The sequence below is a fragment of the Macrotis lagotis genome, chromosome 1, assembly GCF_037893015.1.
Source record: "Macrotis lagotis isolate mMagLag1 chromosome 1, bilby.v1.9.chrom.fasta, whole genome shotgun sequence".
NCBI classification, from domain to species: domain Eukaryota; kingdom Metazoa; phylum Chordata; class Mammalia; order Peramelemorphia; family Peramelidae; genus Macrotis; species Macrotis lagotis.
Window position 1 is genome coordinate 449,782,736 of NC_133658.1, and position 144,179 is coordinate 449,926,914.

Here is a 144,179-nt window from a genome sequence, read left to right on the forward strand (position 1 = left end):
ACTAATGAAGATAACATATGCTCTTCAATTTAGATTATAAACTACTTTTTTTTTTTTTTTAGATTTTTCAAGGCAATGGGGTTAAGTGGCTTGCTCAAGGCCACATGGCTAGGTGATTATTTAGTGTCTGAGGCTGGATTTGAACTCAGGTACTTCTGACTCCAAGGCCAGTGCTCTATCCACTGTGCTACCTAGCCACCCATAAACTACTTCTACTCTCGACATTAAGATCCTTGTGGGCAGAGAACTGTCTTTTCCCTTTCCCTTTCAGCATTTAGCATAAAGCAGGCCCATAATAAATGTTTGTTGATTGACTAAGTCTTAGAGAGTTGCCTGGGCAGGACTTAAGTGACTTGTTCAGACTTGCACACCCTGAAACTCAGGTTTTCTTAATTCCAAAGCCAATTTATACTACATTATTTTTTGTTTGTTTGTTTGTTTTTGCAAGGAAATGGTATTAAGTGACCTGCCCAGGCAACTAGGTAACTATTAAGTGTCTGTTCACAGTTGAACTCAGATGTTCCTGACTCCAGGGCTGGTGCTTTAACTACTGTGCCCCTGAGCTGTTCCTGACACATTGTCTTTCAAAAAGAGTTGATGTCTGGAAATTAAAGGTAAAAATGTAGAGAGGAGAGGAAATTGAAAAGAAAAAATTAGGAAACTGGGGTTTCAGAAGTTAAGATGGATATGTAATGGGAAGAAGCTTGGCTTGTCAGGAAACATAGACCTTGAGGAAGATAATCTAGATCCAAATGAAAAATTAAGTACCAGTTCAGTAGTCTAGTAAACTGCTTCATGGTTTGATGGTTTTAATCTAGTCTCCCAGGAGAGTTTAACAGTAGTTTAAGCTACTAAAGTTTGTTTGTCTTTTTAAAAATGTATGATTGTGAGTCTTTGTTTTTTAGCATTTCTTTTGTGTGGAAGAAATAAATGGCTGTAGTATTCCTGCTTTATATTGCTCCTGGATTACATAAATATGATATTCATACATGTGTTGTTGATCCCTAATGACAAATCCCCTTGCATCAAGGGTCATTGAGTATGCCAACATCTTAGAGGAGAAGACTCACTTTGCTTTGTGGAGATCTTTTTTTTTTTAGATTTTTCTTTTTGCAAGGCAAATGGGGTTAAGTGGCTTGCCTAAGGCCACACAGCTAGGTTATTATTAAGTGTCTGAGACCAGATTTGAACCCAGGTACTCCTGACTCCAAGGCCAGTGCTTTATCCACTACCACCTAGCCGCCCCTTATGGAGATCTTTAATATAATTGATAAGGCACTCCTTTTAGTGTAAAGTCTGATATTCAGCTCCTTTACCCAGCCCCATCCTAAATCGGTGGCCTGCTCCCATCCTTGATTGACAAACCAGAAGTAGTTTTTCAGATTCTGACTTCTGAGAGTAGAATATGAACCCCATTCCAGATCCCATTTTGGGGTTCTAGTTCTCTAGCTGGTCCCCCATGCATGCCATGTAATCAGTAAACAAGGAGAAATATTAATAAATGTTTATGTTAATCTAGTTCTGCCTTGCTTTTTCTTTAGACCAAACCCTGAGGGTTAATGTTAGTTAATGTTAGTGCTTTATTAGGACAAACTCTGAAGGTTAACCCATATTTAATCTAATTATTATTTTTAAGGCCAAACTCATAAAGGTCCTCAGCATGTAGATGTTAGGATCTGTGACTTCAGTGGTGTAAAGAATTTTCCAGTGGGGAACAAGCTATATCTAGTCAAGGTAGGTACCTTTTCTAGAACTTTAGAGAGTTATCTATAAAGCCTGTGAAAGATCAAATAATTTGTGCAGAGTAACACAGTCATTATATTTCAGAGGCAGGACTAGAACACAGGTCTTCCTGGCTGTGAGATGAGCTCTCTCTATCATTCCATCTATAAACAAAATAAACATAAATGCAGTACTAGAGAGACAAACTAATTGTATAAATAATGTGACTATAAATGCCATCTCAGGAATATGATGGCATCAGTGGGGGTGGGGGAGATTTTAGATTTCAAGGGTTAAAAAACTCATCTTCAAAAATATTCTTTAACGTATCCTGGAAAATGTACAAAAATTTTGAGGAATAATGAGTGTTATTTTTTCTTTTTCACTTCTTTATTTTTCCAACTACATATAATGGTAGTTTTCAACATTCATTTTTTTTTCAATTTTTCTCCCTCCCTCTGACAGAAAGCAATGTAATTTAGTCGTTAATCATGCTGTGAAAGAAGAATCATATTCAAATAGAAGAAAAAAAAAGAAAAAAGGCATAATTCATGACAATTTTTATGAGTGCTACTTTTAAGCCATATTTGGAAACTTTTTTACAGAAATCTCTAGCCCTTTAAAAATCTGTTGCTGTCTTCTTTTCTATTAACTAAATGCAAAGATTTCCCTTTTGAACTTGGTGCACTCTGCCTGAATCCAGGGAAGTCCAGGGGATATTCTGACTTTTTTTTTTTTTTTTTTTTTAGTTTTTTGCAAGGCAAATGGGGTTAAGTGGCTTGCCCAAGGCCACACAGCTAGGTAATTATTAAGTGTCTGAGGTTGGATTTGTACTCAGGTACTCCTGACTCCAGAGCCGGTGCTCTACCCACTGGGCAACCTAGCTAGCCGCCCCATGGGATAGTCTGACTTTAAAGGTTATAATCTGACCACTAGTTATCTTTCTAATTATTGTTATATGATGTAAGTATCTCATTGTTCCTATCACTTAGTATGAGGAACTAAAATATTTTTAAGTGAATAAAATAATTAGTATCCACCCCAATGACTTCTAGAGTCAGAGAATGGGCTGTACTTTAAAAGAATGCTTAGTAAACTAGAGTACAAAGTAAATTATAGCGATGTTCTACTGTTACAGAGCACAGTATTCTATCAGGATAGCATAAAATAGGCCTGAATTTTATTGTGATGCTTAAACGAGACTACCTAAAGCTACCTAATACCGTGGTAATGAGTTAATACAGTAGGAATGACTAAGATTATTTAATTTAATTAAAATATTTAGAACTGAAGAAAATCATAGCATTTTGTTAATGTGATGCAAATTTTAGGGGAAAACGACCTTGACCTTCTTTCCTCAGTACTGAAAGTGAAGAAAGCATCTTTCCTCATCTGAGAATGTCATCAGTTTGAACAAAGTTTATGTGATCAATAATCTCTCACAAGTTTGTACTAAGCTTCTCTGAAACTTCTAGCAACCAGTTTTGCCAGAAAACACTTTTTTTGACTGTTGGTTTCAAATCAAAGGACGAGTGTGAAGTACTTGGACGCCGGCCGGGCGTGGGCCCGTGGCCCACACGGACAGTTGTCTGCGGCTAATCAGCGTGCCCGGTCCGCCCGGCCAGCCCCACGGTGGGCCCTCCGGCCCGGCCGGTGGCAAAGCTCGCTCCCCGGGGAGTTCGACCTGTCCACTCTTCGGGTGCCCAGAAGTGCTGCACCACGGGCTGTGTCCCGTCTCCCCGCGCGCCCCCCGCTCCATGAACCTTGGCAGACGGGGGAGGCCCCGCTAAGCCAAGGGCGCCCCTTCCCGGGCTGTGACCGCTTTCTGCTTCCATCCCTCACCCCTCGTTCCTCCGGCAAGAGGGGCGTCCAGTCCCCCCCCGGGGGTCCAAGCCAGAGCGCGCGGGCAGTGGCGCCGGCCGCCCCGGAGGGAAGCCCCCTGGCTCGGCGCCTCTCCCCCTCCCGGCCGCCCGCTTCCACGAGTGGGTGGAGGCCGGCCGGGAGGCGATGACGCAGGGGCCAGCTCTGGCTAATGAGAGCCCTGCCCTCCTCGGACTCTTATAAAGGGGTGGCCGTGACCGCGGCCAGGGCCAGCCTCCAAGCCCCGGGAGCCCGGCCCCGGCGCGCGACCCCCCAGGCAAGCTCGGCGGCGGCCGGCCATGGAAGGCGCCCCGACGTCCCCCCGGCCGGAGCGCCGGCCCCCGCGGGCGCCGGCCCCTCTGCTGCCCCCCAGGCAGCCCGAGAAGGCGGGCGCGGCTCGCGCCCCGGCGGAGAAGCGGCGCGGCGCCCCGTGCAACGGGGTCGCCGCGAAGGAGCAAGCCCGGCCCGAGCCGAGGGAGCCCGAGCCCCGGGGCCCGGAGGACAAGCGCGCCCAGCCGGCGGACTCGTGGAAGACGGAGCGGACTCGCAGCCTGGAGGACAACGAGCTCAATCTGCCCAGCCTGGCGGGCGCCTACTCCACCATCCTGCGCTCCCTGGGGGAGGACCCCGCCAGGCAGGGGCTGCTCAAGACCCCCTGGAGGGCCGCCACCGCCATGCAGTTCTTCACCAAAGGCTACCAGGAGACCATCGCAGGTCAGTGCGCTCCGGGCGCCCCCCGGCTGGGGCGCCGCAAAGTTTCCCGGCCGACGCCCCCCCGGCGCCGGCGCCCTGCCCGCCGGTCGGAGCTGGCCCCCGAGCCCCGTGTGCTGCCCCAGCGGGGCGGGCCGCCGGACCGGGCCGGGCCGGGCTGGGGGGGCCTGGGTCTGGGGGCGGGAGGCGGTACGGAGCAGGGGAAGGACCGGATTCAGAGTCAGGAGGTTTCGGATCCCAGTCCTCCCACTAGCCTGACCCTGGCCACCGGAGCCTTGCCCGGCGTCAGGTCCACTCTCTGTAGTCAGGGGACTGCGGTGATTCTTGGCCCCGGACTCGAGCTACTTCCAGGGACCCTGTCGGGCTTGGGGAATCCGGGCTGGGCTTGCTTCATTCGGCTCCCGGCCTTGGCCCAAGGCTCCTTCCCTGTCTTGAGGATCCGCCTCAAGGAGCACCGACACTCGCTGAAAGGGTCCCCAGTTCAGTTTCCCTCCTGGACGGGGGACCTGTGGCTCGGGACCAGGCCAAGCAGCTGGAACCTGTAGATCCCGGGCTCCCAAGCCGAATAATTGCGAATGCGCATCAGGCCTAATCAAACCCAAATGTTTTGCGACACTTATAGGCAAAAGTCCCTTCTCCGAGACTTCCCCAGCTGACCTCCTCTCTCCCCTTTCTTTTATCTTAACACAGAGACCCTGGATTTCCTCATCTTGGCTAGGAATCTGGGCTAGTGACATCAGAATACACAAACATATCAGATCTTTTAAAATCACTGCAAATAATCAGGTGACGCCTTCTGGCAGGTGGTCAGTTGATCAATAAGCTTATTTATTGTCATTGTAATTTTCAGTGGACGATGTTAGAGACAAAGCTTGAACCAAATAATGTTAAAAAGAGCTCCTTGTTACTTTTTACTTTCTCCTGTGAGAAAGCAAAGTAATTGGTTTTGTTTTGTTTTGTTTTGTTTTTGGGTGAAAAATATTAGAGCAGATTTCAGAGCTGCAGATTTCTTGAACAGGAGGCTCTCGAAAGTCTTTGAGACTTGGTGTGACTAACAAGTTTTATCTGCTCCATTCTTTCTTTTAGTTCTGAAACTCAAACTTTGATGGAGTTCATCCAGAAGGGACTTTGGGAAATTACTACATTCTACTAATTTACATAGTTTATCCACACCCAAAAGGAAATGGTAGATCAAAAAAAGGAAATATTACTACTTCATAAAGAAATTGCTAATTTTGGTTGTGTTTCAAGTGTAACTTTCCTGCCCTACTGTCTGGTACCCTCTTCCTCCACTCTTTCCCCCAAGGACAATTGGGAGATGCAAAATGCAGATGAAAGGAAGAATAGTTTGTGACAATTGCTGCTCAATGTGGTCTCTATTCACAGGGAATATTTCAGTTATTTAAATTGAAAAGAGTGAGGTATCACACATAGTAAATTGAGAGCTAGCCTCAGAGTTAGGAATACCTTTTCAGTTTCCGACACATGCTTGCTGGAATACTGTTAGCAAATTATTTCATTTTATATCTCTAGAGGTAATTCTCTAAGACTATAAATTGCCCAGCAATTACTGATTTACATTGATAGAATTTCCTTACCTGAAAATTCCCTACACTAAATTGTAGTGTGTGTGTGTGTGTGTGTGTGTGTGTGTGTGTGTGTGTGTGTGTGTGTGTGTATATGAGGGGGGAGGGGAGAGAGAGAGAGAGAGAGAGAGAGAGAGAGAGAGAGAGAGAGAGAGAGAGAGAGAGAGAGAGATCTGTGTCTGATTTCAATCCTATCCCTTAATGAAGTGGTTTTCCTTGAAAACCTTGTGGCTAGTCTTTTCTGTTTCAGTTTTTCAGTGGGAGAATAAAAGTCTGACATGAAGATGCTAATCAAGGAGAGGAGAGTGGAGGGAACAGAAAATACACTTGGAGTTAAAAAAACAAACAATGCAAAAAAAAATTTGAGGCCCTTCCTGAAGAAGAAGGAACAGGGTGGTCTGAAGAAGCATCTGCTTGTCCTCTGAGAAATGCTATGAGGCAGTTAGGTGATGCAGTGGATAGAGCACTGGCCTTGGAGTCAGGAGGATGGAAATTCAAATTCAGCCTCAGACACTTGCTACTTACCAACTGTGTGACCTTGGCCAAGTCACTTAACTCTGATTGCCCACCTCTAGGGCCATCCTGATTTATATTTATATCTGGACCCAGATGGCTGTGGATGATAAAGTGAGGCTGGTAACTTAGCAGAGCACTCCTCACTCAAATCCAATTCATGTGTTTGTCATGACATTACCCCCTTGGATGTCACGGTCTTCAAGCATAAAAGATAAGCATCATTGAACATGTCATATAAAAAAACAATAGCATGATATTGACTTCTTGAACTGCTTCCACTTGAACTCCATTAAAAAAAAAGACGAGAATGAGATTATTAATGGGGGCAGCTAGGTGGCACAGTGGATGGAGTATTGTCCCTGGAGTCAGGAGGACCTGAGTTCAAATTCAGCCACAGACACAATAATTAACTAGCTATGTGACCTTGGGTAAATCACTTAATCCCATTGCCTTGCCAAAAATAAAAAAAAAACAAACAAAAAAACCCTCAAACAAACAAACAAAAGAAATGCTATGATAGAGCTCCTTAAGCTAGCAGTTGAGATCTTATCCAGTAATAATTAAGGGAAGCAGCTTAGAGTATAAGTGATTGGTGATTCCTGGTTCAGGAGTATTGAAATAGCTGTTTGTTGACCTGTTAAAATGATAGAGAGATCTTTTGACTTTATGGGGGATTCTAGATATAAGAGAGGACTTTCTTGACATCAGAAAGGTTGATTACCACTCCTGTTGATTGATGGGAGTCAAACAATACTGTAAAAAAGGAACCTTAAAATATTTATGAAATGTCAAAGAGCATTTTTTCCCTCACTACTGCTTATTGAACACAAGGAATGCAAAAGAAAAACAAAACGACATCTGACCAAGAAAGTGGTATCTGAAAATGGAATTTTGATTTCTGGAGTATGATTTAAAATATAGAGATGACAGACTCTTGAGTAGGATGGAGCACATCTGAGGGCTGTTAAGAATGCATTGACTTGGGGCGGCTAGGTGGCATAGTGGATAAAGCACCGGCCTTGGAGTCAGGAGTACCTGGGTTCAAATCCGGTCTCAGACACTTAATAATTACCTAGCTGTGTGACCTTGGGCAAGCCACTTAACCCTGTTTGCCTTGCAAAAAAAAAAAAAGAAAAGAATGGATTGACTGGTAAATTAAAGCATTTCTGAGGTTCCACTTTATATCCATCAAATTGACAAAGGTGATAAAAAAGTAAAATGTGTGAGTGGGACTGTAGGAAAAGATTATTGTACCATTGGTGGAATTATGAGTGATGCCATTCTAGGAAGTAATTAATTCATCCAGTCCATCTTTTACAGATGGGGCAGAAACAAAACAAACTTTGTTTTTTAATCATCTTTTAAAGAAAACTGAGGCCTTAACATAAGTGACTATACAATTTTACTTAGATAATAAGTGTCATAAATGAGATTAAGTTCTTTGCCTCCAGAATTCCTCCCAGAGAAATTGGTCTATGTATATTCTCCAAACTACAAAATATGGAGAGTAGTTACAATGAAGAAAGAAACCTAGCAATTAAATCTAAACTTCTTAGAGTAGGAATTCTTTCATTCTTCATGTGACATGGATTATGGCTTTGGCTTCAGTGTACCTTATTCAAAAGAAGCCTGGTAAGTATAAGGGCATGTGTGGATATTGTGAGTTAGCACTTTATACTTACCTGAGGAAATCCAGGAACTGAAGGAAGCATGGCTGAGAACATTTGCAGGAAGATAGTGGAAGGAGAAACAGAAGCAGTTTTGTCTTTGGTGTACAATGTAGTCCCTCTGGATAGAAAAATTAGATCAATGTCAGCTTGGAAGGTGGTCTCAGGAGGAGCCAGAATTCTGTGATTTGCCTTGTGCTGTTTACTAGCAAAATTTTTTAATGATTCAGAACTTAACACACTCCATGTAGGATGAGTACTTTCACAGAAAAAGAGGATTGTATATAAAAGTACAGATCTCTATTATGTTTATCATGTCCTAATCTTCATGACCCCATTTGGAATTTCTTTCAGTATGACAAAGATACTGGAGTGGTTACTCATTTCCTTTTCTAGCAGTTGAGGAAATTGAGGCAAAGAGTTAAATGATTTGCCCAGGGTCACAAAGATAGTAAATGTCTGAAACCTAATATGGAAATATAGTTGACATAGTTATATATGTTTACTTGCTATCAAGGGGAGGAGGGGGTAAGGGATGGGAGGAGGGAGAAAAATAGGGAACTCAAAATCTTGTAGTTGGAATAATAAGCAAATAGATTTTAAAAATATAATGGATAGAGGTGAACTTGAATGTTTTCATTTGCATTTCTCTAATTATTAGATTTGGAGCAGTTTTCCTATAATTGTTGATACCTTGGAATTCTTCCTATGAAAACTACCAGTTCATATTTTTGACCATTTCTCTATCGAAGAGTGTGTCAGTTTTTAGAAAATTAAATCAGTTCCTTTTATATCTCACACTTGATACCTTTTTTTGTTTGTTTGTTTGTTTTTTTTTGCAAGGCAATGGGGTTAAGTGGCTTGCCCAAGGCACTTACCAGCTAGGTAATTATTAAGTGTCTGAGACTGGATTAGAACTCAGGTACTCCTGACTCCAGGGCCAGTGCTCTATCCACTGTGCTACCTAGCTGCCCCCACTTTATACTTTTATCAGAGAAATTGCTGCAGTTTCCTTTAATTTTAATTGAATTTTTTAAACTGACATTATTTTTGTTTTTTATTTTTGTACAAGTGATGTTTTTATACATTACTAAAATATTCTTGTTTAAGAGTAAACATAATACTCTCTTCCTCCAAAAATATAGACCCTCATGAGAAATAAAGTAAAAGAAAGAGAAAAAATGTGTTTCAGTCTGTGTTCTGATACCATCAGCTCTGTCTCAGGTGTATCACTTTCTTTATCATAAGTTATCACCATAGTTACTTCCATATTTTCCCACTGTTGCTATTGCTGATTGTAATTCCCTCCATCCATACCTCCCCACCATATATTATATTTTCTCTCTCCTTTCACTCTGTTCCTCTTCTAAAATGTGCTGTAGGGTAGCTGAGTGGAACAGCAGACTGATCACTAGCCCTGGGGCCAAGAGGCCCCAAGCCCACATACCAACCCCGAGACCCGGCAACCATCCAGCCCCATGGCCACTCAATCCCAGCACCTTGCAAAAAGTAAAAAAGAAAATGTGTTATATCTGACAATTCTCTCCTATGATCTACCTTCTCATCTATCACTTATATCCCCCTTCCCCCTTTCCCTCTTTTCTCCTTTTTACTCTAGATGTTTATACCCTATTGAGTGTGTATGTTGTTTCCTTTCTGAGCCTTTTCTGATGAGAGTTGAAGGTACGTACCCTCATTCCCCTCACCTTTCCCCCTTCCAAATCATTGTAATAGCTCATTGCAAAAAAAAAAAATCTTTTATATGAAATATCTTAGCCTATTCCACCCCTCCTTTCTCTTACTCCCAGTACATTTCCCTTTTAGCCATTTTTACAATATATTATATATACATATATATAATATATACAATATATTATATCTTCAAATTCAGCTCTCTCCTGTGCTTCATCTATAAAAGCTCCTTCTACCTGCTTTATTAAATGAGAAATTTTATATGAGTATTTTCAATATACTTTTTCTATACAGGAATACATGCAGTTCATCATCATTAAGCCCCTCATATTTTACCCTTCTCCAGTCTCTATGCATCACCTGAGTCCTGTATTTGAAGGTCAAATTTTCTGTTCAGCTCTGTGGTCATTTCAGCAGGAACATTTGAAATTCCCCTGGTTTCATTGAAAGTCCATCTTTTCCCCTGGAAAAGGATGTTCAGTTTTGCTGAGTAGTTGATTATCAGTTTCATTCCAAACTTTTATATCTTCTGGAATATTATATTCCAAGCCCTACGAGCCCGTAATATAGTTGCTGCTAAGTCCTGTGCAATCCTAACTGCAGCTCCACGATATTTGATTTATGTCCAGGACATAATTGGATTTTTTGAGCAAAAACTTTGAAGTCTGTATAATCAATTGTCTTTCATCTTCCAGATTTTCTCTAATCCTGTGTGGTCATGAGCTTTTAATTTAGTCATAGATCTGAAAAGTAATTATTTACTTCCTTTGTTTATGATGTGACATTTTATGGTTAAGATGTATGGATTTAGGGGGCAGCTAGATGGTGTAGTGGATTGAGCACTTGCCCTGGAGTCAGGAGAACCTGAATTCAAATCCAGCCTCAGATACTTAATAATTACCTAGCTGTGTGACTTTGGGCAAGTCATTTAACCCCATTGCCTTAAATAAATTTAAAAAAAAGATGTATGGATTTAGAGGTTATAATATAGAGGTGTATATAATTTGGGATGTTGGTTTATATCTATTTCTTTCCATATTGCTTTCCCAATTTTCCAACAGATTTTGTCAACTGGTGAATCCTTACTTCAGTAGCTGGAATGTTGGTGTTATTGAACACTATATGCTACTGTTTGTTTGCTTCTGTATATTTTATACCTAACCTATTGCGCTGAATGACTTTGCCTTGTGTTGTTTAGCATTTTTATCAGTGACTCAGATAAAGGCATAGGTAGTATGTTCATAAATTTGCAGATGACACAAAGCTAGGAGGGATGGCATTGATTATCTTTCAAAAGGTAGAGGACTAAGAAGGTAAGGATTCTATACCAGTTTTAATTCTAATTAAAAGAAATGCTGGAATCTTAAAGAGGAAGGAATTACTTCCTATTACAGTTTTTGATAGAGAAGAAAAAAAGAAAACTGAATGTAGTCTGATATGCCCTCTAGATTTGAGGCAAGCAGATTTTAAGAATTCAAAAGAAAGCCAAGGTAATAAATTGTAGCAAGGACATAAGCCCAGAAGAGATTAAGAAACTCTCAAGAATAAAATTCTAGATGCTCAAAGGAAAACAGTTAATGAATAGGAAAAATGACTATTGTCTAAAGAGATTAATTAGGAGATATGGTAAATCATCAACCATGCTAATTTAATATATGTGTGTGTGTGTGTGTGTGTGTGTGTGTGTGTATGTATTCACACATACATACATTCGTACAGAAGATAGTAACGGCCAGGTGACACAGTGGATAAAGTACCAGTGTAGGAATCAAGAAGACCTGAGTTGGAATGACCCTCAGATACTTGACCCTAATTGCCCAGATAAATTGCATCCTTGAGTACTAAAAAAAAATCGGCAAATGGGATTACCAAAACAGTAATATTTGAAAGATTATATAAAACAGGAGAAGAAACTAAAGACAAAAGTAATCCTAATTTTTTTAAAGGAAGAGAGTAGAATCTACTAACTATAGTTTTCCCAGTGAGCTTAACTTTGATTATTGGAAAAATTCTGAATAGATCATTAAAGAGAGAGTGAACATCCAGCAAAGAGAGCAGCTGTTACAAAGGGAGGAAAAGACTGCACTATAAGAACAGGTCATATTAGACTATTTCTTTTCTTGATAGGGATTACTATACTAGTAGACCAGGAGAATGTTACAGATATAATTTGCCTAGATTTTATCAAAGCATGTGATAAATTATCTATATCTATATCTATATATCTATATATATATATATATATATATATAAATTATTTTATCTTCTATATACTGGATGTTTGATCCTTTACTTAACCTTCCAGTGTCATAGGCAACTAATTCTTTAAGACCAGGTATCAGCAAACTATGTCCCAAGGGTCAAATTCAGCCCAAAGCCTATTTGTGATGGGAGCAGATTTGCCCCATGGACTATGGTTTGCCAACCTCTTCTTAGACTGTAAGTTAACAGAGAAACTGCTGACCTGTATTAGGAGAGTGTTTGCTTATCTGATAGTTCAGTGATATATATCAGTGAAATCACAGAACTAGTACCTTTGCATCTGTCTATTTTTCTAGAAAAGATGTGAATTAGACAATAATACAATTAGATGTATTTGGTACTGGACTGAAGGAAGAAGTTAGAGCTCTCTGATTAGACTTTCTGGGGACTTGTCTAATGGTAATCAAGCTCACAGGGCAGTGATATAATTCAAAATGCCAATATAGTAAATTATCACATCAGCATCTAACACAATGCAATGGACCTATTCAAACATCTATATTTGTTGAATTTTATTTTTGTTATGTAACTGATCTAGAGTTAAATCAAAGCATATCCTCAGAGATGGTTAATTAGTTTTCTAGAATTTACCTTATTCAAGTTTTGTTGTTAAATTGTCTCATTTGTGTTCAACTTTTATTGACCCTATTTGGGGTTTTCTTGGCAAAGATAAGGGAGTGGTTTGCCATTTCCTTCTCTAGCTCATTTTACAGATGAGAAAACTGAGGCACAGGGTTAGTGATTTGGCTAGAGTCACATGGATAATAAGTATCTGAACCCATATTTGAACTCAGGAAAATGAATCTTCCTGACTCAGCTTAGTCAGAAGGGTATTAGAAAAAGAGAGGATGGAATGATTTTAAGAGGCTATATCAGAACTTACAAGAATCACTTCATAGTATTATAAATCTTGTGCTGAAAGGAACTTTGTAGTTTATTCAATCTTTATTTTGCTGATGAGGTTCCTGAAGTCTAGTAAGGTTCAATGTCACACAAGGAAGGAGAAGCTAAACAGGATGTTTTCATAGACCACTAGAGGTCTGTGGATTAAACTAATTTTACCTTAATTCACACACTCCACTGTGACACCAATCAATTCCTTATTGCATCCCTCATCCAGACTGTTCCAAACATTTGTCCTTTCCTCACATACTTCTCTAGCCATCCCCAAAACACACAGAGATGACCTTTCTTCCTATTTCATTGAAAAAATCAAGACCATCAGCTGTCAGCATCAGCTCTTTTTCCCTTATACATCAAAGCCAAGGCTGTATGTCTATTCTTTTGCCTCTATCCCAGAAGAGGTTTCTTTATTCTTTCTAAAGCTAATTAACCTTGCCCATATAATTAATTTCATCTCCTCCCAACTGTTCTTTATCTTTGCTTTCTTTGTTCTGTTTGCTTTGTATCTGTACTATCCACCTCTCTACCACCTTCAACATGATCAGGTCTAAGATTAAAAAACAAAACAAAACATTTTTTTAAAAAGTCTCCTCTACCCCTTTGGGATATCTTCTCTTAATTTTCTTTTCACTGCTACATTTGTTGAAAAGTTTATGCTGGATGTCCCTACTTCATTATCTGTGGACCCCTAACCCTCCTTGTGATTGGGCTTTGATTCCTACCACTGTACCACATTAGATACATTACTATAACTCTTTTGAAATATTTTCTTAAAGATCATGATTTTCTAATTGCTATATCTAGTTACCTTGTTCTCAGTTCTCATTTTCCTGTACTTTTTTGGGGTTTTTTGGGGTTTTTTTTAGGGTTTTGCAAGGCAAATGGGGTTAAGTGGCTTGCCCAAGGCCACACAGCTAGGTAATTATTAAGTGTCTGAGACTGCATTTGAACCCAGGTACTCCTGACTCCAAGGCTGGTGCTTTATCCACTACGCCACCTAGCTGCCCCTTAAAATTCTTTAAAATTATGGTACTGAAAAAGACTTTCGAAAGTCCCTTGGAAAACAAGGAGATAAAATCAGTCAGTGTTTAAAGAAATTAATTCAAACTATTCAGTGAAAGGTTGTATACTTATTCTTTTGGTTGTTCAGTTGTTTTCGGTTGTGCCTGACTCTGACATGTTTGTTACTCATTTTTATAAAGGAATCGCCCAGATGTTACTATGTCTTGTAGAAAGAAAAGTCAAAGCATTTTCTGAAATCATATTTGTTATTGTGTAAAAGATAAAAATATAAGTACATTTTCATCTAAAATCATTTTGCTTTTAAGACATTATAGTTTCCTAGGGAGTTGATTGATTGATTATAGCCTTTCCCTCTTTTCCACCCTAGGTAGTTCTTCTTTAAAGAGAAAGAAAGAAATGTATCAAAACAAGCTGCTATCAAGGATTTATGCATTTTTATTTTTAGATTTTTCAATGGATTCAACTACCACAATTTCATACAAGTAAACATATGTACAGAGGGAGCAGGAGAATGTAAAGAGCTATTTTTCAGCTGACTTGGTTTCAAGTCCTTACTCTGACACAAACCTTAATCTGTGGTTCTGGACAACTCTCAAGACTGCAGACTATTGTTCCCCAAGACAATAGATTGCAGAGCAGATGCCAACTGCATTGGTAGAAAGACTTTTCCTTACTCAGAGTTCCCAATACTGATGAAATCACTCATCTAATGAAAATAACAAGGGGCAGCTAGGTGGCGCAGTGGATAGAGCACCGGCCCTGGAGTCAGGAGTACCTGAGTTCAAAGCCGGCCTCAGACACTTTAAATAATTACCTAGCTGTGTGGACTTGGGCAAGCCACTTAACCCAATTGCCTTGTAAAAATCTAAAAATAAATGAATAAATGAATGATTGAAAGAATGAATAAAGAAGGAAAGAAAATAACAACTTATGTATGATGTTAGAGCAGAAAGGAACCTTAGAGACAATGGAATCCAGCCCCCTCATTTTACAGATGTGAAAACTGAAGCTGAGATGCAAAAAGTGGTTTCCCCCAACATACACTTACTAAATATCAGAGCTGGAAACTCATCCTAGTTCTTTTGACTTAAAGTCCTGGGCTCTTTGCACTATGCCATATTGCCTTTCTACTGTTCTGATTTCTCTTACAGAATTCTTACACTATTGATGAAAACTCATACTCTTGAGGAAAGATTCTGCATCTTGTTAGAAAGATTTTTCAAGAACTGAAACAAGATATTATGGTTGGAATGTTTAGAATGGTTAGAATTAGATATTATTGTTAGAATTAGACATCCTTGAACCTATGGTTAAAATATTAGACATAGTTCTCTAATACATATATTTTAACATGAATAAGGCATGTGTTAACAATAACCTGTGTCAAGCCAAATCAAAAGAATTTATTTTTTTTTTTGCTTGTTTTGTTTTCAAGGTAATGGGATTAAGTAACTTTCCAAAGGCCACTCATTATTAAGTGTCTGAGGGCAGATTTGAACTCAGGTCCTCCTCACTCCGGGGTCAGTACTCTAATCCACTATGCCACCTAGCTGCTCCACAAAAGAAATAATTTATTAGTGCCAGCCATTTTACTAAGCTCTGGAAAGAAAGACAAAAAAAATGACTAGCTCTCAGAGGTTACAGTCCAATAGTAAGTCTATATAAGATAATTGCAGAATATATTGGAGATGATGACAGAGTGCTACACTAAGGGGGATCAGGAAAGGTTTCCTTACAAAAGATGGGATTTTAGATGAGATTTGAAGGAAGTCAGGGAAGCTAAGAAATGAGAGATAAGGAGGGAGAGAATTCCAGGCATGAGCCTGAGTCTGGAAAATGAATTATTGGGAGTGGGTAGCGGGGAAAAGAGATTGATACTTTCCCAAATATTTTGTCACCTCCCCCTACTTTTTTGTATGGAAGGGAAAAATTTTTTCTTACAAGATAGGCAAAGAATCCTCAACCAACCTTTCTTTTACCCTAGGTATAGAAATGATATAATCTATCATCTGCTCTCCAAAATCCTTGTGTACATTTGCTGAACAAAATTTAACCTTCACAGAAATTCTGACTCACACACCAAAGTAAAAATTTCAACCCAGCCTTAGTATTGGAATATGTCAACACTTTTTTATTACAGTTAGGTTTCAAAGTCCAGAGTTTGTATAGGTCTCCCGGGGAAGGAATGAAAGGTTTGAAAACTGAACGGGTGTGTCACAGGAAGCTAAAGTCTTCCTAGGAGGAACCTACTGAGCAATGTCCAAAGACAGTCTATTTTTGAACAGTCACAGTTATTGTATTATATTCTAATTACAAAAATCCCTAGAGTTTTATTAAGTTTACATATTTTCTTACTGTCATCCATTTTAAGTTCTTATCTTAAAGAAGGCTTCATGGTATGTCCCTTTTTTTTTTACTTACTCAATTAATTAATTTCTTCTTATTTTGCACAAATAATTTTTTTATACATTAATAAAATATTCTTGTTTAAGAGTAAACATAATACCCCTCCCCCCAAAAAATATAGACCTGCATGAGCGATAAAGTAAAGGGGAGAGAAAAAAATTAAAAAGTAAAATAAAAAAATAATAGTAATAATTTTAGGTATGGCCAGGTGGCGCAGTGGACGGAGCACCAGCCCTGGAGCCAGGAGCACCCAAGCCCAAATCTGGTCCCATACACCCAACAATCACCCAGCTGTGTGACCCCATGCAAGCCACACCAACCCCATTGCCCTGCCAAAACTAAAAAAAAAAGACCCAAAATAAAATAAAGCAGTAATAATAATAATAATAATAATAATAATAATAATAATAATAGTAGAGGAAGCTGGGTGGCAGACAGAGCACTGACCCTTGAGCCAGGAGCACCTGGGTCCAATTCTGGCCTCAGACATCCAACAATCACTCAGATGTGTGGGCCCAGGCAAGCCACCCAACCCCATTTGCCCTGCAACACCCCCCAAAAAATAATAATAAAAAATGTGCTTCAGTCTGTCTTCCAACACCACCAGCTCTGTCGCGGGTGGATCACATTCTTTATGGTAAGTCCATCACAAAAGTTACTTCCATATTTTTCCACCTTTGCCATTGCTGATCACAACTCCCTCCATTTGTACTTCTCCACTACTATGTACTATATTTTCTCTCTCCTTTCACTCTGTCTCTGCTGTAGGGTAGCTGAGGCCAAGAGGCCCCGAGCCCCCACACCACCCCTTAGGTCCAGCATCCACCTGGCCCTATGGTTCCGGACAGTCCATCCAATCCCAGCCCCTTGCAAGAAGTTAAAAAGAAAATGTGTTATATCTGACCACTCTCCTCCCATGGTCCATCCTCTCCTTCTTCATTCACATCTCCACCCCCATTCCCCCTGTCCCCCCTCCTTCTTACTCCAGATGCCTATACCCCATTGAGTATATGTGCTGTTTCCTCTCCTAGCCATCTCTGATGAGAGCAAAGGTTCCCTCATTCCCCCTTGCCTTCCCCCTTTCCATATCATTGCAGTAGCTCATTGTAATAAAGAAAAATCTTATTATATGAAATATCTTAGCCTATTCCTCCTCTCCTTTTTCTTTCTCCCATTACATTTCCCTTTTTTTCTATTGACTCCATGTTTACACCACAATATATCTTCAAACTCAGCTCTCTTCTGTGCTTCATCTATAAAAGCTCCTTCTACCTGCTCTATTAAATGAGAAAGTTCATATGAGTATTATCAGTATCATTTTTCTATACAGGAATATATGTAGTTCATCATCATTAAGTCCCTCATATTTTCCCCTTCTCCTCCACTCTCTATGCTTAACCTGAGTCCTGTATCTGAAGATCAAACCTTCTGTTCAGCTCTGGCCATTCCAACAGGAACATTTGAAATTCTCCTGGTTCATTGAAAGTCCATCTTTTCCCTGGAAAAGGACATTCAGTTTTGCTGGGTAGTTGATTCTCGGGTGCATTCTAAACCTTTTGCCTTCCGGAATAATTATATTCCAAGCCCTATGAGCTTTTAATGTTGTTGCTGCTAAGTCCTGTGAGATCTTGATTGCAGCTCCACGGTATTTGAATTGTGTCCTTCTGGCTGCTTGTAATATTTTCCCTTTGACTTGGGAGTTCTGGAACTTGGCTATAATATTCCTAGTGGTTGGTTTTTGGGGATCTCTTTCTCAGGGGTATCGGTGGATTCTCTCCATTTCTATTTTGCCCTCTGCTTCTAGAATATCAGGGCAATTTTCCTGTAGTAATTCTTTGAAAATGATGTCAAGGCTCTTTTCCTGATCATGACTTTCAGGTATTCCAATAATTTTTAAAATATCTTTCCTAAATCTGTTTTCATATTGGTTGTTTTTTCAATGAGATGTTTCACATTTTCTTCTAACTTTTCATTCTTTTGGTTTTGAAGTATTGAGTCAGTTCCATTCTTTGTCTGAAGGATTTGTTTTCCTCAGAGAGCTTTCTTATCTCCTTTTCCATCTGGCCCATTCTGCTTTTTAAAGCATTCTTCTCCTCAATGACTTTTTGAACTGTTTCATCCGTTTGACCTCAGTTGGTTTTTAACATGTTATTTTCTTCAGAATTTTTTTGGATCTCCTTTGACTAAGCTGTTGACTTCATTTTCATGTTTTTCCTGCATCTCTCCCATTTCTTTCCCCAATTTTTCTTCTATCTCCCTCACTTGATTTTCAGAGTCTTTTTTGAGCTCTGTCATAGCTTGAGCCCAATTTCAGATTTTCTTAGAGTCTTTAGATGCAGGATCTTGTGCTTCCTCATCTTCAGATTGAGTGTTTTGATACTTCTTGGGATCACAGGCAAAGTATTTCTCAATGGTATGCCTCTTTTTTCTCTGCTTACTCATTTCTCTAGCCTGTGCCTGGTTTTGGGGTGCTTCCTGAGCTTTTGAGTATTAGTGGGACACCCCCCCCCCCCACAAGGATCTCAGTGTATGAGGTTCTGTCTTCCCTCCTGGTCTGTGAGTGACCATAAACGCACCCCTCTGACATGGTGCTGAGGTGGGAGGGCCCCCTGCTGTTCTATGGGGGGCCTAGACTGCGATCAGGATCTGAATGTGTTCAGAGCCCCAGAGTCCTGTTCCAGGGGCAGAGGACAGAGCTCTGCAGTCTCTCTTAGCTCCCTCCCTAGGCTCAGCACTCATGCCCTGGGGGCTCCTGCTTATCGGCTTCTGCTTCCTATTCCTGGATCTGGGCTGCCACAGCCATGCTGCTCGCTGTGTGCCCTGAGGGCTGGGCTTCATGTGCTCACTCTGGCAGAGGTCCCCAGCTGATCCCCCAAGTTGTGCTTGATGCTCCCTGGAGTGTAAAGATCAGGAAACTGCCCCCGCTGCTGTGAGCCGTGGCTCCCAGCACTATGGGGCTGCCTTCGGGAGGCTGAAGTTCCTTCACTCTGGTGGGCCACCCATCCAACCTGTGGAGCCGAGCTTTTCTGCTCTTTTCCAGGTTACCTTGGGTCGGAGAACTGCCTCACTGGGTACCTCTGTGGATTTTGTCTCTTGAAAATGTAGTTAGAATTCTTAGCTTATAAGTTTGAAGAGAGAGCACTTAAGAAATGATCCTGTCTTGTCACCATCTTGGCTCCGCCCCTGTCCCTCTTTTTTTGAAAGATTTTATTTATTCTGAATTTTACAGTTTTTCCCCTAATCTTCCTTCTCTTCCCCTACCCCCCACAGAAAGCAGTTTGTTAGTTTTTACATTGTTTCCATGGTATGCATTGATCTCAGTTATGTGATGAGTGAGAAATCATATCCATAAGGAAAAAAACATAACTTATGAGATATAGCAGAATTACATAATAAGGTAATGGTTTTTAAAAATTAAAGGTAATAGGGCGTCTAGGTGGCACAATAGATAGAACACCAGCCCTGGAGTCAGACCTGAGTTCAAATCCAGCCTAAGACACTAAATAATTACCTAGCTGTGTGGCCTTGGGCAAGCCACTTAACCCCATTTGCCTTGCAAAAACCTAAAAAAAAATAAATCAATAAAGATAATTAAAGGTAATAGCCTTTGGTCTTTGTTTAAACTCCACAATTCTTTCTCAGGATATGGATGGCATATCCCAAAATTGTGCCTGATTGTTGCCCTGCTGGTATGAGCAATTCTATTAAGGTTGATCATTAATTATTCCCATGTTGCTGTTAGAGTGTACAATGTTCTTCTGGTTCTGCTTAGCTTGCTCAGCATCAGTTCATGCAAATCCTTGCAGACTTCTCTGAATTCTCATCCCTTCTGGTTTCTAATAGAACAATACTGTTCTATAATATACACATACCACAATTTGTTGAGCCATTCCCCAATTGATGGACATTCACTCAATTTCCAGTTCTTTGCCACCACAAATAGAGCTGCTGTGAATATTTTGTACAGGTGTTGTTGATATGTCCTTTTTTGATTAGAGAACCTAATTAAATGGAGATTTGTGACTTGCTTATTTGATACTAATTGCAAGTGAAGTACCATAATGTTTTAAAGCTGTAAATCCTGGATATTGGGTTTATTCTCCAGTAATTGTAACTTCTCCTGTATATATGAGATGGCAGTATACTGCTTATGAAATGTGCTTTTATTGTTTTGGACGTTTTGCTAAAATAAATGTTCTCAGGACTTTCATCAACCCTTCATTTTTTAAACATGACTGTTAACACATGTGGCTTCTTTGCATGTTTTAATTTTACAGTGAATTCTCATATCATGTAATTTATGATGTGTGTTTTTGTCTTTGATTCATGATTTCATTTGCATAGGGGAAGTGGAACTCCCCTATAATAAAAATTTATAAGACATTAAATATGACAACAGTAGCAGTCTCAGCTTGTCACTTACTTCATTACTAAATCATTTCTCTTTTGATAAGTCCACATCTTAACAATTTATATTTGAAACCCTAGATTTCAAGACCATTCAGTAGTGTTAAACCTTGTCTGCTATATTGGTTAAAATAAATGCAACTTACCTCATTCCCAGCATCAGATTTATTGCTAATCTTTCAGAAAATGCTGTTTCTGGAAAGAAAAATAAAGTTTTATTTACCTAGATAATTATCTAAAAAAACTTCTGACAGTATTTTCTTTGCCTAAAGCATCAGATTTCTTGCTAATCTTTAAACCAGTTAAGATTTTTAAAATGCTATTACTGGGAAGAAAAATAAGGTTTTACTTACCTCAAATTCCCAATATTTTAGAGTACTAAATTAGATATTTGTGCAAAAGAAACTTCTGTTAGAAGTATTTTTTTAATTAAAGAGAGCTTTTTTCCAAAATCCTGTTAGAACCTAGATGTATATGTGAAACTCTTAAGCCATTCATTGTTGGAGTAGTTCTAACAATCATGGCTATTGGCTGGTCAACTTAAGTAGACTTGAGTAGAATAGAACAATTTTCTTCCTCTTTTTCTCCCTGCACTATCATAAAAGTACTTGGTGCACCAGAAATTCTAGGAAGTTGTTACTATTTTCTGTTGTTAATTGACTGGAAAGTTTTCATGGAGGCAATGTGACAGAATGAGTGACAGGGAGATTTTTACTAGGCTATTCTTTTTCCTTTTTTTGAGTCAACTTTTGTCTAGCTTCATTATGAACTGAAGGGTACCATGGAGAAGAGGGACCTTTTGTTAAATAAATATTTTATTTTTTTCCAATTATGTAAAATATAGTTTCTACCTATCATTTTTTGGTAAGGTTTTGAATTTAAAATTTTTTTCCTCCACCCTCTTTTCTTCCCCCCCAATAGTCTTTACATTGTTTCCAATTGATCAAAATTGAATGTGTTAAGGAAAAAATAAAATATCAGAGATAGCAAAATTATGTAGTACATAAGATATTTTTTTTTAAATTAAAGGTCTTTCTGTTAACTCCACAGTTCTTTTTCTGGATACAGATGGTATACTCTGTTGCAGATACCCTAAAATTGTACCTGATTATTGCACTGTTGGAATGAGCAAGACCATTAAGGTTGATCATCACACCCATGTTGCTGTTAGGGTGTACAGTGTTCTTCTGGTTCTATTCATCTCATTCAATAACAATTCATGCAAGTTTTTCCAGGCTTCAAAGAGGGATCTTCTATTTTAGGTTGATCAGGCTCCTTCACTGATTTTGGAGCATTTACAGAGTTACCTAGGAATACCCAAAGGTATTCCTAGGAACCCCACAGCTAGTATGTATTAGAAGCAAAATTTCAACCTAAGTTTTCCTGATTCCCAAGGTCATGACCTTCTAGTGCATCATGCTGCCTAGCCAAGCATTTATTAAGTATTTACTAATTGCCAGGTCATGGGCCCAAATCCTAGGATTTTAAATGCAAACCAAGGGAAAACTTCTGGCCTCCAGGAGCTTACATTCTAGTGGAGAAAAGAACAAATAGAAGAAAGATGAAAAGTGGTGGTGGGGATGGGGTAGAGAAGATAACCAGCTTGGTAGCATGATAGACCAGTCTGGTAAGAAACGTGGACAAGGCTGTCCTGGGCACCCCCCTTAAATGGAGTTTCTGTGAGAAGCCATTTAATCAAAAGGAGATGTCATGGAAACAGAAGAGGGTATTTTCAGCCTCTGAATCCTAGGACTAGAGTGAGACTTCAGGATGAAAAGCTGAAACGTAGTATAGGAAGTCAGCAGTACTGTACTGTATGGTAAAAGAATAAATTATGACTAAAACAAGTGGAATATTTGTGACCCACATGGATGAAGCCACAGATCACTGAAATATTCAAATATGGTATACTAAAATCTTTAGCACCCAATGGCATCCATATCCCTTCCAACCAGCAGAATTAGCTGAATACTTACAAAGCTATTACCTACTATTACCTGTTGAGAAAGGAGGATGCTGTGATTCTGCTCTTTCTGCATGAAGAATTCTCTTTTTTATTTTCTAAGTTAATCTAGTTTTTCCTGGTTTCAGCAACAAGTAACTAGCCGCTGGCTCAGTTGTTCCTGCCTCAGGTATTAACTAGATCAGAACTGCCCCAGGAGGGATACCAGATTGTAGCTGAAGACTTTTTGTAGTGAGTGTGCATCTTCCAGTTAGCTCCCATTTTTCTCATCATTAAATAAATAAATTGCTTTGAGACAGGACCAGATCAGAACAAAAAGCCATTCCCCAATTGACAAATGGTCAAAGGATATGCAAAGGCAATTTACAGATGAGGAGATCAAAGTAATCTATAGCCATATGAAAAAATGCTCTAAATCATTAATTATTAGAGAAATGCAAATTAAAGCTTCTCTGAAGTACCACCTCACACCTCTCAGATTGACCAATATGACCAGGAAGGATAATGATCATTGTTGGAAGGGTTGTGGGAAATCTGGGACACTATTACACTATTGGTGGAGCTGTGAACTCATCCAACCCTTCTGGAGAGCTATTTGGAACTACGCCCAAAGGGCAACAAAAATGTGCATACCCTTTGACCCAGCAATACCACTACTGGGTCTATACCCTGAAGAGATGATGAAAAAGGGTAAAAACATTACTTGTACAAAAATATTTATAGCAGCCCTGTTTGTGGTGGCAAAGAATTGGAAATCAAGTAAATGTCCTTTAATTGAGGAATGGCTTTAGCAAACTCATCTATGTTTGTCATGGAACACTATTGTTCTATTAGAAACCAGGAGGGATGGGATTTCAGGGAAGCCTGGAGGGTTTTGCATGAACTGATGCTAAGTGAGATGAGCAGAACCAGAAGAACATAGTACACCCTAACAGCAACATGGGAGTGATGTTCAGCCTTGAAGGACTTGCTCATTCCATCAGTGCAAAAATCAGGAACAATTTTGGGCTGTCTGCAAAGGGGAGTACCATCTGTATCCAGATAAGGAGCTGTGGAGTTTGGACAAAGTGCAAGGAATAATCTCTTTAATTTAGAAAAGAAAACAGATATGTTATTGTCTGATCTTGTTACCTCTTAGACATCTCTTCTCTTCTTTAAGGATATGATTTCTCTCTCATCACACCCAATTTGGATCAAGGTACAACATGGAAACAAAGTAAAGACTGACAGAGTGCTTTCCGTGGGGGGGGGGAAGCAAGATTGGGGGGAAAATTGTAAAATTCAAATAATATCTTTAATAAAAATAAATTTTTAAAAAAAGGACCAGATCAGAAAACATATTTTTCATCCTTCCTGACTTTGAATTAGACTTCTCTTTTTTTTACCAATTTTTTTGCTTTTCTTTTTTTTTTTTTGTTATGTAACTTATCCAAGGTCACACAGCTAGTTAATTATTAAGTATCTGAGGTCACATTTGAACTCAGGTCCTCCTGACTCCTGGGCTGGTGCTCTATCCACTGTCACCAAAATGACTCTTTTTCTTTTTTGCTTTTCTCAAATTTTACATTCCATTTAATTAGAAAACTTACCATTACATCTTTGTCTTATTATTTTGTCTAATCATTTCCCCCTTTGAAGGATATCATCTTTAAATTTTGACCATAAATCTAAGTTAAAATATAAGAAAGATGTTTATACTTACATATTTCCATATCAATCTATATTATTTTAAAATTTAATTTTCCCCAGTTATATGGAAAAACAAGTTTAAACATTCACTACTAAACTTAGAGTTCCAAATTCTCTCCCTTCCTCCCACCCCAATTCCTCTCATTGAGAAAGCAACTTATTTGATATAGACTAGAAATGTGTAATCATGAAAAAAATCTTCACAATAATCATGTAAGAGTCAGTATAACTCCCTCTCCCTCCTCCCCAGAAAAGTGAAACCTCAAGAAAAATGCAGTTTAAAAAAAAGTATACATCAATCTATATTCAGACATCATAAGCTCTGTCTTTAGTATGGATAGTAATCTTTATCATAAGTCCTTCAGAATTCTCTTGGGTCACAGCCTTGCAGAGAAAAGGTAGGTCATTCACAGGTGACCAGCCTACTGTTACTTTGTATATAGTACATTTTTCATTGTATGTGCTCCTATAAGTCTTGTTACTGAGAGCATCCTGTTCATCATTTCTTATAACAGGATAGCATTTCTTCATAATCACATACTGTAATTTATTCAGTCATTCCCTAATCAATGGGCATCCCCTCAATCTTCAGTCCCTTGTCACCAGAAAACAGATGCTAAAGTGGTCCTTATACATATAGGTCATTTTCCTTCCTGTTTTTCATTCTCTTGTATTATATAGATTTGTAGGGTTAGGCATGGTTTTATAGCCCTTTGGACAAATAACAGAATTGTTGTATCACTTCACAAGTCCTCCAAGAGTGCATTTGTCTCATTTTTCCTCATTCATTTGTCACCTCTTTCTGACCTGTTTAATGAATCCTAAAGATATAAGGTAGTACCTTTAGAATTGTTCCAATTCATATTTTTCCTATCAATAAGAAGTTAGGACATTTTAAAAAAATGATTTAAATAGATAACATTGAAAACTTTTTTTGAAAACCATTCATATCTTTTTGATCATTTATCAATTGGGGAATGACTTTATTTTTTATAAATTTGACGTGGGTTATCTATGTTTGAGAAATGAGGTCTTGATCAGAGAAACTTCTGTTTACTCATATACTTAGCCTTGATTTTAACATAAGATTCTATTTCCAGAGTGGAGGATGCTCTGTCCCCAGCTTTTGAGGGTTTTTGCAACTGTTTTCAGAGACACTTCTAGGGAGCTGCAAGTTTTCAATTCTTCCAAGGTCTTATGAGAGGTTATGACTACTCTCCTGGTCTGTGCTCTGGTCTGTGGGTGACCACACTCTCCTTGGCTCTGACACTGGGACTGGGTGGGCTGTTCCACTTAAGCAGTAGGCTCTGTTGTACTATTGTTCCTCTTCTTTCTGGGACTGTGACCCAGATCTGAGATTGGGAGCAGAGTTTTCCTGCTGACCTTCCAAATAGGCTTTGGCAATCTTTGGGATGAGAGGTCTAGAAGTCACCATTGCTGCCACTGATCTAGATGCTCTGTCGTCTCTTCCTGGATTGCTGGGACCAGTCTGCTCTGGTGATCCAGGGTGCTCTCCACTCCTCTCATCCTAGTCTAGCAGACCCTTCCCCCAACTCTTCCAAGTTATCTTGAGTTGGAAAATTGTTTCACTCAGCCTTTTTTGTGGCTTCTCCTACTCTAGAATTTTGTTAGAGTCATTATTTAAAGGTTTTTGGAGTGGTTTGGGGGGAGAACCTGGGTGAGTCCCTGCCTTTACTCCACCATCTTGCCTCTGCCCCACCTTTTTACAAATTTTAAAATACTTAATTTTTTTAAATTAGCAAAATTCTACACCCAACTCTCCCCATCTCCCTTACCAATTGAAAACAAATCCCTTGTCATAAATAGAAATAGTTAAGGAAAACAAATGAACACTTTGGCCAAGTCCAAAACATGTATATCTCACTTTTGACATTACATTCATCATCTTTTGTTCAGCAGATGAGTGACATGCTTCATTATAGAAATCCTGGTGTTCATTGTATTGTCCAAAGTTCTTAATATACTCTGGCTTCTGTTCATTTCACTTTTACAGCACAATTGACTAAATCATATTCATATATAATAATTTGTACTGTCATTCTACAATTGATAGGAACATCCTCCTTATTTTCCAAATCTTTGCTACCAAAGAAAGCTAATGTACTTAGGAAACCTTTCTTTTTTTGTTTTCTTTGGGGATTTAGGCTTAGTATTGTTATTACTATACTAGAGGATATTCATAGTTTGGTCACTTTTTGGGCTTAGTTTCTAAATTGCTTTCCAGTATTTTCTTTTTCACTTGTCATCCTTTTTTTTTGTTTGTTTGTTTTTGCAAGGCAGTAAGGTTAAGTGACTTGCTCCAGATCACACAGCTAAGTAATTATTAATTGTCTGAGGTGGGATTTGAACTCAAGTCCTCCTGACTCCAGGGCCAGTGCTCTATCCACTGCAACACCTAACTTGCCCTACTTACCATCTTAAGAGATGGAGAAAAAGACATTTTTATTGCTTTTTGATATTTGTTTTCATGCCTATTTAAAGTTTGAAATTTTATAACTAAGAACTAATTTTTGTGAATATTTAATATTTATTTTTATTCTAAATGGAAACTGTAACCTATATAATCTTAAATAGTTTTTGTAATTATATGTATGATAATCAATGTTAATTTTTAGTTTTTAAAAAAGTTATCTAAGTATTTAAACATATCTTTATCCTTAATATATATCATGGGACCTGTATAAATGTTTTTGCTTTTATTAAATTTCACCTATGAACTGAACATTTCCTTTAAAAAATTATCATCCTTATAATATATGACATTTAGCTATATTAATGATCTCAACTCTAGGCATGAAATCTGTAGTCTATAAACTCTATAGTTTGCCTTTAATCTATTAATCTGAGCATAAGCAATGAAAATCTTGGATATTGTCTGTATCTTTTCAGAAAAAAAAAACAAAAGCAAATCATGAATATGAGAGTAGGAACAATGCTTTTGTACCTTATTGGCAAAGTTAAAATTATACTCCTTGAATATCATTGTTTAGCAGAGGTTTTGAACCTTCGCTGTAAACATGGCACCTAACTTGCTTCTGGCATTCCAAATATCATTTTTGTTTGGAAAAAAATGATTAAGAAATGTGATTTGTTAGTCATCTCTACTGGTAACTGCTTTTCCATTATTTTTATTTTTTACTTTATTTTTTTGCCAGTATTATAGAATCCTAGGTTATGAGATGTTTGAGGTTATTGGGTCTTCTCATTCTATAATGACTTGTCCATTTTGCTTCTCATCATACATATCCCTTCCTACCTCCTTTATTCAGAGAATCATCTCCTGTAATAAAGAATAGAAAAGAAAAATAAATCAGGTCTGAAAAACTAATCAACACATAAACAAAGTCTGAAAATATATGCTAATTTTTGTGCCCATAGTCCCTTGCTTCTGCAAAGGAGGGAGGAACATTTTTCTCCTTTCTTCTGAGCCAAATTAAGTCATTATAATTACAATTCAGGTTCTTATTGTTATTTCCTTCCTATTTACATATCAAACAGCATTAAGTTCATACAATGTGCTAGGTACTGGACCTACAAATAACAAAATCAAACTATTTCTTCCCATCCTTTGGGGAGAAACATCTACATAGGAACTAAAAAGTGAAAGATATAAAAATGCATTTCCCACAGGTCAACACTAGCCCCACTGGGAACGAGGGGGTTCAAGAATAGGGTGTTTTTATACTTGAGCTGAGCTTTAAAGGAAGGTGGAGATTCTGAGGGGAATGTAGGAGTAGGGCGCACATCCCTGATAAGAAGGATGGATAGTCCTAGGAAAAGCATAGAAATGGGTGATAAAATGATGATAAAATGGGTGATGAAATGCATTGTGAAGTTTACAGTCTTAGATATACCTGTGGAAATTAAAAATATACAAAAGAAATAAAATTGCAGTAAGCTCAGAAAGGAAGGGTTGAACTGAATTCTGGAGACCTTCAATTAACAAAAATGTTTATATTTTTTCCTATTGACATCAGGGAACCAGTAGAACTTCTTTAACTGGGGAATAATAGGGTCAGACCTGTGCTTTAGAAATAGCAATTTGGAAACGGTAAGGATGGATTGGAAAAGGGGTGACAGCAGTCAGGGAGATCAATTGGGAGTTTCTTGTAATAGTCCAGATGAGATGATGAAGGCCTGAACCACTGTGGTAAACTATGTGAATAATAACACATGATATAGGATCATAGAGCTAACTCTTAGAAGGGACTTTAGAGAACATTTATTTATTTGTTGACTGATGTCCAGCAATCCAAACCCCCTCATTTTACATTTGAGGAAACTGAAACCCAAGGAGGTTATTGCCCAACATCACATAGAGAGTAAGTATCAGGGTTAGGATTTGAACCTAGGTTTTCTTATTTCCAGAGAGAGGATGCAATGTGTGGGTGTGTTTGTATCTGTGTGTGTGTGTGTGTGTGTGTACATATAATATATACAAAATTTACAAGATTTAGCAACTGATTGAATATGAGAGATGAGAATGATGAAACGAGTATGCTTCTTGTCCTTTGTTATCAAAGGAGACCAAAACGACATCATTATGTTTGAGACAAATTCCAGTGTATCTGACTGGCTGATCAGACCAATATGAACTCAGAGTACTTACCACAGGTTGGGCACAAATAATCTATGAGAACACCTGGGGTGGGTTCTCTAAACTTTTGGATGTCATGTTTCCTTTGAGTTGCTTCCATTCTGCCTTCCTCATAGAGAGCAGCCCCCTCACTGATGAGGGCACACCATGCTGGGCAGTCTTGTGCCAGTGTCTCCCATGCTGTACAATCAATTCTAAAGTTCTTCAATGAGACTTTCAGGGTATCTTGGTATTGCTTCTTCTGACCCCCTTGTGAGCTCTTGCCCTGTGTGAGTTCTCCATAAAATAATTTTTTTGGGCAAGCGCATCTCTGGCATTCTAACATGTCCAGCCCATCATAGTTGCATTCTCTGTAATAATGTTGGAATGCTCGGCAATTTAGCTTGAGAAAGGACCTCAGTGTCCAGTATCTTCTCCTGCCAGGTGACCTTCAGAATCTCCCTAAGACAGTTTAAATGGAAGCAATTCAGTTTTCTGAAATGGCGCTGGTAGACTGTCCAAGTTTCACAGACATATAGCAATGAGGTCAGCATAAGGGCTCTGTAGACAGACCTTCATTTTGGTAGTCAGTCTAATACCTCCTTTCCCATACTTTCTTTTGGAGCCTCCCAAATATTGACCTAATTCTGGAAATTTGAGTGTCAATGTGTACCTTGAAAGGGACATTTGTCCACAGTCTTCAAAACTTCTCCATTTCTGTAATTGATGGTTCTATATATGGATGGTGTGGGGCTGGTTGATGGAGCACCTGTGTTTTCTTGGTATTGTTAGACCAAAATGAGCATAAGCAGCAGAGAATTGATCCATACTTTGTGGCATCTCAGCTTCAGAGGCTGCATTGAATACACAGTCATCTGCAAACAAAAGATCCTGCACCAACACTCCCTCCACTTTGGTCTTGGCTTGTAGCCTTTTCAAGTTGAAGAATTTGCCATCATCGAGGTAACTGACCTTAAGGCCGTGTTCATCCTCAGTGAAAGCATTTGATAACATGGCTGAAAACATCATGCTAAAAAGAATGGGAGCAAAGACACACCCTTGTTTTACTCCATTGGTGACTGGGAAATCTCGAGAGCATCGTCCACTATCCAGAACCTGGGCATGCGTGCCATCATGAAATTCACGTACTTCTCCGTGTATCCAAATTTTGACAGTTTTCCTTAAACTCTCACACCTGATATTTTCAAAGGCCTTGGTCAGATTTACAAATGACCTCTGTTCTGTTCCTGGCATTTTTCTTGGAGTTGCCACTTCCAGGAAAATACTATGCCACCATCATCAATGCTTACACTTCCACCATGACAAACACTGATGAAATTAAAGAAAAATTTTATGAAGACCTGGAGACCTTATCATCAATATACCAAAGAGGACAAGCTTATAATTTTGGGTGACTTTAATGCTAGAGTAGGTTCAGATTACCAGACATGGCAGGGAGATCTCGGGAGGAATTGGAAGTTGGAAACAGTACCAGCAATGGTCATCTATTACTGAAGACTTGTGCATCTCATTCTCATCACAATCACTGTTTTCTGTTTACCTAAATGTAATACAACTTCCTGAATGCCCTTTGTAGCAAACATTGGCATCTATTAGACTATGTAATTGTAAAGAGAAAAGACAGACAGGATGAGAGAGTGACAAAGGCAATATGTGGTGTATCGTGCTAAAGTGCTTTTATGATGCTCTGAAGGCTACTTATGGGCCACTGACATATGGTGCATCTCAACTACTCAGTGCTGATGGATCCACATTGATTAACAATAAGGACTTGATCCTAGAGATAGGCTGAACACTTCCATAGTATTCTTTTTTTTTTTTTAGGTTTTTGCAAGGCAAATGGGGTTAAGTGGCTTGCCCAAGGCCACACAGCTAGGTAATTATTACATGTCTGAGACCAGATTTGAACCCAGGTATTCCTGACTCCAGGGCTGGTGCTTTATCCACTATGCCACCTAGCTGCCCCCATAGTGTTCTTAACAGAAGAACATCATTAAACAATGCAGAAGCTATTGACCATTTACTTCAAGTTGAAACCAATCAGTTCCTATCTGAAGTTCCAACTGAAGAAAAGGTTTGGAATGTCATTAGGATCCTTTCAAGTGGCAAAGCACCTGGTACTGATTCTATTCCAGTTGAGATCTGCAAGGTGGGGGAATCCAATGTTCATCCAAAAACTGCCTGAAATTTTCCAGGTTATATGATATGATGAGATTATTCTCCAAGAATTCAAGGATGCCTCCATTATCCATCTCTATAAAGGTAGATTTCTCTTTTAGTCGTTGCTGGTAAGATCTTGTCAGAGTCCTTCTTAGTAGGCTGATCCTTCACCTGGAAGTTGGTCCCCTTCCTGAGAGAGCCAGTGTGGCTTCAGAAAGGGTTGAGGAACAGTTGATACAGTGCTGATACAGTGTCTGCTGCCTGAAATGAATTTGACTGAGGTAGCAGCATTGGGTGACTAAAAAGATGGCTATGCCTTCAATATACAGGAACATTAAAAAAAGTGACAGCAAAAGGCAACAAAAATGTGCATACCCTTTGATCCAGCAATACCACACTGGGTCTATACCCTGAAGAGATTGTGATAAAAGGTAAAAACATCACCCATACAAAAATGTTCATAGCAGCTCTGTGGTATCAAAAATGGAAACTGAGGGAATGTCCTCAATTGGGGAATGGCTTAACAAATTGTGATATATCTATGTGATGGAACACTATTGTTCTATTAGAAACCAGGAAGGATGGGAATTCAGGGAAGACTAGAAGGATTTGCATGAATTGATGCTGAGTGAGATGAACAGAACCAGAAGAACATTGTACGCCCTAATAGCAACATGGGAGTGATGATCAACCTTGATGGACTTGCTCATTCCACCAGTGCAACAACCAGAGACAATACTGGGATATGTGTGATGGAGAATGCCATCTGTATCCTGAAAAAGAATTGTGGAGTTTGAACAAAGACCGTGTTTTTGATTTTTTGATTAATTAATTAATTAATTAACTTATTTCTTTCTTTATTTCTTTATTTTAAGGTTTTTTTTGAGGCAGATGGGGTTAAGTGGCTTGCCCAAGGCCACACAGCTAGATAATTAAGTGTTTGAGGCTGGATCTTACCTTTAATTTTAAAAAAATTATCTTATGAAATTCTGCTAATTCAGCTATATCTCATACTTTATGTTTCTTCCTTAAGTATATGATTTCTCTCTCATCACATTCAACTTAGATCAATGTATAGCATGAAACAATATAAAGACTAACAGACTGCCTTCTGTGGGGGGGGTGGGGGGAGGGAAGCAAGATTGGGGGGAAAATTGTAAAACTCAAAATAAATAAAACCTTTCTAAAAAAAATAAAACCTTGAAGGACTTTCAGTTTAAAAAAAGTGGCAGGTAGTGTGAGAGAGAATGGGTTTTGTTTCAAACAGGCTGTGTTGTGGTTATGTAGGGGAATTGAGCTCTTTGATTAATTCCTGGGCATATAAGGAAGTTATATATAACCTTTGTAAGGTATAAAAATTCTAACCTCCCCCCCTAAAGTTGGCAGTAGTGTCTGTGCATTATCAGAAATCTCATAGCAAAGAGAGATCCTTAAATAGCCTTAAAAATAATTCCACCAGATCTTAAGATGTCTGAGTGAATGAAAACATAACAACCCCTGATGTCCTCTGGATATACCAGACAAACCTAAAATCTACATCTCAAAGCATTTGGGTGGTTTTGTGGATAGAGTTAGGAAGACCAAATGAATTTCAAATCTTCTCTATTAACTGTGTAACTGAACATGTCACTTATCTTGTGTCTCAATTTCTTTTCCATAAAATGGGAATAATAATAATAATAGCACCTATTCCCTAGCTTTGATATGATGATAAAATAATATTTTAATACATTATCATAATAACGTTTATCATCAATGTCATCATTGTTTTTATCATCATCATCATCATCATCATCATCATCATCATCACTAAGTACTTAGGGGTAGGAAAGGGAAGTATGGACATTTTGAGCCTTTGGTTATATTGTCCTAACTCTGGATTGAGCATCTGGAATTTGTGAGGCTTAGATCTGGAGGAAACCAGGTTGCCATTGGAACACAGTGCTCAATTATGGGAAGAAACAGCAACAAGATCCCAGATAATAAAAGTCAGGACCGAACAAAGATGGCCCTAACACAAAGCTAGAGTTCCAGGGGTAAGGCTGGAAAAATGAATAAATAGAATAAGTTACAAATGAAGAAATATTGCAGCATCAAGGGCCCCCCAAAGCATGAGCCCAGAAAGAGAAAGCAATTTTACATGGTTGGAGAGAAAAGCTTCAAATAAAAGCACACTTTGGTTAAAGCTCTATCATAATTCCTGAATTAAACAATTGAAACAAGACTTGAAAAATAGTCCATGAGAACGCTCCTGGAAAGAATGGGAATTGAGAATATGAGAGGAAAGAATTGAAAGGAAAATTGACAGCATAATATAGAAAGTACAAAATCTTACTCAAGTAATAGAATCCTTAAAAATTATATTGATAATAACAGAAATCAACAATTCAATGAGATAATAAAAAGCACTGGAACAAAATATGTCAATAAACATCTACTGAACACTTACTATATACCAGGCACTGTACCAAGTGCTGATGGTACACAAAAAAGCCAAAAGACAATCCCTACACTTGAGGAACTCACAGTCTAGCTGGGGAGAAACATGTATATAATTATGTATAAGCAAGATAAATAGAGAAATCAAAAGACTGAAAAAATAAACTGACTTGGAAACAAGGTAAGGTGCAATGTTCAAAGAGTCCCTCCTCTTCAACTTTAGGAAGCTTATTTTAGATGAAAAGCTCTGAATTGAGTGACAGTTTCACAAAAGCCCTTAGTTATGAAATTTCCTAATATCTAGGCAGTGGTTGAGCTCACTACTTTTATATCTATCTCTTCTTAATGTGATTGAGTCAAAATTCTTTGCGATTGAGTCAAAATTCAGTCCAAATACAACATTTGGGCAATAAAACAGCATCCAGGAGCATATGTAGGGGAGAGATGCCTTTGTCTTGGGGCTTCCCTCAATTGGTGTCCTTCACTCTAAGATGTAAAGCCACTGACTCTTCACACCTCCCATAAACTTCTCAAAAGTGTGCTGGAAATACCATGTTCTCTGTAGCCTCTTAAATCTAGAACCTTAGCTCCCTTTGGTTCTAAGATAGCTTCATTTTATACAAACTGCTTATGGGTTCTCAGTTGTGAGAGGGTTGGGTGAATGGCATAAAAGGCTTGAAGAAACAGTAGCTTCAAGAAATGGAAGAGAACTGATTAGGGAGGAATGATTATGTGATTCTTTAGTGAGTACCCAGTTGAAATTAAGTAATGCCAATTTTTAATGCATCCATAGAATTTGAACCTTCAGACATAAGGTCTCAGAGAATATTCTGCTTTCCATAGTACTCTGAGTACCTTTAATTACCCTTGAATTTTGGCAGAGAGCTCCCATATTAGTAAGGGTTGATAAATTTTTAGTTCTAGTCCTATAGCACTTTGGGACACTGCTGCTTCAGTGTCTGTGCACCATACTCCTCTTCCTCTTCCCTTTTCACTCCCCTTTCCTAGAGTTATGGCTGGAGATCTTTAGCATCCCCAATCCTAGCAGTTAATGTTTTGCTTATGCAGAGAGGTGATGGCCCTACGTCCATGTGTATTTGCTTTCTGCTTCTTAGAGCTATCGTTGTCATTGCCTTGCAAGATCCTGCCTTCATTACTGTTCCCAGCTGCTGGGAGCTCCTAGCTCTTTATTAGACTCTGCTTTACTCACCTTACTCTCCCCTGGGCTATCTGTGTAATCTTAATTCAGTCCAAGCTTCTTAATCATTCCTTGGTTATAAAGATAAGTAAAAACTCCTATGTCCCAGAATTCTCAGAGAGGGTTTAAGCTATTTCTCCCTTGAAGTCTCCAGCACCATCCTTTCCAAAGGAGAGGGGCACATAACTTTCTTGGAGTGGGATCAGACACCTCATTACATATGTAATAACTTTAATTTCTTCCATGCTGCTTTTTAAAAAATTCACTATAAACAAATGCAGCTCTTGGAAGATGATGTTCTTTCTTTTGCGACACAAATGCATACACAAAAGGTTTCTATAGCAACAGGTATTTTCTGGATTTTGTTACAGGAAAGAAATGGTTTCTTACTAGAGTGTCATGGCTTAGTATTTTGTATTCATCTATATATACATATACACACATTATTCCAGAGTATGTTATGCTGCAGCCAATTTACCAATATTAATAATTTCTTTACTAAATGAATTTTTCTTGGATAAGCTTTGATTAAAACTCAATTTACTCTTGTAAATAGATTGAACCCCAATACTTTAAGAGTTTTGCATATCTGAAAGCGAATAACTTAACCAAAAATTCAAATCATATTATCTCCTTCCAGTTTCTGCACCGGTGAGTTGCATGTAGAAGATATTATAATAGATGTTTGAGTTTTAAGATTGTCATTTTTTTTGAGAATCCTCCTAATACCTTGACTATAATAGGGACAATGTGGTATAGAGGAAGAAAAATCTGTGTTATACATGGAAACCTAACTCTGCCAATTTCTCATTGTGTGAGAAAAGTCAAATCTCTATCTCTGGTCTTTTGTCTTTCCAGTTAATTTCTGAATCTGCCAGGCAAGAGCCTGGTATTAGGTGATTGCTGATACTCTGAAATACATACATACATATATATATATATATATATATATATATGTATGTATGCATATATACATACTCTGGAAACTATAGAGATTCTTTATGTGCATGAAAAGAAATGCAGTAGTTAACCTCCCTAAGTGAAGGGATATTCATTGCCCTATTTCATCATCTTTGCCAAGAAAACTCCAGATGGGGTCATGAAGAGTATCATGGCTGACACAAATGAGCAAAAACAAAATCTCATTATGTTCTTTACTTATCAGCAGGTGACAGTCTAGGTTCTAAAAGGCACAATGTCTCTTGAAAAATTTGTGTGTGTGTGTGTGTATGCATATATGTATGTAACTATATGTGTATTATATATTAGAATAAAGTTGACAAACATTAAAAAATGAACAACTCTATGAACAAAGAATCAAAAATGAAGATTGCATATAAAATCATGAATCTAAAGTGTGGTTTTTTTTACCAAAACATAGAATAAATTCAATATCTTGATTCTGAAGCTATTTGCTCATCTGTACTTCTTCCTTAACTTTCTGTTTTTAATGTGTTTAAATGTTTCACTGATATTTTTTCTTTTTATTGGTATCATTATTATTACTAGTTTCCCTTTTCCTTCCATTCTATGCTCCATTCACTTAAGTCTCCCCCCCCATTAACTCCCCCCCCTCAAAAAAAACCAAACAAACAAAACCAACCAGTCCTTCCTTATATCAATAAACCTAGTCAGGCAAAGCAAATCCACACAAGACTCAATGTGTCTTGTGATTGCCAGAGGTACTATGCTTTCCCTTGAAAGACTAAAGCTGCACAAATAGTTTCTATAGCAACAGGTCTTTTCAGAATTTTGTCATAGAAAAGAAAAGGCTTCCTTTTAATATATGGTGATTCAGTGTGACACATGTATATGTTTCTATATAGAGATATATTTACACATATCTCTTTATGTAGAGGTCTCTATATATAGACACACATGTAAAATTTTAGCCCATAGTTACTTATTCTATTTAAAGATTTTATTTTGAGTCTAATACACTATTCCAGTAATAATCTGTTGCTATTTTGTACAATGAGATGAAAAATTCCTTCCTCCTATACATTCTATTTTTTAAAATGAAAATTTTCAGATTACTCAGACTTGTTGCATAAGGATTTTGTGGAGAAAATGTTTTGTAAACTTTGTAAACTTTTATACAGGTATATATGTTTTTACATATATACTGTAGAAGTCAATTTTTCCCCTTTTTTATTTAGTATTTTTCACCAGTTACTTGTAAAAACAATTAACATTTATTTTTAACACTTTGAATTTCAAATTCTCTTCTTTCCTTCCTCTGCATTGAAAAAGCAAGCAATTCCATTCTGTTATACTTATGTTGTCATAGAAAACATTTCCACATTAGTCACATTGTAAAAGAAAATATAGAACAAAAATAAAACCCTCAAGAAAAATAAAATAAAAAAGTATGAGATGTCAATCTCTATCTTTTTTTATTAGTTTTGCAAGGCAATGGGGGTTAAGTGGCTTCCCCAAGGCCACACAGCTAGGTAATTATTAAGTGTTTGAGGTCAGATTTGAACTCGGGTATTCCTGACTCCAGGGCTGGTGCTCTATCCACTGTACCACCTAGCTGTCCCAGAGATGACAATCTCTTTCTTTTTTATTTTTAAATTTTTTTTAAATTTAAAAAATTTTTTCTATTAAAGATTTTATTTGAGTTTTACAATTTTTCCCCCATTCTTACTTCCCTCCCCCCCCCCCCGCTACAGAAAGCAATTTGTCAGGCTTTACTTTGTTTCCATGTTGTACATTGATCCAAATTGAGTGTGATGAGAGAGAAATCATATCCTTAAGGAAGAAACAAAAAGTCTAAGATAACAAGATCAAGACAATAAGATATCTGTCCCCCCCCCCCCCCCACTAAATTAAAGGGAATAGTCCTTGAACTTTGTTCAAACTCCACAGTTCTTTATCTGGATACAGATGGTATTCTCCATTGCAGACAGCTTGAAATTGTCCCTGATTGTTGCACTGATGGAACGAGCAAGTCCATCAAGATTGATAATCACCCCCATGTTGCTGTTAGGGTGTACAGTGTTTTTCTGGTTCTGCTCATCTCACTCAGCATCAGTTTGTGCAAATCCCTCCAAGCTTCCCTGAATTCCCATCCCTCCTGGTTTCTAATAGAACGATAGTGTTCCATCACATCCATATACCACAGTTTGCTAAGCCATTTCCCAAATGAAGGACATTTACTTGATTTCCAAATCTTTGCCACCACAAACAGGGCTACTATGAATATTTTTGTACAAGTGATGTTTTTACCCTTTTTCATCATCTCTTCAGGGTATAGACCCAGTAGTGGTATTGTTGGATCAAAGGGAATGCTCATTTTTGTTGCCCTTTGGGTGTAGTTCCAAATTTCTCTCCAGAAAGGTTGGATGAGTTCACAGCTCCACCAACAGTGTAATAGTGGATGACAATGTCTTAAAGATGTACTTGAGCAATGTTGTGTTTAACAATTCTAGAAAAAAATGTACAAGTGTACATTTACAAGTGTATAAGTTTAATTTATATTAAAAAAATTCTATCAATTTCTTGCATCTAGACTAATAACTGAATAATAAAACAAGCCCTGATTTGTAGCTTTTGCTTATTTTTGAAGTGTAAATGCTTACTGAACAATTAACCATCAGATCTCTGGTACCAGTGTATATAGATATATCTAGAATAAATGGATCTATCCATATAGAAATATAGAGATCTACTTATCTGCTATATTTTGACTCCTTATTAAACATATATGGAGTTCTTTTTGCAAAGATACTGAAGATATAAAAATGGTTTACCATTTTTCTTCTTCAGTGGATTAGGTAAACAGTGTCTTATCAGGGTCACATGTAAATGTCTGAGACTGGTCTTCTTGCCTCCAGGGCCTTTGAATTGAGCCATCCAGCTGCCTTCTATCTCCATATAGAAAGAAGATATCAATATCTGTATATCTAGATATATCTATAACTAGGTAGATAATCTATAATTATATAGTCAGCAAAATTTTTGAATTTTAATTTCACGGGCTTTTATCTAGCTTTTAAATTTGTGAATATTCCTTTTATCTTCCCCTTTAATCTCCTTGCAATTAGAGGGTAGCTTATATTTCATTTTTCCTGTACCTTTTTTAGTTAAAGTTTTAAGAGATCTTGATGCTCTTCACTCTGAAAGTGAAAATAATGTTGTCTTGATTATAGGGAAAATTGCCAAAATGTCAGGTGTTATCTGTGTGCCAATTTTCCATTCCAAAAACAAAATAATATTAAGTAGCAGTACTTTGCTGTGTACCAATAGTCGTGTCAGTAGTGAAGATGACAGCTCATTTCCTGTTCTCTGTCATCAAATCCTGTCATTTATTTTTTTTAAATGCATTTTAGATTCACTTTCCATTTCTACTTCTTTCATCCTAGGCTCTGATCTTGTCATCCCAGGATTACTCTAAGAACTTCTCAGGTGATCTTCTTAACTCCAGTCTCTCTTGCTCCAGTCTATCCTATGCCAGTATCAAACTAATCTTTAAACAGATTTTTTTTTTTGTGATCTTTTGTTCTGAAATCTCACTCCCCTTCCTCCCTTCCTCTTTATCTCACTTTTATTTTCTTCCCCCAGAAGAAAAAGCAATTCAGTAAATATGTTTCACAATCATCCTCCTCCAGCTCCACTGCCTTTGTCCCTATAACTCTTAGTCAATTAAATCAAATGCTTATGCCTGGCTTTGCTCACCATCATTTGTCCTCACAGACAAATTACCTCTTTACTTCATTATTCGTTCTACTATATTCTTTATTTATCCAGATCCTTCCAATCCTTAGAGTCCCTGTGTTTCAGATTTTCCAGAATAATATCACTTTCAAATAGCTAGACACTGCAAAAGGTATATTTTAGGTCATATAGTGTGGTATATTTAGGTCAAATGTGATTCAGAAAACAGTCATTTTAAAATATTTTATAGTAACATAATACTGAAACCAATTGTTTATTTTTATTTCAATTTTTAACTCTTAAAATTACTCATTTCTGAAGTATGTTTTCCTGATTTCCTTTTCTTTTATTCCCTTTCATATTTTCTCATTTTCTTCTTTTTATCATACTGTATGATACTCTTACATGTCTTTCTGTAGATTCCCCATAGATAACCCATTCAGTGTACTTGGAATTTTCCTCTGAAACTTTAAGTTTTCTATCACTCTGGCTATTTATTTGATTATTCTTAAAATAGGACTAGCCCAACTACTTTCTTAGGCATATGTGTCTAATACTGTGTAAGTGTTCAAGAAAGGTATAAAACAGCATTTTGCAAGGTTCAAGGAGGAAAAGGTGATCTTATACTTGAGAGCATCATAGAAGACTTTTTGAGAGAAGTGATATTTGAGGAAGATGAAGAAGAATTATGATGCTGTTCTGATGGCAGAGGAGGGCATTCTACTCCTAGAAAAGATTGCAAGAAAAAGCATGCCCATTTGAAAGGCATTGTGGGGGGATATGGTGATACTGAGATAAAAAGGGAACAATTCATGACCTCAGGGAGTTTGCATTTCATTGGAGGCTGAGGTACTACAGGTAATTTTAGGTGAAATAGGGAAATAACAACTAGGGGCAAGAGAGATAAGATCTGGAAAAGCTTAATGTAGCATGAGAATCTCAGCTGAACCTAAAGGAAGAGATTCTAAAAAATGTAGAGATTAGAGGATAATCTCTTCTGTATACTGAAGACAGCTTTTACTAAGAAGTGGAGGGAGAGATGGCATACTGAATTTGGGGAATGCCTTACAGACCAGTTTGGCTAAAATCTAAAATGAATACATGAAGGGAAGAAATAGGAAACTGACTGAAAAGTAGAAAGGAATCAAATTATTGAGGATTTTAAATGTCAGAACATTATTTTTGGGGGGCAGCTAGGTGGCACAGTGGATAGAGCACCAGCCTTGGAGTCAGGAGTACCTGGGTTCACATCCGACCTCAGACACAACAATTACCCAGTCGAGTGGCCTTGGGCAAGCCACTTAACCCCATTGCCTTGAAAAAATCTAAAAAAAACCCCACATTACTTTTAGATCTGAGTAATGGACAGATTGGAGAAGGAAGGAGTAACTAGAAATTAATGACACGGCATTTGAAATGTTTTGAAACCTTGAACAAATTCTTTCATTAAGAAAAAGCAATTTATTTTGTGGAATAAATATTATTCCTGTCATAGTCTCATTCATTTGGAGTCCTTATTGATGGTAGCAATTTTGTTTTAAAGTTTATTATGGCAATGAAGTTAAATGACTTGCCCAAGGTCACACAGCTAGGAAATTTTTAAGTGGCTGAGTCCGATTTGAACTCAAGTCCTCTTGACTGCAGGGCCAGTGCTCTATCCACTGCACCACTTAGCTGCCCCTAGTAAATGTTTTTGATATGCATTCAAGCAATACCAGAGTCTCTGAAGAATGAAAGGTCACATTAAGGGTTGTGAAAAGGGGCAGATAAGACATCATTAAAGAGATGCATTATAAGGATAGAAGGTGGACAAAGAGAAGTCTTATGTTTCATTAATATTCATGTAATGTCTTGAACTAGAGAATAGCCCCTAATTCTTCAGATAGAGGTCCTGTGGAGGATTCCTGGAAGTTATGGACTAGTCCCACATGATAAGGGGACAAGGATACATCACTATTCACTTTAAATCATAAGTAAGTGTATTTGGATGAATATAAAAAGTACAAAAAGCATGAATGAATATATTAAATTGTTTATCCTTACTGTATTCATTTATCCATTTTTGAAATGTAAGTAACTTAACAGATGCTACCTCCATGAGCACCATCATTTGTCTGGTGACAGCAACCTAAAAAAAAAGAACCACAAAAGTCCTATGGGAAATAAGATGGTTATGGAAAGATGTCAAATAGTCAGTAATGACTCTTGGCATTCTGGAACTTATCTGTTAGAATTACAAATGGTATCATGATACTTATTACAGAAGTTTCATAGTATAAATAGATGTGAGATGACCTTTGGTACAGGACTAATCTGCCTTAAATGATGCTAATAGCAAATGACCAATTTGTCAAACCGATATTTTCTTTCTTTAGAACTTTCCTGAACCAAATCTTGTTATCCTCATCTGCTTGGTAAATTTTATTTTCAGGGTCAACAGTTTAATGATGCAAAAAGAATCACAGTTTCTCCCCTTGAAAAATTAAATTTGGTTAATGTATCTTTCAGAACTTCTAAAAGATGTTTGCTTCTAATGTTCCCCTCTCCCTTGAGTAGTATATATATATATATATATATATATATATATATATATATATATATATATATTTTTTTTTTTAAATTTTGTGTGTCAGAAATAATCGGAGTAGTCAATTGTAACAGACACGGGTAGAAAAAGCAGTGATTAGAACAGATTAGAGAGTCTCTGGCTTGGAACCTGTCTCTTTTCTCTATTTCATTGAAAATAGATAATAAAATGAAAGCACAAGTCATTGACTTGTTCCAGGACAAAAATAACTTTTTGGTTAAAAAAAAAAAAACTTTGTCTAACATAATAAAAGAAAGTTCTAGTTCTAGTTTGTGGAAATCAAATGTTAAAAATGGAAGCATTGACTTTGTTTTATTTTAAATTGATTGTCACCATGAGCTCATTGGTTGCAGTGTTACTTAATAGGTATTTGAAACAGTACTTGTTCAGGGATAATAAGTAGTGTGGCACATATATATTAGCAAGTCATTATTTATAAATGAATTATGTTTGTGATAAGTACTAATAAACAATCTACAGCTGAGAAAGATAGTATTTATATGTATCAAGTTTGACTAATTCCCAGGAGTCTAACATAGTATGTTAGAACAACTATTCTTCAAATATCTTCAAATATTTGTGACACATCACAAATAACCAGCACACGACATTGTGGAGAGCCCCTTATATAGAATAAGGTTCTATTAGTGAAAATAGTGTACATAATGGAACTTTTGTATGTGTCCAGTCATTCCCCAATTCATGTCACCTCCTTAATTTTCATTTCTTTAACACTACATAAATCTTTTGAATGTATAATAACTAGTTTGTATAGTGCTACTACATATAGTTTACTATATAAAGCATGTTTACTTTATAGAAATTCTAATATAAAGATTTGCAGAGTGCTACAACAACCCTATAAAGTAGGTGCTCATATTATATTCATTTTATAGTTGAGAAAAGCAAGATAGAAGTTAAATGATCTATAATCACTTATATATCTGAAGTAGGATTTGAAATTCAGTGTTCTTGGGACAGCGAGGTGGCACAGTTGATAGAGTGTTTGCCCTGGAGTCTGGAGGACCTGAGTTCAAATATGACCTCAGACACTTAATGATTGCCTAGCTGTGTGACAAGTCACTTAACCCCAATGCCTTAAAATAAGTAAAAAAAATATTAAAAATAAAGAAGGGGCGGCTAGGTGGCGCAGTGGATAAAGCACCAGCCCTGGAGTCAGGAGTACCTGGGTTCAAATCCGGTCTCAGACACTTAATAATTACCTAGCTGTGTGGCCTTGGGCAAGCCACTTAACCCTGTTTGCCTTACAAAAACCTAAAAAAAATCATCCCATCAAAAATAAAAAAGAAATTCAATATTCTTGATTTTAAGTCTTTTACTCCATTTACTATACTACCTATGGACCTTTTTCTTTCATTCCTTGAATTTAGGCCTATGAATGGTATTACAGGGTAAAAGAGAATGCATTATTTCATACACTTTTTAAGGCATAACTTTAATAGGAGTATGTTGGAATTCCTGATTTTTTTTCAATCCCTCCAGTATTTAGCATTTTTCTTTTTCTGGGGGGGGGGTCAGTTTTGCCAATGTTCTGGATGTGAAGTGGTACCTCAGAGCTATGAAACCATATTGACCTTGGGAATTTTGAAAATTTGGGAAATTGCACCACAGTAATCTGGGATACCCAGTCAAGGCTGGTTTCATATCAATGCCCCAAGGAACAATCTTCAGGAATAAACTTTGAGATTCCAGCCCCAAATGACTGAGATTAGGATTTATCTAACAGCAGTATACTTTTGGACATAAATGTAGTAGGACCGATGCTGTTTAGGGAACAGAGCTCAGTTTTTAGTTCATTCCATAGCTCAGAGTGGTATGGTGGAAATTATGTCACAGAGATACTGGAGTAAATATTTTCCAAATTTTTGCTCTTGCTATTGCTTTGAAGTAAGTATTCTTTTGTAAAAACTAATTGTGTTAATTGGTTAGATGGAAGTAGTGCTTATTCATTGGCCCATTAACAATGGGAAGACCATACTGCTTGGGTGTGAGCTATTTATTGTAAAGAAGAGACCCCCAACTCCTAAGGGTCACCTTGAAGGGAGATATAGCCACCCTGGATCTGAGAGTATGTAAGGCATATCCATAAACAGAAAGAACAACATAATAAAACTGAACACTGTGATGACCAGGACTGTACAACACCTGGAACGTAGAAGACAGTTAATAGAAGATTATTGATTAGCCTGGAGAAGATCTGAGAAAATCAAGAAGGCCAGGATTAGGGAGTTGTGGCCCCAGATACTGGTTGAATGCCATTGTGTTGGTTTTGCTGATCTCACTACAGTTTTTCTCTTTAAATCTTTGTCAACAAGGGATGTCTCTGGGTCAGTCAAAAGAAGTAAAAAAGGTGTATTTGGAAATGATTACAGAATTCCTAATTTCCTTCAAATTCAGTTCAAACATTGTGTTCTACATACAATTTTTTCTAGTCTTTTGAGTTGCTAATGACTCCTCTCAAATTAGTTTTTATTTTATGTTTCTTCCTTAAGGATATAATTTCTCTCATCACATTCAATTTGGATCAATGTATACCATGGAAACAATGTAAAGACTGTCAAATTGCCTTCTGTGAGGGGTGGGGAGAGGGAAGTAAGATTAGGGGAAAAATTTAAAACTCAAAATAAATAAAATCTTTATAATAAAAAAATAGTTTTTATTCAGGAATGTGTTGGAATCTAATCTAAACAGCTAGGGAAAACCAGTTGTTAAATTTTCAGTGAGAATATCAGTGAGATCTGAGAAATCAGAGAAGGATACAAATCAGGGCTTGAATTTTGTTGATTGTTTAGACTTAAAAGTGTGTTCTGCTGAGAGATGGTTATTAAACCAGTTAGTGACCCAGTCTGGAGACATGGAGAATGAAAACTCAGACACTGACTAGCTGTTGTGACCCTAGGCAAGACACTTAAACTCTGTTTGCCTCAGTTTCCTTATCTGTAAAATAGAGATAATTATAGTTCCTACTTCTAAGAGTTGTGAGGATCAAATGAGATAATAATCATAAAGCATTTGGCACAGGATTTGACCCATTGTAAGTGCTATATAATGTTAGGTGTTATTAAACATTTACCAACTTATCAAACCACAATTTGTGTTTGTTTTTTTAGTATGTGTATATAGAACACACACGTGTACATACATACACATGTGTATATATACACACTTATATGATGTTGCCCCCTTCAATAAAACAGAAGCTACTTTAAGGATAGAGACTATTTCATTTGTTTTTGCCTTTACAGTTCCTGGTGCAATGCCCAACACATAGTGGGTATATGATAAATTCTTGTTGATTGATGTATGTGAAACAAAAGAAATCTTTTTAAAAAAATGCCTGGGCTGCTTTAGAAACATCAAAGAAACTGGGATGGAGAGTGATTTGCAGTCCCTGCTTTAATAGAATGGCAGTGTCCTTTGTGCATTAATCATTGTGGATTGAAAACTATCTCTGCTCAGTCATTTAACTCCACACAGAAAACCTCTTTAGGAGGAATAGCCTATCAAAGTGGAACCTGTAGAGTCAAGAACGAACTGTTTCAAACTTTGCCTCTAATCCATACTATGTGAACATGAGCAAATTATTTAAATTCTATGAACCTCGGTCCATATATATATTTCATATGTATATTTCATCTGGTTCCTCATCTGTACAATGGAGTCAGTAACTTAGGCATCTTCTTTTAAGGTTTTTGTAAGGAGCAAGATATATTAAGCCCTTTGTAAGCCTTAACATACTATATGAATGTCAATTATTTTACTCATTGTTTTTTCATTTTATATTAAATAGCATTCTTTTAGAAAATGGTCTGGAAAAAGATATTATCTTATTATTTCATGGACACTAGTGGATAAAGAATTGATTTTTGCAGCTTAATAAGTGTTGCAAGGAAAGCTCATCTTTTGTGGTTACACTGACTGCATCTTCAAGATGATTTTAGTGGCAGTGCAGGACACAATCACATGCATAGATGCATATATGCATATATATATATATATATATATATATACATATATATTTCATCTGGTTCCCTTATACTTTTTATTTCTTACACAAAGATTTTATATTTTGGATTCCATGTTTAGGCATTGTGAGTATTTACTATGGTAACATCTCTTAAAATATTATTCTTAAATTTTTATGGGCCAAAGATTTTTTGGGAAATTGTGAGCTAAACTTCAGCCTATTTGTTGAATTCTCATAGAAACCTTGACTTTAGCTAATATAATGAAAGAGCAACTCATAATGTGCTCCACTTACTATCAATTCATGTGGAGGATCAGTGAATCTACTTCTGGGCCATAATGGAAGGTAATGATCCCCCAGTTTCAGAGTATATACTTGAATTTTTTAACTGCTGGTGACTGATAGTGTGACTTAACTGAGTCAAAACTGATTGTATGGTAAAAAAATCACAGAAAGTAAAATCTTTCATCTACTTTTGAGTGAAGAGAAAGAAATATTGTTAGCCACTTGGTAGGGAAGGAGGTAATTTTAACTGTCTTTTCTGTCATGTGTCTTTGAGCACTTAGACCCTTTTTCTTCTGTTCTTGTGTCTATTCTTTCCTGGACTTGAATGAAAGAGTTGGAATGGATGAGATAGTAGAATCACCAGAGATCCAGCAATTGGTGTCTATAACAGAGTCTGTTAGTAGCAGGAATGGTCAGCATTGCAGTATCCTGACCCAGAACCAAGACAGCTTGTCCTGTAACAAGGGAATCACTTGTCTATTGACCATGTCATATCTCAAAAATAGCCCCTCCCCCCAAAAAATATAGACTTCCTTGAGCAATAAAGGGGAGAGAAAAATTAAAATAAAAAAATAATAGTAATAATTGTAGCTATGGCCAGGTGGTACAGTGGATGGAACACCAGCCCTGGAGCCAGGAGCACCTGAGCCCATATCCAGCCCCGTACACCCAACAATCACCCAGCCATGTGACATGTAAGCCACCCCAACCCCACTGCCCTGCAAAAACCAAAAAAAAGAAAAAGAGAAAAAAAAGACCCAAAATAAAATAAAATAGTAATTAATAGTAGAGGCAGCTGGGTGGCGGACAGAGCACTGGCCCTTGAGCCAGGAGCACCCGGGTCGAAATCTGGCCTCAGACACCCAACGATCACCCTGCTATGCAGCCCCAGGCAGGCCACCCAGCCCCATTTGCCCCGCACCCTCCTAAAATAATAATAATAATAATAATAGTAATAATAAAAAATGTACTTCAGTCTTTGTTCCAACACCAACAACTCTGTTACAGGTGGATCACATTCTTTATGATAAATCCATCACAAAAGTTACTTCCATATTTTTCCACCATTGCTATTGCTGATCACAACTCCCTCCTTTCTTATTTCTCCACTACTATGTACTATATTTTCTCTCTCCTTTCACTATGTCTCTGCTGTAGGGTATCTGAGTGGCGCAGCAGACAGACCCCCGGCCCTGGGGCCAAGAGGCCCGGAGCCCCCATACCACCCCTTAGGCCCAGCATTCACCTGGCCTTATGGTCCTGGACAGGCCATCCAATCCCAGCCCCTTGCAAGAAGTAAAAAAGAAAATGTGTTATATCTGATCACTCTCCCCCCATGGTCCATCTTCTCTTTCATCACTCACGTCCCCCTCCTTCCCCCTGCTCCCTCCTTCTTCTTACTCCAGATGCCTATACCCCATTGAGCATATATGCTGTTTCCTCTCCTAACCACCTCTGATGAGAGCGAAGATTCCCTCATTCCCCCTTGCCTTACCCCCTCCCCTATCATTGCAATAGCTCATTGTAATAAAGAAAAATCTTATTATATGAAATATCTTGACCTATTCCCTCTCTCCTTTTTCTTTCTCCCATTACATTTCCCTTTTTCCTATTGACTCCATTTTTATACCATATTTTATCTTCAAATTCAGCTTTCTCCTGTGCTTCATCTATAGAATCTTCTTCTACCTGCTCTATTGATTGAGAAGGTTCATATGAGTATTATTGGTGTCATTTTTCTATACAGGAATACATGCAGTTCATCATCATTAAGTCCCTCATATTTTCCCCTTCTCCTCCAATCTCCATTCTTCACCTGAGTCCTGTATTTGAAGATCAAACTTTTTGTTCAGCTCTGGCCATTCCAATAGGAATATTTGAAATTTCCTCTGGTTCATTGAAAGTCCATCTTTTCCCCTGGAAGAGGACATTCAGTTTTGTTGGGTAGTTGATTCTTGGTTGCATTCTAAGCTCTTTTGCCTTCTGGTATATTATATTCTAAGCCCTACAAGCTTTTAATGTAGTTGCTGCTAAGTCCTGTGAGATCCTGATTGCAGCTACATGGTATTTGAATTGTGTCCTTCTGGCGGCTTGTAATATTTTCTCTTTGACTTGGGAGTTCTGAAACTTGGCTATAATATTCCTGGGGGTTGGTTTTTTTGGGATCTCTTTCTTGGGGGGGTCGGTGGATTCTTTCCATTTCTATTTTGCCCTCTGCTTCTAGGATATCAGGGCAATTTTCCTGTAGTAATTCTTTGAAAATGATATCAAGGCTCTTTTCCTGATCATGACTTTCAGGTATTCCAATAATTTTTAAATTATCTTTCCTAAATCTGTTTTCCATATCAGTTGTTTTTTCAGTGAGATGTTTCATATTTTCTTCTAATTTTTCATTCTTTTGGTTTTGAAATATTGAGTCCTGATTTCTTGTAAATTCATCATTCTCCCGGAGTTCTATTCTTTGTCTGAAGGATTTGTTTTACTCAGAGAGCTTTCTTATCTCTTTTTCCATCTGGCCAATTCTGCCTTTAAAACATTCTTTTCCTTAATAACTTTTTGAACTGTTTTATCCATTTGACCTAAGCTGGTTTTTAGCATGCTATTTTCTTCAGCATTTTTTTGGATCTCCTTGACTAGGCTGCTGACTTCATTTTCATGTTTTTCCTACATCTCTCTCCTTTCTTTTCCCAGTTTTTCTTCCAACTCCTTCATTTGATTTTCAAAGTCTTTTTTGAGTTCTGTCAATGCCTGAGCCCAATTTCTGTTTTTCTTGGAGTCTTTAGATGCAGGAGCTTGTGCTTCCTCATCTTCAGACTGAGTGTTTTGATCCTTCTTGGGCTCAGAAGCAAAATATTTCTCAATAGTGCTCCTCTTGTTTCTCTGCTTGCTCATTTTCCCAGCCTAAGCCTATTTTGGGGCTGCTTCCTGAGCTTTTGGGACACTCCCACAAGAATCTCAGTGTGTGAGGCTCTGTCCTCCCTCCTGATCTGTGAATGACCATAAGTGCCCCCCTCTGCTTGCTCTGTGCCCTGAGGGCTGGGTTTCATGTGCTCACTCTGGTAGAGGTCCCAGTTCCCCCAAATAAGTTTTGCTTGGTGCTCCCCAGGTCGTAGGTCAGGAACTTCCCCCGCTGCTGTGAGCCAGGCTCCCAGCGCCCTGGGGCTGCCTCTGGGAGGCTGAAGTTCTTTCACTCTGGTGGGCCACCCCTCTGGCGGGCTGCCCCTCCGACCCTGGGGAGCAGAGCCTTTCTGCTCTTTTCCAGGTTACCTTGAGTAGGAGAACTGCCTCACTGAGTCCCTCTGTGGGTTCTGTCTCTCAAAAATTTAGTTAGAGTCCTTAGTTCGTAAGTTTTATGAGAGAGCCTAAGAGAAGATTCTCTCTTGTCACCATCTTGGCTCTGCCCTGTTTTGGAGGTTTTTGACTCAATTTTGCTATATCTAATTAGAAAAATCTCTTTGTAAAAGCTAATTGCTATTAATTAGTTAATTGATAGTAATGGATTACTTGATTTTGGAGCATCATTGGTTAAATGATACTGAAGAGTTATTAACTTGGATGGATTTGGGAGAAATATACTGGATGGGATATTGTCAATGATAATATTAAGAGAAAAAAATTTCCTAACCTTTCAGTAGTACCCTTAAAACCCTGAGGGGAGGACCAGTAGCCTTGTTCTAGCTGGTCAGTGAGTGGAAAGGTTAGAACCTTTGTGTCATATTAGCAGTATGTGATTCTGGCCAAATGATCATGTGTTTTGAGGCATTTGATAAGCACTCAATTTTTGCAACCCATAGTGATATATTTACAATTTACCAATTTATGTGTTGTTATTGTTGCTGTCATACATAAACAGCAATTATATACCTCACATATGTATTGTATTCATTGTAAAGGGTCATTATTGACATAGAATAGATGACTGAAGTAAAAAAAAATAATCTTAAGGACATATCCTATCAATGGTGTTAGTAGTATCAGCTTTGCATGTGAATTTATCTATCCATTTCAATAGCATAATATATAATTAACATGTAAATATTTATTTTTTGAGTTGCATTTGCTTCTTCCATGCAATTAATAATATTCCAAATAACAATTATTTTAATCATAAGTTACATGCACTTTTACTTTCTTGTTTACACTGAGTATGGATTTTTCTTGCAAATCTAGTCTCTGTTATATGAACTTTTTCTTCGTTTCATTAAACCTCAATGGATTTCCAAAGATAATAATAGTTACTGGAAGTGTTTTGTATGGATGCCAAATTATGTACCTAAGGGATGAGGAAGTCTGTCTGGAAGTATTTTACTTCCTATATTTATGTTGGGACTTACCTTCCTTATGTAGTCCCTAGATGCTCTGAGGAACCTTATCCCAACTTCCACTGAAAGAGATGAATCTTAGGTTCCAGAGTTATATATCTCCTTCACAATTCTAGGGGCATTCCTGAGAATTCAGAGAGGATTCTCAAAGGTCATTTATTTCTCTACTAGCTTGTTTTTCATCAATATTATCAATTGAAAATTAAATGATCATTAACCAAGGTGATACAGGGAAGAAATTGGTATATAAAAGACATCCTTTCCAAAGACATGCTTTCCATAAATACAGAATTCAATGGAAAATGGGTTCAAACTTTGAGAGCACATGTGGCAAAGAAGTAACTCACAACTCTGGGTTGCTGGAAGTCCTTTCCTTCCAATTGTGATCAAGAAGTTTTCCTTTGGCATAGTGTTAATTTCTTTTTGGATTCTACATGAATTCATGTGTCATTTGTCCTTGGTGAACAATGCAGACATGTCAGTCAGTTGATCTGGGGGTAATGCTAGGACATGGAAGGAAAGAAAGCAAGTTCATAATCCTTGAGACAAGCTTCTCCTTTGACCAAAAAGGAGTGGGGGTGAGGGAAAAAAAGGACAAGGTTCAAACCAAGGCTGCTACTCCCTCCTCTGTCCATCCCCCCTGAGACTCTTTGTCAGGAAAATTTGCTGGAATATCACTTTTGTTCATTTCACGAATGACTTTTTAAACTAGTTTAGCATTGGAGCTGTCCAGTTGAGAATGGCCCAATTAATACTTAATATAAAGACTGAGACTGAGATCAATCTATTTGGTTGAACATTTTATCATATCCTCTAATGTGGCATGACTTGATTGATTTACTTAATTACCCTGCCCTATACCCATATTTTCTTTCCCAGACTTTTTTTTTGGTGAACATCTAGTACTGATCCACTAGAACCTCAATAAAAACTCATGTTTATGAAGCATTTTAGGGTGTGCAAAGCATTTTTCCCACCGTAATCTTGTAAGGCAGTGCAAATATTATCTCCATTTTGCAGATGAAAGAACTGAGGCTCAGGATTCAAATTCAGTTGTCTTAACTTAGACCATTACTTTTCCCTTTGTTCTAATTTTCTCAAAGGTCAATTGCAAATTTTTTTTTTCAAAACCATTACTGATCATGCTACCAACATTAAAGTCTCCCATCTCTGACCATAACAGTCATAGTCTTTACTATAGTTCCTAATTTGTTAATCACTGATCCTTGAGACCAAGTAGTTTTTGCAGTCCTCAAGTCCATTAAGCATTACCATTTTAAACTTTATTTAGGTCCAATTAAACTATAAGTTAGCATGCTACTTCCTATAGCCTTGGTCAAATAGTATATATTGTGTTCATTTTTGGGTGCCACATTTGAAAAAGGATATTGATAAGATTGAGAGTGCACAGAGTAGGGGTGGAGAACCTTTTTTCTGGCAAGGACCGAAATAATTTAGTCAAAACTTTTAACAGACCAAATGATTTTGTGAACTGGATATTCCCCCACCCCTGACTTAGAGGAAAGCAAAAAGGATGACAGAATCACTTGAAAGTATGCTATATTAAAGTTGGTTATTTAGGGTATGTTTGGAAATTTTCAGTCTTTCTTTAGAAGACAAGGTTTAGGGACAACATAATAAACTGTCTTCGAGTTTCTAGAGAATTGTCATGTGGAGGAGAGATTATTTAGACCTCATGATCTTTCCCCCAAATCCTATTTCTCCTCCTAACTTCCCTTTTTTAAGTCAAGGACACTATCATCCTTATGATCTTAGAACATTTTCCTTGAAGATTATGAGACTTTTTCAGTTGGTCTTTGGGACTCTAGGTTCTGCCCTCTTAATTTATCCTCTATGGAGCTGTCAAAGTGTTATTCCTAAAAGGATGGATCTGATCAGGTCAAGTCTCTACTTAAAAACTACAATGACTTTCTAGGCTAAAAAAGTAAACTTTATTTTGACTTGTAAAATTCTCCACAGTACCATTCCAAGGCTTATTTACTACCCTTCACTCACTCTACCTTTAAGTTAAATTGAACTATTTGCTTGTCCATTTCTCATCTCTTTAACTCAGTACAGGCTGTCCCACATTACTGGAAGGTACTCCTTCCTCATTTTCACTTCTTAAGAATCTTAACTCCTTTCAAACCTAGCTGAAGGTACAGTAACCTACATTTGGTCTTTTCTGATCCCCCTGTTTATGCATCAAATCCATTACTTCCCATTTGCTTTGCATCCATTACTATTTACTCCCATGTATACATATTTTTCCTCCTAAAATGTAAACTCTTCTGACGGCAGGTATTTTCATGCTCAGTGTCTTGCATAGGTCCTAGCACATTTTGAGATTTAGGGAGTAATATTCAAATTTGTGATTTTATTGGTTAGGGAAACAAGGAGGAAACATCCTCTCCTCAAGTGAATTGGCAGATCTGCAGAATATAGTCTGGGCACTTAAGAGGTTAAGTGATCTGACCAAAGTCACTTAAACACTATGTGTCATTCAGGACTTGAAGTCCAATTGTCCTGCCTCTAGATTGGCTCTTCAGTCTCTCAGCCATGCTGCCTCTTTTCTTGCCTCATATGTTATAAACACTTAGTAAGAGCACATTGAATGAGGGAATGATTGACTTGTTCTGCTCAACTCCAAAGGAAGCAACTAGGACATGAGTAGAAATTGCAGAATCAAGTTTAGGCTCAGTGGAAGGAAAAATTTTCCTTAAATTAGAACTGTCTGAAAATTGACTAGGGTGTTTTGATTGGCAGTAGATTTATAAATGAATACTTGCTGGTTTATTGAAGGGGAAAAACCTCCACTCTGGATTTTATTAGTTCTACCTCCCAGAAATAATTTTTACTAATTAAATTAAACTAATTTTAAGAACTTCTTGCTTTGAGTATCCTAATGCTTTTGAAAATCTCTAACAAGCAATTTTAGTTATTAATGTTATTTATAATTGTCATCTATGATGTTCTTAAATATTAGACAAAATTCTAGAGTAAAGATTAAGGAAGGATTCAGAGTTTAGATTACGATCTCAATACAAAAATGATTTAAAATGTCCCTATGCCAACCAAGGGGACAATTTTCCTAAAACCATTCAATTCCTCTTTTCACCATTCTTTCTAAGGATTTTCCTTGCTGTCTAGTCAAAGGTGAATTCACACTTCTATAAACTGAAATATTCATATTTTCTACTTGTTTTACTTAGTCTGATCTTTTACTCTAATCATTTAAGCAGGGAAGGTCTTCCTAAGACTAACAGACAAAAGGGGCTTGAGGGTGGGTTAGAAAATGGTGAATGGTGTAAAAAAAATTTCAATTTAGGAAGTTGATACTTAAAGATTAAAATAGTTTTCTCGCTTAGGTAAGTCCAAAGGCTTTAATCTAGGATATGAAGAAAAATGGTTTTTTTTAGCATTTTTTAAAATAGGGAATAGGGAAGGGAAGTGAGGATGTTAGTTTGTTTTCAAAGGTCTTGTTTGGATTAAATAGAGTCTCTGTGGTCTTTCTTAACTGTATGAAGTTTCCTCTGTATATGAGGCCAACCTTCATTCTGTGTGAATATCATGTTTTCCACATGATAGCTCATATTATTTCATATAATGCACATATATATATATATATATATATATATACACACATACATATATATGTATGTATAAGATGTAGCTAGACAACTCAGTAGATAGAATGCCAGACCTGAAGTCAGGAAGTCAGGAAGACCTGAGTTCACTCAATAGTTTTGTAACCCTGGGGAAGTCATTTGACTTTTGTTTGTCTTAATCCACTGGAGTGGGAAAGGGCAAACCATTCCAAGAAAAGCTCTTGGATAGTTTGGTCCAAAGAATTGGACACAACTGAATAACAACAAACACAATATCTGTCTTTGTGTGTTTGTATATATGTATATATAACTAGTTCAATGTGTATGTGCAAGTGTGCATGTGTGAGGCCCTATGATAATTTTTTTAGGCTAAATGAGGTCCTTAAATTAAAAGATGATAAACTAATAGCCCATACTAATAATTATTTATTTTACTTTTAATTTATGGAATAAAACAAGCATTTTCATAATATAGTATAATAAAAAAAGTTGTTTGTACATGAAACTGCAAATCTATTGAGTACAACTTGATCAAATCTAAAGAGTAGCATTGAATAAAAGAAAGAACTCTTTCTAGTCTTGGAATCAGTCTTGGTTTGCATCCTTGACTATTCTATCTCCTTAGCCAAGACACTAAACTTTTCCAGTCTGTTTCCTTATTTATAAAATAAACTGTATAGATATTAACCATATCTGAGGAATTGAGTTAGCTAGGTGACTCAGTGGAGGAAGTTCTGGGTCTGGAGTCAGGAAGACAATTCAAATCTGTTCTCAGATACTTACTGACTGCTGGCCCTGGGAAGACACTTTAATCTGTGTCTCAGTTTCCTCATCTATAAGATGTTTTGTCCTTCATTCTCAAAGAAGAACATGACATCAGGGAGGTGATGCCATGAACTGGCATATGAATTAGATTTGAGTAAAGGGGTGCTGTGCTAAGTCACCCGCCTCACTTTCTCCTCCAGAGCCATCTGGGTCCAATGACTCGATGTGAATCAAGATGACTGGAGATGACCCCAGATGTTAGGCAATCAGGGTTAAGTGACTTGCCCAACGTCACATATCTAGTAAGAATCAAATGTCTGAGGCTGGATTTGAACTCCAGTCCTTCTGACTCCAAGACTAGTGCCCTATCCACTGTACCACCAATAAGCACCTCACAGGGATATTTTTAAGAACAAAATAAAATAATATTTATAAAGGGGTTTTGTAAACCTAAAAGTCCTATACAAATGCTAGCTATTATTATCATCATTATTTGTCACATTTAAACATGTTAATGGATAATTATCATAGCTTCTGGCCTTCTCCTTCCAGAGAGAAAGACCTAGGGCTTCTTGAAAAAAGGAGGGAATACATTCTTTTTTTCTAAAAATAGCATGCCTTTGTGCTGTCAGTTGCAGTTATTCTCAAAGGAAGCCCTGGAATGTCTTTTTTGCAAGGTGGAATTTGAACAAAGTCTAAAAGAAAGCCAAGGGAAGCTAGGAGGTAGAGAGGAGTAGGGAGATATTTGAGGTACAAAGGACAGTCAGTGCAAATTGCCTAGAGAGAGTGTGTTGTATGTGTAACAGGCATTGGTGCAGAGGGTGTATTTTGTTGACTGACACAAATCCCTCCTGTAGGAGAGTGTGGAGATTATCCTTCTGGCAGAGTCATGGTAACATGTAACAGAAATGTTTTTTGGAGAAAAAATGTAATGTGGGTAGGCATGGTAACAGATTCTGGTTTGCTAATCACATGGTTAGAAGAAACTTTTACAAATGACTCCATAGCCATAATTGGGGTGGCCTTCAAAAGTATTAGCTAGGGGCGTCTAGGTGGCACAGTGGATAGAGCACCTGCCCTGGAGTCAGGAGTACCTGAGTCCAAAACAGCCTCAGACACTTAATAATTACCTAGCTGTGTGGCCTTGGGCAAGCCACTTAAGCCCATTGCCTTGCAAAAACTAAAAAAAAGTATTAGCCATTATAGCCTGGGAGTAGAGGTGGGGGGGGATAAAAAAAATTACATTATATTTCTGCTGTATTTTTGAAAGTTGTGCATAGTAAATTTGCACTTTTGTGTACAATCATCTCTTTATTGTACTGTTATGGAAATGCTTATTTTTATTCTATAAATTAAAAATAAAATTTTAAAAATGTTTCTTAATAGACAACTTTTATATAGCACTTAAGTGCTAACCACTTCAATGGCACAGTCGATAGAACTCAGGAGGACCTGAGTTCAAATACATCCTCAGACACTTACTAAGTATATGACCATGGGCAAGTCACTTAATCCTGATTGACTGACTCTTTCATCCAGGGCCATCTCTACTCATCCTGATTCATATCTGGCCACTGAATCCAGGCCTTGGAGGAGAAAGTGAAGCTGGTACTTAGGACAGCACCCCCCTCACTCAAATCCAATTCATGTGCTTGTTATGGCATCACCTCCCAGATGTTGTGGTCTTCTTCAAGAACAAACATCATAATTATCTAATGTGATCCCTACCAACCACCCTGGAAGATAGGTACTATCATTATCAATCTTACAAATGAGGAACATGAGGCAAAAGGGGATTAAATGGCTTGTCTAGGACATGTAGCTAATAATTGTCTGAATTTGAACACAGGTTTTCCTGATTCCAGCTCCCTAAATTATAGCATTAAGGAGTAGGGAGGTGGCAATCTCACTATACTGTGCCTTCCTCAGACCTCATCTGGAATTAAGTGGCATGGTTAAGAAAAACATTAAATACATTGTTGAATGTCCAAAGAAAGGCAGTCAGGGTCCATGATAATGAAGTGTAATGGAAAAAACTGGGCATATTTTACCTGGAGAAAAGAAGAGGGATGGAGAAAGAAAGAAAATGGTAACTATGTTTAAATATTTGAAGGGCTATCACATGGCTTCTGAGAGCCTAACCAGAAGTGATGGAGGGAAGTGCCAAATAGACAAATTTAAGGCAACTGTCTTAAAATACTTCCAAACAATTAGGCTTGTCTGAAAATGAGATAGTGAGTTCTTCCACCTTGAGTGAGGGTCTTTCATCAGAAGCTGGACTATCATTTGTCACTCACATTATTTGGGGGGTGGGGGTGGATATTCCCTTTTGGAATGAGTAGGATTTGATAGTTTCTATGATCTCTTCAAATTCATTTGTTCTGTGATTGTATAGATGAACAAGGCAGGAAGAAGTCTGTTACCAGGAAATGCATCAATGTTCAAATTATCTTCAGAAGAGTTCAGAAAGGGAATGATGGGCTTGCTTGTTCTAAAGTACTTTCCAAGAATCTGGAGTGATTTAAATATCTCACATCATTAAATTACAGTGATAAGGGAGCTCTGTGATGAGCGTACATGTAGCTCCATGCCAGATGCTTCAGTTGACACCTAGACAATGTCTGAAGTCAGGAGCTCAAAGAAGATTTTGACAATCTATTTGATGAGTCATTGAAACAGATAACCTTTGAATGGTTATTATAGTTCATATACTTGTGAACAGAATTGTTTCAAAATCATTTTGCATCATAAGGAAGCAACATTATGTTGAGTGCCCTGTGTACTCTTTTAGGTGTTAGTCTATCTGCTGACTTCTGAAGATGACACACAAAGGAAGATGATTAGCTTCCTCTTGGGCCTCTGTTTTGGAATAATCATTGAGCAACAATATTATTCCTGCAATCATACTCAAAACAAATATTATCTTCTTTTCAGAGTTCTTTCTTTTCCCACAGAAAATGCATCAGCACTGCATATATATATATATATATATATATATATATATATATATAGAGAGAGAGAGAGAGAGAGAGAGAGAGAGAGAGAGATTTCTTCTAATTTCATACAAATTTCTTCTCAGAGTACTTGTCAGTATTCTTTCTTTTTATATTAATATTTGTATATTTTATCTTTTAAAAGTTTAGGATGAAAGTTTTTTTTACAATAAAATATACTATTTTCTTTTTCAACTCTGGTTATTATGGATGCTTAATAGAATGCTTATATAGGTGTTATAGATGGGCTTCTAGAAGAACATTATAATGCCCTGTTGTACTATATTTTCTTAAAAATTATTTTTTTCATTTTTACCTCAAAAGATATTTTCGACTTCCCTACAGACTGAAAACTCCTTTGTTAAAAAATAAGCAAAAATTTCTATTTTATTGATTATAGTTTATGATGTATATAATATTCTGTCTTACTCTTCTTCAAGGCTCTGCCCTGAAAGAAAAGAAAATTTTTAGTATCTGTGCTGTAGGACCTTTACAGGTTTTTCCATTATTTAGAATTTTACTCCCTTTTAATGACTTCATTTAATCTATAGTATTCATATAAATGAGATAGAATGTGAAACTCTATCTCATTTATATGAATTCTGGAAATGTGGGTTATTTCAGATTGTGAAGAGCTTGAAATGTCAAACAAAGAGTTTGTATTTGATAGAGATAATAGATATAGTAACAGGAGTTTACTGATCAAGAGGATGACATGGGCAGATCCTTGTTTTAGGTTTATCATTTTTTCACCTAAGGGGAAATAGATTGGAGAAAAGATTTAAGTCATAGACCAATGAGGTCAAAGGCCTGAACTATGTTAGTGGCTATGTGAGTGGAAAGAAGGGAAAGATGAGTGAGAGAAGGGACTAGATAAGAGGAATCTTGTGGAAATAACTGATCTGCTATTTGGACTAAGGAGAATGAAGAGTTGAAGTTGACTCCAAAGTTGTGAAACTGAATATCTAGAAGGATGAGCAAGTCCATATCAGAAATACCTAAGTTAGGAAGATGTATAAGTTTGGGGAAGAAAGGGTCCATTGCTTTGGGCATGTTCAGTTTAAGATGCAAATGGGACATCCAGTTTAAAATGTCTAATTTTATTAAAATGTCTATTTTATTAATTTATTTATTAGAGATAAAAAATTGAGGCTTAGAAGAAAAATTTTCTCTATATGTATATGTATGTATATACATACATATATATACATACATACATATATATATATGTATATATATGGTTTCATATAGAACTAATCATTGAATCCATGGAAATTGCTGAGGACATCTAGACAGAAAGCATAGAGAAAGAAAAGAGCCTAGGACAGAATCTTGGGTCACACCCATAGTGAAGAGGTAGAACATGGGTAGAAATACAGCAAAAGTGATAAAGTGATTAAGGAGCAGTCAGTAGGAAATGAACCGAGAAAGAGAGCAATGCTATGAAATCACAGAGAAGAAAAAGTATTTAGGAGAAGAGTTAGACAACAATGTCAAATATTATAAGTCAAGACTGATAAAAGATTAAGATTAGGTTTTTTTTTTAATTTGACAACAAAGAGATCATTGATAACTTCCAGGGGTGAGAGTGGAGACAATGAGAGTCAATGTTTTTTTTTGGGGGGGGGGTGTTTCGGAATAATTGGTTTAGATAGAGAAAGGAAATATAAGCAAAAAGCTCAAGAAGATGGTAGAGTCAAGTAAAGGTTTTTAAGGATGACAGTAGGAAGAAAGAATTTAAAAGTTTAGAGAAAGAGGAAGGGATGATTGTGAGAGTAATCTGTTGAAAGAAATGGGAAGGTATGGAATCAACATGTCTAGAAGTTGGTCTTAATAAAGATAAAATGATGATAGAACTCCAACCCTGGAGTCAGGAGGACCTGAGTTCAAATATATCCTGCCTCAGATATTTAATACTTAGTAGCTGTGTTACCCTTGGGCAAGTCACTTAACCCCATTGCCTTGCAAAACAATAACAACAAGAAAATGATGAACTTGTGGAAGAGAATGGACCAGTAGAAGGACAAGATGATAGCCATGGAGGAACCCAGTCCATCTGAAAATAACATAGGCTTAAGCATCAACTGAAATTCTGAGAATAAACTTCCTGAAATGGACATTGATTAATTCCAGCATTTGTTTACATTAAAGGTCTCTCATCAAAAAAAAAGGAAAGAAAAGAAAAAAGAAATCAGAGTAAAGGTAGGAAGAAAGGAGGATGACATCAAGGACTTTGGAGATGAGAGAAAAGGATACTCATGAAATGAGCTCTATTTTTCTCCATATGAGGTGAAGTCCTCTGTTGAAAAAGTAAGGGAAGGTTGTCTGGGAGTCCTGAGAAGAGAATAAAGATTAGGAACAACCACTCTGGAAAGTGCCATAAAAAATCAGTTTGGTAGGAGGGAACAAGAAAAAATTTGTCTTGGTGCACTGATGGACCATTTGAAATTAGATATAAAATTTGCTTTTTATTCTACCATTATGGTTTCCTAACTTCCTCTAGCACTGTTAATGGGAGCAAAGAACATAAATGTTGTGAATAATCCAGAACCAGGGTTGGACAAGGGATTCATGAGTATAGGACAATTAAAATGTTGAACTGATTAAGTATAAGGTCAAGATTAGAAAGGCCAGCAGTTATGAATGGTATCTGATTTCATTTTTATTTATTTATTTTTGGTGGTAGGGCTCTTTGTATTCAGGACATATATAGTATAAACTTGAAGAGTTGGTCTTAATAGAGATAAGATGATGAACTTGTGGAACAGAATGAACCAGTAGAAGAAAAAGATGATAACCATGGAGGGGCTCAGTCCACTTGAAAAACATATAGATCCAAGCACTTAATAAGGGATACTTATTACTTGAAGTATATTTAAGGTATTCTGAGTAAGAAATTATTTTTCCTCAGTTCTTTATATTATTTTTGCAGTCAATCAGCATTTATTTCAATATTTGTTTTAGTAAAATTTGCTCCCTCCTTCTCTTTATCCCCTCTCGAAGAGAGCAATCTGATATGGGCACAATGTTATTTTAAATCTAATTTCTGCTAGACTGACTAGTTATTGAAATAGTTCTCATTAGAAAAGAGTAGTTCTCCCAGTAATTTATGTTCTTCTCTTCATAAAATACTGAATTATTATTTTTGTTGCTTTCTTACCTGGACTATTCCATTGATTTTCTTTTCTGATTTTAAATTATTACCAAATGAATTTGAGGGCTACTACTAATAATCCATATGGACCCTTAATTTGTGCTGTGTTTTCAAAAGGAGATTTTTAAAATGAAGCAAAATATGTTGTGGATTTTTGGTTGTTTTTCATACTTAAGAATGACAATATGATGACAGCAAATGACAGTTAAAATAAATAATAATCTGTGCTGATGTAGCTGAGTTATTTTGAACAAACTCTTGATTTGTTTTTTCTTTAGATTTCATTAATTTTGAATTTTACAATTTCCCCCCCATTCTTGCTTCCCTCCCCCACCCCCACCCCCACCTCCCACAGAAGGCATTGTTAGTCTTTACATTGTTTCACAAACCTTTAATTTGGAGAGTGCTCTGGATACCTTCTCTGTGGCCTTTGTTGGTTATAATCAATAAAAAGAAATGATGTCTCAAATCCTGGTTTCCAGGGTTACCTACTCAGTACTGATAGCAGGCAGGAAATTAAAACAATCTGTGATCTTGTTTTGTTTTTATTAGTTACAGATGGAAGCTTTCAGATTATATACATGTTAAGAGTAAAATATAAGTAAATACAGCATGGAAAACTTTACAACAGGAATAAACTTGAATAAATAAACCTAATTAGGTATCTTAATGAAAAAATTGAGACAGTATTGAACTAGTTGTCAGGTTATTGCTATATTATTATTATACATATGTGATTTTGATATATTATGAGCAACTAATGCTCTTGCTTGGTGACCATTCTGGGGCATTTTGTTTGTAAAGATTTTCACTATTTTGGATGGTCTGTTTTGAGTAAGTTAACTTGTATATAAATGTGTGTGTAATTGCTTTCCTGCCATGTCCAGGTGCTTCCAGTGAGAATGAAATGCATTCTTCTTCATGTCAATATCTGTTATGCCATTCATGGAAAGAAAAAAAGAGGTAAAATCAGATTTGGTCATGATCAATACAAATAAAACTAAGAAAAAGAGGTTTCATGAATGCAAGTAGTGAGAAAGCCTCCCATTTCAATAAATTATGAATATCAGCCATAAATACGGGCAGACAAAAATAAAATAGTGATCACTTGGTATCATGGACAGTTGGTCTTGAGTTCAGGACTGGAAAGATGAAAGGGGGATTACAGAAAAATATCTTGGTGATAGAAGAAATTTCCTTTTGTTGCTCCCTTCCATTTCAGAATATTTTCTATCAATTCCTCTGTCTCTTCTGCAAAGATACTCATTTTGTCAAAGCCCTATCAATATTTTTCACTCTAGGGGCAGCTAGGCGACATAGTGGATAGAGTATGTCCCTGGAGTCAGGAGGAACCGAGTTCAAATCCTGCCTCAGACACTTAATAATGACTTAACTGTGTGACCTTGGGCAAGTCACTTCACTCCAATGCCTTGCAAAAAAAAAAAAACGAACCAAAAAGATTTTTCACTTTAGATTCTAAACAAGGGATGTTTCTTATGACCTCATCATGGGCTAAGACACTGCCAGCTCCAGAAATTGTGCCACATTCTTGTGATAAATGACTTCTACAGGCAAGTTCTCCTCGCACAGGGGTTTCGTGGGTCGCGTCCGAGGGGCTTCTTCTTGTTCTGGACAGGCCCAAAGTGTTGATTCTTTGATGCTTTGCAGACCCTCACACTTTGGAGCCAGGACAACAGAACCCCTCCCTGAGTTTTAAGAGGTCAGGTTCCAGGGTCTTCTGACTGCAGCGGGCAGAGCTGGCATCCGCTTGATCATGGGCAAGCCTACCAAAAAGCGGGGCAGCATTCTCCGCTGGACGACCCCCGGTGGGGGCCGGGCTCCGCCCCTGGTTACTGAGCCCGACCCCGCGCTTCCCACCGGCTTAAGTATCTCTCCGGTTTCTCTAGCCAGTCCTGTTTTTTCTCCCACTTTGACGACTGTCTGTTGTTCCAAAGGCATAGCAAATTCAGTATTTTCAAAATAAAAGTGCGTATGATTTCACTGGAAAACCACCCCACTTCTGAGAAATAGTCAGCTGTTTCTGTTTGAGCGCAGTTATCCGCATCCCACCAAATTCCCCAGGTTTTGCAACTTGTCTGTGACCTTTGCTCACCCACGCCACATGCAGCCAGTCAGCTCCAAAGCACAGCGGCTCTCCCATGAACATCACATAGCCGCTATTCAAGTTCAGGGAGACTTGGTCCTCCCTTCCTCAGGCCTGGCCCCTCACTCCATCCTCCACAAAGACATTTTCCTAGAATGCAGGTGGCCCTGTATCTCAGGACCCTACTCCATAAACACCAATGACTCCCCATTGCCCCTAGAATAGAAATTTTTCTATTTTTAACGTTTAAAACCTTTCTTAGTTTGGCACAAATCACCCTTCCCACCTCTCCATTTACTCTGGGCCAAAAAATGAATTTCTTGCTGTTCCTCATACTCAGAATTCTATTTATACTGAATGTCCCCTAAACTGGAAATATATTTCCTCCTCACCTCCATAGCTTAGAATTTTTTCCTTCAAAAATCTGATCAAGTAACAGTTTTTCCAGGAAGCCTTATAATCATCCTAATCCTTTCCCCAGGGTCCCTTTTATTTTAGAGGTAAGTATAACATATACATACATATGTGTGTGTGTGTGTGTGTGTGTCTGTGTGTGTGTGTTCTGTGCATGTAGTACTCCCTATTAAACATTTTTATTTTACTTTTTTATTTTTGCAAGGCAATGGGATTAAGTGGCTTGCCCAAGGCCACACAGCTAGGTCATTATTAAGTGTCTGAAGCTGGATTTGAACTCAGGTTCTCCTGACTCCAAGGCCAGTGCTCTATCCACTGTGCCACCTAGCTGCCCCAGACATTTTTTTTTAAGAGTAGGGACTGTTCATTTATATTTCTGTCTTTATATTCCCAGCTTTTGGAACTGTGCCTGACACATAGTAGGCACATAAGAAATGGTTGATGGTTAGAGTAGTAATGCACAGTATATCAAGAGTATCCATTGTATGTGTCATTTGCTGAAATTTCTGGCTGGAATTTCTACCTGAACTGATGATCACAAATGCTCTGGTCCTAAGAAGATAAACTTAAAACTTTTTGTAGCTTTTATTCCATTTGACAGATAACTCCTTTTTCTCTTTATTCTTCGTTTTAAGAAATTGTTCTTTTATTTCCATATCCAGATGATTCTCAGATATCACTGAATTTTTATTAGGTCATGATTATTTTAAAAATGACAAAGCCTAGAATATATTTTAGAATCACAGGGAGATTATTTCTTTCTAACCTTAAGAAAAGAAATGATCATGGTAGCTTACTTAGAATGGAATATCTAATTGCTTAGAAAAAGAAGTTTGACTTAGAAAAAAGTTTTATTCAGCCTTCCCTTTCTAGTTTTTATCAAGCAGTCTAAGACTACAATTTTAATTATCCTGACAATCACTCTTAATGAATTTCTACCACTTATTTAAATGTGGCTCTAGGGCTGATAACCTCTACTTAAATTCTTATTCAATACCTAGAAGTCATTAACCTTTTTCAAGAGTCACAGTGCCATTGGGGAGCTTGACTAAGGGAATCATCTTTCTGGTGACTCATCAAATATCCTGTCTATTCTGCAAGAGAATATGTGCTCCATCTTCTACTCTACAGACTCAAATGAGATAATGAATGTAAAGAACTCTGCAAACCTTGAAATGCTATATAAGGGCTCATCATTATCATCTTCATCATCTTCATCCCATAGTCATTCAATCTGGTGATGACTTCATTTCACAAACTGAAGCCTTCTGTAGGGCTATTGAGCTCAAATAATGTTTACAGAATAAGAAAGGGGTATGCTGATAAATATTTAAAAACCATGTTGGGAAAGGAAAACCATAAGTCAAGCCTTGATTTGTAGCAGTTACTTATTTCTGAGATGTAAATACTCATCCTGATAATTTAATAACCAGTTCGATAAGCTAATTAGAGCTGATTCCAATACTGCTACCTATCCCTAAAACATCATGTTGGGTTCTCTAACTGGAGTTCAATCATTTTGAATTTTTTCATTGTATTTAGCATTCTGAATAGAGAGCCCAATTCAGTGGAGTCTTCAAAACAATGTATGAAATTTGATTCTATTAGAATGACGAACTGACGGATTGGCAAATATTAAATGTCCTCAGATAAACTGTGACTTGGAGGGGTTAATAATAAGACATGTTTCTGTCATAAGAATGTAGGTTAAAATACAAAAAACTGATGCTGCCAATGTTTCGCCACCAGTTTTCATTTTCCAAAGTTGGAAGATATGTTACTAAAGCAAACATTTAATTTCAGATATCCTGAATGATGCTATATTTGATGAAGACCATGATGAGATGGTGATTGTAAAGGACATAGACATGTTTTCAATGTGCGAACATCATTTAGTACCATTTGTTGGAAAGGTAATGTTGATTCTTACTCAAAGATGACTGTGCTTTTTATTGTCTTTGATTATCTCTAGAGTTAGCAATTTTCTCAGCTGATTTTTTAAAAAAATACATTTTTTAGAATAAAATTTCCTTCTATGTGTGTATGTATAAGTATTAGTTTTCTTTTTCTAGTTTTTAGTGAGTAGTCTAAGACTACAACTTTAAATTATCCAGATTATCTAATGAATTTCTACACATATATTTAAATGTGGTGTATATATGTGTGTGTATGTGTGTGTATTTATATATATATATATACATATATACATGCATTTAAAACCTCTTCTCTTTTTATCAACTGATGAATCTAATAATTTCTGACATTTCATTTCAAAGCACTTCATGGAATAGCAAAAAACCCTCTAGGGCAGATATTTGGTATTAAGTCAAGCATCTTAAGATAGTAGTCTTGCCATTTTATAGGTTACAATAAATATTTTTAAAAAGCCACATTGGGATTTTAATCAAGGTGACTGCAGTGACTCTATGATTCTTTGATCTTTAGTCTGCTCAAGTGATGAGTGATTCAAAGTGAATATTTGATCCTGTACTTCATGATCAATGGTGAGAACAATATTAACTTCACATACAGCAACAGACTTGTAGCAAATTTTCATATTTATAGTTAGAATTTCAGATTATAGCTAGAATTGTTCCCAACACACTTACGTTATGTTTTCTCATAAAGAAACAAATACAAAGTTCTGCTCTAATAACTGAATCTAAAACATAACTGTATCTAATTTATAACTGAAGCTAACACAACTTCGATTGAGACAACAACAGTCAGTTGAGACATAAGCCTTCTTTGAGTTCCAGATCCTAAATATGAATGTGTTCAAGCTGTTAATTGCTGACTTGGAGGGAAAGGGGAGACAGCAACAGTGGAATAGAAGAAAAGTGGGCAGCTTTCAGAGTCTTCTTGTACATCATTGCATTTACTCATCTGGATCAGAAAAACTGTAAACTGATTTGATAAAAATTCAGAAGGTGTTAGATGAGAAATGAGAAGCAAGAATTCCATAGAGTTTATCAGCAGGATGTCTTGGCAGCATTTAATTCCATCAAAAGTAAAGTACAAGTGAAACTTAGATGCAGGATTCTTGCCTCAGCAAGAAGGCAGATAAGATTCAATTCTAGGTTGATAGCAGTAATCCTAAGTGCTTCTATGATACCCTGAAGACCTCAGTTTTCAATACCTCTAGTGCATCTCACTTACTTAGTGCTGATGGAGTCACACCGATCAAGGACAAGTACAGGACTTCCATAATGTTCGTCATCAACCAATTCTGCAGCCATTGATCATATGCCTTATGTCATAATCATTTCATCATTGTCAACCTGACCAAAGACATTTGATAATCACTGTCAATCATGAGGGCCTGTGAAAGATCACGGCAAAATTAGCATGCCCAATGTATTTTGTCAGGCTTGTACTACAGTTTCATGTTGGCATGTTCATACAGGTTCTGAATGAAGGATAATGCTCTTATGTTTTCCCAATCATGGAGTGAAGCAGGGTTGTGTGCTTGCTCCCATGCTCTTCAGCATGATGCTTTCTATGATGATGATGTCAGATGCCTTCAACAAAGATGAAAATGGTATCAAGATCAGATTCTGTATTGATGATAAACTAACTTAAAAGTTTAAAAGCCAAGCCCAGTCAAATTAGAGTTGGTATGACTTTGCAGGTGATTGTGTACTCAATGCAGCCTCTGAGTTCCAGATGCAACAGAGTATGGGTAGATTACTGCCTATAATAATTTTGGCCTGATGACCAACACCAAGAAAACGGGTCCTCTACTAGCCAGCACTAGGCCATCCAAATGTAGAACCATTAGTCCCAATAAATGAAGAAATGTTGACTACTGTGGATAAGTTCACTTACCTTGGTAGTACACACACTAGGACTGTTCACATAGATGTTGAGATTGAGGCATGCATTGTCAAAACTAGTTCAGTGATTGGGAGACTCCAAAAGGAAGTATTGGATTGTATGCCAAATTGAAGGTTTACAGAGCAGAGTCATAGTTCTATGCCACTGTATGCCTAGGAAACCTGGATAGTCTGTCAGTGCCATGCTAGAAAACTAAATTGCTTCCAACATGAATTTCCTCAGGAAGATTCTGAAGATCATCTGACAAGATAAGGGCCTGGGCATTGAAGTCCTCCCCAAGAGCTTAACTACCAAGCATTCAGATTCTCTTGCAAAGAATCTCCAGGGAGCTGGACCTGTAGTTCAAATGCCAAACTCATACTTATCTAAAAGACTATATTATGGAGAATTTACACAAAGCACTCCTACATGCTAATCAGAAGAAGCAGTAATAAGGACGCTCTCAAAGGTATTTCTGAATAATTTCTTATTGTGAGATGTAGGAAACAGTGGCACAGGACCAACTAGCATGGCATTCCCCTATCAAAGAAGATTCTATACTCCCTGAGCAAAGCAGAATCAAAGAAGCATAAAGGAAACATGAGTTGCATAACTCCAGAGATACTTCTACTCTCAGTGTTCTAAGAGACCATTGTGCTTAATCTATGGTAATGCCTTCCAAACTTGTTTTGGACTGATCAGCCACACCCGAGCATACCACACTGTGACATGATAATGTCATTCTTCTTCAGAAATGGAGGACAAACAATAATGTTGGTATTTTCTGTTTTTCTAAGTAACATATCTTTTTTTAGTTATCAACTGTTGGTTACCTGAAAAAAAAGGTAATAAGAATAATTGTTTAGCTAGGTATAGTTCTAACACTGTATGGATCAAATAAGTAATGATCAAGCTAGACTAGACCTAAATTACTTCATAAAATAGTGACTGAATGAATGGATCCTAATCTCTCTCTGAGAACATTTATATTGAGAGCCAAAATGATGGCATGACTAGAGCAGTTAATTGAAGATTAAATGATCTGGGTTTGAATATTATCTTTGTTACTTTACCATCTGTGTGTCCTTGAGCAAATAAGCTATTTAACCTTGTGGTCCTTATTTTCTGCAACTGTAAATTGAGGAAGTTGGACTAGGTGATCTTTAAGGTACCCTCATGAACATCAAAATGTTGTTTTCTTTAATCTTGTGAGAAGGATCATTCACAAAATTGCTAGGCTTTATACTTATTGTTGGGTTCAAGATTGTAAGGAATATAGACAAGCTACATGCCATTGACCTAAACAGAGGGATTATTGATGGTATACACGCTGATTTAATAGATATGTTATACTTTCTCTTACAAAAAGGTTATAAGATGTGAGCATTTCTCAACCTAGCACATAAGAATTCTTATGTAGCTGGTACATAAAAAGTCTCTAATTGTCCATATGCAAATTTCACTCTTCCTTTCTTCTACCAAATAAAAGGAGCCTGATCTAACTAGCTTGTTTCAATATCAAATACTAGGCACCAAATTAAATATGTTCTATTAACCTTTTAGAAGTCAGTGCCTAGGGTTTTTGTAGATTTAGTGACTCTCCCAGGGTTATTCAATCAGTATATGGCAGTGGTAAAGCCAAATTATTCTTAACTCCATGGCAAGCACATTAACTAGTGCATTACCCTTCCTCCCAGTAAAGACTTAACTAGGATAGGATTTGTATTCATTAGGTAGTTCAAAGTACTACTTGCTTCCTTAGTTTGTAGGATAGGCAGGTGTTCAATGGTTGCAAATAAAACTTTAACTATAACTATGACTTCTACTTTGGGAATGGCTTTGGGAATCCTTTGAGTACTCATTTCTAAAACTATCACTCACAAGCCTCCATCCCTTTAATGGCATGTAGATGCCATCAGTTCTTAGCAAAGGAATTTACTAAGTTGGCATAGGAAGTACAGTAACTATAAAATATTCCCATCATAAACCTGAGGTACAATCTCCCATAATACAGTGTACCCACACTGGAAAGAGTGAGCACGTGCATAATGTTATTCACCTTCTTATACTTTCTCCTCTGTGTTTTTGTGACACCGCTCTCTCTTCGTTCTATTCCTATTCCTATGATTCTGTCCAAGATCCTCTTCTCATAGGGTCACAGAGTCAGAGTTTTTAGATCTGGAAGGGATTTAGAGGCCCCCTAATTTTACAGATGAGGAAATTAAAGTCCAGAAAACATGAATTGACTTGCCCAGGATCACATGTCTAATAAGTCTCCCTTTTCCTTCTATCATCTTTAATAAACTCATCAACTTTCATGAATTCAATTCTAATTTTATGCAGATGATTCATAGATCTACAAATCCAGCCATAGTCTCTCTTCTGAGCTCTAATGCCACATCCCAACTGGACAGTTCCAAATTGATGTCCCATTGGCATGTCCAAAACAGAACTCACATCTGCCCCGCTCTTCCAGATTTCCTCATTACTGTTGAGGATGCCATTACATTACTCCCACATTGCCAATCCAATGCCACATTTTATCATTTTAGCCTTCACAATATTGCTCATATATGTCCCCTTCTTTCTACAAGTTCCTATCACTTCTCTCTTGCACTATCACAATTACTTTTTCATTTGTCACCCTGACTTAAGTCTCTCCCCACCCCAACATATACACCACTCAACTCATCTATCAAATTGGATTTTTTTAAGGTTGAAATCTGACCATGTTTCCACTCCCCTCTCCACTGAGTAAGCCTCAATAAACCACAGTGATTACCCATTCAAGATCAAATAGAAAGTTGTCTTTGTGGCTCTTCATAACCTGGTCCCTTCTTTCTTTTCCATCTTCTCATATTAAATGCTCTTTATGTGTGCTACAAGCCAGTTACATTGACTTCCTTGCTGTTCTTTTGCCTAATATTTAACTCTCATCTTTCTGCTTTTATTGGAAGTTCTTCATGCCTAAAATGCTTTTACCTCGGACTCTTGACATCCTTGACTTTCTTCAAGACACAACTCAAGTGCCCCTGTCTTCATGGGAAGGCCCCATTCCCCCAGTCACTCAAGTCTTATCCTCTAAGCTCATCTACTCTGCATCTAACATGTATATATCTATTTAATTTTCCTCTTGGCACCTCTATTAGTCTGTTAGTTTCTTGAGAGCAAAAGCCATTTCTGTATTCTGAGTTTATTGATTGACTAACAGACCACAATGGTAGTGAATCATATTTGTAGGGAACTTTTGTGGAAAAGGTCACTCTTGTCTTCTTTGGCTCTCTTTGGTGTCCTCTCCCTGGTAGAAAGATCTCTGATGGACAAGTAACACATCTGGGTTCCCACTATCTGTTCCTCTCTAAAGAGAGGATTTTTTGATTGATAGAATGCTCTGAGATCTATAGGCAATTCTCTTTTCTGTCCCCAGAGGTCTTGCCCTTTGAAGCTGCTTCTGGTCTAGGATTATTTGTCCATGTGTCTCTGCTTCCTCAATTGTGCTTCAAACTCTTTAGAACTCATTTTCCAACTGCTAGGTAAGGTCTCTTTCTGGGCAAGTGGAAATATTCCTTGATTCTGTGGTCTATGGAGGGGAGGGGGCAGTGGGGAATGAAAGAAAATCAAAAACAGCTTCCCTGCCCCAGAGCTGGTAAGTGTAGTCAAACCTGAATGGCCAAACTGACTCCATAGCTCACCTCTTTAAAGCCCTACAGTAGTGCTGTGGCAAATTTTGCTACTTGTTAAATGATATTTTTAGCTTCCAACTCAGAAAGAGGTTTTGAATTTTTTTGGCTTTTTTTTAAATAAAAGAATAACATTGGGGGCAGCTAGGTGGCAAAGTGGATAGTGAACTGGCCCTGGAGCCAGGAAGACCTGAGTTCAAATGTGACTTTAGACACAATACTTGTTTAACTGTGTGACCTTGGGCAAGTCACTTAACCCCATTGCCTTAAATAAATAAAACTTTTAAAAAAAGAGTTATTAAAAGAATAACATTAAAAATGATAATTATAACCTGTGACTATATTAGTGAGTTGGGAAAATGGGAACCAAATTCCCATTTTACATTAAATGGTAGTATTCAGGGCAAGAATAGTTTTATCTGGTCACAGTTTATTAAACAATAAATATATTTATATTTTTTAAATGAAAGGAAATTACTGTTATATTTTTTCCCAAGTACATAAAATATTAGTTTTATGAACATAGAGTAGGCTTTGAGAAATGTTCTCTAAGTCTAATTTATCAAAGCAAAAATAGGATATCATGTTTGATAAGTAAGAGACCTGAATTCTCCTGGTCTTATTTCTTATCCTTTTGATTCCCCCACTGTCCCTAATCTTTTTTGATATCTGGAAAAATGTATGACTTCTTAAAGAATCTAGATTTTTAGACATTCTTTAGCTTTTCTTTATAATAACTGGTTTATTATTTGCATAGTACAATATTTTGTTTTAATTAATGACTTTCTACCCAACAGGTTCATATAGGGTATCTTCCTAACAAACAACTCCTTGGCCTCAGCAAACTTGCCAGGTAGGTATTTATGTTTTAAAAGTGTTGCTTATTAATGAAATGGATTTAAAGGACTGCTGCCTTTTAATGATTACCATCTGGTGAGTATTACCATACTGGAAGAGTGTTATTTTTGTTATTGTAATCACAATAGGCTTTTAATTTAGGGTTAGATCTAAATATGCTGTTACAAATTTATTAAACTTTATTAGTTTTATTTTATTACACATTATATTTTTTATTAATATTATTGCTATTTTTATATCTTTTTAGGCCAAATTCAAGAAGGAGGATTAGATTAGGGCTTGGGCCTAATTTCATTGATATAGGAATCAGACCTCCTCTGTAACACAAAGACTAAGAGTCTTAAGGTCAAAGGCTAAATGGGTACAGAGTTTTTCAAGATTTTTGTCCATTATGTGATGCTGGCTCTCATTTTTATGACCCAATAAAGAAGCATGGTGAAAAAGAGATGTCTTATGCCTAATTGCATTATTTCACCATTTTTCAAGTGAAAAATGTGCCATCAGGAGATAGAATTACCTATTTGAAGTATTGGAGATCATTGAGCAACAGTGACAGAATCAGAATTGGCAGCCTGTAGTTCAGGAGGAAATAAGCATTTATTTACAAATCTCTCATTTAATTCTCATTTCAAACTGGAGCCGAAGGTGTTCTTATTACCTCCATTTTATAGTTGAGGAAATGGAGGCAGAGAAACTCTGGTCACACAAACCCAAAGCTGGGTTTGAATTGTTTTTCCTGATTCCATGTCCACTGGACCATTTAGGTAGGACAGTGAAGCTTCAATTCAGGGAAATTGTAAACAAAACCTTTCCATTTGTTAGCAATATCAGTTCTAGGATTTAGAAGAGGGGTACTGAAGAAGAATGATTTTCTTTTACTCAGAATACTCAGGAGACAGGGGTCTTTTCGCTAATTGAATTTCCAATTTATGGAGGACTAATCAGAAAGTAATTCCTTGTTGCTAAAAATCAATTCAAATCAGATTGGTCCTTTTTTTTTTTAGAACATAGTACAATCTATTTCTTCTGAATAGGGGATGGAAACCATTTTTTTTAATAAAATAAAGATTTTATTTATTTTGAGTTTTACAGTTTTTCCCCTAATCTTGCTTCCCTTCCTCCACCCCCCCACCCACCCAAGGCAGTCTGTTAGTTTTTACATTGTTTGATGGAAACCATTCTTTTTTTATTTTTAAAGATTTTATTTGAGTTTTGAGTTTTACAATTTTTCTCCCAATCTAACTTCCCTCCCCCCACCCCACCCCCCACGGAAAGCTGGAAACCATTTTTGACCATTCTCTACAGCTACCTCTATTTTACTTTTATTCTTCTTTAGAAATAGAGGAAAGTGAACTAGGAAGGGAGAATCATTTCCATTCCTTTCCCCTCCCTTAACTTGAAAAGACCCCTGATTATTCATGCAGATCAGTGTTGTTTTACAGGATTCCATGTTTTAGCATTGAGGTAAGACAGTATAAGAACTGTAATCTCTTGAGTCAATCAAGACTCTTGGGGAAAAAAAAAAACCCCAAACGTCCTAACTTAGGTCAGTGTCCTGTAGAAGAGCCTATCTACTTTGTGCTTGGAAGGGCATAGAATAATAAATACTTTGACTGAGAGTCTTATGGATAAATTTCAGATTTCAAAAAGTAGAATATAATAAATATTCATAACTTTCCCTTGAACCGTGTTGCATTCTCCAAATACCTCTGTCATATTGTAGGTAGAATATCTGTGGTGGAAATTTCTAGATAGGGAGAACTAGAAACCCTAAGTTCCATCAAAGAGTAAATAGAAAATGTTAACTCTGGATTAATAGAGGATAAACCTCTTTATTATCTAGGAGAGAGAGAGAATGGATTTCAAAGAAAAGCTTTTAAAAGATTAAACAAGAAGCTAACCAACACAGCAGTTTATATTCCCATTAATAGAAAGTATTTTTTAAGACAATTAAAAAAATGGTGCTTGAGGTCAAATGTACCCAGTGCTTGCCAATTGCAAATTTGAAGATTGGATGAACAGAAATATGAAACAGGGTCAACTTCTTTAATAGAGAATGAGAATTACAATGATAATAATTATAAATTATATTTTATTATATTTTAATATTGTTATAATTTATAAAATTTACTATATCTTTTTAGACCAAATTCAGGGAGGAAAATTATAATAGGACCTGGGTCTAATTTCACTGATAGAAAGGCTTTTCAAGGTTTTCAAAGTCTTTATCCATTATGCAGCACTGCCTCCCATTTTTATGGCCAAGTAAAGAAACATGGTGAGAAAGAGATGTGCAATGACCTGCAAAGAGTCTATCTACTTTTTTCCCTGGGACATGGTAGACAAAGAATACTAAGGTTTTGTTGTTTGAGAATAGTTCTTATGGATAAATTTCAGGGGGAATGAGATCACATTTAATAGAGAATCAGTGGAAAAGAGCCCTAGACTACCAGGGTTCAGGTAAAAGCTGGTTTTACTACATATTCGCTCTGTAAACATCATTGAATCTCGGCTACCTTATCTGTAAAAAAAAAAAGGGAACAATTATATTTGTAATACCGACCACAAAAGTGGTTGTGAATAAAGCTTTGTGAATAAACTTTGGAGAGCATAGGTGTGCCTTCATAAGTATAATTTAACTGACCCTTCTTTTGATTCAGAAAATTGTAGTTCTTCCACAGCAGCATTAATTATCACTATTTGAATACCCATTATATGTAAGTCTTTTGGAGAGTGGTGGGGATAATTCAGAGGGTTATAAAATAGTTCTCAACCTCAGGGAGTTCACAATCTGATTGAGAATGGACGTGATACTAGACAAGGCAGTGAGAAAATGCCAAGTGAGTAATAGAGCCTCTCAGAGTTAGTTAGAGGGAAAGTACTAGACTGGGGTGATTTCAGAGATAAGAAATGAAAGGGAGTATTTTTCCAGGAAGAGACATTTGTGAACAAAGGCATAAAGGTTGAAAAGTGCTCAAGGTGTTTGGGAATTGGGACCACTGTTGAACAATTTGACTGGAAGAGGGCATTCATATGGGAAAGTTGTGGTACATAAAGTTTATTAAGGTAGGTTGTAGCCAACTTTTATTTTTATTTGTTTTTTAAAATAAAGGTTAATTTAATTTAATTTTAATTTTTTTACCCTAACTACATGCAAAAGCACATTTCTTTTTTTAAAAAAATTTAGAAAGATTTAATTTATTTTGAGTTTTACAATTTTTCCCGCAATCTTGCTTTCCTCCCCCTACCCTCCACAGAAGGCAGTTTGTTAGTCTTTACATAGTTCCCATAGTATGAATCGATCTAAGTTGAATGTGATGAGAGAGGAATCATATGCTTAAGGAAGAAACATATAGTATGAGATTTAGCAGAATTACATAATAAGATAACATTTTTAAAAAATTAAAGGTAATAGTCTTTGATGGACTTGCTCATTCCATCAGTGCAACAATCAGGGACAATTTGGGGCTATCTGCAATGGAGAATACCATCTGTATCCAGAGAAAGAATTGTGGCGTTTGAACAAAGACCAAGGATTATTATCTTTAATTTAGAAAAAAAACCTGTTATCTTACTGTCTGATCTCACCATCTCTTATACTTTATGTTTCTTCCTTAAGGATATGATTTCTCTCTCATCACATTCAATTTGGATCAATGTATACCATGGAAACAATGTAAAGGCTGGCAAATTGCCTTCTGTAGGGGGTGGGGGGAGGGAAGTAAGATTAGGGAGAAAATGTAAAACTCAAAATAAATAAAATCTTTTTTAAAAAAGGTAATAGTCTTTGGTCTTTGTTCAAATGCCACAGTTCTTTCTCAGGATACAGATGGTATTCTCCATTGAAGATATCCCAAAATTGTGTCTGATTGTTGCCCTGTTTGCTATAAGCAAGTCCTTCAAGGTTGATCATCACTCCCATGTTGCTGTTAGGGTGTACAGTGTTTTTCTGGTTCTGCTCATCTCACTCAGCATCAGTTCATGCAAATCCCTCCAGGTTTCCCTGAAATCCCGTCCCTCCTGGTTTCTAATAGAACAATAGTGTTCCATGACATACATATACCACAGTTTGTTAAGCCATTCCCCAGTTGATGGACATTCATTCAGTTTCATTTCTTTACCACCACAAATAGGACTGCTATGAATATTTTTGTACAAGTGATATTTTTACCCTTTTTCATAATTTCTTCAAGGTATAGACCCAGTAGTGGTATTGCTGGATCAAAGGGTATGCACAGTTTTGTTGCCTTTTGGGCACAATTCCAAATTGCTCTCCAGAAAGGTTGGATGAGTTCACAGCTCCACCAACAATATATTAGTGTCCCAGATTTTCCACATTACTTCCAACATTGATCATTGTCCTTTCTGGTCATATTGTGCAGTCTGAAAGGTGTGAGGTGGTACCTCAGAGGTGCTTTAATTTGCCTTTCTCTACTAATTAGTGATTTAGAGCAATTTTTCATATGACTATAGATTGCTTTGATTTTGTCATCTGTAAATTGCCTTTGCATATCCTTTGACTATTTGTCAATTGGGGTGTAGCCAGCTTTTAGAAGAAATAGCATTTCTTATTGGAGAGAACTTTACATGTGTAAGGATTTACAAAACCAAGAAAATATATTTGAAAGTGTTTTTGTTTGAGAAAAATATATCGAGTTAAGGGCCTTTGTAAACTGAGGAGTGGTTAATGAAAAGATATTCTATTCTTAAATCCACCACTACAATTTCTGTATCTCAAGATACTTTCTATTTGACAAATTATCTGTATAACTTTGAAGAGAAGGAAAGTACATGTTTAAGAAAAAGTTTTTTATCATTGCCTCCAGTTTTCACTCCTAACTTCCACTTCCCCTGGTAGTATTTCACTTTCTGTATTTTCAAAGACTTAAAGCTATAGATTTTTAACTTGGAAGGCTTGTTTTGAAAAAAAAGATTTTGATAACTATTTTAATATTGTTTTTCCTTTGTAATTCTATGGATTTTATTATATGCATTAAAAATATTATGAGAAGTTCATAGACTTTATCAGACTATCAAAGGAATCCCAAGACAGACACAAAAGTGATTTAAGAATAGCTGTTTTAGGTAATAACAACCTAATAATAGGTAATATAAGAACTTTGAACTGTGCCCTTGATATTTCAGATGCTATCATGAACTTCAACCTTCCTTAAAACTTTCTGCTCTAACCATTATTTTTACAAAATGATGCCTTTTATCTCTATCTCATGGTCCTCCTGATCTTGATTGAGACAGAAAAACAATTAAGAAAAATTCAACATCAAAACTGTTTCTTAATTGCTATATACTAGTGCCCTACCTCTCCACTGTAAAATATTTTTGTTTTGACTTATCTGCTAAAGATATGAATTCATGACATAATCTAACATTATAAAACTTTGGAAAATTAAAGGTGTTTATATAGACTTTTCTTAAAGAGGTAACAAAGGGAGGGTATAAATTGGGTCAAATCTGATTATACTAATAGGTTTAGTTAATGTACTTAAGGATGCCTGCTATTAATTAGTAAACAGACTATCTGTTTTTAACTTGTATCTGGAACTGTAAAGATGTATTTACTTTCAAGTTTACTGGGGAAGCTTCCAGTATTGGTTAATCACTTAACTTTTATTATTACCTAGTAATTTTTGTTGTTTATTTTTGCAAGGCATTGGACTTGCTCAGACTTTTTTTGAAAAAAAAAAAAGAAATAAATGAGTAGGCTTTTAGCTAATGAATCAGACAAAAAAGGGTTTTCGCCATAATTTTATTCATTTGACACCCCCTTCTAGTCATCCAATAATTTCAGTCACTTTTTAAGTCCTAAGTACTGTGTGTTCAGTGTCATAGTGAGTTTTACCATATAGTGAGATTTCTTTATCTTATGATATCAGATTTGCATTCAAAATTATGAGATTCATCAAAATTAAATCTTTATTTTCCAGGATTGTGGAAATCTATAGCAGGAGGTTACAAGGTAAACTGTCCATTTTTTCTTTATATGAATTGAATTATTAAATAATTACCTGATTTAAAAATATTTCAAGGTTTTCTATTTTTATATCACAGATTTTCATTTAATGATGTGAGATACAAGACAATCATTCAGTTATATAATCACAATTGCCTTTTTCAACATTGGGGTAGCAATGAATAATAGGCAGTAGGCTTGTGTTATGGAATTTTTTTCAATCTATAGTGTGGACTAACTCTTGATATTTCTTTTTTATTATTTTTATTTTTATTGAATTTTACAATTTTCCTCCAATCTTGCTTCCCTCCCCCACCTCCCACAGAAGGCAGTCTGATAGTCTCTACACTGTTTCCATGCTATACATTGATCAAAATTGAATGTGTTGAGAGAAAAATCATATCCTTAAGGAAAAAAATATAAGCCTTAGCAAAATTACATAAGATAACTTTTTTTTAAATAAAAGGTAATAGTCTTTGGTCTTTGTTTAAACTCCACAATTCTTTCTTTGGATACAGATGGTATTTATTCTCCATTGCAGATACCCTAAAATTGTCCCTGATTGTTGCACTGATGAAAATGAGCATGTCCATTAAGGTTGATCATCACCTCCATGTTGCTGATAGGGTGTACAATGTTCTTCTGGTTCTGCTCATCTCTCTCAGCATCAGTTCATGCAAATCCTTCCAGGCTTCTCTGAATTCCCATCCCTCCTGGTTTCTAATAGAACAATAGTGTTCCATGACATACATATACCACAGTTTGTTAAACCATTCCCCAATTGATGGACAGTCCCTCAGTTTCCAATTCTTTGCCACCACAACAGGGCTGCTATGAATATTTTTGTATAAGTGATGTTTTTACCCTTTTTCATGATCTCTTCAGGATATAGACCCAGTAGTGATATTGCTGAATCAAAGGGTATGCATATTTTCATTGTCCTTTGGGCATAATTCCAAATTTCTTTCCAGAAAGGTTACTTGGGATACTTAATAGTTGAATGTAAGACACAACATATATTCATATGTACATTTATCCACATAATGTATGTGTATTCTTATTCATTGCCATGCTTAGAAATTTTTCAAACCTGTATCTGTGTGTGTATATATATATATATATGTGTGTGTGTGTGTGTGTGTGTGTGTGTGTGTGTGTGTATATATATATATATATCTATATATATATATATATATCTATATATATATATATATCACTTCTGTACCATTAATGCCTGATACATAGTAAGTATTTAACAAATGTTTAATGATTGAGTGTGCACAGAGCCTTAGATGCCAATGGGACCTAAGGAGATTTCTGGGCAGCAGTCCGTATCCTGGTACGATGAGGGCTCAGTATTGAGGCATGCTTCTACCAGTTCCCCTTGACACCATGACCAAGATAGTATTACCACTGGGGAGATTTTTCATCTTTCAGTGAACCAAAGGATTCTGACTTTTAACTTTAAAGAGTCTTCAGAAGGTCTGAATTGGTTTCTAAACTGAAATTAGTTTACAATGAAAGGTATTGTAAAGATTTTATATTTTGCCATGGCAAAGCTACCTCAGCATCCTCAAGGTAATTTAAGGTTTTACAAATAAATGCTCCAAAGATGAGGAAGGCCAACATAGTGTTCTTTAGATAAAAACTAACATGTACTTTGAATAGACACTTCCAAAACATTTGTGGATGCTATATTCCTTCTTTGTGAGTTGCCTCAGCTTTACAAATGGAAAAAAACTCTCAAAACTGCTACATTATCACAAGAAAACAGACCTAAAAATAAGTCTTAACAGACATCTCTTATATACACATATGTATGTGTGTGTGTGTGTGTGTGTGTGTATATATATATATATATATATATATATATATATATATATCTGATCAGAAAATTATCTGCAATGCTTCCATCCAGAACATTTATGAATCACTGTAGCAAGGAATAAAATGCTCATATCCACCCCCTAAATTGAATTCCCTGTCACGTTTGCAGTTCAAGAGAGACTCACAAAACAAATTGCCGTAGCAGTCACAGAAGCCCTGCGGCCAGCTGGAGTTGGAGTGGTTGTTGAAGCGACGTAAGTTAATATCTGTCCTTTTGTGATGTCATGGTGTGCTCAAAGATTGTTGCCTTGACTACAACATATCAGCTTTATATTTAATGCCAACTCCTGAGTAGTTAGTGAATGCTCAATACACATTGATAATATCATTTTTAGTATTTACACACATATAGTTATATTTATGCACAAAATGCACAAGACTTAATCTTCCTTAATCCTCACTCTTACTAATAATTTTATCTGTGACATTAAGATCAGGTAGGTAGCTATTAAGATCCCTTTTTCAGAAGTGTATGCGAAAGTATATAAAGCGTTAAATGATTTGCCTACTTCTGTGCAACAAGAGAGAATACTCAGTGTATTCAAGCACAGTATTTTCCTGAGTCTAGTACTTAGTTGTGCCATGGTGAGCATATTATTTTTGTATCACATATTATTTTAAGATGTAAAATTAAACACACTACAACTGTTTTTCTGCTTTTGCTTTCTTTAGCTGCCTTTTATACAGTTTCTTTACAAATTATAGCAGAGTTTAGGATTTAACTAATATAATTTTAGAATTTCCTATAAGCATATATCCCAATCAGCATGGATAATACATCCAACAACAACAACAACAACAATCATAATAAATGTTCTTTACATATATTGTCATTGATCCTCAGATACTCCAATGATTCATATTAACTGCATTTTATTTCTATCTAGCTGTGGATATGATGTACTTCTGAAAATACAAATACACTTCAATACCTTAAACATTTGAGAATGTTTGATATTACCTGTCTTGGAAGTGTCTCAGGAAGTATCTTGGAAGCAGAGGTCTCAGGAACAGATTTAGCATTGGAAGGAACCATATAGGTCTTTTAGTTCCATAACCTCATTTTAAAGATGGAAAAAGTGAGCTTACAAAGGATAATTGAGTTTTTTCCAAAGTCACAAAGATTCTTTAAGCATCAGAGGTAGAATTTGAATTATTACTCAAATTTCTCTGAGAAATCTGAATTTATTTCTAAATTGTATACAAGTAAGTTACTCTATAGGTCATATATACTGCTTTTACTAAAACAAAATTCTCTTTTCCCCTTCTAACAAAATGTGTCCTGATATGATTAGTTTTTATTTCCCTTGCTGATGAAATTCTGGGATAGTTACAATGAATATGAAGTTTTATTTTGTGCCTGAGAAGGGAATATGCAAATAACATTATCTAGTCTTTTATATTTGGGCACACTATTTTAAAGACAAATTGCTACCTTTTCCTATAAACCATTTTTGCCATCTTGTTTTCTAGACATATGTGTATGGTAATGCGAGGGGTACAGAAAATGAACAGCAAAACTGTCACCAGCACAATGTTGGGTGTCTTCCGGGAAGATCCAAAGACCCGGGAAGAATTTTTAACACTCATTAAGAACTGAACTGGAAATGTATGAAATATGATCTGAAGATTGTACTGCCAGTGACATTGTCCGTTTGTACATTCCGTTTAAAGTGTTTCAGTAGTGAGATCCTTTTTGTCATTAACTGTTGCTGAAAAACATAGGAAATAAAAATTATATAGAAACCCTGTGGTTTATACTTGCCACCTTTTAGCAGTAATGGGGAAGAAAGTTTCCTGTTGAGTTTAAAATTCATAAACTGTCACCTAGATAAACTGAGGGTACTAGGAATCAGATGGAAACTTATTTTATCAGAATAGTCCAATTATTTATGATGCAATGAATATGAACATCAGGGAGTGAAGATTGGGGAAAATTATATTGACCATAGTAAGTTAAAATGGTGCCAGTTCTTTTAAGTGCTTAAAAAATCTAAATATACTCTGGCATTGCTTGTACTGATTGACAACTTAGTGGTGCCCACTTTATTGTGTCAATTAACATATAATTTATAATAATTTAAAAAAAATTCCTATGTTTACTTATTTTTGGCCAAGTTGTGCCTTTGTTTATGAATTGTTAAGAGATCCATACTCTTGGATTTCATTATGAATTAGTTATAAGAACACATTGCTGTCTAATTATTCTTCTATTCAACTGCTGGGAATTGTTTCCTAGACTTGTTTACGGATATATTCTCAGGTCAAATGCAGGGATTTATACATTTAACTCTCTGTGCCTTGATGAGAATATCACATTATTTAGATTGTAATAATAATGACTTTTAAACAATTTTTAGTAAGATATCTATTGTTCTTGAGGCTGCAAATAGTAGTCTAGAACCATTCATCTTTTGAAACTTCTTTAGGATTTAACTTATATGTTGCATGTAGGAGACTCAAAACTTTTATTTGACTTTTATTTGATCATTAGTTTCACAAAGTATTTTTCTAAATATTTCCAGGAAACTTGAACTATCTTCATCTTTTACAAGTCTATAAAATCACAGATTGTGTGGACCCAAGACTTATAGCTGATTCATTCTGATTCATTCAGCTATAAGTGTTTTTAATCTATGACCAATATTCTAATGAAAGCTTCTGTCAATGGTCTTTGTAAAAAGCACTGAAAGAACTATTGTTATTGTTAGTGTGTAGTAGTAATATGTTGTCTTCAGTGTGATTAAGATAAGTCAAACAAACTTTTGTTCATTGGTTGATGGAGGTTATTTCAGCTTGGAAAGTGTTCCTTCCAATTTAAAATTGATATTGAAATTGATAAAGTTAACATGATTTAAGAATCAATTTAAAAGCAAATGTTTAGTTATGTATTGGACTAGTATATTCAGATCATAGCTATATTATTTTGTTTCTGATCCATTTTGCTTTTGAAAAGGTAAGATGAAAGACTTTTTAAAAAAGTCTCTCTACTTCTAAAAATAAAACATATCTTCTCCTTTACTTTCAGTAAGCTAAACAAATTGCAAAGTACAAACCAAAAAACCCCAAATCAGTCTCATCTCAATTGACAGTATCTCTGCACCTCTCCCCTAAGGTCATACAATTATTTCTCAGTTGTTTCTCTTGCTCAGTATTTTGACCTAACCTTTTAAAAGTAGAATTTTAAAGCCTCAAACACCAAATCCAAATTGTTTGATATTATTTTAAAGCAAACATTGATATGAACTGGAGAACCAAAGAAATCTTTAGCTATAAAATTCATCTTTCTGTTATCATTTGAACTCCATTTTCCCTTTTTGTTTATGTCCTCTCCTAGAGAGTTTTACTGCAGGACCATTGCAAAAAAAAAAAAAAAAAAAAAAAGGAAGAAAGAAAAGAAAAAGCCATAGGCTATTCCTGTCTCAGTAGTAAAGTCAAAACGATTAGCCTGCTCTCTGTTTAGTTTTTTTCCATGAGCTGTCTTTTGAATATACCTCTTAGTCTCCCTTGGCCTTAGATTATGTTTATTGTTGGGATTTTTAGAATTGATGCTTTACTGTACTACATATTTGATTCAAATGAAGCTTGTTTAAATTTTATGTATTGTGTATATGTTGTGTCTAAAATTAGTTCTATTTAAAACATTAAACTTAAGTATTGCTACTCACTTGCTGCTTGGCTATTTTGTAAATGTAGTGAATGATGTAATGAAGTAAGAGTGTTGGAAATACTTAAGTAGTATAGTTCTGGGACCTCTCAGAACCACCCCTGTACAAAGTGTTTCTCAACCAATAAGCAAATTGTCAAGGTTTGATTGGTTTGCTTTTTTATGAAACAGGATCTCTCCATATATCATAAGTTAGAAGTGTGGTCATGGTGTGATCCCACACGAAAGCACATTTTTGGTTTTGGTTTGTTCTGTTTTTTCCTGACCTGGTTGGGTTCTGTCTCACCTCTTTTCTTGGGATTCATCATATTGATTCTGACCTCAGTATGGACACCAGATTTGGCACAACTCACTGCAGCTCATAACTCCTGAATGTAAGACATCACCAGCCTCAACCTTCCTGCTGACTTGGATTATAGGTCTCAGTGCAAAGGATTTACTTAAAAACAAATTTCTATTTAGAGAATGTCTTGGGTCAGCAGATTCATCCTAATATTAATTGGATTAAACAGTTTATTGTTTTTTCTATATCTACTAATCCATGATATTGTACAATGAAATTTCAAAGCAATGACTTTGAGATATTGTTCTTAACTTTTTGTGTGTCTTGGCAGATGGGTGAAACCTATGAAATTGTTTTCAGAATAAGGTCTTCAAATGTGTAAAATAAATAGAATTATAAAAGGAAACCAATCATATTGAAATAATCACATATATTTATATGGAGTTTTAAACTTTAATAACTTTAGACGTATAATGCTACAAATTTGCATAAATTATTTGAAAGATAATTTTAAAAATTTCTTTTACAGTTATTATGGGTTCTTTTGAATTTTTGATAATTTTTTAAAATTATATCTCAATAAGATGGTCCAATCTATGATTGTGATAACTTTTGTATAACACTTTCTTATTTTGGTAGTTTTGTAGAGGAGGTCCTTTTGGGTGACCAGTCTTTACTCTATCACTTGTTCTATCTCGATTAGCCTTTTTCTTGTAAAGTCATGTCAAAACTTACAAATGGATCAAAACCTTGTTCTCTGGATGATATTAAGTTTAGAATTACAAATACAATAATTTTAGTCACTGAATAACTGCTCCAAAACTATTTACAAAGTTTGAAAATAAATTAGAGTGATGTTTAATACAAGATTGTGATTATATTAAGTAAGAAACACCAATACTTTAAAAATCTAATCAATCTGTCAAATGTTATTTTTTTGCAAGTTTGAAGCATTTATACTTCTGAAATTATTAAAGTTAAAACTGCACTATATTATTTGTGTATGTATATGAAATAAACATCCCCTTGAGTTAGAAGAGACTAAAGAAACCAACAAACACATTTCAAAAAAATTTTAAATAATGGTGAAAAGAGAAACCCTAAATTAATCAGAACTTTTGATTAATATCTCTTTACCTCAAGTCAAAAAGCATTTATTAAACATTTATTAAAAAATATAAGGTTACTGTGTTAAACTCTGGGGATACCAAAAAAAAAATCCCAAACCAAATGGTTTCTGCTCTTGTGGAGTTCATAGTATTCAAATATTAAATTAAATATTAAAATATTCCCATTGAACATTAAAATTGTCTAAGATAATATTCAAACAAATATGTACAAATGAGCTATATGTAAGATAACTTGGAAATAATTACTTCATTCAGTAAACATTAAGCTTCTACATATCTCAGGAGTGTGTTAAGTGTGGGATATATATTAAAGATATTATTTGAGTTTTACAATTTTTCTCCCAATCTTGCTTCCCTCCCCCCACCCCCACCCCACAGATAGCACTCCGTCAGTCTTTACTTTGTTTCCATGTTGTACCTTGATCCAAATTAAGTGTGATGAGAGAGAAATCACATCCTTAAAGAGAACAGAATTCTCAGAGGTAATCAGATCAGACAATAAGATATCTGGTTTTTTTTTTCCAAATTAAAGGGAATAGTCCTTGTACTTTGTTCAAACTCCACAGATCCTTATCTGGATACAGATGGTACTCTCCTTTGCAGACAGCCCAAAATTGTTCCCGATTTTTGCACTGATGGAATGAGCAAGTCCTTCAAGGTTGAACATCACTCCCATGTTGCTGTTAGGGTGTACAGTGTTTTTCTGGTTCTGCTCATCTCACTCAGCATCAGTTCATGCAAATCCCTCCAGGTTTCCCTGAAATCCCGTCCCTCCTGGTTTCTAATAGAACAATAGTGTTCCATGACATACATATACCACAGTTTGCTAAGCCATTCCCCAATTGAAGGACATTTACTGGATTTCCAATTCTTTGCCACCACAAACAGGGCTGCTATAAATATTTTTGTACCAGTAATGTTTTTACCCTTTTTCCTCATCTCTTCAGGGTATAGACCCAGTAGTGGTATTGCTGGGTCAAAGGGTATGCACATTTTTGTTGCCCTTTGGGCATAGTTCCAAATAGCTCTCCAGAAGGGTTGGATGAGTTCACAGCTCCACCAACAGTGTCATAGTGTCCCAGATTTCCCATATCCCTTCCAACAATGATCATTATCCTTCCTGGTCATATTGGCCAATCTGAGAGGTGTGAGGTGGTACCTCAGAGAAGCTTTAATTTTCATTTCTCTAATAATTAATGATTTAGAGCATTTTTTCATATGGCTATGGATTGCTTTGATCTGCTCATCTGTAAATTGAAGTGCTGGATATATAAAAAGAGCCAAAAGATAGCCCTTGCCCTTGAGTAACTTACAGTCTTATAAGGGAGAGAGACAACAAGTAAGCACATAGATATGCAGTTAGCTATATAGAGAGTGAATAGGAAATAATTAACAGAGGGAAAACACTGGAATCAAGTTGGGTAAGAGAAGGCTTCTGTAGATGGTGGGATTTTAGTTGGGATTTAAAGGAACCCAGGGAGGTCAGCCATCAGAATGGAGGCAGAGAAAGGGACTGGAATAGAGAGATGGAGTTTGGGAAACAATGAGGAGGCCAGTGTCCCTGGATGAAGCGTCCTTGGAAGGCTCGGAGGGGAATTGAAAGAAGCTTCTTGGAGGAAACAGGAACAAGAGAGAGGATTTTAGGATCGGGGGACAGACATGAAACCGCATGACATCTCAAGATGGAGTGATGTGTGGGAAATCTTACAGAAACCAATGTTACAAAGAAACCAGTGTTACAAAGCAAGATGTAAAGTAAGAAGGGCTCTAAAAGCCAACTTTATTTGGTCCTGGAGATAAAAGAAGAGCCACTGGATGCTGTGGAATGGGGGGTGGAGGGGTGGGATACATTTGGACTTCTGAACTTTAGGAAGACCAATTTGACAGCTGAGTGGAGGATGGATTAGAGTGGGGAGAGACTTGAAGTTTGGATTATTTCTGATTATTTATGCTTCTTGTGGTTTGGAAAGCCACCTCACAAAAGACCCCAGATCTTTGCTTGCATGAAACTCAGATTCACTATTGAGGGTGACTGATCCTTCTTCCAGCCATTTGTGACTTAGAGGCAGTTCATGAACCTGAGCCAATTTGACCATAAATATCTGACTGAGCAAAGCCTACCCCTGGGATGGCATTACACCTGTATCCTGTGTTGCAGTCTCTGACGTTACCAAGTTGCAACCTCCAAACGGACAAATGCTTGCAAGTTCCAAAAGGTTTGAAGTCCTGGGTGGCCTACTGGCAGTGGTGCCCTAGGGTGGCAGCAGTGCCATAGAGTGGCAGTGGCTTCTGGTGGTAGGAGAATTAGACAGACACCATTAGAAATATATCCAAGGGGGTAGCTAGGTGGCACAGTGAATAGAGCACCAACCTGGAGTCAGGAGGGCCTGAGTTCAATGCTGACCTCAGGCACATAATAATTACCTAGCTGTGTGACCTTGGGCAAGTCACTTAACCCCATTACCTCACAAAAAGTTTAAAAAAAGATATCCAAGGCTGACTACATAAGTGCCTGTTACCCAGGGCTGAAGCGAAATGTAAAATGTCCATTTTAATAGCCCTCCAAAACCATCAGACAGTATATGTTGTTCAGTTGATGCATGCTGTGATTCTTTTCATCTTTGCTTTCCATGCAGGATTATGCTTCCCATCTCACACCTGATCCATATTGTATCCTGACCAATTTTTTTAATGACTCCTGTCTTTTCACTAGTTGAGAGCTGTAGACCAATGATCTCAGGCCTCCAGGATGGGAGTTAAATGAGTCAATAAGTGAGAGAATGGCGGCAAAGAGAATAAAGGGGTTGTCCAGGTCATTGCAGTCTATGTGGGCTGAAAACATCCTTCTCTGGTTCACTGATTGCCGGTAAAAGACGTGGGTTCAAGGAAGCTACCCAAAGACCAAAGAAGACTGTTAGGGTCCCAGCACCACTGCCACTCTAGGGCACCACTGCCAGTAGCAGTAATCAGCCTTCCAGGTTCAAGCCACAGCTGCCTTGCTCTAAGGACCAGGGAAGGTGGGAGAACTCCTCCTGGTTGGGAAGGTCCAGGGAAATGTGACAGTGTTCCACCATGACGTGTATCAAATAGAAATTGGAGCTTTTCTCCCTGTCTCTTCTAGTTTTCTAGATAGAGAACTTTTCTTGGTTCAGCTCAAATTATCTCTGACCCCAGGAACAAGGACCAACCAGGAATTAATGTTTCACACAAGAGGCCAGAGTACATGCCCACAGGACAGCTGGATTGCATTTGCAGCTCCATGGGGAGTTCTGTCTGTTCCCACCATATTTGGGTAATGGAGATTTTTTTTTTTTATAATTCATTATGGTTTACAAGAAAATACATTTTTTGTTAAAGATGATAGATTAAATCATCACTAAAGTTTAGAAAAACACTATCTCATCATTCATAGACTAAATTAAGTTGTCAGTTTGAATTTGGACACCTGAATTGATTAGGTTTTTAAGCTTTATTGAGGGAGAAAAGTAATTTGAAAAACTGAAGCTGGGTAAATAGACAAGGAAGAACAATCTGTTAGTGATTATTAAGCCGGTTCTATTCTTATACTTAGGGTGTCTCTGAAATATTAAACTCTTTTAAATGTAATTTGTATTTTCAATCAAGTATAATATGTAAGAAATTCCAATGTGGAAACTCACTCCACTGAGGCAAATAGTAACCTGTTTATAATTTATAATCTCTAACCTAACTTCAGTAAGTCCTAGATGATTTTAAGTAACTTGTTTTTGGCCACAAAATTTTTACTTACTCTGTTGTTAACATCTATTTTATCCACCATGTGTAATCACTTAAATTTTTTTTAAAAAATTATTTTTTAGCACTGTTGAATTAGGACATCCTAGGAGATATTCTTCTAGGTAAATTTTGTACAGAGCCTAAAATAGCTCTATGTAAGAAATAAATTCAAAAAAACAATGTCTATGAATTTTTTAGTGAAATATGGAGTCATAGAATCTAAGTGGAAAGGAACTTCATACTTCATCTAGTGTAGAGAAAATAAGAAAAGACTGCTTATCCGGGGCAGTATGAAAGGTTCACACCTAATTTTGCATTTAGGCAAATCATTACTGCCTTATAACTATATGCAAATCAAATTGCTGTCATGTCTTATAATGACTCACAGAAAATACATTAAGCAATCTTAAAAGTTCTTTCAGTTTTCCCACTTTTATATTTCCTTATTTGGGTTGAATAATTATTGTCCTACACCTCCCACGTTTTGGAAATCCTAGAACTTCCTGTATCAAGAGCAATAAAATATGTTTTGCCTATTTGGAAATATAATAGAGTACTAGCCAATAGGGGTTGATTCCTTTGAACATGGAGATGAACTCTTTTCCACTCATTGCCAGTCTATTTAGATGCTTTTGAGGACCATGCTTTTGAAAATTCATGATGACCTTTAATGATGGGGGGAGGGCTGGGGTCCTGTCCCTGATTCAGATAATGTTTAGGTATTCTGCAACTGTTTCCTGTCCACTTGCTTCGTGGAAAGAAAAAAGATCTTTTATTTTAATTAACTGCTGAGTCAGAACTATGGGTGTATTCAAAAGAACTCAGTGGAGGAACCTGTCCTCTTTCTTCCTTGGTAAAAAGTGGGTGTGAGTACATGGTGCTATTATTTCTTCTGTCACTATCTGATGGGTTGGGAGAGCTTTCACAGTTCTTTCACAGAGTTGAGAGCTCCTGCAGATAAACCCAGGGGAGATCTAACTAACCCTGAGGAACTTTCTTGACTCAGTCCAACCATGAGATCACCCAGCAGCTGACACTGGACTAGCACATCCCCTAAGTCAACTGCTTGATCAAGCTGAGCAGTGGCTAAAACCTGGCAGCTGACTTTCAACAGTGGAGTCATCCATTGGCTATAGTATTCTCAGAGGAGAATTCAAGAATTCAATGGAGAAATCTTTTATAGTTTCCACTTTAATTTTGAGCTTATTCTTCCAAAGGACTGAGCATGTACCCCCTCCCTCCCACTTCAGGAAGATGTTGTGCTTGCTACCTTTCCCCAGTAAATATCATTTCATAAAAGTTATTGTTATTCATTGGCTGTCAGTGATGTCAAAATGATATTGCCTGGTCAAAATTATGTTGGGGTTGTAAGCACTGACTTGATGAAATCATCATGGATTTTGGGCTCATGCACACATACAAAAATTAGAAAAATCTCTCTGTAGACCCACAGAACTTCAAAGAGAAGAAGCCAGATTTTGTGAATCTATCCCATTAGTTCATGTGGGATTTAGAAGAGTAGCTTTGGAATACATACACACACACATATGGGGATATGTGTATATTTTGTATGTGTATGTATATATAAATATATATATATATATACTGAAATGTGTACATATGTGCATGCATACTCATATGCTACTGAAGCCTTAAGAAATTCTTTTGTTTAAATCTCTGAAAGAAGGGGGCAGCTAGGTGGTACAGTGGTTAGAGCACCAGCCCTGGAGGTCAGGAAGACCTGAGTTCAAATCCTGCCTCAGACACTTAATAATTACCTAGCTGTGTGACCTTGGGCAAGTCATTCAACTCCATTGCTGGAAAAGAAAAACAAAAACAAAATTCTGAAAACATCTGGAAATTTATGACAAAAACTTTCTATGAAGCAGTCACATATCGAATTGAGCATTGCTTTTTTTTATTTTTTTATTCTCATTTTGTACAAATGGGTTTTTTTACATTAATAAAATATTCTTGTTTAAGAGTAAATGAAATACCCCCTCCCCCCATAAATATAGACTTGCTTGAGTGATAAAGTAAAGGGGAGAGAAAAAAAATTAAAATTAAGAAAAAATAATAGTAATAATTGTAAGTATGGCCAGGTGGCACAATGGACAAAGAGGCCCTGAGCCCCCATACCACCCTTTAGGCCTAGCATCCACCTGGCCCTATGTTCCTGGACAGGCCTTCCAATCCCAGCCCCTTGCAAGAAGTAAAAAAGAAAACGTGTTATATCTGACCACTCTCCCTGCCATGGTCCATCTTCTCCTCCTTTATTCACATCCCCACCCCTTCCCCCTGCTCCCCCCTCCTTCTTACTCCAGATGTCTATATCCCATTGAGTATATTTTCTTTATTATAAAATGGACTAAACATGATTTAGATTTTAATCTTGGAACTATAATTTCTGGTGTGTGTGTGTGTGTGTGTGTGTGTGTGTGTGTGTGTGTGTGTAATTCCCCCCTCCCTATCACATAAAGTAGTCTTTTTTTAACTAATATTTTATTTTCCCAAATACATGTTGTGAAAGTTTTTTCAACATTCATCCATAAGCATATGTATATTTTTAAGTTACAAAATTTCCTTCCACCCTCCCTTCCCACCCACCTCCCCCCAGTGGTTAACAGTCAAGTACATTGTACATACATATTTTTGATATACATGTTTATAGATTAGTCATTTTCAGGATGAGGAATTAGGATTAGGGGAAAGAGATAAATAAAAGATAATTTTTATTAAGTGTTCATCAGATTCTGAAGGGTTTTTTGTTTTGTTTTGTTTTTTGGTTTGGTTTGATTTTTCTTCCTCTGAATGGGGATAGCATTGTCCAAAGCCAGTCTAATACAGTTGTCCTAGCTCTCCGAACTGCTGAAAGGAGCTGCTTCCATCAAGGTTGTTCATCTCACAATGTTGTTGATGTATACATTGTTCTCTTGGTTCTGCTCCATTCACTCAGCATCAGATCCTGTAACTTATTCCATGCTTCTCTAAATCTGTGTACTTATGGTTTCTTATAGAACAATAATATTACTTAGTATTCATGTACCATAACTTGTTTAGCCATTCCCCAAATGATGGGCTTTCTTTCAATTTCAAATTCTTTGCCCACAAATAGTCTTAATTTTCTTTTTAAAAATGTTTTAATTAATATCTTTGGATTTTACTTATCCATCATTTCTCAGTATCTCCTTCCCCTTTTCCTTCCAGGTAAGAATTTCTTTAACAAAAATTTTAAAAAATTGAACAAAAATCCAGTAGAACTAACATATTAACTGGGTCTGACAATATATTTAATGTTTTAAATCACTCTAAATCCCATCACTGCAAAGTTGGACAAGAGGGCCTACTGCATTTTCTCTGGGTTCAAGTTTGGTCTTCAGATGTATCAGATTCAGTTACTTTTTCTTGTACTCTTCACTTATAGTGTTGTATAGTAATTGTGGATATTGTTTTTTTTCTAGTTCTCTTTCTATTATACTTTGCAGTCTCTTAAAGAATTTAATATCTTACATATTTTTGATAATTTTTATATGAAAATCCATTTTTAGGTTAGCCCAAAAAGGAACCTCCTCCCACAATAGCAACCTGTCCTACAATTGACAAAGCTAACCAATACATCCTCAATTTCTGAGATCCATCTGCCCTAAGGTGCCAAGGAGTGTCTCTGTACTCTTATAGGAACATAATTTATACCCGAAGATTGCAACTAGGGAAATATTTAACGCTATTTAATAAACATTGCTAGGAAAATGAGTCTGACAGAAATTCGGTTGATATTGAACCATATACCAAGATAAATTCCAAATGAATATAAGACTTGAATATAAAAGGTCACATAAAAATGAGCAGAACAAGGAATGAAATACATTTTGTAATTATGAATAGGGGAAGAATCTATTAACAAATAATAGCAAGACAAGAACATGAAAGATAAAATTGAAGATTTAAACCAGTTACTTAACTTGGGAAAATCAATAGTTAACTGGGGAAAATCTTTGTAGCAAAGATTTACAAAGAATTGATTTAAATTTATAAGAACAAGAGCTATTCTACAATAGATAAATGGACAATGGATAACAAGTAGTTTTCAAACCAAAATGAGTAAAAATAATAATTGGAGGGGTTACTCACCTCCCCATTACTTACTCCAACAAAAGTTTGGAGTTTATAAGACATAATGATCAGGAAACTGAATGATAATTACAGCAAAGAATGTCTTCCATCCAAAAAGTCAACCATCAGTTCATGGACAATAAAAAAAAGTGGTGTGCAAATCCAGAAGGGGAACAGGAAAGAAAATCATGTTGAGAAACGTGACCAGAAAAGGGACTTTCTCTCTGTCTGGATGGAAGAAATCTGGAGTCTCCTTTGTAAAAGTACCAGATTGGTTGTAAAACTGCAATAAATTTCAGACTCCTAAGATTCCTGGGGCTTCTTGGCATCTAGCATTTTGTCCTAAGATGCCAAACAGGGTCCATAAGAACTAGGGTTCTGAAGAGATACATAGAATAAAACAATAAAACAATGATTAATTGATTGATTGCAAAGTGATGAAACTTTTTATCTACCTCCTGACTAAAAGGTGATTGGCCCAAGGCTCAGGAAGAGTTTGGAATTCAACCACTGCGTATTTAATTTGTTTGATTTTGATTATTTGTTACAAAGCTTCTGTTTATTTAGTTGGGTAGAGAGACTGGTAATCTGTAATACCAATGCACAAAAATTAGCCTTTGAAGCTTTTTTTTTAAATCCTCAAAAAAGAAAAATTATGCACTGGACATAGAATAATTAGTTATTTAAAAAGATTAAGACACCAAAAGGAAAAAAAAACTAAGGAAAAAGGCTACAGTTTATTGAATTAAAAAATAAGAATGCTAATCTCTAATCTGTTTACTCAGTACCCTTTCCTCTACCAGCCTTCTCACTCTGGCAGAACTCACCAGATTGTGTTCTGGAACCTATTGAACAAGTTCCCTCCTATTTAGCTCCTCTCAGCAGGACAGGGATCAAGGACAATTCTCAGAGACCAGTGATGGAACATGCCCTCCACATGTAGAGAACAAACTATGGAGTCTGAATATAGAACAAGGAAGACTATGTTCACTTTGCAAAACTTGTTTTATGTTTTTCTTTCTTTTGTATGGCTCCCCCCCCCCTTTTTTTAGTTTTTTGGCAAGGCAAATGGTGTTAAGTGGCTTGCCCAAGGTCACACAGCTAGGTAACTATTAAGTGTCTGAGGCTGGATTTGAACCCCGGTACTCCTGACTCCAAGGCCAGTGCTTTATCCACTACGTCACCTAGCCGCCCTGCTTTTTTTCCCCTTTACTTCTGATTCTGCTTTCACAACATGATTAAAATGAAAATATGTTAAACACAATTGTACATATACAACCTATATAACATTACTTGTTGTCAAGGGGAGGAAGGAGGAGAAGGGTGGCAGAAAAACGTGGAATTGAAAAGCTTACAAAAAGATAGTTTCATGAAATTGGAACAATCAAATAAAACAACATTAAGATAAAACAAATCGTTTTGCTGCTGCTGCTGCTGCTGCTGCTGCCGCTGCTGCTGCTGCTGCCGCTGCTGCTGCTGCTGCAATCTCTACTGGTAAACTGCCTCGGCCCTTCATCTGCTAATCCTCTCATAATTTCCCCTCTGCCCAACCATTTATGGAGGGGGAAAGGGAAGAAACCAGCTATTAGGAAGCACTGAATATTTTCCACACACTGTGCTAAGCATCTTCTAATTAGTACCTCATTTGACCCTCACAACAATCCTGTAGCAGGGCCATTACAGTTAAGCAAAAGGAAGATGACTCCAGGGCAAGCAAGTGAGCATTCGATTGGATTTGAATTCGGGTCTTTCTGATCCCGACCCAGTGCTCTATCTACTGAAGGAGAAGATGGTAGAGGAAGTTGGACTCGGAGCTCAACCAGAGAACTGGAGAACTGATGTGGAGAAGTTCAAGAACAAGGCTGCCCTTGACCAAAGGAAAGGGGCCTGGACTAATCCTGTCTCTCCAGGAGTCATTGGGTCTAGGGCTAAGGCTGAAGTAAAAAGCTAATTTCTCAGTGTGCGAGGAGACTGAAGAAGTCCAATTTTCTTTAGGGTTTTAAAGGAGAGTCAAAATAAGTGGGAGGAAAATATTAGGAGAAAAGAAAGGATTAAAAAAGTCTTGGAGTTCACAGTTCTCGCTTGAGGTAAGTGGCCCTTCTGCAGGCCAACTGGGGAAGACAGGGAGGCAAGAAGGAACCATGGGCAGGTGGAGGGAGCATACCATTCAGTGGCAGGAGAGAAGGGAGGCAGCCAGGAGCACACGGATTGGGGCGGCTACGTGAGGGCCTTAGGGGAACAGAGAAGAACAACCCGTGGATGGGGATCAGATCCAGAGGGCAGTGGAGACATGTGGGTGTTAGGGACAGACTCATGTGGGGCAAGGACAGAGGGGAAGAGGTGAGTGGGCAGAATGGGCAAAAGTCAACTCCCGATCTGGTGGTGGCAGTTTCTCCAGGTAGCTTTTCCCCTGTTTTCACTTGTATGGCTTTTTTGGGGGGGCGGGGCTGGAGGAGGAGGAGTCCTGGGTACTTAACTGAAAGGCAAGAGTGGAGAGAGGGTGAATGTAGTACTGAATAGCAAAGCTAACATGGATTTTTTTGGGATATAGATTTCTTTTTCAGGATTCTTTATGTTAAGTTGAATTTATCTAGTATGATGTTTTTCATAAAGTGAGAACTTTCTGTATTGCAAGACTAACAAAACTGACCAACCTCTGATGAAACAGAGGAATCTGTAGATTCCCAAAACAGCTTAGAATTACAGCAAAATGGTTCTGAATAATTCAAGAGAGAAATCATAAACCTGAAAGAAATTCAAAAATGAACAATTGTGTGATAAGTGATTAGGTTTCATTTCTACATTAGTTATGGGAAACTGAGGGAAAAAACTAAAGTGACACAATCTGAGGAATGTAGGCTTGTTGGATGTAAATCAAGCTAATTTACATCTTACTGGAAACTAGGGTAATTTCTATAGAAAAGTGCATAGACTTCCAGCAGGAAAACAAGGGACCATAGAATTAGCAGGCTGGGTGAATTAGTGAATAACTGGCCCCAGTAATCAGATTCACACATCTGTGTTACACCTTTCAAAGGCTGAGCTACCAAATTGTGGGAAGGGAAGGTTTGATAAGGAATTTGAACCTTGGAAGGGAGAGGATTGGGTAATTCGGATAGACCTTTGACTTTGGCAATACCCAGTCAATTGGGGTCATGGGAGGGACTTGTGTTTCTAGACAAGAGAGAAAAGGCCCTGATTTCATGCGTCATGTGTGCCCATTTCTATTCGGGACACTTGTTCTTAAGGATCTTGTCAATAAAGGATCCTCTTTGGTCTACTGATGGTGGTTCTGAGTTCTTGGTAAGGTGCTTGTTTCTTATAAAATGGCAGAATTTATAAATATCACATCGGAAATCATCATCAAACAGAAAAACTAGATTCACAATGTTGAATCTTTCCAAAGAATCAAAAGAAAATTGAGAATACAAATAGAATAAAGGATAATCCAGAAGAAGAGAACTAAAAAGCAACATTGCTAAAATAACTCATTCTCTATATATGCAAAACACATTTATCTTGAATAGGGGATGTAGAGAGGCATGACAAATTAGAAATCTGAAAACCAGAATATCAAGAAAACTACCCAGAAAGAACCTGAACATCATCTCTAGAAACAAACAAAAACTCTTTTACTTCAGATTCCAAGATACTTAGAGGTTTTATCTAACAACTCCAATACAAACAGCAAATATTTGATGTCAAGAAATTCAAACAACACAATTCAATTCTGTACCCATCAGAAACAATTAAAAGAGAATGAAGCAACATCTTCTGAAAAACAAGGAAGTTCAAGAACTATCCCTCAAAATGATGCACCACGCACATTTGAGCCTGAATGTGAATTTAAAAAAATGGAATACAATTAAAAAAATTTTTAAAAATAAAACAAAACCAAATGACCTGGACAGAAATATAAGAAAGATAATTACATCTATTGAGGAAAACAAAAGTACTGACATAAATTTTCCCATTTCTATAGGTCATTAACAAAAAAAAATGAGACATATGATGTTTAAAAAAAGAAACAACAATAGAGTCATGATATTTCATTCTAAAAATATGAGGATGAGATGAAAGTGGCAATATTTTTTTTAGGATTTTTTTTGCAAGGCAAATGGGGTTAAATGGCTTGCCCAAAGCCATACAGCTAGGTAATTAAGTGTCTGAGGCTGGATTTGAACTCAGGTATTCCTGACTTCTGGGCCAGTGCTCTATCCACTGTGCCACCTAGCTGCCCTTGAAAGTGGAAATATTAAAAATAGAAGAAACAATGAAAGAACAGAAATGAAACATCATGGACTAAACATAGCAATTCCTGCTGTAGGAGCAATATTTAGGTTATTTAGGTTTCCTCTGTAGATTAAACTTGTTTTTTTCTTAAAATATATTATGCTATCCCCTCAAGATTTGTTTGGCTCAGGAGACTCATTCTGTTAACATTGTTTCCTCATTATTTGAGTTCAAAACAGATGAAGGTGGGGATTGGGTATGCAGAGTGTCTCAGATGCTTGGCATTTTTTCCAAATTAAATCAACTCAAAGATTTCTTAGTGTCTAGCCTAGCTGAATAATTTTCTGCTATTACTGAGTATTCTTCTTTCTTTCCTATCCCCCTCCTTCTGAATGACCAACAGGTGTTTCATTTGATTTCAATATTAGATGTAATTTATCAGTCAGGTCTGGGTCAGGTCTGGCCTAGAACACCCTCATCTGTACCCATATTAGCGAATTTTGTAGTTCTAAACTGAAGAATGGAGGCTACATTAAAGGATAGGAAATAGAGAGGGAGTAGGTGATGCACTCTAATCAAGTCAATAGTAAACAATAGAAGGAAAATAGCTCCTGTAGTAATTCAAAAGTGAGGGAGCTATCAAAGAATGGATGAAATTGTAAAGATAGGTAGTGAGAGAAATTGGGAAGAAGGAAATCTCAGTTTGATGGTAAAAGAACAGTTCAAAGGGGAAAGATATTCTCTAATGAGAATATGATCTGTAGAGATCTGGTGTACAAGTTGACCAGTACTACTGACAAAGAGTTATTCTACCTCAGAATTACTGGGATAAATAGTGTCCAGAAAGGTGAGAGAGTATGGACCCAGATTGGAGATGCATGTAACTGGAAAGAAATTATCATGGGGTTGTCAAGGGATAGAATTGTACTGAATGATTAGGGACATATGAAGTAATTTCTGCCATGGACCTGGGGGAATAGAGCTGCCATAAAACAGATTAAGCAAAAATAACAAATAGGGGGTGATGAAAGACCAGCAGAAAAAAAATCCCTTTTCTACATCTCATTAACTTTAAATATGATTGGATTAAACAATATAATAAAATTTTAAAAATAACTCTCTCAATAAGATGAATCTAAAAAGTGAGTTTTGCAATCATGTCGTTAGAAAAGTAAAAATTAAAAATTCACAATGTAAAAATAACTTGAAAAGGACCTAGAGAAAACAAAGCAATATCAATATTAAATTTAAATGCTTCAAATGCTTGAGCATCAAAAGTCAGGAAAAATGAACATAATAACAGAAAGACAAAGACAATAGTTAATAAAAGAAAGAAATCCAAAATCCTTCTAGTTTTGGACAGAAAGATAAATAAATGGGAGAATTTATAAGTAAAAAAAGTATTAGAGAACCTAAACTATGGCATATTCTAAATGGTACTGCTAAAGTATTTGTGTATTACTCATCATCAATAGAATTATTATAAAATTGACTGTGTATGAGATTTTGCAAATAAGTGTAGAAACATAAGTATAAAATCATCAAAAATCACAGAAACAATAATTACATGGAAAAGAGTGATAATAGTATCACTGGATCAAAGGGTAAGCATATTTTTATTGCCCTTTGGGCATAATTCCAGATTGCTCTCCAGAAAGGTTGGATGAGTTCACAGCTCCACCAGCAATGTATTAGTGTCCCCACATTTCCCACATCCCTTCTAACATTGATCATTGTCCTTTTTGGTCATATTGGCCAATCTGAGGGGTGTGAGGTGGTACCTCAGAGATGCTTTCATTTGCATTTCTCTAATCAGTAATGACATAGAGCAATTTTTTCATATGACTATGGATCACTTTGATTTCCTTATCCATAAATTCCCTTTTGAATATCCTTTGACCATTTGTCAATTGGGGAATGGCTTGTTTTTTTTTTATAAATTAAGATGTGCCAACTTGTACTGTTAGCTCCCCAAAAGAAATTCACTTAAGAAAACTAAAAATATAAGCATGAGTAACCCACCTAAACCTTCTGTTGTCCTCTGTTTTAATGGATACAAACTAAAACATTTCAGCATAAATCAAGTGAAAATTCTTTATGGTTACATCAATAACCCAGATACTTGTGTTAAAAAAATTGCTATACATGAAAAGACTTGCATGAACTGATGCTGAGTGAAGGGGTTAGAACCCAGAGAACATTATACACATTAACAACAACATGGTGAGATGATTAACTATGATGGATGCAGCTCCTCTCAGCAGTTCAGAGATTAAAGACAATTGAAAGACCTGCAAATGGGCAATGCCATTCATATCCAGAGGAAAAAACTATGGAGACTAAATGCAGAGCAAAGAATGCTATATTAACTTTTAAAAAACTTTTATATTTTTCCTTTCATTCTCATCTCATAGTTTTTTCCCTTTCCCTTTATTTGTAATTCCTCTTTCACAGCATGCCTACTATGTAAATTCATGTTTGTCCTTCATTCTTGAAGAAACATCAGGGAAGTGATGCCATGCCAAGCACATGAATTGGATTTGAGTGAGGGGGTGCTATGCTAAGTTAGCAGCCTCACTTTCTCCAGAACCATCTGGGTCCAGTGAATAGATATGAATCAGGATGACTGAAGACTGCTCTGGATGTGAGGCAATCAGGGTTAAATGATTTACCCAAGGTCACACAGCTAGTAAATGTCTGAGGTTAGATTCAAACTCCTTTTGCCTGACTCCAAAGTTATTGCTCTATCCACTGTGCCATCTAGCTGCCTTTGTAAATATGTTAAATATGAATGTATATGTACAACTTTTACTAGACTACTGCTATGGGGAAGGGAGAGGAAAGAAGATTGGTAGAAAATTGTGGAACTCTTAAATTTGCAAATGGATGAATATTGAAAAACTATCATTGCATTTTTGGGAAGATAAAATAAAATTTCAATTAAAAAAAGAAAAAGAAAAAAATTTCTATATTAGATCCTCAGAAACACTTAGTCATGATAATTAAAAAAAAAAACATTTTCCTTACATGCATTTGGGACTGTTGGGCAGAAACTATAAAGTTGATGAGTTGATAAATGATAACTTTCCTATAGCTAAAAAATAAAAAAGATTACAGACAAAGGGTAGAAATTGAAGATACTCAAGAACTGGTTCTGGTTTATGAATTGGTTTATGTCCCACTATTTTTAATCTGGAGCAATTTTTTTTATTTGGAGCAGTTTCTCAAAATAATAATAATATTTAAAATAATTATTTAAATATCTAATAAGTGGTCTGCAAACTATGGCTGGATGGCCAAATCCAACCTGTTACTTGTTTTTTTGCATAGCTCAAAAACTAAGAATGATTTTTACCTCATTGCAAATATCTGTTTTCCTTATCTCTAGACTTATTACTTGCCTATTTTCACAGATCTATTTTTACCGGTGGTTGTCTGCACTAGATTTTGGTATACAGAAGACATATTTTATTTAGATGAAGAAAATATTTCTCCTTTTTCAAAAAAATAGAGTTTTTTACAAAAATGTCAAAAAACTGGGTTATTTCTTCCATAGCACCTTAGTTTGTTCTGGCATCTATACCAAGAGGCTAGGCCTAAGTTAAAATAGTTCTAGAAATAAAAAAAAAAATTAAATTTAAAAAACATGTTTTAAGATACATCTCATGAATTCTCAAATTCATTATTTAAATATATAAAAATTGCTCCTAGCTTGTGGGCTTTACAATACAGATAATGGGTCATATTTAGACCTTGATCTAAAGTATTTAATACTTTTCCCTCAACAATTCTGTTGAGATACATAGTATTACTGGTGTAACCCACCTCTTTTTCTTTTTTCCGTCATCACTGGGTTCCATTCCAGAACTGAAAGTAGGAAGCTTCTGGAGTGAATGTATCAAACAGGAAAGAAGTGATAGAGGACATAGTATAGAGTTCACAGGGAGTTGAAGGATGAGATGAAGGAATCAGTGGGTCCAGAAGTATTCTTCTGTCACATTAGGGACTGTACTTAAGTCCATTCCTTTGCCTTATCTATTTAGTGATTAACAGCAGTGAGGAACAGTATAGTTCAGCTAATAAACTGATCAATCAACCTAGGAGGCAATCTGAAGTTGGAGATTAGTTGGAGATCCCAACTAACAACAGAGACGAATGAGAAAAATAATCTGGAGGAGGCATTAGTGTTCTGGTTCCCAAGTTCTCTCAACTGATGGGATGTTGCACTTTCAGGAGGATAATTCTGGGATGGGGGAGATGGAGGGTCTTTGCTAGCCTCAGGTAGAAGTGATTAGGAGATCTGAGTCTTAAGCACTGAACTGTATGTATCCTTGGAATTTCTGAGTTGGGAGCATGCCTTTATTTGTTTTTGCAAGGCAATGGGTTAAGTGACTTGCCCAAGGTCACACAGCTAAGTAATTATGAAGTGTCTGAGGTAGGATTTGAACTTAGGTCCTCCTGATTCCAGAGCTGGTGCTCTATTCACTGTGCCACCTAGCTGCCCTTAAGTAGCATGCCTTTAGCTAACTCATTGGCTAATTAGTTCTGCAAGAGCCATAGTAGTTTATTTCATTTGGTAGTCATTTTAATATATTTTATTTTATACTTTTTGCCATTGTGAATAAGAGTAAAGAATTGTATACAATCATCACGTTCTTTTATGATTGATTCTATCCTCCTCTATGCCAGTGTGCATGAAAGGAAATGAAGTACAAAGAGAATCAAATGGTGTTTTCTTGGTTGGTGGGGACTTCACCAAGAAACTAATTACATAAATCTGTACATATGATACCTAGACATTTGAAATTATGATTCTAACCCTTTTCCTATAATCATCTATATTTATATTGCTATCCAATGAAAATTTAGGCTTAGATGTAATCTTGAATCATTGTGAGAATTCTTAAATCTCAAAAAAAATTCTTATTTTCTATGCTACACTTGTTAAGGCAGGAAATAATTGTAATGCACGTTTGTCCTAAATTAGCCAAATTATTAATTAACTACAACCCAGTATTGCCTTGAGAGTCCACTTAATGGATCATCTGCTTCATGTATTTTTAGTCTCAACTTTATGAAATGGGAAGGTTGACAATATCATAGACAATAGGGGATGGAGTTAGGGAATTGGATGGCCAGTTCTCTGAGGAGCAGAAAAAGCTTTGTTTCTTCTCTTGAGTGCCCTCTGGTGTTGGATAGAGTAAATGACCACCAAGGGAAGCATTAGGGATGCTTGAAAAGAGCCAGGCAGGTGGCAGCGCATCTCACTAATTAGATAGATCTTACCATTTTACAAACTATAAAAATGAGGTTCAGAAAGATTCAGTGATCTGTTTGTGGGTACATATTCAGTAAACATCATAATTTGGATTCAAACCCATGTTCTGTGACTCCATATAGGTACAATGCTCTTTCCTCTACATCATTATGGAGAGACTGAGTGATCAGCCAAGTCCTTTGAGAACTGAAGCCCTCAATCCTCCTTGACTTTATGGAGTAACTTGAATATGATTAGAAAGAATGCATCTTGGAATTCTGATTTATTCTCATGACTGTGCTGTTGTATTGGAGATGATTGATCACTGATCAATCTACTTTAATGGACTTTTTTGTAATTAAATTTTATTTTTAATTTATGAAATAAAATAAACATTTCTATAACATAGTATAATAAAAGATCTTTACACATGAAACTGTAAATTTACCATGCATGATTTGCTATTCCTTTCAAATGCACAACAAAATTATCTTGTTTCTTTTTTTCTTCTCTCCCCCTATCCATAACCCTAAAGATGACTACCATCAGACACAATAGTAAATATATGTAAAGTTATTTTATACCTATTTCTATTTATCTAATCCTTTCTCTGAATGAAGTAACATCTTTCTTCATATGTCCTTTATAGTTAATTTGGGTATTTAAAATAGTCAAGAAAGCTTATTCAAAGTGATTCTTGAAACAATATTACTGTTACTATATACAATGTTCTGGTGCTGCTCATTTTGCTCTTCATTATTTCATGCAGAATGGATTCTTATGAGTCGGTCAGAAGGACTGATTGTATTTGGATTATTAGAACTATGGAAATGGTTCTGATCACTCTCTTTTTGGCCTTTCTCTTTTGGAACTCTTCTAATTCCTTTTCTCCTTTGAATTTATAGCAAATGATGGCACAAGGCAATGTGAGTCATGCTGGTTAGGTGGGTCTGAGATTGGACTTTGAGTCCCTTTCTGTTTCCTTTTCTGAACAAAGGTCAGCAATTTTGCAATTGAAAAATGGACATTTCCAGTTTGGATGTTTACCTCCTGAGTTAAAGAATTCTTATCAAGGGGGAAGCTAGGTGGCACAGTAGATACAGCATAGGCTCTAGAGTCAGGAGGACCTGAGTTCAAATCCAACCTCAAACACTTAGTAATTACTTGTGTGACCTCGGGCAAGTCATTTAACTTTTTTGCCTTGTGAAAACCAAAAAAAAAAAAAAAGAATTCTTATCAAAGGCAAAGAGTACAACTTCAATTAGAATCTATGTGATCCTAGGTAAGTCACTGCTTGGCTCAGTTTCCTCCTCTGTAAAATGGGGATAATAACAACAACTACCTCCCTGGATTGTTTGAGGATCAAATTAAATAATATTTATATTACTTTGCGAACCTTAAAAGGAAAAAAGTAAATGCTATGTGTTATAGATAACTAGAGGCAAAGTAGATAAGAGTACTGGACCTAAAATCAGGAAGACTTGAATTCAAATTATGCCTTAGACACTACTGGCATATGGGACCCTGGATAAGTCACTTATCCTCTTGATTCTTCAGTTTCTTCTAAAAAATAGGGATGAGAAAACACCTATCTCCCAGGGTTGATGTATGGATCAGAGGAGATAATATTTTTAAAGTACTTTGCAAACCTTGAAGTTGAGGAACCCATGTGGTTCTGTTAGATGTGTTAGCTAAATGATAGCTTAAATAGATATGTGTTAAATAAATAATAAAAATAAGCTCAGCAGGTCCACAAAGTTGCTTTACTTTGTTGGAGGAAAGCATAAGAATCTAATAGATTATTTGAGATGTTTTCCCCTTTCTGCATTTCTTCATGTGTGCCTTTGAGCTTGAGAAATAACTGCCCTCTATCTGCTACCCATATAATACAGTCATTGCCATTTCTAGAAGGAATTCTATTTCCTACATTTTGGGGAAGACTAGATATGAGACATATCTAAATATTTTAAAGAGTTTTCCAAAGTTACTCTGGGATAGGAACAGAGCCGGGGAGGGAGAAAACTGACCCTCCTTGACTCCAGGCTTTTTTTGATCAGGACAAACTTCATTTCTTGTAAACTCAGATCCCTTTCCTTTGTTGGGGATCTCTGGAATGTGAATTATATAAAGAAAAATAATTTCCTTAATACATGAAAATCTATTTAACTGAATAGTGACCATGCATATAGTAGCCACGTAATAAATGTTTATTGATTGATTGACCAACATTAGGCATTTTCTTTTGGTTCAAAAGGCAGAAAACATTTTTAAAACTGAATTTACCATCTTAATTGTCCCATTAGAGTAGGGGTGGGATATCTGATTTTTAGCCTTCTACCCAGTTGCATGTTCTCAGAAAAAAAACACTTAACTTTTCACTTCTATAAAATGGAGGGCTGATTTTTTTTTTTTTAGGTTTTTGCAAGGCAAATGGGGTTAAGTGGTTTGCCCAAGGCCACACAGCTAGGTAATTATTAAGTATCTGAGACCACATTTGAACCCAGGTATTCCTGACTCCAAGGCTGGTGCTTTATCGACTACGCCACCTAGCCGCCCCATGGATTAATTGATTTTTAAAATCCTTCCATCTCTGACACTCAGTGTCCATTCTTCCTTATACCATTAGCAGAAAAAGACTGTATTTTGGTTAGCAGTATCTAAAAGGACTTTTTTTCCTGTCTTCAACCACCTTGCATCATCAGGAAAAATCTGGCCTCAGAGCCACTGTTTTCTAGCTATGGTTAGTTTGCTGGTTTTGAAGGGCAGATGTCCCTGTGGGACAGGGATCGGTTTTATCATCCAAGCGTTAAGCACATCTACAGCCTCTCATTTGGTAAGTCTAAAAGAGCTATTACTGCACTTGATAAAAGTGACTGCCTCCAAATTAATATAATCATTGTGTCAATTAAGAATGTATAAATAACTTGAAGTTCTCTGGTCTCATTTGCCAAGCTTTGTCCTACATTGTAGTACTTTATTATGCTAATGATCTTTTGGGTCTTAAAATGCAGTGAAGTGAAACTTCTCTTGAGTAAAATGGGATTCATGTTTTTCCAAGATTTGTCTAAGAATCTGACATTTATTTATTTATTTATTTGTAGAATCTGACATTTAACATATCTTTTCCCATACAATCTAAATTCTTCAGAAAGTGGTGAATGCAAAAAAAAAAAAACACCCCAAAACCAAACTTGTCCTTTCATAAAGTTGTGAATAGATAATGGATTAAGTAGAATACTCAGGGAAATAAGAGTGCTATGGTTAATATTTAGGACTAACAATTCTCTTCTGTTTTTTGCTATGGCATGTAGGAAATAAGATTTTTTTTTTTTTGAGATTCAAGAATTATCATATTGTCTCAAGATCACATTCCAGACTTAAATTCTCATGTGGTAACAATATAAATAAAGGAAGTATAAGAGGATGGATCACAAAAATCATAATTTGAAGAACTAGAGGAGGCCTTGAAGGTCATTTAATTGTTGTAATTCTATTATTTCAGTTATGTCCTACTCTCCACAGCCCATTTGGGTTTTCCTTTTTTTTTTTAAATTTATTTATTTATTTTTGAATTTTACAATTTTTCTCCTAATCCCTCTTCCCTCCTCCCAACCCCCACAGAAGGCAGTCTGTTAGTCTTTACATTGTTCCATACTATACACTGATCTAAGTTGAATGTGATGAGAGAATCATATCCTTAAGAAAAAAAATAAGGGATAGCAAAATTACATAATAAGATGTTTGCTCTTTTTTTTAAGTTAAAGGTAATAGTCTTTTGTCTTTGTTCAAATTCCACAATTCTTCCTCTGGATACAGATGGTATTCTCCATTGCAGATTCCCAAAATTGTCCTTGATTGTTGCACTGATGGAATGAGTAAGTTCATTAACATTGATCATCATGGGTGGCTAGGTGGCGCAGTGGATAAAGCACCAGCTCTGGAGTCAGGAGTACCTGGGTTCAAATCCGGTCTCAGACACTTAATAATTACCTAGCCGTGTGGCCTTGGGCAAGCCATTTAACCCCACTTGCCTTGTAAAAAAAAAACCTTAAAAAAAACCCCTAAAAAAATAAAGATTGATCATCATTGTTGTTATGGTGTACAATGTTTTTCTGGTTCTGCTCATCTCACTCAGCATCAGTTCATGCATATACTTCCAGACTTCTCTGAATTCCCATCCCTCCTGGTTTCTAATAGAACAATAGTATTCCATAACATACATATTCCCTTTGTGCATAATTCCAAATTGCTCTCCAGAAAGGTTGGATGAGTTCACAGCTCCACCAACAATGTATTAGTGTCCATTTGGGTTTTTCTTGGCAAAAGTGGTTTGCCTTTACTTTTACTGCTCATTTGATAGATGAGGAAATTAAGGTAAATAGGGGTAAGAGACTTTCTCAGAATCATACAGCTAGTTAAGTGTGGTTAGGTATTTCTGACTCTAGGCCAGGAACTCCATCTACTATATCACCTAGCTACTCTTCACATAAATTTTAAAAATGACATCAAAGAGGCAAATTGGATTGGCCTCAAGACACCTTTTGAGAAATAATTTAAAAAAGACATCCTTCTAGGCGGCGCAGTGGATAAAGCACCAGCCCTGGAGTCAGGAATACCTGGGTTCAAATGCGGTCTCAGACACTTAATAATTACCTAGTCGTGTGGCCTTGGGAAAGCCACTTAACCCCATTACCTTGCTAAAAACCTAAAAAAAAAAAAAAAAAAAGAATGTGAGTGCCTTAAAAGCAATCCTGAAAAAAAAAGCAATTCTGTCTTATTTTTCTATTTGCATCCCCAGTACTTTGTATATTTTAAGCACTTAATATTTTTTTAAAAATACATTCATTTTCCTGTTTCTAAATTCCTTCATTGAACTGAAGTTGACCTTCATTCCATCCCCTGCCCTGTTCATGGCTTCTGAACTTCAAAACTTAGCCCTCTTCTCAGTGTCAACTTGGAACTTCCTTCACATCTTAGACAATATCTTTTTCTACCTTTCTTTGCATATAGAAATGGTCATATTTCTTAATGACTGACAAGATAATGATTAAAAAGTATTTGATTAAAAATTTCCATTAGCACTTAGGTGTTCACAATTGTCATTTTGGTTGATAGTGGGCAATAATTTTATCTGTGTTAAAGTTCCTTACTCAGGACAGTTACTTGGTGAAATTCTCAAGGTTATTTGGGGAGCATCTCTTGTAGAATTCCGGCTACCTGAACAACTTTTTTTTTTCAAGGCAATGGGGTTAAGTGGCTTGCCCAAGGCCACATGGCTAGGTAATTATTAAGTGTCTGAGGCCTGATTTGAACTCAGGAACTCCTGACTCCAAGGCTGGTGCTCTATCTGCTGTGCCACCTAGCCACCCCCTGAACAACTTTTTTAAGGTATTTTGGTGGTGTTAAAATTTTTCAACCTTTATAATATATTTCCCAGTTTATACTCATTTCCTTCTATAATTTTCATCAATCATCTAGCCCAGGCTCCTTAAACTTCTTTCTCTCATTTTTGGTAGCAATGACCTGGCCTTGAATTACTCTCATAAAGCCCTCCATTTCTTTAAAAAACTTTGCTCAACACTTATTTGTTAACATGTAGTATTCTAAAGTTAATATAGGAGTCACTCAGGCAAAGTCTTTTAATTCCATTCTTGGATATTAATTCCTTGGAAATAAAGTATTTTTAGTGACAATTGGAATATCCAGTGGCATATACCTACTCTTTATTTTTATTGTTACTCTGTGATTGATGTCTCAAGTATTTCTGAAAGTTTTTAAGCTATTTATCATGTTCTCTGAACATATATGTCAATTCATGTCAATTCTTTTTTGATGAAGATGTGATATTCTTTCTACACCTGCCTCAGGGAAATAGACTGTTTCATTAATATGGTACAAATTTTTTTTTGGATATATTAAAAATCAGTTATCCATTTTACTATTCCAAAAGTGTACAGTAAGAATAGTATTGCATAGTTGTTAATTTCTCTAAATATGTTTTTCTATTGAACTGTGACCTTATGGAGTAATAATTGAATGAATAAAGAATTTACTAATTGCTTACTATGTCTCAGATACTATCCTAAACAAATACAGGATACATATGTAAAGGAACAAGAAAGTTTCTAACTTCAAGTAGCTTACACTCAAATGGGGAAGACAATTCGTAAAGGTAACTAGAAGCAGCAGAGAGGGAACTTGCCCAGAGGCCAGGCAGCTGAGCTGGAAAGGAGGAAAAAGACACTAGGGACTGAATGAAGATGTTTGTGATGGTAAATCACACATGAGGCAGTTCCTGAAATGGTGGTGTCCTTCAGGTAGTAATGCAGAAAAAGAAGTAACCCATCAATTAGGAGGATTTTCCTAGGATGGGAAGATTGGATATAGTCACACATTCTCTTTTAACTTCATATATATATAATATATATATATATATATATATATATATATCTGCACATACACACACAGACAAACAGACATACATACACAGACAGTGCTTACTTTTATGTAAGTAGACTTTTTCCTCAGATCTCACATTTGAATTACATGTGAATTTGTCCATGGATTTGTAGAAAGAAAAGCATGAGCAGGAGGAGGACCACACTGGAGACAGGAGCAGTCTTGGGTGGGTCTTGCTAGGGAGGGGAAAGATATGTGGGACTTGGATATAGCTGGATACAGATACCAGATGGGGAGTCCGGGTGATATGAGGGAGCTGGTTAAGACATGCAGTATCCAAGTGGATGGGACCAAATACTTGGGTGTCTGGGCAGAGTGGAGGAAAAGTTTGTTCTTATTGGAGGTTTCAAGACTCCATTCTATAGTGTCTGTCTCTTTTCATTTGGTGGTTTGTTTTTTGGGGGGGTTGGTATGTGAGAGGCCAAGCTTAAAGACAAAAGCGGGGAGAGAGAGAGAGAGAGAGAGAGAGAGAGAGAGAGAGAGAGAGAGAGAGAGCTGTGCTGCACAATAAAATTGATATAGGTGTTTTTTGGGAATATGATTTTTTTCAGAATTCTTTATATCAAGTTGAATTGCATAATGCAAATTTATGTGGTTAGAACTATCTCAATATAAACTATGTTTTATACACACATAGCACTCATATATAAACATTTTATGCTTTAGAGAGATAGATAATCTGGACAAGACTAAGATATTTATAAATATCACTTTCATCCATTAGTTCAATTTGACCTTCAGATTCAAGCTCAGTCTACTTTTCTTTGACATACATTAAGACTTTTATATTTATCAAGTCCAAATGATATTTTGGTTTCACTGGAGAAAGTTTCCACAGTGTTTTTTTTTTTATAAAAATCACATCATGAGCTGTTGTTCTTGTATATCAAGAGATTAAATCAGAGTTTTGACTTAGAAATTATACTCAGTTTTATGTGTGGAGAGATATTTATGGATTAAAGCTAGGGGTATGCTAGTAAAGGTTTAGTGCATCACTATTACTTTTTTTTTTTTTAGAATTTTGCAAGGCAAATGCGGTTAAGTGGCTTGCCCAAGGCTACACAGCTGGGTAATTATTAAGTGTCTGAGGTCAGATTTGAACCCAGGTACTCCTGACTCCAGGGCTGGTGCTCTATCCACTACACCACCTAGCTGCCCTTCTCCATTACTTTTAAAAGTCTAAATCATGAGGTCACTGAACCTCAGTGAAGTACATTAATCCCTGGCAAAGACTTGGTAAATCCCAGCCCCTAGGCACAAAACAATCTCCAATCAACAAAACAACAAACTGTAATAACTCAATTAACAATTTCACAATTTTCATAAGTAATAATCAAATAACTTTAAGTCAATTTCCTTTTAGTGTAGGGAAAAACTTGTTTTATAATTTCTTAAATTTCATTTTTTGTTAATTTATTTTATATTATTATAATAATATCATAATATTTTTATGTTATTACTTGTTGTGAGAGTAAATATAAACCCTCCTCCCTCCAAAAAAGATAGAGGAACCTCAAGAATAATGAGAGAGAAAGAAAAGTGTACTTCAGTACAGTTCAGATTCCAATGACTCTGTCTCTGGGATGAGTTGCCTTCTTTATTATAAGTCCACCACAGAAGTTGCTTCATTATTTTTCCCACAGTTGCTGTTACTAGCTGTATTTCCCTCTACTCTAATCCTTCCTACTCTTATTTATTCTATTCTTTCTCTCCTTTCACCCTGTCCCTGCTCAGAAGTGTGTTGTATCTGAGTACCATTTCTTAAATTTCTTAACTCATTCTTCCCCCCCTTTTTTCAACAGTACAATTTCTAATCTCACAATATCTATATTATAAGAGGTGTTCTCACTAATAACTATAACTGATACAATTACATATCAAATTTCACAATATTTAGAAAATTTAGGTTTACCTGCCACATCCAATATAGTGATAGAAAGGGTGGGAGCCAGGCTGAAACTAAGGTACTTCATCTTGCAAAAACCATAAAGTGGGGTACTAGGAAGAGGCAGCTCAACCATCCAGAAGTGGGGGGAGTGTTCAATCCCTTCTCCAATGTCCTATCTGTCCTGCAGATTTAGCTTGGCCCAGAGGGTCCCCTCTGAAAAAGTCCCTGGAAGGACATTCACAGTACTAATGACCCATATTTGTAGAATGAAGAATGGGTCTTTTTCTAAGAGGATTCCTGTAAGGGCACTTATGTGATCAGTAGCCTGTCCCATTGCATCAGGAAAGATATTGCCCTTGTGGAACCTTACCCAAAGTACCAGTCAGAGTGGGTAGGAGCTAGGTTTTTTTGTTCTTTATTAACAGCTTCTAAGAGGTGCACCTTTTCCTTAGCACTATAGGACTTTTCCGAGAGGTCTTGGTTATTATATACACCAAATTCTATCTTCAGTAATTGGAATAATGTTGGAGTTCCAAATCTAATTTCTTAATCTTCTACTGGATATCTGGGGCAGATTGGCTAACAAAATGCATGCTAATAATGGTAAACTCCCTCAGAGAGTTCATATCTTTTGATCATGCTAAATTTTCCTAGCTGCTGTTTATCCACCAAGGGTCTCAGTCTAGATGCAAGAAACTTGAAACTATCTTTACTTATTCTTTCTCTTAACTTCTACTAAATTTCCAAAGAATCTTAACCCTTACTACTGCTGAATTTCTTTATTGTTTTTAATGCAGTAATATATGAATAAGCCAATTTTGACTTATTATGTCTGGGTCAAGAGTTGGTATTTTAAGTGAATTTATTTACATTCTTGAACCCTAGGTTATACCATTCTAAAAACATCATTTCCAACATCATAAACAAAAAGCCCCCAATAAATCAAGCCATTTTTGTAGCATTCACCAGTTTCTAAAATGTTCATACTCCATATTTTGAAAACTTTTTATATAGCTGGGAAACTTTGCTATGAGAGCATCTATTAAATGTTCTTAAGTTTAATCCTAAAATGTCTTTATTTTATTTTAATGTTTTATTATTTCATTTCCCCCATTCCTTATAGCCATATAACCACATTTCCCCATGTATAAGGCTCACCCTATTTTGAAAAATTTGGGTTCTTAAAACTGGGTGTGTCTTATACAGTGGTTGTAGATTTTTTTACTTGCATTTTCCACTTTTTCACACTTATTGTCTTTATGCTCATTGTTTTGCATTTGTTACCAGTTAATTAGGTTACATCTTGCCATGTTCTGCCCAGAAATGTCTCAGAAAAGATTTTCATACAGTGCTGAATTCAAGTCCAAAGTAATCCGGTTTGCAAAAGTGAATGGAAATCGTGCTGCTGAAGGTCAGCTTGGTCCTCCTCCAGCTAAGAAAACAATCCGAGCCTGGCTACAAGGAGAAACCCTACTGAAAATGCCCTGACAGAAGAAGGCCAGGAGAGGCAAGCCAGCCAAATGGCCTGAGTCAGAGAGGGAAATGAAGAGATGGATAGAAGAGCAAAGGGCCAGTGGAATTCCTGTGTCCACAAAGATGGGTCAGCAGGAGGCGAGAAGAATTGTGATGAACAAGAAGTGACTGATTTCAAAGGAGGTTACAATGGGTGCTTCAGGTTCATGAAATGGAATGGATTAAATATGTGTACATGCACCAGACTTTCCCAAGGAGAGCTTCTGGTCAACCCCAGACCAGAGCACAGGCAAGAGAGCAGGCAGAGCCTCTCCTAAGATGGTGATTTATCTTCATAACTTGAGTTCAGTTACTTAATGTAATATATATATATATTTATATATATATTATATATATATATGTATATGTATATATATATATATATATATTCAAATTCCAGGCACCAAAATTAAAGTGGGCCTTATACATGGGGAAATATGGAGTTCATCCTCATTGTGACCTCCATCCCTCCATCTCTCACTTCTTTCCCAGATCAGCATAAATGAATATATTCTCCTCCCTTCCCTAACTTAATCCCTTGGTGAATAAATTCAACTCACCCTTGAATCCCTTGTAGGGGTAGGTGGGAGTGGCTGGGAAGGTTATGTGTGTGGGAGCTTAATTAATTGCCAAACCCTAACTCTGAATTATTTCCACACTACCCATGCTTCATCCCTATTCACATGAAGGTGAAGTGAATTGTTTAAACCTCAAAAATGTATTGACTGTCTTCACTGAAAATTTTTGATCTAATCTCAATGGGATCCTCACTCACATTCTCATTTTCCAGTTCCAAACTTTTTTGTCTCTCCTTAAGCATTTTGTGGCACCCCTTCAGTTGCAAATCTTGCTTCTTCACTAAAAAAAAAACAAACAACTCCATTTGCTAAGAACAAAGTATTGTCTTACAATCATTTCATACAATTCAGACATTTTCCCCCTCCATCCCTTCCTTCACTTTGGTCTCAATGAAGAGATGGCCTTTCTCTTTGTCAAGTCCAATCCCTCTACATGTTTCCTGATCCTGTACCCTTCTGACTTATCTAGCAAGTTGAGCTTACTATCCTACTCTCTTTTTTCAATATTTTCCTAACAATGAGCTCTTTTCCCTATTACCTACAAAGATGCTCAACATCTCCCTCATCCTTGATAACAATAAGAAACACACCACAGACTCATTTGATTCTATCAACTGTTTAATTTATTTTCTTATATCTCTTCTCCCCTTTATTTCTAAATTCTGTGAGAAAAATCACATCCACTATCCCTACTCCCTTTCTTCTCACTACCTTCTAAACTAAAATCAGGCTTTATCAGTTATTCTGCTGAAACTGTCCTCTATAAAGTTCTGATTATCTCTAGGTTTCTAAGTCTAATGACCTTTTCTTAATTTTTATCTTCTTTAATTCTCATTTTAAGTCTCCTTTGATCAGCCAAGTCATACCTACTATCCAGTGGTTCTCTCCTATAGTTCTATCACAGGTCCTCTTTTCTCTATATACTTCTTATGTAGCTTACATGGATAATAGAATCATTTCTATTTTCTATTTAGATAAATCCCATATATATATGTATATATAAATATATACATATATATGTATATATAAATATATACATATATATGTATATATGTATATATAAATATATAGATATGTGTATATATATACATATATGTGTGTGTATATATATATATATATATATATATATATATATATATATATCCAGCTCTAGTCTTTCCTCTGAGTTCTCATGTCAGAAAAGGACTCCACCCCATTGGACACTCCAAATATCAATGTAACATATCCAAAACTGAACTTGTTATTAAATTATTAAAATAAATGGGAGAAGCTTAGGTAGCAAGTTTACCTTAATTTCTTTGTTAGCAATTCCTAGTTTAGCCATAGGCCTCTATATAAAGTCACATTATATAGAAGCATAACAGAATAGAATATTCTGTTTCTACACTTAATTGGACCCTATTGAGTCCTAAAGAGTTAAAGAACCTTGTTCAATTAACCAGCTGATTCAAATTCTGACCTTCTGATCAGGCTTTTCATGTTACACCTGTGTCTGAGATTCTTCTCACCTTAGTTTTAGAGTCTTAACAAACAATGAATTAGAAATATGGCATGGCAGAGTAAAGGCAGAAACTCATCTGAACTCTCCCAGATTCCTTCAGAACACTTTGAAATAATTCTTCAAAATTAATTCTGAAGTGGAAGAACCAACAAAAGGTTGAGGTGAAACAATTTTCCAACTTAGAAGGCCAGGGAAACAGGTCTGTCTCCTTGAGGTGAGAGAAGAACAGAATCCAGCACAGAAGGAAGGCAGTGAAGGCCTTCCTGAACCTCCTGACCTGAGAACCCATAGATGGGAAGGGAGGTCAGATACCTGGTCAGAAGGTGATTACAGGGGACTCTGTTAGAACTGGGAGCAGAATTCTCTTGCCTTAAGCCCTTATAAAGTTCTGGGTCACAGTTCCAGGGTGGAAAAGGATGCTTATGGTTCCTCACAAACCAGAGCACAGGCCAGGACAGCAGTGACCATACTGGTTTTTATATTATACAACCTTGGAAGACATGAAAACTTATAGACCCATCGAGCTGGCTTTGAAATAACATTAGACTTGGAGTCAGCAGGAAGGTCTGCATCTGAATCTCAAAATTCTCAGAATTTCAGTGCATAAATATACATGTACAATCATATCTCTCCAGCCTACCTTATCATTTAAACTTAAACTTGTAACAGAATGATCCATAAGCAAAATAATCACTATTAAGTCATTTTTTTATAGCATGACTTTATCTAATGGTGTGCTTCTCCAAGAAAAGTTAATTCATTTCTTCCCCTTCTGTATTAATTTCCACTTTTAGTACACTCTGGCATCTAATCCCCTTCATGGAATTTGTACATACTTGTTCCTCCTTTCCTCAATGACCCTCAAACAAGGTCATTTTTACTTCATTCAGACAGGCTTCTAGAAAACAATAGCTTTGATTATTTCTTTATTAAATTTGTTATGAATGATTCTATTTTTTTAACCTCACCTATTTCTTTCTTCCCTATATTGGATGTAACATTCCTAAAAATATTAATGCATGAAGGAGGCAGTAAATTGTAGTAGAAGGAGTGCTACATTCATTCAGTCAAAATATGAGGCTAAACTCAGGCTCAAGTGATTCACAACTTGAATGCCTAGCTACTCAAATTTCTTAACCATTAGATTCAATGTTTTTAAAAAATGGAGATATATCATATAATTTTGAAGTTTTGTTTTTTCGAAGTCCATGATATTTTCTTCTCTTCTCCTTTCTCACTCCATCCAATCTATTATAATTCCTGTTTCTTCAAATATGAATATTCTCTTTTTTCTAGGAATGACCTTTAAACAAAGTAAGACTCCCAAAGGGGAATCGATTTATCTTGGTTAGCTCACACATGAGGGTGCTTTTGGTTCTCATCTATATTTTACCCATTTTCTCACCTCTTTGCTTGACCTTAATCTGTAATGTTTCATTCTTTCAAAAATTATTTTTATTTTGGTTTTTGCAAGACAGTGGGGTTAAGTGACTTGCTCAAGGTCACACAGCTAGGTAATTATTAAGTGTCTAAGGTTGGATTTGAACTCAGGTCCTCCTGACCCCAGGGCCGGTGCTCTATCCACTGAGCCTCTGAAGTGCTTCATTCTAAAAAAATTCAATCCTTTCTTCTCCCCTTAATTTTCTTGGAGTTTTTTTAGTTTCCATACATAAATGTACTATTTTTTGTTCCCTTACTGGCCTTCAGACAAGGGTCTTTGTCTTAATCTATGAAGCACCAAACATTGATTTAGGTTTTTTCACATAATATGGGTTTCTTTGCATTTTTTATGTTTCTTTTATTATATGAATTTGGATGTCAAATATTCTGTATATCTCTTTCTTCTTTGGTCTATTATTGAGAACTATAAACTAATTTCCTTTACTTTTCAGAATATTGTATCCCAGGCTTTTTTTCCTTTTGTAGTGAAGAAAGAAAATCATTGTGAAATCCAGACTCTTTTTGTCTGGCAAGCAAAAGTCTTGGATAAATATAAGATTTGTTATTAACATTGATGTTTTGGCTTTTGACCAAAACATTTCCAGCTGAGTTGAACTTGAGTTTTTCTCTGTGAATTGTATTGACCTGTATTTTGCTCTCTATTTCCAAAACTTCTAGGCAGTTTTCTCATCTTTCCCCAAAGCATAGTTATTTGAGTCTTTTATTTTATTGTGTTTTTTTGGGGTGTAGAGGAGACAAATTATTCTGAGATGGTTTCACCACATTCTATCTTCAAGATTACTTGTTATATGTAGCATATACAGATCTTCATTTCCCTTCTAATCTTAGTGCCTAGCATAAAATAGGCATTTGAATGTTTATTGTTTATTGGATCCAATCTTATTTTTCTTTTTTTTTCTCTTGTATACTTTCATCTATATTTTAATTTTTGAGTTCTAAATCTATCAAATTTTTAAAATAGAATCTAATGTTTTATAATGATTCTCTATTATTTTCTAAACTATTCTTTTTGTTTGCATCTTTCTGAATTCTTATTGAGCTCTGTTTTCCATTCTTATTCATTGCTTTGCTTTATTACCCTTTTAAACTATTCTGGAATTTTTTATAGTTACTCTATTATTATTATTATTATTCATTTGATACTGTATTAACTCTTTTCTGAAACTTACTCATGATTTTTTCTTTTATAATTATATTTGCCTGTTTTTAGTTCTTCACTAATTTTTAAAATTCTTTTGTGATATTTTCCTTGTGATGTATTCTTTTCTATACTCTTCTCCATTTTGTTGATATCTTCCCTGCTATTTTGGGGTAATGAAAAGGAAGTCTAGACATTACTCTTTAATCAATCATCTTGCCAGAAATTAACAAAATCATCAAGAATTTGGCCTTAATAAAAGATAATCAGAAATTAGCTAATGAGTTAGCTTACAGAATTTGGTCTTAAGAAGGAACAAATGAAATTAGGCTAACATATGTTTTTATTAGTTCCCTAGACTTGTAGGTATTTATTCATGAGGTTTGGTTAGGAAGTAGACCCACATTGGGATTTCAGAGAAGCATTTTTATAGAATTGAAATGAAGATCAAGGCTAGATCAGAACTGATAATCCCATCAGGGGAATGGTCCTCAATTCAGAATGATGCTTCATGTCACCTTGGTTAGCAGACAGGCGCTACCAGAAATTTCATTAGGTCAGGAGAAGTGCCCCCATCTGTCACAGGACTTTTGTGCCTTATCAGTTGTGCTAAAGACCTCCACAAAGAATAGAAATTCCCCCCCCTCTAGAATTTTGGTGCCATCCTGTGGCAGCAAACAAGATCCAGAAAGACAAAAGGGCAAGCCTTTTGTTTCTTAAAGACGAAGTGGACATTTTTTTGCATACAAATTTCATATATATATATATTTTAAATTAACGGTGTTCATAAAATCTATCTCAAGACCTTACCTTGTATCGAGGACTGTCCTAATTCCAATCCCATCTTCTGCAAGAAGTTTGCTCCTCTTGGTTCCAGTGGCATCCCTCTGCTAATTATTTCTTATTTAACCTATAGATAGCTTGTTTTGTTTATCTTTATTTCCATGTTGTCTTCTCTATTAGAGAGAGCAGAGACTGTCTTTTGCTCCTATTTGTGTCCCTTGGGCACTAAATATATTGACTTGAACCATGGAATATATAAATAGAATGGCCTTTTATTCTTTCTCTATAGTCAACCTCTCAATCATTTATCAAGCTCTTACTGTATGTAAAGCACTGTGGAATATACCAAAAAGCATAATGAATGGTCTCAGTCCTCAAGGATTAACAATCCATACAGGACAAGACTGTGAGATATGAGAGAATTAGCCAACAAAACCATATATATATATATATATATATAAACAAGGTTTTGATTGTATTATCCCACTCCTTTAACACTAGAAATCAAAGAGTTAACTGTGTGTGGTCACAAAAGAATGAATGATATAAATGTATAACTATGAAAGCAGGTGTTGAAAGGTGAATAAGGTGTCTCCTTAATGGTTTGGGGAAGAAATGGAACGGTTTTATATAAGGATGAGAAGCACTAAGAAATTCAGAAAATTGGGATGAGTTCTGTGATATCAGCAATAAAAATCAAAGTTCATTTATTTTGTCCTTGTAGTTCAGCACAGTGGCTTGAATCACCTAGTGATTCATATAATCATCCTGTGAGTTTGCCTAACTCAAACATCACAAATTACATTTGTAGTCTCCTTATCAGGCAAACAAGGAAATTAAACATAAACAGTTTCAGTGCTGCTGAGTAATATGACCAGCTATACAGCCACCCCAAGCCGGAACTATCAAAGTTCCCTTAACAGACAATTTCCCACTGTGCTTAATAAGCTTCAGCAGCTTAGAAGGAAACCATCTTTACCTCTTTAAGATCAGAAAATTGGGTAATATTATTAAGAAAGAAAGGATTCTTTCTTCTAGACCCTCAGTATATATGCTTGTGGTGAGAAATCACTGCTTTTTGTTGCAGAGTGTAGTTGGAGTGGGGAGAAGGAAGGAAGGAAAGGATTTCTTTTCAGATATACCCATTATTGAACTATGTAAATACAATTATCTGGATTCAAATAGTTTTTTAACCCAAGAAGTTATGTCTATAACTAAGCAGACATCCAAGGATAGAAGGCATTTCCTATTAATTTCTGTTATCCTCGATTTTCTCTTTTTTTCTTCCTATATAAAATAGGTCCTGAGTGAAGTAATACATGGTACATTGTAAGGGGGAGAATTGCCTAAGCCACTAAAATATCTCCTGATATGATGCTAGTCTTTTCTGTTTCTTCTTTGACTGTGTCAAACTATACTTATATAGAGGTCTACTTATAGAGTTGAAATCTGACTGAAATGCAAACTCAGAGTTTCTTTTTATGTATGGATCTAAAGGATAAGGTAAACCACTGGATTGCTATCTGAATATGAACAGTATTAATCTGGGAAGCTATTTCTGTAATTTATTTTAATAATAACTTGAGTTTTTAGTTTTAATTTTTTCATAACAATTTTTTTGTATACAATAAAAACATTTAATTCATTTCATAAACATGCATTTGGCAATGGATTCTAATTCAATCCTAACATGAGACGCTTTTGAAAGCCCTAACCATTCAACACTCTGAACCTCAAAGATTCAGAGGACCTAATTCTGGCAAGTAAAGGTCAAGGGTCCCAGAGCAAGGTCAAGCAGAAGCATGACCTCCAAACAAAGCAAAGAAGTCTGGCCCTGGAAAAATCCCAATTTAGGATCTAAAGATAGAGAGATGAGTAAAACAAATAATATACCCACCAATATCTGGCAGCTAGGTGGTACAATAGACTACTGGACCGGGAAGTAGTAAGACTTGAATTTGAATTTTGCTTAAGACACTAACTGTGAGGGGTGGCTAGGTGGCGCAGTGGATAAAGCACCATCCTTGGAGTCAGGAGTACCTGGGTTCAAATCCGGTCTGAGACACTTAATACTTACCTAGCTGTGTGGTCTTGGGCAAGCCACTTAACCCCATTTGCCTTGCAAAAACCTAAAAAAAAAAAAGACACTAACTGTGTCTTAACAAGTTAGTTTCCTTATCTACAAATTGGGAATACTAATATAAAAATTCTCTCAGGATTGAGATGATAAAAAGAATTAATATATATGTAAAGAACTATGCAAAACTTAAAAGTGCTACAAAAGTGCTAGTTATTAGACAAAAAAAACCCCTAGAACAAATAACACAATCAAATTTGAACTCTGGTACTCCTGACTCGAGGGCTGGTGCTCTATTCATTGTGCCACCTAGCCACCCCAAGAATTTTTTTTTTTAAATCACATAAAAGCTCTGGAGGAAAGAACTGGAAAAAGAATAAATAATTTAGAACACAAAGGAATAAATCTTACCCAAAGTAACACACTTAATAAGGGAAAGCAAAGACAGCAAGGAATATTAAAACAAACTCAAAAGATTAAAAGATTGAAGAGATTAGATGTAGAAATAATTGACCTGAAAAACAGTTCAAGGAGAAATAATTTTAGTATATATGTAAAGAACTATGCAAAACTTAAAAGTGCTACAAAAGTGCTAGTTATTAGACAAAAAAAACCCCTAGAACAAATAACACAATCAAATTTGAACTCTGGTACTCCTGACTCGAGGGCTGGTGCTCTATTCATTGTGCCACCTAGCCACCCCAAGAATTTTTTTTTTTAAATCACATAAAAGCTCTGGAGGAAAGAACTGGAAAAAGAATAAATAATTTAGAACACAAAGGAATAAATCTTACCCAAAGTAACACACTTAATAAGGGAAAGCAAAGACAGCAAGGAATATTAAAACAAACTCAAAAGATTAAAAGATTGAAGAGATTAGATGTAGAAATAATTGACCTGAAAAACAGTTCAAGGAGAAATAATTTTAGAATTATGGGATTGACTGAAACCCCTGATTTGCAAAAAAAAAAACCCCAAAACAAAACCAAAACCAAAAAATTCAATTTGGATATTCTACTGCAGGAAGTCAGAAACTAAAACTTCCCAGATTTACTATAACCAGAAGGGAAAGTAAAAATAGAAGAAAAAAACCCCATTGGTTATATCCTGAAAGAACCTCCAAAAGGAAAAGTCTCAGGAATTTCTATTATCCAAATCTAGGGCTCCCATGTCAAAGACAAAGATAATTCATGCATCAAGGAAGAAACTGTACAAATACCAAGTAATCATCGGTGGGATAAAACAAGACATAGCAGTTTTCACTAAGAATGAGAGGAGGTCTTGGAAAATAATAGCCCTGAAAAGCAATCAATAATCCAAAATAACTTATCTTGAAAAGCTAAGTGTAATTTTACAAGAAAATCACCTCTTAATTAGAAAATATGTTATTTAATAAATCCTTTCTATTTAAATGTAATAAAATTCATGCATTGCAAAAATAATGAAAAACATGGTTTCAGAGCATACTGGGGAATATATCTATATCTGATCAGGAATATGGATGGGGGTCAATATTTAACAACAACTGTCCAAAAAAAAGTAAATATAGCAATTTTAAAATTTAATCTACATTATTAATATTTGCTCAATAACTTTCAAAAGTGTAGACTATTTTTAAAAATTCAATAAATCCAGTCTTGATTTGGAGTGTTTTGCTGATTTCCAAGGTATAAATGCTAACCCTAAAAATTCAGCAACTCATACTTGGGAATGGTTCAAGCTAGCTCCAGTAAAAGACTAGATGTAATGCAGTTAGGAAAAGAATTTGTTCAAGGTTGACAGTATTGTGAAGAAAATCAAGTGCTTAAAATCTTATTTAGGTCCTTAAATTCTTTCTTATTTATCTTTTCTAAACCATTGTTCTATCCTCCATTTTATGAATGAGTGTATACATTCAGGATAACTCCTATGAATGTTAATTGTGAATTTCCTTCCATTTTGTTGTTGTTTAGTCATTTTAGTCATGTCCAGCTCTTCATGACCCTAAATGGGGTTTTCTTGCTCATTTTATAGATGAGGAAAGGGCGTTAAGAGGGTTAAGAGACTTGTCCAATAACACACAGCTAGTAAATGTCCAGGAACAGATTTGAACTCAAGAAGATGAATCTTCCTGACTTCAGGCCCAGCCCTCTACTATGCCCATTTCCCTCCATTTATATCTTTTAATTTTTCTTCTGTTTTCCACTTGCCCAGTCTTTGCAATGAATGAAGTAAAGAAATAGAATGAATATTGCTTTAGTAATTTATAATCAAAATGCTGTTTCTCTTTACTGAGGCAAAGATCTCAATTTCTTATTTTACATATTTTTTCTGTTTTTAATTTCTTTAATTCCTTTAAGTTTATTCTATTTTTAACTATTTGCTCCCAGATTCTTCCCTCTTTCTTAAACTCTGTTTCCTCTTCCATGTCAGCTCCTATTTTGGATTTAATGCAGTTTTTTCACTAAACACTTAGTGTAGATGTGTATGTGTTTGCATATATGTATGTGTACATATATGCTCATACATACATACGCATGTATTTAGCCTTCCTTTCTGTAGTTCAGATAAGAGTTTTTGGTTCATTAGATGCCCTCTCTCTAGAAGCCACCTCTTACATATTTATACCCTCTTTCTGACAAACTTCAATTTTGAGCTTTTTGTTTGAGCTTGAGCTTTTCTCTCTTCTTCCTGATTTCTTCCCATGTATTTCTTCCCTCCATTCCCTTTTATATTCTCTTTTAAAACCAACAAATCAGAAAAACAGTTCCTGTGTTTTTGTTATTCATCTCCCTCATTGACTCATTAAAAAAACAATGTAATTCTGTAGACACTAATTCTTTATCCCCCAAGGCAAGTGCTTCATCATAATTTACCCAGTTTCATTTTTTCCTGAATTTGCATTACAAACTTTAAATTTATTTGTTTTTTTCACAAGAAATTCTTTTTTTAAAATTTTAAAAACCTTTTAAGATTTATACTCAATTTTGCAGGGTAAATTTTTTTAGAATTATTCTTGGAATATCACATTCCATATTTTTTCTATTTTATAAAAGCTTTTTATAGATATTGTGTGATCCTGACTATAGTTCCTTTTAAATTTTTATGTAGTATTTTTTACAAATACATATGTATGTATATTTATTTACAAAGGAATTCTGATTGATTTTGTTATAAATTTTGGAGTGTTTATTTAGACTTTCTTTCACAGGTGATCTTTGGATTTTTTTTTTGTTTGTTTTCATTTTGTCCTTTGGTTCTAACAGATTTGACAGTTTTCTTCTTATGATTTTTTGAAATACAGAATTCAAGCTTTTTGTTTTGTCATAATTTTTTTTTTAGTTTTTGCAAGGCAAATGGAGTTAAGTGGCTTGCCCAAGGCCACACAGCTAAGTAATTATTTAGTGTCTGAGCTCGAATTTGAACTCAGGTACTCCTGACTTCAGGGCCAGTATTCTATCCATTGTGCCACCTAGTTTTGAGGAGTACACAAGTAAGGCTTGTCATCCTACTGAATGGCCAGCTAAGGACATTTCTGTCTACTACTTCTGTACTGACAGACTAGGACTGTTTATATATATGTGTGTGTGTGTGTGTGTGTATAATATGCACATATAAAGATAGTTTCATACCCTTATTACTAAAACTCACATTGACTTTGTGACAACTCTTCCACCTCCCAATATTCAGACCATTCAGACCATCTGACTTTCCTTAGAACTCTCTCCCAAGGCCCACAGTTTCAGACTATGTCTTTCATTTCAGAGCAGGATTCAGAGCTTATGCTAACTTTCTTATTATGACCCTTCACCCTGTCTCCATTGACAGATTATTATTGTTATGATTATTTTGTGGCATTTTGGCCTGTATGGAGGAATTCACTGCTGCTTCTTTTTTAATTGTTGCTTTCTCTGGGAATTTTTTTTTCTTTTTCTTTTTTTTTTTTAGGTTTTTGCAAGGCAAATGGAGTTAAGTGGCTTGCTCAAGGCCTCACAGCTTGGTAATTATTTAGTGTCTGAGACAGGATTTGAACTACAGGGCCGGTGCTCTATCCATTGTACCACCTAGCTGCCCCTTCTCTGGGACTCTTAAGATATTTGCTTGGGAGGATGTATATTTGAGAGCTGTGCTCTTTTACAATCTTTCACACTGATATCTTAAGTAAAAGTAGACCAACATTTTTGTTGATTTCCAACTGAAAGATGCTTTGAATGTTACTTACTATAATTTTTCTTTCAATCATCTTCAAATGAGAGGTGCATCTAAAAGATCCACAGTTTTTAGATTAATCATGTTACTTCAGAAAGTAAGAAATTGAGCCAAAATCTTTAACATATAATTTCTTTTCCTCAGAATATGACAGATACAAATAAAGTCAAAATGCCATGGACAAGAGAATTAAATGTGTATATTATTATTGTTGGAAAATTCTGGAATATGATAGGATTCCAAATTATATTTTTACCCTAGGTTTTAACCCTGAATCAATTATGTGAAAACTAACTTTCAGACTTCAATCAGATGACAAAAGATGGTGTGTAAAGTAATGATTTGCATTGGTAATAAAGAGCTTCAATGGCAAAAGATGTTTGGAAATGGGAATGAACTACATTATTTGGAGATTTTACTTAGCCTTCCAAAAGCTTTGAGAGCCAAATCCTAAAATTATCATAGGACTATGAAGGGAATTTTTTCCAACTTCCCTTGCTACAAAGCAACCTTTAGGAGCTGAGATTGCATAATGAAGCATTAAAGCAATTATCCAGGGAGTGACACAACTAACCAGCTTAAAATGGGTAATCGGCTTTTGGAAAGATTCTGAGACTGCAGACTAACCTTGGAAGTATGCTACCAATTTATGAATCAATATTCTATTCTTGTTCAGGTCTTTTTTTTTTAAACAGTCAAGAGAATGAGTATGTACTACCTACCATATGTACTTGGATTTCGTAGGTTAAATGAAAAATGTTTTGCTACTTCTGTTTCAATTTGAATCCTATGTTTTTAATTTGCATTATATCTAAATGCAAAAAGGGTGCTTAATTTTTAGGATTAAAAATTCAAATGCCCAAGATGGTGGAATGGAGGCAGGAATTCCCTCCCAGAAGCTCTCCCCCAGACTACTCCAAATGCCTTAAAATTATGACTCAAATCAACTTCTAGAGTAGCAGAATCCACAGAAAGACTGGGTGAAACAAAAATTCAGATGCAAAGAAACTAAGAATTGAAAGGACTAGCAGAGGCCATCTAATTTCATACATATCTGAACAGAGTTAAAATTAACCTTTTATTTTTTTAACCTCTGGACACTTGGCAGTAGTAGGATTGTGTGGGGTGTGATGACTGGGGGAATTAGCATTCAACCCAAAATACCACAAGGTTTCCAAACTGCTGAAAGAGGAGAAAACATGCCTAGAATAAAGAATAGGCCATAACTAAAAATGACTCAACAGCAGCAGCAACAAATTTCCTGCCTCCAGGCCACTGGACCACCTAGGTGGTCTACCCTAGGCAATGTTCTATTCCATTTTCATCACTAGTCCATTTTCTTCTTGAAGATAGGGAAGGCCTCACTAAAGCAACCCATTCTACTTGTGGATATGTCTAGAGTTTTTCATTGGATCACATTTAAATCTGCCATTATGCACCTTCTATCCACTACTCCTCCTTCTTTTGTTTTCAAATATTTGAAGACTCTTTAATGATCCCCCCCCCCCCAACCAGTCTTCTCTTCTTTGGTCTCAAAACCTACAGTTTCAATAATCAAGCTTTAGGACATTATAGAAAGGCTGAGGCTTGACGCCTAGCTTATTGATTTTATTTTTAAAACATGACATCCAGAATTGAACAGAATACTCCAGGGCACAATACTTACCATTTGATCTATTGATCACAAGCCTGACACAGAAGAATGATAATACAGTAATGATGGGGAACTTCATTTATCTTTATATTGACAAGAATTTGCTCTCTTTCAAAAAACAGAAAAACTATCGACTTCTTGATTTGCCTCAGTGATAACTGTGTACTTTCACATATGGAACAATCTCCCAAAAAGGTCAGTTCTATTCTGGAGATGATTCAGGATTCAGATTCATCATCAGGTGATTGTTGGTTGGAGTGACATGGAAGAACTTTTGTGGGAAGTGATCATTTCTTCCTAGGGTTTGTAATAGAGAAGGACAGAAAGACTGAGAGTCAAATGTGCTTTCTAAGTTTTAGCAGAATAGATTGACAGATTTTAAAAGGTACAGTGGAAGGGTATGTATGAATCTCACATACAAAAATCCTACTTAGTGAATCATCCTAGGAAGGATGGGAAATTCTTAAGAATGAAATTTTAAAGAAACAGAGGAAAAATAAGCCTTATATGGAGGGAAAAATATGTGGGTATATGTGTATACCTGTATAACATACATATATACATATATATTATATATATATAATATATATTTTATATATATATATATATATATATATATATATATATATATATATATATATAAAAGCAAGGGCAGGAAACAGGGAGAATACAAAAACTGGACTTGGTGACTTCTGGATCACATGACCAACTGGATGGAGGGCTAGATACTTTTTCTAATTCTCATGACCTCTCAGACCTCTCCAAAATAAGAGCTATCCTAAAAGATAAAAAAAGATTGGGGTGGCTAGGTGGTGCAGTGAATAGAGCACTGACCCTGGATTCAGGAGGACCTGAGTTCAAATCTGACCTCAGACACTTAATAATGACCTAGCTGTGTGACCTTGGACAAGTCATTTAACCCCATAGCCTTGCAAAAAAAAACAAGGGAAAAAATGATGGCTCTCTGGGAGGAGCAGGTATACTAGAGAAAATGTTGGTGATGTTAAAAATAAAATATTAATAAAATTTATTTATAAAGGAAAAAATTTGGTATGGTCCCATAAGGAGGGACAGCTAGTTGGCACAGTGGATAGGGCACTTGCCCTGGAATCAGGAGTACCTGAGTTCAAATCTGACCTCAGACACTTAATAATGACCTAGCTGTGTGGCCTTGGGCAATCCACTTAACCTCATTTGCCTCGAAAAAACCTAAAAAAAAATAATTACTTAGCTGTGTGATCTTGGGCAAGTCACTTAACCCCATTGCCTTGTGAAATCTAAAAACAACAAAAAAAAGAATATCATCAGGAATGCTAAAGGTTAGAATAAGACACAATGAGTTAGCTAAGGGTTACTGATGTATAGTAAATTTTGTTCCAGCCCCACATTTTTATTCTGCATATGTTTTTGTTTTTTAAGTGTTTCTTGTAAGCAACAAATTTTGTTTGTCTGTTGGGGGAAAGGGTTATTATCCAATCTCATTCCTTTTCATTTTATTGGATTGTTTAATCCATTCACGTTCAGTGTTATAGAAATAAGACTTATATTCCTCTCTAATATTATTCTCCCCCTAAACTTAGACTCCCCCCTTCTCTATAAAGACAGTACTTTCTCTCTTCAGTTATCTTAACTTTATGTACTTTGAGCTAATCCTATTTCTATCAGTTCTCTTCCTATCATCCTGAAGTTTCTACTGTGCCTCACTCTCAGAAATATAGATTCTTGCAAGTGATAGAGGGGTTGGATGTATTGCCTCATGGCAGGAATTTTCCCATGTCCCTGAGGGTGAAGCTCTTTATTATCCATTTGTCTCCCAATTATATTTTTTTCCATTTTCATGAAATCCCTCTGGGTCCATGACCTTTCATGCCGGTTCTTCCAACCTAAAACTATGTTACCAGATTTGTTTCTGTATATTGTGTACACTATCTATTCCACTGATAGACTTCCCTTACTTCTTAATCAGTACAATTAAAAAAATAATTATACTTTTTTTTAACATTCATTTTTTTTGAAATTTTTGAATTTAAATCCTCTCCTTTTTCTAGTTCCTCATTCCCTGAGAAGGCAAGCTTTGTCATATAAATTATATATGTAAGTCAGACAAAACATATTTCTAATTTAGTTATGTTGCAAAGAGAAAAAGAAAAAGAAAAGAGTGTAAAATTATGCTTAATGAACTGATAGTTCACTAGTTCTAAATCTGGAGGTGTATAGCAATTTAAAATAATGATTCTCCTGGAATTTCTTGGATCAATATAGCTAAGTTTTTCACAGTTGATCATCCTTAAATATTACTATTAATATGTACAATATTTTCCTGGTTCACTCACTCTACTTAGCATCAGTTCATATAAGTTTTCCAGGTTTTTATGAAGTCACCCTACTCATCATTTCTTACAGCAAAATAGTATTCCATCGCAATCATATACCACAATTTGTTTAGCCAGTCCCCAGTTTATGGGTATCAATATATGGGTATATAAATATGTATCTGTAGATTATACAGATGTTACATAATAACATATATAACATCTATATATGTAACATCTGTATAATCTACAGATACATATTTATATATCTATAATTATAGGTAATAATCTATATAATATACAATATATAAAAATATATGTCTTTTCATTTAAAAAATCTCTTTAAGATATAGAGTTAGAGGGATATAATAGTTTCATTGTACTCTAGTATGAAACAAACACATTTGAAATATGATAAATTGTAGAACATCTAGAGGAAGAAAATTAGGACAATAAGGGGATAGAAAACCTGTTCCATGTGTTAATTTGTTGAAAGAATTGAGAATCAGTAAGAAGGGGCAGCTAGGTGGCGCAGTGGATAGAGCATCGACCCTGGAGTCAAGAGGACTTGAGATCAAATCCAGCCTTGGACACTTAATAATTACCTAGCTGTGTGGCCTTGGGCACTTAACCCTATTGTCTTGCAAACAACAACAAAGAGAATCAGTAAGGAGCAATTAGTTACTGTGACAAAATTCTAAGTAAACCAGTTCAGTATCAATGGCAACTTTAGGTGGTTTAGCATAAGGAAGAAAAAAGGGATTGTAATTATTTTCTTCAGATATTTGAAACGTCATCACATGGAAAAATCATTGGATTTGTTCTACTTTATTTCAAAGGACAGAACTAGGACCAATGAATGGAAGCTAGGAATTAAAGAGGTATGGGTAGAGACCACCAATTGAAACTAGCTTCTCCTTGTTAAACACTTGATTGGAGCCAGATTCTTCCAAGAGATAGAGGATTGATTATGAAACATGAAAGTGTAATAAGGCATAGTAGAAAAGGGGGATTTTGGTGTGATGATTTTTAGCTCAAAGGAATTTGTTTATTTCAGGGTGGAGAAAAATCACACAATTTTGGAGACTAGATTAGGACATTTTGGTTCAAATGAGAAAGGGTGTTCCCCAAGATTTTGCATCCAGAAGCATTCAGAAATCATTAACAGGAATTCTGAGCTATTCTTTTTAAAAATTTATTTATTTGTTTTTCCAACCACATGCAACAGTTTTTACCAATTAATTTTTTTGCAAGGTTCTGAGTTTTACATTTAGGTTTCTTCTTGTTATGTACATCTTTTAAAATATTTTCAAACTTTTGGGCTCAGCTTAGGAGGCAGATGAGTTTAATAATTACGAGTTGTACAAAAGTGAAATGGTTTGCCTTAGGAAGTAATCAATTCTCTTTTACAGTTGGTCTTTTTCTTAATTGAAATTTTATCTTATTTTTCCAATATCAAACATAGGTAGTTTTCAATATTCATCATTCATTGCAAATTTATGAGTTCCACCTTTTTCTACCATCCTCCATTCCCTCTCCATGGTAGCATATCTCATGAAAGCTGTACACATACAGTCATGTTTAACCTATTTCCATCTTAGCATGTCGTGAAAGAGGAATTACAACTAAAGGGAAAGAAAAAGCCATGAGAAAGAAAGGAAAAACATGAAAGAAACTTTTAAAAGTGAACATACTATGCTTTGCTCTGCAATCAGACTCCATTGTTTTTTCCTCTGAATGTGAATAACCTTGTTTGTAGCAGGTTCCTCAGGATTGTCTTGATCTCTGAACTGCTGAGAGGAGTCACATCCATCTGAACTGATCATCTCACCATGTTGATGTTAATGTGTACAATGTTCTCTTGGTCTTTAGGATATGTGCTGGATAACTATGGATGTGACATAGAAGGATACAATGTTAAATATAAGTTGAAATGTTCCCTTTCAGAGAGACCTATTAGTTAATATTAGTGAACCTTTATATAACTTTTAGTATGTGCCAAGTACTATACTCAGAGTTTTAAAAACATTTTCTCATTTGATCTTCAAAACAACTCTGGATGGAATATTGTCCCTATTTTTTACAGATGAGGAAACTGAGGCAAACAAAACTTAAGTGACTTGTCCAAGGTCACATTGCTAAGGGTTTCAGACTAGATTTGAATTCAGGTCTTCCTGATTCCAGGCCAGCACCTACACATTGTTCCATCAAGCTGCTTTCAGCTATTAAGATTCCATGATTCTATGAAACTGATGTGCAGCAAACAGAAAAACACTAAGTGTGTTTATAGGAGTGACAATTCTTGGCAGATGGGAACAGTATCTCAGGACATGGATGCTGAATTTATAACAGAGTCATTATGTCAACCATACTTGATATCTAAGACAAATATCAGAAACTGTGCATCCAAAGATATCAGGAACAAAGAAATAAATTGGGAACACTGCAAAAAAAGATTTTAATAAAGATCTAGCCAACTCAATGCATGGATATTGCCACTCTTTTTATTGTGATGTTGACAGCAGTACATTTGAAGCAAAGAGGGAAGGTAATAAACTGACCAAGTCTGATTGATATTCTTGGTAATGATGTGCTGCGGTGGAGGCAAAATGATGACTGGAAATTGGTATAAAACATCCTATTTTGCATGTAGTATCTTTTGACTTATACTGTCTCATGGGAAATCTCTGAGTAAGTTTCTCTGGAAGTCTAGCCTCTGGCTCTCAACATCCAATTTTTCTTAAAGGAACAGTTCTTTGATTTTTGGACCACTTCCTTCATTTGTCTTGGAGGTGGGGAGACATGTAAACAAAAACCACTAGGATAATTAACAAATTCAATAGAGACAAACCTCAAAGGAATTTTAGCATCCTCTCTATGCATCTTTAGTTAGTTTATCTATATTTACTTCTGAGTATAAAAGAGGGTATAGGAGTCATTCATAAAGTGTGACATTCTTGCAGATTGAAATTCAAACTTCTGCAAATCTGGAAAGTGGTGTCTGCATCCCGGGAGCCTTAATTTCATCTAAATTAGACAAAGCAACATTGATCACAATTATACACACTCCCACATGCATAAGCAAACTAGAAATTTACCACAAAAGTACATTAAACTCAAAAGTAAATTAATAAGGGCTGGGCCAAGGGAAAGGAAGAGGTAAATAGGTAAAAGAACAAATCTGCATGAAAAAACAAATTGTGGAAACATTATGGGGCAACCAGGTGGTACAGTGAATAGAATATTGCAGTCAGGAGGATTTGAGTTCAAATTCACCTCAGACAATTGACACTTATTAGCTGTGTTACACTGGGCTAGTTACTTAATACTGGTTTCTTCACAAAAAAAGAAACAATATAAAACTACAGCAAAGAAAATGATAATAATGAGACAATTAAAAATTTTTTTTTAATTTAAGGCAATGGTGTTAAGTGACTTGCCCAAGGTCACACAGCTAGACAATTATTAAGTGTCTGAAGCTGAATTTGAACTCAGGTCCTCCTGACTCCAAGGCCAGTGCTTCATCCACTGTGCCACCTAGCTGCCCCAACAATGAGACAATTTACCAAAATTTATAGTATATATCTAAATTTAAGAAATGGAAAAATTCATAGCTCTAAATGCTTTTTATCAACAAGATAAAATTAGAAATTAAAAATCTCTTTTTAAAAACTCGAAGAAGGGACAACTAGCTGGTACAGTGAATAGAGCATTGGCCCTAGAGTCAGGAGGACCTGAGTTCAAATCCGGCCTCAGACATTTAATAAATATGTAGCTGTGGGACCCTGGTCAAGTCACTTAAACCCCATTGCCTTGTAAAAAAACAAAACAAAACAAAACCAAAAATTAAAATAAAAAAGTTCCCAACTAACAGAATAGACAGAATGGAAAGGCCTAAATAGTGATGTGCTCATATTTTAACAGGAAAAAAAAGATAATAATGTCCCTTCAAAATTACCAATATCTTCAAGGATTACAAATGAAGTGAAGAAATATACAAGCTCAAGACAAAAAGTGAGAAAAAGGAATGCAATAGGAAAAAATAAGGAAGAAAAGGGAGGAACTTAATACTTTCAAATCAGAAACTCACACATTCTCAGATCATTCCCATTTCTCCTTTTCCTCCCTTTACCTTTGTCCCAATGTCTCTTGTTTTTCAGTTTTATTTTAATTGTCTCCTATAGTTCTGAACATATAGTAGGCACTTAAATGTTTATTGACTCTAACTCTACTTTGCAAGTTAGAATGTTTAAGAAGAATGTGCAAACTTGGAGAAAGAGGTCAAGGAAATGGGCTGTGTAGGTGATTAATTGGACTTCTGTTTTATTCTAAAATGTATTACGAAGTCCAAAATGATTCCATAGGGGGCAATGATCATAAATTCTATTTATCAGACCCCAGAACTATGAACTACAGATTGCAAATTCACTAGGATTAGGGCTATTATTTGTTCTTTTTTGTTGAAAGGAAGCTAGAGGACATCTTCCTCCTCCTCATACCTCCTCTTTCCCCCTTTTGTTTTTCCTTGTTATAGTGACCAAGCCCAGTGTGGCAGAGGTGACTCAAAGACCTGGAAAGTCCCCTAGACATATTTTGTCGTGGCTCTATCCCTCATCATTCCTATATTGCTCAATGTGGGGAGATAGCCATGAGCACTTGGCCGATGATGATGATGATGTTTGTTCTTCATTTTTCAAAGAAGACAATGACATCAGGGAGGTGACATCATGACAAACACATGAAATGGATTTGAGTGAGAGGATGTTGTGCTAAGTCACCAATCTCACTTTCTCCTCCAGAGCCAGATGGTCTGGGATGTGAGGCAATCAGGGTTAAGTGACTTGCCCTAGACAACAAGTAGTGTCTGAGACTGAATTTGAACTCAGGTCCTCCTGATTTCAGGGCTATGCCATCTAACTGCCCACTTGGACAATACATGAACTTATTTGTTAGTCTGTGGGATAACCAGATATTTTAACATTTATTCATCAGCTCAGACTATGAGTCTGTTCATCAGTTCATTTGTCAACCAATGGGATTCTGTATTTTGTGTAGACCCTCCTACAGGATCAAAGACAAGATCTATCAATTAATAAGACTCTGTAATTTATTGTATCTTCTGTATCATCTGAAAATTAAGCACTATAAAACTGAGACTATGGAAGTAGATGGTATCTGTGATCATGAAGATCTGTAGTTCACTTCATTAGAGGGGCCATGTACTCTTCAATGAGGTGCTATTGACTTGGAGCTTGCCTCATCTAAAATATTTTGAAGGTCTTTTTATTTTTAATTTATGGAATAAAACAAGCATCATTTCTATAATATAGTACAATAAATTAAGATGACTATATGAGACTGCAAATCTACTATGCATAACTTTCTATTCCTTTCAAATGAACAAAATTATGATGTAAATTTTTTTCTTCCCTCCCTTCCCAAGATGGTCACAATTAGGAGCAAATATACATACATACATACATACATACATACATACATACATACATATATATGCAAATTTATTTTATACATACTTCTATTTATCAGTTCTTTCTCTTGACGCAGATAACATCTTTCTCCATGTGTCCTTTATAGTTACTTTGGTTATTTATAAGTCAAAATAATTTATTCCCTTTTTGTCTTTACTAAACAGCTAAACTCATGGAGGTTGGCATCTGTAATGTACAAAGGAAGGCTGAATATACAGTTTTGGATAGAAAATCTTCAAATTCAATAGGGAAATAAGACCTGTTAAGAGGGAGTATAATATCAAAGAGTTAATAGCCACAAAGAAAACAAACTCCTGAATACTGAAAGCGAATCAAGTGAAGAAAAAAAAAAGAAGAAAACTGAAATCTAAAGGTACCTCCATTAATTAGGAAAAGGCTAAACAAACTATGACATAAATACAATAGAACATTATGGTACCAGGAAAAATTGCCCAAGAGAATTTCAGACTTTTGGATAATATGAACAGAATAAAGTGATCAGAATCAGGCAAACAATTTATTACAAGAATAGCAGCAATGTTGAGAAAAACAATTTTTTTTAGTTTTTTTTTTTTTTTTTGCAAGGCAATGGGGTTAAGTGTCTTGCCCAAGGCCACACAGCTAGGTAATTTTGAAGTGTCCAAGGCTGGATTTGAACTCAGGTACTCCTGACTCCAGGGCCAGTGCTCTATTAACTGCGCCACCTAACCACCCTGAGAAAAACAATTTTGAATGGCTTATGAGCTCCTGATCAATGCAATGACCATCCATGTCTCCAGAAGACCTGTGAAGAATCCAATGTGCAAAGATAGATAAAGTTTTAGAAATAACTATTTGTTTGATTGGCAATGCTTACTGATTAAAAGAGTTGTTTTATTTGGGGGAGGAGTGAGATGAAGGTGGAGGTGTTTTTAATTCAGTGAGAGGACACTGAAGGATGAGTGAGGTTAGTAATACTGATGCACAAGAGGACACTGAGACAGTTAAAAATACTAACTCATTAACTTTCTTCCCCAAACCCTTCTCACTTCCTAAATTCCATATTAATTTGGAATTTTCCCCAGTCACTTTGGTTCACAACTTTAAATATCATTCTCAATTTTTCTCTTACTCCTTTCCCTCCAATAACCAATTTATTGCCAAGGCCTGTTGATTTTATGCTCATAATTTCTCTCATAAATACTATGCTACCCTGATTTGGTCTTTAACATTTCAGGCCTAGATTGTTCCAAAAAACTGCCAGCTGGTCTCTACTATAAATCTGTTCCTACTCCCATCCATTCTCCCCTTGGCTGTCAAAGGGATAGTCTTTTTTTTTTTTTTACTATTAATATTTATTTTTTCTTTTATTAAAGATTTTATTTGAGTTTTACAGTTTTCCCCCATCTTACTTCTCTCCCCCACCCCCACAGAAAGCAATTTGTTGTACATTGATCCAAATTGAGTGTGATGAGAGAGAAATCATATCCTTAAGGAAGAAACAAAAATATAAGAGATAACAAGATCAGACAATAAGATGTGTTTGGTTTTTTCTTTTCTAAATTAAAGAGAACAGTCCTTGAACTTTGTTCAAACTCCACGGTTCTTTATCTGGATACAGATGTACAGATGTATTCTCCATTGCAGACAGCCCAGAGTTGTCCCTGATTGTTGCACTGATGGAATGAGCAAGTCCATCACCCCCATGTTGCTGTTAGGGTGTACAGTATTTTTCTGGTTCTGCTCATCTTGCTCAGTATCAGTTCATGCAAATCTCTTCAGGCTTCTCAAAGGGATATTCTTTTTTTTTTTAGGTTTTTGTAAGGCAAATGGGGTTAAGCTAGGTAATTATTAAGTGTCTGAGGTCAGATTTGAACTCAGGTACTTCAGGGCCTGTGCCACCTAGCTGCCCCAAAGGGATATTCTTTTTTTTTTTTTTAGGTTTTTTTTTCCAAGGCAAATGGGGTTAAGTGGCTTGCCCAAGGCCACACAGCTAGGTAATTATTAAATATCTGAGACCGGATTTGAACCCAGGTACTCCTGACTCCAGGGCCGGTGCTTTATCCACTACGCCACCTAGCTGCCCTAAAGGGATATTCTTAAATAAAAGATTGACCACATAATAATCCCCTCACCTCCATTCTTCAAAACACACTCAATATATTCCAACCATTCTGTATCATCTCTAGTATCAAATACAAAATCATTTGACATTCAAAGCCCTAGATAATGAAGCAGGGCACATTGCTTGAGAAGGGGGCTTGCATGAATCAGTGGGGATTCATTTATTAGTGATGAAATCACAAGGCTTTCTGACTCAGGAGGATAAGAAAAGGCATATATTTTAATTCACAGGTTGCTGCAAAAAAGTTACAAGTTAATTCACAGAGTTCTTAAGGGAGCACCAATGTAAAGAGAGTGAGTTTTTAAAAAGATAGTAAAGTTTTACCAAAGAAGAAACAGCTGCAAACTGAGTTGATGAGAAAAATCAAGGACAATGAAGAAAGGGGAAAGGGGAAGGGAAACATCCATGAGATAGGTGTCTGAGTTAATAATAATATGGATTCCAAGGAGAAGAGGGTGAGCAGAATCTTTATAGGAAGCTGGAGTCAGGGGGAGGGGTCAAGGAATGATGCACCTGGTGTAGACTGGGGTCAGGCATAGACTGTGGCAGGCTACCAACCAGACAGGTGAAAGAGGAGTAAGGAGAAGGGTTGAGGTTGCTCCTAATATCTTAGTGAATTTACATTTCAAAAGAGGGTTAGGTTGAACAATGGGGAGGAAGTCAGAGGCCCACACAAAATTCCAGACGAAAGGGGAGGCTAAGTGGCAGTAGATAAAGCACCCAGTCAGGAGTACCTGGGTTCAAATCTGGCCTTAACACTTAATATATAACACTTAATAATTACCTAGCTGTGTGGCCTTGGGCAAGCCACTTAACCCCATTTGCCTTGCAAAAAAAATGATGGAGAGTAATACTGCAGATTAAATTAAAAAGTGTTTCCAGAGTACTTTCCTTCCCCAAAGAAGGTTTATTAGGGGCGGCTAGGTGGCACAGTGGATAAAGCACCGGCCATGGAGTCAGGAGTACCTGGGTTCAAATCCTGTCTCAGACGCTTAATAATTACCTAGCTGTGTGGCCTTGGGAAAGCCACTTAACCCCATTTGCCTTGCAAAAACCTAAAAAAACAACAAAAAATGCCAGACAAGCAAAGATAATAATTCCTTTATATTACAGGAAAGGCTAGTTAAATATTTCCCTAATGTTTCTCCTTCATCAATAACCTACTCCTACCTTTTCAGTCTTCTTGCACTTTATATCCTCTCCCACAAATATTATGTTCCAATGACTAGTCTCCTTATTATTATTATTAAAAAACATACTATATCTCCTGATCCTAGTCATTTTCACTGACTGTCTCCCATTCCTGGAATGCTCATCTCTACCTCCTAGTTTCTCTTGCCTTCCTTCAAGTCCCAACTACAATTACACTATCTTCAAGAAGACTTTGCTCCCAGTAGGAAGGTAGAGGCATTAATGGGAGGGAAGGAGGTCTGAGGGTGGTAGTGATACCTTTCTACTGAAATTATCTTTGATTTATTCTACATATAAGTTTGTTTGTTCATCATTGTATGTTGTTTATCCTTTTAGATTGTGAGCATCTTGAGAGCAGGGCCAATCTTTTGCCTTGTAATCCCTGGCACTTAGAACAGGACCAGGCAACCTATTAGGTGCCTAATATTTAGTGTCTGATTGAGCTTCAGTTTCATTACCAATGAAATAAGGGGGTTTAACTAGATGGTATATAGGTCCCTTCCCTCTCTAAATCTACAATCCTTCTAAATATTTTAATTACTAAATTTTGAGTGAACCCTTCCTCCCTTCCAAGATGTCTATATCTTTCAAACTTGATTTGGCCATTGACTAATTATCAATCATCCCCTTGTTTCCCCAGAGAAAATCAGACATTTAGGATTAACCTTCAATTTGTCACCTTTGAGCAAGAAGTCCTTCTAAAATTCTGACTAATATAGACCAGTTTCAATCTTGGAGACCTTAAAAGCAGAGGTCATTTTCTCTTTGGGTTCATTTCTACCACCTGGATTTTACTCTGGAAAATATGAAATATCACCCATGATTCCTATATAAGAAAAATCCACCAGCATTTATTCAGTGTCTATTAAGTGCCAGGTACTCTGCTAGGTATAAAGAATACAAAGATTTAAAAATAAAGTGAGTCCTGCCCTTAGAACAGTTTACATTCTATTAGGGGAAAAGAAAAATGCACATAGAAAGTGCAAAGTAATTAATTACCAGGTAATTAAATACACACACACACACACATGTATGTGTGTGTGTGTCTGTGTGTGTGTGTGTGTGTGTAAAACAGCTATTAGAGAAATCAGAGAAGGTTTTGCATAGAAAGTAGTACTTTAAATTGGTCTCGAAGTAAGGGATTCTATTAGATGGAAATGAAGAGGAAGTGCAGTATGGGAAGAACAGAGGGAAGACTAATTTGTCATTATGGAGTGGAAAGGGAATAGAGATATAATATGGCCAGAAAAATAGGCTGGAACCAAGTTGTGAAGGTCTTTAAAAACCAAACAGGGAAGTTTATGCTTTACTGAAATATACATTATATATATAATAATAGTATTATGTAGGTAAATATAAAACAACTAGTCTTTCAACAGAGTATTATACATTTTTAAGATTAATCTACATTGTTAACATTTTCCTAATACTTTCTTAAGTCTGACATATCAATAAAATAATAAGCACATCACTGAATATCAGAAAATTTATTATCTTGAAGAAAAGATACCAAAATCTCCTAGGACCCCAGAAATAGATATTCCACTTTACCCTCACCACCCTTCCCCTTCTTCCTGTGCTCCCCCCCCCCAAACAAAAAGCACTTGAAGGAGTTTGGTAGGCCATAATCAGTCACAGGAAACACATAAACCATTCACAGTAGTTCCTGTCAGAAATAACTGATCTCAGGGTTGCTAAGGGGCCTTGCTCTCACATTCCTTAGAAGACCTGGTTCTCCCTCAGGGTCCTACAAAGTCTGTTTCAAACTTATAAAATCATTTGACATTTAGATTCTCCTTAGAGACAAGTGTACTTTGGAACTGCTAAATAGTTAAATCACCTTCTCATCAGATTTTCTTTGAAAAAAAAATATCACTTACTGTTGGGGGGGGGAAGGGAAGGGATAAGATTTCTTATTTCCACATTTCATGACTTAACTATTACTCTCCCTCCACCTCCAGAGTCCTCATGGAAAATCCTTTATCCAAAAGTCATGTTGTTTAAGAATTTCTTTCCTTCCTCTAGAAGACCTGATCACTAAATTTTTAAAAATGGGATTATTCTCTAGGCAACTCTAGCAGCCAAAGAAATTTATCTTCTCTGACATATTGCTGGAAGAGCTGAATCATATCAATTTTGAAATTCTTTTTATATGAAACCATAAGAAAGAAGGAGATTGGAGTTAAATAGAATGATGGCTCAGGAGATACTCTTTGAAGAGGCAATGAGGAGATTTGATTTAGAATGAGTTTTATAGTATGTCCTGAAGAGACAAGAAGCATTATTTTATAGGACATATGTCATTATGTGTTATAGTACTAGTGATAAGATCACTAGGAAATAATTGTTGTTTATATGCTAACACTAATTACTGAAACAAAGTATTATAAAATTCTACCAAGAATTGATAGGATCCTCTTAATCAAACAAAAGCTCTTGATGTTTGATAAAAGTAATACAAAAGAAGAAAAAGGTGAAGATAGGGAGAAATATATATATGAAAGAATGGTTTATGCTGAAGAAATTAGAAAAGCCAAAGACCTTGAGATTATACAGAAGTCATTCACTTCTAAAGCATGAATACTATTTTTACAGAAGAAATAAGCTAGGTAAATAGATGTGGTAAGCACCAAATAATGAAAAATGAAATGATTTTATTTTAACAGATGGGGAAACCTTTTTATTGATGTGGGAGTTATCTCTGAATCTGATCTCTGTGTATAGTGAGACCATTGACTTGTAAGATTAGAATTCATAAATGCAACAATTCTTTTTAAAAAATATTTAATATTTATTTATTCTCTTTTTGTACAAATAATGTTTTTTATACATTAATACAATATTCTTGTTTAAGAGTAAACAAAATACCCCCTCCTCCCAAAAATATAGACTCGCTTGAGCAATAAAGGGGAGAGAAAAAAATTAAAGTTAAAAAAAATAATAGTAATAATTGTAGGTATGGCCAGGTGGCACAATGGATGGAGCACCAGCCCTGGAGCCAGGAGCACCCGAGCCCATATCCAGCCCCATACACCCAACAGTCACCCAGCCGTGTGACATGCAAGCCACCCCAACCCCACTGCCCTGCAAAAACCCAAAAAAGGAAAAAAAAGACCCCAAATAAAATAAGATAGTAATAATAGTAGGGGTGGCTGGGTGGCGGACAGAGCACTGGCCCTTGAGCCAGGAGCACCCGGGTCCAAATCCGGCCTCAGACACCCAATGATCACTCTGCTATGTGGCTCCAGGCAGGCCACTCAGCCCCATTTGCCCTGCCCCCTCAAAATAATAATAGTAAAAAATGTGCTTCAGTCTTTGTTCCAACACCAATAACTCTGTTGCGAGTGGATCACATTCTTTATGATAAGTCCATCCCAAAAGTTACTTCCGTATTTTCCCATCGTTGCCACTGCTGATTGCAGCTCCCTCCTTTTGTATTTCTCCACTACCATGTACTGTATTTTCTCTCTCTTTTCACTCTGATTCTGCTGTAGGGTAGCTGAGTGGCACAGCAGACAGATCCCTGGCCCTGGGGCCAAGAGGCCCAGAGCCCACATACCACCCCTTAGGCCAGCATCCACCCAGCCCTATGGTCTCAGACAGGCCTTCCAATCCCAGCCCCTTGCAAGAAGTAAAAAAGAAAATGTGTTATATCTGACCACTCTCCTCCCATGGTCCATCCTCTCCTCCATCACTCACATCCCCCCCTTCCCCCTGTTCCCCCCTCTCTCCTTCTTATTTCAGATGTCTATACCCCATTGAGTATATATGCTGTTTCCTTTCCTAACCACCTCTGATGAGAGCGTATTCCCTCATTCCCCGTTGCCTTCCCCCCTTCCATATCATTGCAATAGCTCATTGTAATAAAGAAAAATCTTATTATATGAAATATCTTAGCCTATTCCTCCTCTCCTTTTTCTTTCTCCCATTACATTTCCCTTTTTTTCTATTGACTATATTTTCAAACCATATTTTATCTTCAAATTCAGCTTTCTCCTGTGCTTCAACTATAAAAGCTCCCTCTACCTGCTCTATTAACTGAGAAGGTTCATATGAGTATCATCAGTGTCATTTTTCTATGCAGGAATACATGCAGTTCATCATCATTAAGTCCCTCATATTTTCCTCTTCTTCTCCAATCTCTATGCTTCACCTGAGTCCTGTATTTGAAGATCAAACCTTCTGTTCAGCTCTGGCCATTCCAACAGGAACATTTGAAATTCCCCTGGTTCATTGAAAGTCCATCTTTTTCCCTGGAAGAGGACATTCATTTTTTCTGGGTAGTTGATTCTCAGTTGCATTCTAAGCTCTTTTGCCTTCCGGTATATTCCAAGCCCCACAAGCTTCCAATGTAGCTGCTGCTAAGTCCTGTGTGATCCTGACTGCAGCTCCATGATATATGAACTGTATCCTTCTGGTTGCTTGTAATATTTTCTCTTTGACTTGGGAGTTCTGGAATTTGGCTATAATATTCATAGAGGCTGTTTTTTTGGTATCTCTTTTTTGGGGGGATCGGTAGATTTTCTCCATTTCTATTTTGCTCTCTGCTTCTAGGATATCAGGACAATTTTCCTGTAGCAATTCTTTGAAAATGATGTCAAGGCTCTTTTCCTGATCATGACTTTCAGGTATTCCAATAATTTTTAAATTATATTTTCTGTATCTGTTTTCCATATCATTTGTTTTTTCAATGAGATGTTTCACATTTTCTTCTAATTTTTCATTCTTTTGGTTTTGAAGTATTGAGTCCTGATTTCTTGTAAATTCATCAATCTCACTGAGTTCTGTTCTTTGTCTGAAGGATTTGTTTTCCGCAGAGAGCTTTCTTATATCTTTTTTCCATCTGGCCAATTCTTCTTTTTAAAGTATTCTTCTCCTCAATAACTTTTTGAATTCTTTTATCCATTTGACCTAAGCTGGTTTTTAGCATGCTATTTTCTTTAGCATTTTTTTGGATTTCCTTGACTTAGCTGCTGACTTCATTTTCATGTTTTTCATTTCTTTTCCCAGTTTTTCTTCTAACTCCCTCATTTGATTTTCAAAGTCTTTTGAGCTCTGTCATAGCCTGAGCCCAATTTCTGTTTTTCTTGGAGTCTTTAGATGCAGGAGCTTGTGCTTCCTCATCTTCAGACTGAGTATTTTGATCCTTCTTGGGCTCATATGCAAAATATTTCTCAATGGTGTTCATCTTTTTTCTCTGCTTGCTCATTTTCCCAGCCTAAGCCTGGTTTTGGGGTGCTTCCTGAGCTTTTGGGACACTCCCACAAGGATCTCAGTGTGTGAGGTTCTGTCCTCCCTCCTGGTCTATTAATGACCATATGCGCCCCCCTCTGCCACGGGGCTGAGGTGGGGGGGCTGCTGTTCTATGGGGGGGCCTAGACTGCGATCAGGATGTGAATGTGGTCAGAGCTGCAGATTCCTGTTCCAGGGACAGAGGACAGAGCTCGGCAATCTCTCTCTCTTTACTCCCCTCCCTAGGTTCAATGGGCTCATGCCCTGGGGGCTCCTGCTTATGGGCTCTGCCTGCTTCTCTGTTTCCTGGATCTGGGCTGAGGTGGCCATGCTGCTAGCTATGTGCCCTGAGGACTGGACTTCATGTGCTCTCTCTGGCAGAGGTCCCCCGCTCCCTGCTCTTCTACCAATTTGTGCCCGGTTCTCCCTGGGGCATAGGTCAGGAAATTCCCCTGCTGTTGTGAGCTGCGGCTCCCAGCGCCCTGGGTCTGCCTCCGGGAGGCTGAAGTTCTTTCTCTCTGGCGGGCCACCCCTCTGGCGGGCCGCCCCTCCAACCCCCGTGGAGCAGAGCCTTTCTGCTCTTTTCCAGGTTACCTTGAGTAGGAGAACTGCCTCACTGGGTCCCTCTGTGGATTCTGTCTCTCGAAAATTTAGTTAGAGTGCTTAGTTTCAAAGATTTATGAGAGAGCACTTAAGACACGATCCATTCTTGTTGCCCAATACAACAATTCTTAAGACTGGAGAATATTTTCAATAATGACAAAAAGGGATAGAGAGTAAAAAAGAGATTGAATATCAAATTATCTAAACAAGTAGCTGAAAATCAAAACTGAGATAAAGACAATGGAACTGATATTAATCTGAACAATAATTTTATCCAAAAGCTCCTGTATCAGAGGAAATATTAGGCAGAGAAAATGTGCTATAACTTTTTTCTTTCTGACCTCCATCCCTTTGTTCAAAGATAAAGAAATCACTTGTCACCAGGCAGACCTGAGTTAAAAATCTGACTTCAGACACATACTAATTACCTAGCTGTGTGACCTTGGGCAAGTCACTTAACCCCATTGTCTTACAAAAACCAAAAACAAATCACTTGAAACATTTCCATACTCCCATACCATTGTCTACTTGAAGACACTAAGTTGACCCCTCAAAATAAGCACAATCCATGTGTTTCCCTCTCCTTAACCCATCTCTAGCATTACCTTAACTTCTTCCCAATTTCCCTAGATCAGACCCCAGATCATACTTTAAAAATTCTTTCCTTTCTCTTTTAGCTTTGCTATTTTCTTAAAGAACTTGAATGATTTTTTTTAAAAGAAATCTAGCCCAGCTGCAGCAACTTTGCAACTGTCCTTAATTTTCTCTTTCTCTATGCTGCTTTCTTTTTAATCAGTGTATCCCTTGCTGGCTCTTGCTGATCAGTCTAGCTCAACATTATTGTAACTGTCCTTACTTTCTCTCTTCACTTTTCTAAATTTCCATTATTCTTTAATCCTTTATTTTGTTACTTTAATAGAATTATTATTTCTTTGTCCTAAATACTTCTGGGTCAAGAGTTTGATGGCAGGGAAATGGAGCGACTTCAGGGAAAGTGGGGCTTAAAGATTGAGTTCATTCTAAGTGAAAAACTCATGGACAGATCATCTGACCTTGGAGCTAAGAAAGGCTTAGATTTTAATTCACAAGTTACTGCAAAGTTCACATGCTAGTTTATGAGTTACTACATAAAGTTCCCAGATGCCTGCAAATAGTTCATAGGTTAAGCTCTTTGGAGATGCAACAAGAGTGAGCTACTTTTAGGACAGTTAGAGTAGCAGAAGTTAAAAAAGGGCTAAAGCACATAAGAGAAAAAGGAAGGATAGAAGCCACATGGAGCTGGGACTACCTTGGGTGTTTACAAGTTAGGAAAAGAATAATCAAGTTAAAAAGGGAAAAGAGAAAAAACAGGATAGAAGGGAGAAAGATGGCAGTTAATCCAGGAGAGTAAAAGAGAAGAGAAGAAAAGCATATGGGGCCATATTTTGCCAGCAGTATGGCCAGGCTATGTGGAGCTGAGAGAGAAAGAGCCTTAGCTGTACACTCTTCTAGTTTTTTTTCATTTTTCTGCCCAATATCCTTATTCACTCTTAAGTCTAAGTGTATTCTTGATATTAGGAGACTTTATGTTTTTCAACTGCAAAAGCAAAACAATTCTCAACTACCTTAGTTCTTATCTTTTCAAGGAACTGACTTTGTATACACATTAATGCACAAA

At 36.3% G+C, this 144,179-nt stretch overlaps 1 protein-coding gene across 1 annotated transcript; it reads left to right on the forward strand.

Annotated features, from left to right (window-relative positions):
- The first annotated feature begins 3,714 nt into the window (after positions 1 to 3,714).
- On the forward strand, positions 3,715 to 84,345 carry GCH1 (GTP cyclohydrolase 1). The gene is given in 7 exon segments (XM_074213453.1): positions 3,715 to 3,874; positions 3,877 to 4,296; positions 65,505 to 65,614; positions 71,995 to 72,050; positions 78,001 to 78,032; positions 80,023 to 80,107; positions 81,387 to 84,345. Coding segments are annotated over 7 exon segments (975 nt in total). The 5' UTR covers positions 3,715 to 3,729; the 3' UTR covers positions 81,514 to 84,345.
- The last annotated feature ends 59,834 nt before the right edge of the window (positions 84,346 to 144,179 follow it).